The sequence below is a fragment of the Haliotis rubra genome, unplaced genomic scaffold, assembly GCF_003918875.1.
Source record: "Haliotis rubra isolate DU_JTF1 unplaced genomic scaffold, ASM391887v1 Scf7, whole genome shotgun sequence".
Lineage (NCBI taxonomy): Eukaryota > Metazoa > Mollusca > Gastropoda > Lepetellida > Haliotidae > Haliotis > Haliotis rubra.
This window is the reverse complement of record NW_025767412.1, coordinates 3553304-3662500: the sequence shown is the minus strand read 5'-3', so window position 1 is coordinate 3662500 and position 109197 is coordinate 3553304. Positions and strand designations below refer to the sequence as shown.

Sequence of the window (109197 nt, the reverse complement as noted above, 5' to 3'; positions counted from 1 at the left end):
AAACACTGTAAATAAAACATATTTGGTAGTATATTGTGATAACGTAAATAGAAGAGAGAAAACAGAGCATGTCTGTGAACAGAAAACGTTTTATTGAAGTCAACAAGTCAATTAACAAGATAAAACAAGCATTGTCATGAAAAGTATCAGTCAACGCACAGCGCCGTGCCTCTACACCCACTCAATATTTACCCAATAACAATGAGTATCCGTATTCATAAACACTGATAACAATGCACCAAATGGTGAACACAGGACTTCTGTCCTTAACACCGCAATAAATAAACAGATAACAAATATTCATTTTCCGAAAGGAAAAATGCAGCAATAAATTGACTGGTAAAAATACAGCACAGGGGAGGTAACTCTTTACAATACTGACAAGCGGAATGGTAAGAGCAGTTACGAACAACCAAGGCCTAGATTTTCGAAGCTCTCTTAGCGCTAAGATAGTCGTAAGTGCCATTCATTAACATTAACTTACGACTATCTTAGCGCTAAGAGAGCTTCGAAAATCTAGGCCCAAGTCTATAAGTGTTGCGCATGTTGGAACTGTACTGTTATGTACCAATACAATTCAATTACAAAAAGAAAGACGAAAAAAAGAAAGGAAATATTATGTACCTTTACGTGAAAGGAAAATTGAAGTTGACCAAACATTTACAACCTTTATCAAAAACTTTAATTTATCGAAACACTGCAGTCTTAAGGTCCAAAACGGGGCGGTGGGGTAGCCTAATGGTTAAAGCGTTGGCTCGTCACGCCGAAGACCTGGGTTCGAATCCCCACATGGGTACAATGTGTGAAGCCCATTTCTGGTGTCCCCCGCCGTGATGTTGCTGGAATATTGCTAAAAGCGGCGTAAAACCAAACTCAGTCAGTCAGTAAGGTCCAAAACACAACTGTAACAACTATGTCGAACACATCACAATTTGTCATTAGTTTCATTTTCATCCACAATGACATTGTGTGTACTTCGCTCAGTACTTCCTAGTGGTTTGTGAAACTTACACATGCTGTGAATAGTAATTGGGATGGAGACAGGTACAAACATGAAATTTACGCTTCTTGCAACGTAAAATACAATCATTGCTGAAGAATCGATCTGTGCTAAACAATGTAAAGCGAGGTGCAAGTAGGATATTTTACATACGCTTCTGGCATTCCTTTCGGCTGACACGTTGATGAAACAATGATATTTTATTTACAAGAGATAATTCCATCTCTCTTAAGTATTTTCAAACTGTTCGGATTAGGCTAAATTTAAGGTGAAACACGTGTTGACCAGATCATACGAACCTACAACCTTTATTCAAATATTTCATCCAGATTACATTTAAGGTGGAAAATGTTTTGACCAGTTCATATAAACCTACTACCTTTATTCAAACTTTTCTGAAAAACCGGCATGTTGTGAAAACTTATCTTTAACACGGTTAGTGTTATATGCAAAGCAAAGTATACCAATTTCTTTTGAAATTTCAACACATCTTCGACAAAACGATGTACATTGCAAGCTCGCTGTCTAAGAACATCTGTCATAGCATGTGGAACACATTATGTGATTCATAAATGCATATTCGTATTATATATATATTCATGATATGAATAGAAATTGTGATGGCGATACATATAACTACAATTTAAAAGAAAATTTACACTTCTTTTAAATGCAACGGAAAATATCATTGTAGGAAATTCAACACTGCTTACTTGACAGCGCAAATCTACCCTGGGACCTACATTTGACACTGATAGAGACCTTCGTGTTGGAAGTGATTTATGCTGCTATAACAGTAATTGTGTCCCCGAGCATCAGGCTTGCTGCAGAACATGCTTAAGTGGGTGTGAGCCTAATGCTGGGATTAGTTCAGGTGACACAGGGCGTAGAAATAAAACATTGTACTAGCAAACTGTCATGCTTAGATGGTGTAATTACAAATTTAAAGTGACACTTTCTTATAATTTTCAATACCATTTTGCAACCTGAGCCCCATGGAATCATATTCTGCAGATGTTCGAGACTGGCTATTCTATGGCGATGGCATTATTTTAACTACGTTTCGTTTATTTTTATTTTTATTTTTGGTACCGGTACGTTACAAAGATATGCCTCCGTTAACCTGAAAGTAATTTGACAACTAATGCATGTGGTAAGTTTGTGAGAGTACCTATATCTTGGGTTCCATTGCGATTGATTGTGCTCTAATTTCCAGTAGAAGCTTTATTGTTGGATTTTAGCTCTATGCGTTTTGAATATATACATTGTGAATAAGTGAATTTGGATTTCAATGCCGAACTAAGTCACAGTGCTAATCTGTTAGGTATGCTTCGGTTAGTGTGGTGAATATCCAACCTTTTGCATAGTAGTAAAATAATATGTGAAAACAGAAGTCAGTCTTCTTTGTTCGACCATGAACTGAGCTGATCTAATTAAAAACAAATTTGGTTTTCAAAACTATCTACAACCATATATACAAAGAAATTTGTGTTGCAGCTCTGGGAACTGAGAAAACACAAATTACCTCAGCCGTGTCAGCGGGATCGGGTGGTCAGGCTCGCTGACTTGGTTGACACATGTCATCGTATCCCAATTGCATGGAATGATGCTCATGCTGTTCATCACTGGATTGTCTGGTCCATACTCGATTACAGACCGCCGCCATATTGCTGGAATATTGCTGAGTGCGGCGTAAAACTAAACTCACTCACTCAGCCGCATCCGACTTTATAACGGTAATTACGCGATCCCTGAATCAATTTCTTCCCAATTCCCCCCAAAATAAAAACACACAATTTCTTTAACAAGGACAGGTTATAGATTTATGTTCAAAATGCCGTCAATTCTATCATGGTTTGAACTATAAAGAAGCACATTAGATGGGCAACGTCCAGGTTTAGCCTTTTGCTAACTGCGGGTGTAAAAGCGGAATATTTTAGGCGCAGAACAATCTATCTACACTCATTACTTTAATATAGTGTGTCGCATACAAGAGATGAACAAACATTAAATTCTGGACATAAACCAACAATTGTAACAGAACAGAAACATCATCGAAAATATCACACTCCGCTTGTGTCACCTCTGAGATGAATGGGTTATGAGGCATCTGTAATCGTACGGGCCCGGTCCCGTCGTGACCGCTGGTTCTAATGCCCATTGGGCAACGTCTAACCCTGTGCAAAGTCCAGCCCTAACGCTACAAGCACTCCTGAAATACGGGCTAGGTAACCCATAACAGTAAGAATAAAATATCCTCATCGAAAAACTTCGACTTTCTCATCTTCATGTCAGAGTTGGTATTCTTATCACATTTGTATTCCATAAATAGAACTGAACATCCTTGTACTTCAGAGATTCCTCCGTAGAAGTCCGTGAGTGCAGACGGAGCATAAACGTATCTTAAATAATAATTGTTCCCCAGGTCAGGGAGGGTTCATGCATTTGGACAGAAGCAGGCTCTGACCAGGAAGCACGTCAATTCCAAAGCAGTAAGCAAAAGATGTAGTTAAATGCAGTTGAGCTTGAAGTGTCACAGAACATTAAATATCAGATGAGCTTGAAGTGTCACAGAACTATATATATCAGTTTTACCTGGAGTAACACAAGTACTGCTCTAACGTAGTGTTCTAAAAGGTTTTCTATTACCTGGTGCATGAACATGCTGAACTACCTACAGCGTGATCGTATCGTGTCAAGGTGCATTGTACCAGACATTGCACCTAGCTGCTTCAAGATTCTAAAACAAGTGTTAGTCCAAGACTGGAATCGTGTGGCTGTTCTCAAAACTTCTGTCGGTTACACCGGCGACTAAGTCCATACAAACACAGAAATTCAGGTCAATGTTATAACAATCTATTCCCACAGAACTGAAGTCAGCAACTGGTTCCATATCCCGTGTCTGGCGGTGCTTCCTCTGCACACTGAGGTTTGTGTGTGTGAACCTCAGGACCGTCGTTCGGAGCTTCGTCCTCATCCGAATTATCATCAGCTTCCACAAGTTCCGTTGTATCCATTCCTGGCTGTCGTCTGATGAAGCGAACCACGGGCAACATGGCGGTTTTGTAGTCCGGGTTGATGAGCCATATTGCAGGCTGAATGCCCGACTTGGCGAACAGGAGCCATTCAAAGACTGTGGTGACAGGCAGGATCCAATGGATGCACTCCAGGGATCCACAACTTCCCAGACTGAGCCCCACGTTGAGGACAAAGCAAGGGAGGGACATCAACAGGGTGATCGCGTTGGCTCCAGACAGAACCTTCAGACTGAAGACCTTGTTCTCTATTCTGTTAAGCTCATGGTGAGTTGGTTTGGAGAACTTTTCCTTGATGATTATTATGACCAGGAAGATGACAGTGACTACCCCCGGGACGAAGAATCCCAACAGAGCTGACGCGATGGCACCCGTGTAGGAGATGTCAGCATGACAGAAGAGGTTGGGGTGGACAATGACGGCTTCAGTTGCTCTAAAGTTCCAGACAGATTGGCCGAAGAAGACCAAGTAGAGCCACAGCAGAACGACCAAGGTCAAGTTCAGGGCTAACTTCACTTTCGGTCCAAACTGAAGACGACAGCAGTGGCCGAAAAGACGATTCAGATTTATCAATCCTAAGGCATGAACACTAACGAATGTCGTGTAGTAAAGAAACGTATTCCAGATGAACAAACTCTCACAACCATGTGTCCACACCTGCTGAAGGTAGAAGTCTGCTGCCAGCGGACAGTAAAACACCCCAACCGCCAGATCTGCTAATGCTATTTGCACGACGTACAGTGTAGGTCTCTGGGTACGTAGGTATCGACTGGTTAGAATAACTGCTATGAGGAAGGCATTCGCCAGCACGATCCAGAACGTGAATATGACGGACACTGTGGCGACAGCACCTTGGGCGCCCCAGGGTTTGAACTCGGGGATTGAGAAGTTGCCCCCATACCTGTCCTGGCGTCGGACGTCCTCGGCGCCACTTGTCTCTGCCCACTCCAGCCTGCTCTCGCCGGTCATCTACAACACAAGACGTCACTGACTAAACTCAAACAACACTACGGATCCAAGTCACGAGTTAATTTCAGTCTTCACTACATCGATATCACTCCAAGGGTTAATGTCAATCACCAGGACAGTTCGCCTGAACAAAATTACAGATTAGTTACGTTTTAGTGTATACTACTTAAAGTTAATGCATGTCATGTAATGATTAGTACACTATCCTCCAATAAGAACAGAGATAGTCACAAGCTCATGTCAGTCATTACAACACTACCCTCTAACAAGGACAGAGATAGTCACAAGCTCATGTCAGTCATTACAACACTCCCCTCTAACAAGGACAGAGATAGTCACAGTCTCATGTCAGTCATTACAACACTGCCCTCTCACAAGGACAGAGATAGTCACAAGCTCATGTCAGTCATTACAACACTGCCCTCTAACAAGGACAGAGATAGTCACAGTCTCATGTCAGTCATTATAACACTACCATCTAACAGGGACAGAGATAGTCACAGTCTCATGTCAGTCATTACAACACTGCCCTCTAACAAGGACAGAGATAGTCACAAGCTCATGTCAGTCATTACAACACTGCCCTCTAACAAGGACAGAGATAGTCACAAGCTCATGTCAGTCATTACAACACTACCCTCTAACAAGGACAGAGATAGTCACAAGCTCATGTCAGTCATTACAACACTACCCTCTAACAAGGACAGAGATAGTCACAAGCTCATGTCAGTCATTACAACACTACCCTCTAAACAAGGACAGAGATAGTCACAAGCTCATGTCAGTCATTACAACACTACCATCTAACAAGGACAGAGATAGTCACAAGCTCATGTCAGTCATTACAACACTACCCTCTAACAAGGACAGAGATAGTCACAAGCTCATGTCAGTCATTACAACACTACACTCCAACAAGGACAGAGATAGTCACAGTCGCATGTTAGCCATTACAACACTGCCCTCTAACAAGGACAGAGATAGTCACAAGCTCATGTCAGTCATTACAACACTACCCTCTAACAAGGACAGAGATAATTGGTCACAGGCTCATGTCAGTCATTACAACACTACCCTCTAACAAGGACAGAGATAGTCACAGTCTCATGTCAGTCATTACAACACTACCCTCTAACAAGGACAGAGATAGTCACAAGCTCATGTCAGTCATTACAACACTGCCCTCTAACAAGGACAGAGATAGTCACAAGCTCATGTCAGTCATTACAACACTGCCCTCTAACAAGGACAGAGATAGTCACAAGCTCATGTCAGTCATTACAACACTGCCCTCTAACAAGGACAGAGATAGTCACAAGCTTATGTCAGTCATTACAACACTACCCTCTAACAAGGACAGAGACAGTCACAAGCTTATGTCAGTCATTACAACACTACCCTCTAACAAGGACAGAGACAGTCACAAGCTCATGTCAGTCATTACAACACTGCCCTCTAACAAGGACAGAGATAGTCACAAGCTCATGTCAGTCATTACAACACTACCCTCTAACAAGGACAGAGACAGTCACAAGCTTATGTCAGTCATTACAACACTACCCTCTAACAAGGACAGAGATAGTCACAAGCTCATGTCAGTCATTACAACACTACCCTCTAACAAGGACAGAGACAGTCACAAGCTCATGTCAGTCATTACAACACTGCCCTCTAACAAGGACAGAGATAGTCACAAGCTCATGTCAGTCATTACAACACTCCCCTCTTACAAGGACAGAGATAGTCACAGTCTCATGTCAGTCATTACAACACTACCCTCTAACAAGGACAGAGATAGTCACAAGCTCATGACAGTCATTACAACACTGCCCTCTAACAAGGACAGAGATAGTCACAAGCTCATGTCAGTCATTACAACACTACCCTCTAACAAGGACAGAGATAGTCACAAGCTCATGTCAGTCATTACAACACTGCCCTCTAACAAGGACAGAGATAGTCACATGCTCATGTCAGTCATTACAACACTACCCTCTAACAAGGACAGAGATAGTCACAAGCTCATGACAGTCATTATAACACTGCCCTCTAACAAGGACAGAGATAGTCACAAGCTCATGTCAGTCATTACAACACTACCCTCTAACAAGGACAGAGATAGTCACAAGCTCATGACAGTCATTACAACACTGCCCTCTAACAAGGACAGAGATAGTCACAAGCTCATGTCAGTCATTACAACACTACCCTCTAACAAGGACAGAGATAGTCAGTCACAAGCTCATGACAGTCATTACAACACTACCCTCTAACAAGGACAGAGATAGTCACAAGCTCATGTCAGTCATTACAACACTACCCTCTAACAAGGACAGAGATAGTCACAAGCTCATGTCAGTCATTACAACACTGCCCTCTAACAAGGACAGAGATAGTCACAAGCTCATGTCAGTCATTACAACACTACCCTCTAACAAGGACAGAGATAGTCACAAGCTCATGTCAGTCATTACAACACTACCCTCTAACAAGGACAGAGATAGTCACAAGCTCATGTCAGTCATTACAACACTACCCTCTAACAAGGACAGAGATAGTCACAAGCTCATGTCAGTCATTACAACACTACCCTCTAACAAGGACAGAGATAGTCATAGTCAAGCTCATGTCAGTCATTACAACACTGCCCTCTCACAAGGACAGAGATAGTCACAAGCTCATGTCAGTCATTACAACACTACCCTCTAACAAGGACAGAGACAGTCACAAGCTTATGTCAGTCATTACAACACTACCCTCTAACAAGGACAGAGACAGTCACAAGCTCATGTCAGTCATTACAACACTACCCACTAACAAGAACAGAGACAGTCACAAGCTCATGTCATTACAACAGTCATTACAACACTGCCCTCTAACAAGGACAGAGATAGTCACAAGCTCATGTCAGTCATTACAACACTGCCCTCTAACAAGGACAGAGATTACAAGCAAGTCATTACACTACCATCTAACAAGGACAGAGATAGTCACAAGCTCATTACAGTCATTACAACACTGCCCTCTAACAAGGACAGAGATAGTCACATGCTCATGTCAGTCATTACAACACTACCCTCTAACAAGGACAAGGAGAGAGATAGTCACAAGCTCATGACAGTCATTATAACACTGCCCTCTAACAAGGACAGAGATAGTCACAAGCTCATGTCAGTCATTACAACACTACCCTCTAACAAGGACAGAGATAGTCACAAGCTCATGACAGTCATTACAACACTGCCCTCTAACAAGGACAGAGATAGTCACAAGCTCATGACAGTCATTACAACACTACCCTCTAACAAGGACAGAGATAGTCACAAGCTCATGTCAGTCATTACAACACTACCCTCTCACAAGGACAGAGATAGTCACAAGCTCATGACAGTCATTACAACACTGCCCTTAACAAAGACAGATATATAGTCACAGATTAGTGTAAAACAAGGAAACGGGCAGATATTCTGGTTGCAAGCTAATGTCATTACAAAACCACGCTCTCCTGGTTACATGTGAGGCGTGCAGTGAAGGATGCACATCGAATGTAACTGGGTCAATTCGTTCATCCGAGCCGTCTCCCAACTACACGTACCGCATCTGGTGCATATAGAATACAGTAATTGGTTCCAGGCCAACGAAGCTGCCTATCAGATATAACGAGAAACCGTGAAATATTTTAATTTGTCGTATCTGACAACGATGCATGTGGATATCTGTCATACTGAAAAAATTACTGGCATGGATTTCGGTTGAAATCGGGAAAACGAAATATTAGAATAAAGGGGAATATCTTTGTTTCTTGTATGTTTAAAACAAGTCAACACCGTTATAGAGGGTTTGAAGAACGAATGTGAAGTGGAGAATATACTATATGTCTGATGTTTACAGGGATGAGGTAACAACAGCTTGACATAGAATCCCTTCCCTAACTCTTGTGTATCGTCTGTGGGTCAGTCATCAGCGCTAGGGGCGTCCTCTGAACTTTGACATAAAGAAGCTGTCTGTCGATTATAATACAATGTAAAATGGCAGACAGAATCGATTAAATTTAGAGGAATTGTTCAAACAGCACAACTGGGAACGGTGGCACCTTTGCCTTGAGTAACTTCCCTCGAATGGTTACCAGTATACCAAACATGGTCAATATTAGTTTTAAAAACGGAAATCTTACGTGACTTTTATCATTCAGTGTAAATATATATTTATAGATATATGAATATAATGTAAACATGTCACGATATACATTTTGGGACACATTACTACGCATGTCTACATAAGTAAAATCAAAATGTTGATACATTTTGAATAAGTGTGATAACACTATCGATACATTCATCATTTACTACACATATTTTATTACATGAGAGAGGGGGTGTCTGATTGTCACCACGGGTGGTATCGACCTCCATCTGCCATCACCTACCTGCATACTAATCAGCGTTGAAACCACGCGACACTTCGCTCACACCTGACTTCAACAAGCACGGGATACCATTCACACCTAGACGGTGTACAACAAGACGAATCTCACTTCCATTCCCGCAATCAACAATCCATGATGGCTAACACTACAGACCACGTGACCAGCCAGCATATTTTATGAGAATCCTGCAAGCAGGCGGTAAAAGCGTTCTCTCTCGTTTTGCAATCAATAACCCCAGTATTGCATGTCGTATGGCCGTGGATGGGTGGTGTGTTGCAGGGGAAACATGTGTTTCCTCCATCTACGACGTTTGTGATACCAACGTCGTCATCTTTGTACGAGGAAGTTTAAACCAATTGAGGTCGGAAAGAAAACGGAAAGGGATCAGCGAAGTCGTGTAACTGCTGAAGGCGGGCTACGTCGCCTGTCTGTGGAGGCGCATGTGTGGAAATGCAGAATGTTCTATACTGCCTGTACCGTAGTATCGCTATCCATACATATATGGAGTCTATTGAATATTGTCTTACATGCCTTACTTGCAGCATGCTACATAGCTGCATGATATATGATATATAGTATTTGCTATCGTGAATGACACCGGGTGTCATCTAATATACAAGCACCTACTCCTGTAACATCCTTCGTAATACCTAATATAAGTATCATTTTGTAGCATGTTTTATGCATTCGTATGAATATGCATTCGCATCTCTGTCCTTAAATAATAGATATAGCATAAACAACAACAATATATATATTGGCTGAAAGACGGAACCCGGGAGAATCGTGGAACTTCCAAATTGCGCAGTTCCGACTACATCCTAATGATGTGTTTCTGAATCACTCCTGTCTCACTGGTAACACCCATCACAAACACACGCCAAGGCAAATCAATAATTCACCTAAAAATAACCTTGATATGGAATGTTTAATGGAAGCTTGTATGGAAGCTTGTTTAATATCCTATGAATATACAAGCCTAATAACTACCATTCGAAAAAGTAGGGATTATTCCATTTTTTCGAGCATACCACTAGCCAATGCCAATGCATATGAGAAAAAGTGATATATATCCATACAGATGAAACATTTCCAAAGGAATGGAATAAATTGTCACATTTCCCTTAATTTCTCTTCATCATCTGTTTCCTCCTTGGTTTCATCATTTGCACTTTATCAATCTTGCAAATCCAATATCCCCTACTTTTTTGGAATGGTTATGTATAGGTTAGACCACAAGGCCCCGTGTTTAACCGTTGAATGCGTAGCGCCGAGGGATTTAACTCAGCATTTCAACGGGTAAACACGGGAGCCCGAGTGGTCTAACCTATTTAAACCATGGCCATCTTTAGATGGTATTAATTTGATTGATTATTCTGTAAATGTAAGTTAAAACAGCGATCTGCATTTTGTGTGTAGGTATGTTTTGCGTTCATGTTTGTGAACAGGCTTTCCCATCGAGGCCACTGACATCAGACGCTAGCTAGCATGTGTTGCATGACCTGCACGTGCATTTCGAACTACTTCAAATTCTTAACTATTAATTATTCTTGTTTCTGGCTGCTATTGGTTTCGCTTGGGCCATTTGACATGAGTGATTATTTGTTTTCTGAATACCTCAAAGAACGCGCATGCGTATCGCCATTTTGGTCAGAGCACCTGTACAGTATGGATGCACACGTATTTGACAGTGACATTGCCTCCATCTTCACAAATAGGACTGGATATGTACGTTATGATGAATTCAAGCAGTGATGAAGATATAGCCAATACCTGTGGGTACCTTGAGAATACTTGTACAGGGTGTCCCGGTAAAATGTACGAAAACTGTTACAATCGACATGTTAACTCCATCGTGCACAGTGACTGCTCCGTCTGACGGCCAAACCAGTTAAACCCCGGGTCGGAACTACTTTCCAAACAACAAACAAGGGAAAGAGTTCCGCCCGCACCCTCCCCCTTCCCTTCTAAAATACGCTTAAAACACAATGACAGTTGTAGGATTATAAAAAGATCCAACCAACATTCAATAATGTGATGGCAAAATAGCAAAATAATACGATTATTTAACACAACTGAAAGACCCTCTGGGAATAGAACACTATACTGCACCCACGAAAGACGCCATGACACCTGGGGGGTACGGGCGGAACTCTTTCCCTTGTTTGTTGTTTGGAAAGTAGTTCCGACCCGGGGTTTAACTGGTTTGGCGGTCAGTTAAACCCCGGTCTGAATCAAAGGAGCCATGGTTTAAAGATTGTTAATGGTTGGTTGGTTGGTTGATGCAACAGGCAGCATTATAAAAGCTCTATGGCGTCGGTCTGTAAAAAATAAACTCTGGACCAGACAATCAAGTGATCAAGAGCATGAGCATCCATCTCTTTACCTAATTTGACGATTCTGGAATGAGCTTGTGTTATTTTATTTTAGCGCTGATAGTTTGACAAATTGTATGGAAGAGCATTGGTGCAACATTAAATATGCCATCAACGTTTACAAACTTTGACCTGCGTATTTGATAACTCCTTCTGCGAAGACGACACTTCTCAAGTTTACGTAGAACATGATTTCATCTACATATGTGATAACATATTCTACGCAGACGAGGGTATCATATACATTAGAATCGCTGACTCTGAAAACAACACGAAGGGGGATGCACAAACTATGAAATGTACATCGAACTAATACTCGTGAGAAATGTGAGAAATAAAGGCTACAGTTTGTTGAATAAATACGAGGCAATATCATTGTCTAAGTCATTAGATCATATACGTACATGAGTAAGTGAGTGAGTGAGTTTTTTTATGCCGCTTTTAGCTACATTCCAGCAATACCATGGCGGGTGACACCAGAAACGAGTTTTACACATTTGGGGAATCGAACTCGGGTCTTCGACGTGACGAGCGAACGCTTTAACCACTACGCTACGTATATGAAAGTCTTATCGATGAAAGTATAATCTATGTAGATGGTATATATTTTCTTCCATAACCAAGAGCATATGATACACACAGGACGACACATGGATGGAATATAAACGTCAGTGCTGAAGAATAACTAGTCTGGATGGTTAACAGAAACAGATGCCATTTGGCGTTAGATAGCAGTGAAATGTAGATGGATCAATTTCATTTAAATATCATTGAAGGCACTGTGTGTCACGAAAGTCGCAAGCATTCCTGTCGTGTCGGTTTTGAAAGCACTATCCTATTCTGGCACAGTGTATTGTGGGTGAGTCAGTGCGTGAGTTAGTTTTACGCCGCTTTTAGCAATTTTCCAGCAATATAACGGCGGGGACACCAGAAATGGGGTTCACAAATTGTACCCACGCGGGGAATCGAACCCTGGTCTTCGGTGTGACGAGCGACGCTTTAACCACTTCCCCACCGCCCCTAGTGTACTGTGAAAACACACACACACACACACACACACACACACACACACATACACACACATCTCTTCCATCTCATACATCCCTTGATCAATTAGTTGACAAGTTCTCAGACTTCTTTTCTCAGAAGATTTCCACAATCAGAGACTCACTACCACATGATGGCGTTCCACACAGTGAAACCCAACCAGCAGCTGCATGCTATCCCATTTCCGACCAGCAACAGAAGCAGAGATTGTGAAACTTGTTTCTAAGTCACCGACAAAGTCATTTATTATGCAAGCATATTTTTCCGGCAAACTGATTGGTCTAGAGGCGGTCACGTGACCGTCGACATAAAACTGACTGACTGACTGAGTTTGGTTTTACGCCACTTTTAGCAATATTCCAGCAACATCACGGCGGGGGACACCAACAAAGGGCTTTTCTCCTAGTCGCCCCCATTCCCGTCTACATAAAACACAACAAGCACATACTGAACAACAGGAACCGACGTGCGTTCCGCAGCAGAGAATAGCAAAGAAAGTTAAAGGCCCAGGGATAAGGAGACTTTCATTCTACTATTAATGCTGTCTTTGATGTAACCATCCTTAGCATTTTCGCTCTTCCAGCGCCCATGTCGTTTAAACATTCTGTCCGGTATACCGTTATTTGCAGCTGCCGAAGCACCACCACTGCGCAGACTGTGCAAACCATAGCTCTTAATATTAACCACGAAAGGTGACAAAGCTTCCAAGAAAATTTCCCTAAGTCTAGTATAGGATAAAGGAGCGTTAGCTTTTCTTAATTTATAACCATTACCAGTTTTAGTCAAACTTCTGAAAATGTATTCTTGAGACTCTGGTGAAATCTCCGCTGCTCTCAGGTATCTGTCGAGACATTCCACCGGACACAACTTAGAATGCGTCCGACTTATTACAAGCCATGCCCCATCTCTATATACATCTGTCTTCGACTTCTCAATAAAAACAGTCATATGAGAATGAAAAAAGACAATATCTGATCTTGTTATATTTAAAAGTTCTGCTGATCTCAAAAACCCAGAATAAGCCAGTAAACATACAGCTAATATTCTCAAATCCGCCAATGATGCATTTTTACTCCTGGAATCGTACACTTTATGCAGAATATCAATATCAACAGGCTCCTTCTTCGTTACAGGCTTAGCTAATTTACGTTTGGCTGCTTCTAGGACATTCTTTACCAAACCATTATCAGTGGGACTATCCCATGCTATAATGAGCATATCTCAAGCTATAATAAGCTGACATAACAGGCGATATAGTGTCACTTTGCTGTCCAACCGACAACAAATATATAGCACAGTGTAGATGAGACACTGGTAGCCGACAAGGCATATCATTCAACTCTGCCCACCTTTTCCACGCAGCAAAACCATTCTGGTACTTCTTATTAGTTGACTCAGCTCTAGCGTGCGATATCAACTCTGGTAAAGCTCCCGCCAGCTCCCTAACATTGACTGGCAACTCTTCCAAGTCCTCCTTATACAAGGATTTGAACACATCTGTAACATATAGAAAACAATCAGGAAAAATCTACTAGCAGTGCCAACATATTAAAATGTAAATCATGTTCAAACATACCACCTGGTATCCTACTTGGTACATAACATTGTTTTGACATGGTAGATACATAACGTCCTTGACTTGTGGAATAAACACTGAGTTGCAACATATCAAAGGCCAAAAACATGCTGAATGCCATTCAGGCACTACCAGGGTTCCCTTAGCTCTGCACACAGACAAATGTTTCACTGCCCTAGGAATAACCTGGATAGGGGGGACAACCCAGTTCATAGTCCCACTCCAGTCGACGGTAAAGCAGTCCACAGCTGTAGATCCTGGATTGCTGAACATAGAGTTAAATTTTTCAGTTTTTGCGTTGTAATAGGAAGCAAACCTATCAACTTCATGAGGTCCCCATCTTTTGTCAACACATTGAAAAGTGGCCTTAGAAATCCCCCAGTCATCATAGTCAATCAAACGACTTAGGAAATCCGCCTCTTGATTCTCATTCCTCGGAATCCATTGAAAATGAAGATCAACACAGTGTTGCGTACACAACCAAAAAATCTCAAGAGCTATTGACTGCAGGTGAACTTTCATACTTCCTTTCTCAATTATAGCTGCCACATTCTGATTGTCAGGGAACCACTTGACACTCTGTTTAGCTATAACTAAGGCAAAAAACTTTTGAGCACCATATGCACAGCTTTTAATTCTCTCCATGTAGAACTTTGCATAGACTCGAATCTGGACCACTGACCATGAGAAAATAAACCGTCTATCTCCACACAATATCCGCCGAACCCCGTGTTACTAGCGTCAGTATAGACTAATCTCTTGATGACTGTAGATGCAATCAACTCTCTGCTTTTATACTTCTGTATGTTGTTAGCCCAAAACGTGAGCTGTGTAACACTTCCTGCAGAAATGTAAATATTACTGTTCCAGGTTGCAGCGGCAACAACATCAATACAAAGAGATCTAGTCATAAGCTGTGAAACGGATCCAATAACAAGTTTCATTGACACAATTTGACCAACAATGGAAGCAACACTTTTTACAGGAATCCTCTGTGTATGACTTGACAACAACAACCTTATTGCTGTCAACATTTTCTCAATTTTCCTATCAGGAATAGTTAACATCATGGAAGAAGTGTTAATATGAAATCCAAGCCATTCTAACGACTGTGACGGACACCAGAGAGATTTCTCCACCTTAGGAACGAACCCAGAACTGATCAAATCTAACTTTACTGCTGATCCAAACGAACTTGTTTCATGTTTAGAAGATCCAGCAAGAATTCCATCATCTAAAAATGTCACAATTCTCTTACCCTCGTACCTCCATTTCTTTACAAGTTGTCTAGTGACCTTAGTGAAAACGTAAGGAGCAGATGTAAGCCCAAACGGTAAAACCAAAAATTTGTAATAATGTACACATTCAGAATTGTCTTTCCATGAAAACCCGAGAAAGCGAGTATGTGGGGGAAAGATATCAATATGATGATAAGCGGAATGAATGTCGAACTTAATCAACCAGTCTCCTTCGTTGATATAATTTAAAGCACATTTCCAATCTTCGTATTTGACGCTTAGTTTATGCACATAAGAGTTAATTCTATGAAGATCCAGAATCAATCTTTTCTTCCTGGAGGATTGTACCGATACCGAGAGTGGACTGACCACATATGGCGGGGTTGCACATTCACAAATAAGTTGCTTCTTCAATAGATCGTCAATAGCCTGCGTAACAAAATCACTATGCTTTAATGCTGACTGGTTGTTAGATGTTGACATAGGAGGTGGACAATTGACGAATGGAATCTTGTAACCATGTTGTATAAGATCAATGACAAATTGAGAAGCTTTGATATCTCTCCAAAATTTAACATTGCTTTTGAGACGGCCCCCTAACAACAATTTCAGACGTGCCTTGTTCATATTCATAATAGTCATCAGTGAGCTATATAGAACATACATCATCAACAAAACCATCATGAGAGAAATACTCAACTGACAAGTCTTGACCGGTACTACTGGTTTCCCTGGGTGTTGGAAGTTGACGCTCCGGCTGACAAACTCGAATTAAAGGCACACTCTCTCCTGAAGTGGCCGAAGTCTCCGCACGTGAAACATGATCCAGGCTTCCCGCTTTTCCCGCGAAAAAGATGACTAGTGCTAGGCTGGTGAAGCACAGGAGTAGTTTGGTGAAGGACACTTTGCATGGGCTGAGACATCGTTGTCTGTCTCCGGGTTGACCTACTCGGGTATGGAGCACCTCTTCCACATATGGCGGGGTTGCACATTCACAAATATGTTGCTTCTTCAATAGATCGTCAATAGCCTGCGTAACAAAATCACTATGTTTTAATGCTGACTGGTTGTTAGATGTTGACATAGGAGGTGGACAATTGACGAATGGAATCTTGTAACCATGTTGTATAAGATCAATGACAAATTGAGAAGCTTTGATATCTCTCCAAAATTTAACATTGCTTTTGAGACGGCCCCTTACAACAATTTCAGACGTGCCTTGTTCATATTCATAATAGTCATCAGTGAGCTATATAGAACATACATCATCAACAAAACCATCATGAGAGAAATACTCAACTGACAAGTCTTGACCGGTACTACTGGTTTCCCTGGGTGTTGGAAGTTGACGCTCCGGCTGACAAACTCGAATTAAAGGCACACTCTCTCCTGAAGTGGCCGAAGTCTCCGCACGTGAAACATGATCCAGGCTTCCCGCTTTTCCCGCGAAAAAGATGACTAGTGCTAGGCTGGTGAAGCACAGGAGTAGTTTGGTGAAGGACACTTTGCATGGGCTGAGACATCGTTGTCTGTCTCCGGGTTGACCTACTCGGGTATGGAGCACCTCTTCCACGCTTCTGGCGTAATTTACGCAACGCTTTGTTATCTGCCCTCGTGATTTTCCGGTCATCATCGGAATCGTCAGCTAAATCGTTTGCCACGTAATTCCTCACTGTCTCCCACCCACCTTCAGACGAGTCAGCTATTTTGATGAGTTTGTTTCTTTTAAGGATTCTTTCCAACTCTGACGTTACTAACGTTTCACTTTCCTCAAAACGTTTGCCCTGAATGGCGGCCAACACTTCTTTTAAAGCATCCGCAGTTTCTTCGTTAAAATTGAACTGAATTTTATTACCTTCACGTCGCCAAGTGTAATCTTTTTCTGCTTTCAGCCTCTTAATGTCTTTAGATGTCTGAACGAATTCTTCCCTCAAAGCCCCAATCCGTTCGTCGAGGGCCGATTCAAACGTGGCTTTATTTCTCTCTAGTTGTGACAAAATGGCGTCTAATTTTTCGTCAGAATTCATGTTAAATGCTGAAACGCCGGGAGTGCACTAATCGAGAATGCCAAATTCAAATATCTACACCCTTATATACTCCCATAACACGCCACCTACCGGGCAGATAACCCATGTGAACGCTTCATACCGCTAAGAGAAAATAATTTCCCTCTAATTCATACTTCAAACGATAGAAATAATATCACACATTGTACCCATGTGGGGATTCGAACCTGGGTCTTCGGCGTGACGAGCCAATGCTTTAACCACTAGGCCACCCCACCGCCCCGTCGACATAAAAAGCATATTGACTCCAAGCCAGGTCCGACCAAAAGTCATATTGAGTTACTATGACGTCAAGCTATGTTTTGGATTTTAGAAGCTCTCTTTCGGTAATTACATAATAAAACAATTATAGACTGGCGAATTCGGTCAATACCTGTTTTTATGGTATTGACCTGTTTTATGGTATGGTTTGTGACAGGCCGATAATTTTTTAAGAGTTCTTGATCTAAACTTTCCTTATTCAGGAGTGGAGTTACAACTCCATTTTCCAATGTATCCGGCATCACACCCTCCTGACGAGATTTATTGACAACAGAGGTCAACACAATCCAGATCCACACAGAAGTAACATTGCTCAGCAGTTCTATACAAGGCAAAATGATATGTTTTTGAAGCAATTACCTCGTCCTGTGTCTCCCGAATTTGAGCTAAATGTTGATTTACTACAGTGAACCGCATATAAAAAATCATTCAGAACAACGATCCCATACCATGATCCTGCCTGAACATGATCGGCTATGTATAGTCTATGCGGTTACACTCCTTGGTGTAGTGGTTAGAGCGTCCGCCCGGAGAGCGGAAGGTCGCGGGTTCGATCCCCGACCGCGTCAAACCAAAAGACGTTTAAATATGGTACTTGTTGGTCCCTGCCTGGCGTTCGGCATTAATGGGTACAACAAGGACTGGTCGGCTCGGAGTCAGTATACTGTGTATGAGTGGGGTAATCATTCTTCACTGCGGCATGGTATCTCAGTGAGCTAGCACTATAAAACCAGCTTAAGTCTGGGCTAGTGCAAGCAGCCGCACATACACATACACACGCATGCACGTCGTCATATGAGCGAAATATTCTCAAGCAAGACGTTAAACCCAATGTCACCTCACCTCACCTATACGGTTACACAAAGAGTCGGAAAAGGGCGAGGTTGACCGAAGTTTACGTCATGCATTAAATGAGTTTCACGAAAAGGCGATACCTGAGAACTCCTTGAGAACAACAGGTATTCAGCGTATGTTCAGAAATCGACACTTCGTAACTGTTTATGAAGGTTAGTATGAAGTGTTTAAGATCACGAAAATACTTAGAATACCTCCAAAAGCTGGACTGCTGTGATTATAACAAACAAGCCATGGGCCATGATCATGGGGCTGTTTGGCGAAACAGAAAGTAGGACCAGGAAGTCGAGTAGCATTTTGTTATCAAAAGCTGTTTTGTGGGTTTGTAAGAGTTTGTGAGACGTTTATGTGTCTAAATAGGGCTTTAGTAACCACCTTTAACTCTTTGAAATTCCACATTATTCACTCTGGACGTTAATTAATCCCACAGTCCACGACCCATGCTTGTCGTTAGGGGCAACAAACGGGACCGGGTGGTCAGGCTCGCTGACTTGGTTGATACATGCCATCTAGGGCTGGGAGGGGTCAAACTTTTCTACCCGGGTACCCCACCCCCTATTACCCTACCCTACCCGGATACTCGTTATGTTATGACATCACATTTGCAAGAAAATGGCAATATATTCTTCAGTTCGGTGGCTAATATTTCGAGTTTTTCAATATCTTAACCATGTATTATATTCAAAAGAAGTGACTGTAAATTATGTCTAAATCGTGAAAAACAATACAACCTTTTAATCATGAAAGAGTAACATGTTACATTGTTTAATATATTAGTCACATGATCATAACGGGCCCGGGTATTGAGACAGGTACCCGGGTCCAACTCATTACCCACCTGTCCCGGGTACCCGTCCCAGACCTAATGCCATCGTATCCTAACTGCGTAGATCGATGCTCATGCTGTTGATCACTAGTTCGAGTGCGGCAACAAACAAACAAGCGGTATCAATCCTCATTGACATTAAAGAAGGTGAACATACGATTGTCATCTGCTATTCGTCTGGATACAGTAACGAAAACCACTTTTAAATCTATTTTATCGGTTCAGTATTTTCATTTGATACGCACTATACACAGTGAAATATCATATGACTGAATTTCTTCGAGATCAGCTGATCACCTTAGACTCAGCTATGGGAATATACGATTGTTAGCTTTGAAAATTCACAAGCGTGACGAACGTTCAGTGATGAGGTACAGCAGAACAATATTACCAGATATCCAAATATTTGTTGGTCTCAACGTACCCTTTTCACTGACATTTCCTTGTTAAAGTACTGTCGGAAATGCTAGAAAAATGCTTTTTAGCCTTAATATCTTTATAAAGGTGATAAATGAACTATGTTGTCAATATATCAACTCGCCTATTGTCTACCTAATTTTTATTTCAATCGATTTAACATTCCCATACATTTAAAGGGCAGTGTACAGGAGAGAATTTGGCACCAAAACAGCAACTTAAGATTTTTTCAGAGTTCAACAACAGAAATCTTAAATAGCCTTTACATTGATGCTAATCATACAGGTGGTGTAAAAATATGAATTAACGTTTTTCCTAAACAAATAAATGTTGAATGTTTGTGTTACTCTACTTAATTATCGTTTCTTTATTGAAGAAATATTAATATAAATGTTAATATAAATATAAATAAGTTTCCCGTCATGCATGCACATCTTTATCACAGCGTCCACTATGGCCAACGATCTGTAGTCAATTGTTGCAAAGGTTTATAGTTTTTTTCTGCTTAAAAAAAGACAGAGGTAAACCTTTCATTAGTTTGGAAAGGGTTTATTACAGATCTTGTAGAGCTGTTGGCATGTCTTACCAACAAGTTTACAATATTGTAAACAAATCAGAAAAGACAGGGACCGTCTCAAATGCAAAACTGGGACGTGAAACCATCCTTGACAACTTTGACAAGGGAGTGCTTAGACGGGCGGTCTACAAACTTTATGAGAAGAATAATATATATATTCTAAAGAAGCTACACCAGTGACTTCGTTAAATCTTTGGCCAATGTTCACAACTAGATTAAACTGACCGAATTACATCCATATTTTTGCAATGAAATATACTGTTGACATGCAAAACATTTATTAAAACGTTGCACATTTCTACAATCAATCGGTAAGATAACACAAGTGAGGGATTCTTTCCAATGTACAGTAATTCGTATGTTTATTTCAAAACAAAGACACATACACAAATGATCCTTTACATAACCAATACGTATACTATACGTACACATATTCAACATTTTGCAGAAAATATCTATTGAGATGACCCCTCCCACGAGCGTGTGCTCAGGTGTCAATTTCACCTGTCGATACAGTGGATGCTGATGACGTAACACAGACACTTAATGTTTGTATCAAATAACGTCCCACTACCCCTTATTTTTCTAAGTTTTTGGTATTTTCATCAGTAAAAACACATTTCAGAGCATGTCTCAAAATTTATTCCCTCGGTCTACATTAGGTAGATGTTTCTTCAAGTGATATTTGTTATTTAAGTAACTGTAATACCTCTGAATTTTAAATATAAGTCAATAAGCATTTTTCTAGCATTTCCGACAGTACTTTAGGATCCCCGATCCCTTGGCTGGTCTTCTGAAGAGAAAATGCACGAGATAAGTTAGGGATAAAAGTAATTGGCGTGGACATGGCTTACAACTTAATTATTCATCAAGTTATGAATTTATTCCATGTCATGAAAGTAATTGCCTTAAACTCGTTTTTCTATCATTAGCACTTGGAAAACTGGATGTTGAAGTTGATGGGGTATTCCCTGTGTGGGATGTCAGTAAATAGATAGGTGTTAAAGAGAACATTTATTCAGCGCCTTGACATCAGGATACAATGCAAATTTACTCTGATACTTTCCAGGTAATAAGTGGAATGTTGGCCAAGAAGAATTGAATTTGGTGATTATTGGTGATGTCAGAGAGGGAGAGAGGTAACACTCACCAAGCAATTGGATGTTAATGCATATATTACAGGATGGCTGAAGCCCAGGAGAAGGTGGACATGAGCGCCCTTAAAGACACATTCCTGGAGTGCCCTGTGTGTGTGGAACATTTCAACCAGACTGACAGACGTCCTCGTCTCCTCATAACCTGCCTCCACGCCTTCTGCACACACTGTCTTCAGCAGCTGCTCGCCAAGGAGGGGAAAGGCCAGATCACATGTCCTCTGTGTCGTCAAGTCCACAATGTCCCAGGGAAGGCGGACTCATTGCCCTTGGATCCGGTCCGTGTGAAACTTACTGATTTTGTTCAAATGAAGAAAGAAGGGAACGTCCCATGCACAGACTGCCCCGATGGCAATACAGCCGAGTCCAGATGCCAAGAGTGTTCTGTGTATCTGTGTCAGCAGTGCACGTATGTACACAAACGTCATCAACTGACGCGCGACCATCAGATCATATCCCTGAGTGATGCCTTGCAGCAACCCTTGAACATGTTAGGCAAGCGTCACTGCTGCACTCATCATCCTAAACACCAGCTGGAGTTCTTCTGTGTTACTGATGATACACTGTGCTGCATGTCTTGCACGGTTTTGGAACATAAAGGTCATAAGTTCCAGAAACTCGAGGACGTGGCTAAGAAACGACAAGAGGAGCTGGAGTCATTGATGCAAGCAGTCCAAACAAATGCCCAACAACTGCGTCAGAGGCGCATGTGTGAAGAAAAAAGTCAAAAAGCTATCGTGCAAGCTCAGATGATGGCCAGATCTGACGTCACCACATTCTTTAAAAGCATGACAAGTATTCTAAATAAAAGAAAAGCACGTTTGAACCAAGACGTCGACCAAAGAAGTGAGACAAAGTTGGCTCTGTCTAAGAAGGAAGTGGAGGCGATAGACAACACCCTTGCTGTTATAGACTCAACTGAAACATACTTCACACAGGCCAGGGATAAAGCTGATGTTGTGGAAATGCTGCAGATGTATCCTGCTATCAAGAACAGCCTGGAAGCATCAGGTCAAGGTCAAGGTCAAGGTCAAGGACGATCAAAAGCGACAGAACCTACAGTGACATTTTCTGCCTCAAATGGAAAACTTGTGGAAAAACTTTTGTCAGCAGTAGGATGTGTGAGAGCGTGTACTGACAACGAGAAAGGTGAGTATACCAACGCCCATACCATAATTATACCTTCATATTAGTTAATGGCTGCATGGTTTTAATAGGTGTTTATCATAAAAAGGTTCTCCTGGTTGTTACTGAAATATATTGAAAGGCAGAAGAAACGTAATATTCGAAATGACATTGAAGTATCAATGGAGTATTTGAACCTATTTCTTTTAAAAATAGACACCGGAAATCAAGTTTGATGAAAACATGAATCGTGGCCGTATAGCCTGTTTTACCCAATAAATTATTGTTTCAGATTGAGGTTAGAAATGTTTTTGTTTGTGGAAAGGGAAGAGTTCGCACAAACACAACATTGAAATCGAGATGCACGTGCATCATGCATGCATTCAGGCATAAATTGCCGGCTTGAATGACACTCGTTTACTTGTTTTCTGAACACAGCAGCTATGGCTAGGTTAACGAGAGATCAACGACAATAAGCAATTGGACGTCTAGACGCTGGTCAACGTGCTCGAGTTATTGCTAATAACTTCAGTTGCAGCGTACGAATGATTGAACGTCTTAGACAGCAATACAACGCCACCAACAGCACTGATGACCGTCCACGTAGTGGTCTACCCTGTGCAACAACACGTCGTCAGGACCGTCATATCGTCCACCAACACCTCTCGCTAACCTAGCCATAGCTGCTGTGTTCAGAAAACAAGTGAACGATTGCCATTCAAGTCGGTAATTTATGCCTGACTTCCGGTGTGTATTTTAAAAAAACCCGGTTCAAATACACCATTGATAGGAAAAAAACTGAAGTTCTTCTTGGTGGGTCCCATCACCAACTACAGAAGATACCCGATTCTAAACCCACATGCAGAATTGGAGATACTCCAGGAACATCATGCAAACAACTACGGAATCTTTGCGTTGTTTTTTACTCCAATATGACAATGCAGAATTAAGTAGCAGCCGTTTGCAAAACAGGTCATTTCCTCCTCCATCAGATTGGAAAACTCCACAGTCACCTTTCTCAAGATCCATCTAAAATGCGAGCTCAATCGTTTATCATCTCAAGATTAGACTCCCTACCATCGCCAGCGGCTGAACGGATGGTGTAAATCAATCTTGGGTCCCTGCAGGTAGTAAAAGTAATGTAAGTCCCCATGGTTTCTAGTATGGTGATCTACCTTCAGTTGTTGGCGATCTATAACTCGTGTTTTATATTGTGTTGTCTTCTTTAAACTGTTTTAGTTTAACATGCTAGTTTTATGGTCATATCTGTGATTTTTACTGACCTTCGTCGACAGGTTTTATTCTTCAAAGTGTTTCCTTTTTTATTGTATAAATTGTTTTCGTCACGATATGGCTGAGATATTGCCGATGTGACGTTAAATATTAACTCACTCACTCACTCTCAAGACTAGATTACTCTCATTCCCTGTTTTATGGCATATACTCAACACTCCTTCATAAACTTCAACTCCTCCAAAATACAGCTGTCAGGATCATTACCCGGACACCTAAGCACCAACATATCTTCTCAAACAACTCCATTGGCTACCAGTTTCCAAGAGAATCAAGTTCAAAATCCTATTCCACACTTTCCAATACCTCAAGACAGACTCCTTATCTCAAAGCCCTTGTTCAGACTCACACACCAAGCCGGACACTGCGTTCCCAAGGCAAGGACCTTCTCCAGATGCTTCACTGTAAAAATTATGGGTGAACGCAGTGTCAGATGCAGCAGCAGTATCTATGTGGAATGCTCTTCCAGATCACATCAAGTTATCAGAAATGCCACCAACATTTTGGGCAAATATAAAACCCATTTCTTCAAAACTGTTAAAACAGGAGGCACTGTGTATATACACTGTACATCTTTGAATATGTGAAACCGCCAGTGAAAAGTCAACCTGGAACCTTCAGCGCTATACAAAATAACTAGAGTAGATTAGATTAAAGTTACCTTAGAAACAGCACACCCTAATATCACCTTGAAGAGGAACTTGTTATATGGATTGATAAATTCTGTATTCCAATGGATGCGACGTTTCGGTGTAGATTTTATGATGTTTGAGTTTATGCAATGGTGCAACAATGTTGAGACATTAACGCTAATCTACCTCCTAATCTAACAGCGTCATCTGCCTCATCCATTCCTGAATTAGTTCCGCCTACATCAGCTGGTCTCACAAAATCTACCAACAAACCCATGGTTTACCTATGGGATCCCCTCTCTCTCCTAACATCAACGAGGTATGCATGACAGAACTAGAAAATTAGGTCCTTTTCACCTCACCCATCACATTTATATGCTGGTTCAGAAACGTAGACAGTACTTTAGTCATGATTAACCCTGTGGATGATCCTACCCACCTTCTTAACCACTCACTCACCCAACATCCCCGCATTAAGTTCACAATGGAAGAAGAAACTGACAACAAACTACCATTCCTTGACGTCATAGACACGAAAGACACCAACAAGCTCCACACAAGCGTCTACATAAAACCAACCCATGCGGACCAATATGTCCACTTCACATCTAACCACCCCCTGCAAGTTAAGAGGAATTATCACCTCCCTAGCCAGAAGAGCCAAGCACAGCAGTTCCACATCCCAAGTCCTTGAATGTGAAGAACACGTTCGCCATGTTTTCATAAACCTCAACCAGTATCCAGCCAACCAGCTAACAAAACCAAGACCATCCTCAACCCTAAAGACAAACCACCACGTCGGGAATCTGCACCATTCAAGACACCATACCATACCATACCATACCAGCATACCATGCATCAATACTTCCAGCCATCATATCCGCTAAGGACGCAAGCCACTATAGATGTTGTGTTCCAGAGAGGGAAAACAATTCAGGACAATAAAGAATTTGTCAATCCACATAACTAGTTCCATCAACTTCTAAAATGCCACTTAAAGAAGCAATCTCACCTCGCAATAAGACGAACATAACGCCAACTCCATTCTCATTTTTCAGAAAGGAATCAGCTTCTGTTGTGTTTCGATGAAGTGGTCGATGCTGCTTTAAAATATATGAGCAAGAATGAACTTATTAATCATTTAAAAGAGAAAGTCTTCACTACCAATCGAACAATGCGCACTCAGAGATCCACGTATGTACAATTTACAGAATGATATACTGAATAAAAAATATACTCGTTCGTAAACAGATTAACAAATATGTAAATGTCAAGATTAACAATTATGTGAAAGTGATAAGGAAGAAAAGAAGGCCCGTCTTTGCGAAGCGTAGTACATGAATTTTTTTGTTGTGAATCAGCCCAAGCTGATTATCATTGCAATACACAGCCTCTCTATTGTTAGTATTCTATAACTTGTTTTGAATAGATCATTGAGCATAAGGTATTCAAAACATGGATCATCTGTCTCTTGTGGGTGCAAAGGCCCGGGACTCGCAACCATGTATTCAAGAGGGACAGAAATATCGTTACTCCTCTTAGTTCGTTGTTGGTTTTTTTCTCTTTTTATTACATCAATTACATTTTTTACTGACAGATCAAACCTTACAGTTGTACCAAGGCGCGGACAGAATCGATTGAATTTCGTAAATAGTGGACAGAGGAAGGACTTGCTTACACTACCGTACACGGGCAGATCTCTCCCATACGCAACTGTCATGTCAAAAGACCCGGGTAACACTTGCAGCATCTGTATGAACACAATAACTGTCCCGACCAAGCTGTCATGTGGCCACACCTTCTGTGCAGACTGTATCGGACAGGCTTTCTCTGTGAAACGAGCCTGTCCTGAATGTGGGAAACTGTGTGGTGCTGTGAAGGGTAACCAGCCTAAAGGTGGGAAGATGACACACACAATTTGCAGAACAGAAATGCTACCTGGATATGATGATAGTGGAGGAACGATTGTCATCACATATGACTTTCAACGGGATATACAACCGGTAGGTGTTCAGACCTAAAGTACGAATTCAAGATCTCTAAAGGTGACTTGAAATCTGGTTAGACCGCATAAATCTAAGTGTTTTTCCAACTAGTAATGGAGGTTGAATTCAAATGTGAAGGTCACTGTGAAGGTCATACAAACAAATTGTCTTATTCAGATAATATTAACAGTTTAATATATATAACACCCCCTAGCAAGTGATGTTCTAACATATGATTAGATGACACTGAAGTTCAGTGTCGGGGATTTGAAAAGAGCTTGTGTACAGGATAACTTATAAGAACATAAATGTCCTCTAGGGTAATGTTGGGGCGGTGAGGTAGCCCAACGGATAAAGCGTTCGCTCGTCACGCCGAAAACCCGGGTTCGATTCCCCACATGGGTACAACGTGTGAAGCCCATTTCTGGTGTCCCCCGCCGTGATGTTGCTGGAATATTGCTAGAAGCGGCGTATACACTCGCTCACTCTACGGCAAGGCCTTCATCACACTGATAACATACACTTTTAAAATAATGTCAAAGTCACTCAATAAAAGTACAGGGTCTCCAAAGATGATTCTACAAACATTCCAAAATATATTCCCCAATCATTAAGAGGTAAATAAGTTGTTGCATGGAAATGTATGACATAGGAAGTCAGGTAACTGCGTGTTTAGGAAATTCTCAAAATAACTTGTGTACACTTCCCCAATAGTTAAAAGCGGAATTCGACAAAACTGTACACACATGATATCTGTGTGAGTTTAGGTGAAAGCTATGTGAATAGAATTACGTACTTTATTGTTAGGGTAATAATATGATATCTGTGGGGGTTTAGCTGAAAGCTATGTGAATAGAATTACGTACTTTATTGTTAGGGTAATAATATGATATCTGTCTGAGTTTAGCTGAAAGCTATGTGAATAGAATTACGTACTTTATTATTAGGGTAATAATATGATATATGTGTGAGTTTAGCTGAAAGCTATGTGAATAGAATTACGTACTTTATTATTAGGGTAATAATATGATATCTGTGTGAGTTTAGGTGAAAGCTATGTGAATAGAATTACGTACTGTATTATAAGGGTAACAATATGATATCTGTGTGAGTTTAGGTGAAAGCTATGTGAATAGAATTACGTATTTTATTATTAAGGTAACAATATGATACCTGTGTGAGTTTAGCTGAAAGCTATATGAATAGAATTACGTACTTTATTCTTAGGGTAACAATATGATATCTGTGTGAGTTTAGCTGAAAGCTATGAGAATAGACTTACTGTACTTTATTATTATTCTTAGGGTAACAATATGATATGTGTGAGTTTATCTATGTGAGTTTATTATAAGGGTAACAATATGATATCTGTGTGAGCTGAAAGCTATGAGAATAGACTTACGTACTTTATTATTAGGGTAACAATATGATATCTGTGTGAGTTTAGGTGAAAGCTATGTGAATAGAATTACGTACTTTATTATGAGGGTAGCTGAGGGAGTAGGAAATTTCCGAGAGCATAAGTAATGTCACTAAAACAAATGTGTTCATCGGTTTGTTAATATCTATCAGAATGCAGATCTGAAATCAATATTAATTTCTTCACTATTTATGCTGGAAATATTTGATTACCACTGCCGCAACAATCTATGTTTGTCCAGGTAAGCTTCGATGCAGACATGCTTGGGCAGCCTCGGGGGATCACGAGAACAGCTTATCTACCATACAATCAAGAAGGGTGGGAGGTTCTGAAGCTTCTGCTTAAGGCATTTGATGCTGGTTTAACCTTTGCTACTGACGGGAGTGGCGTCATCGCCTGGAACGACATTTCTCACAAGACTAGTAAGACGGGAGAGTAAGTCATGACTAAAGTATTTCTGTTTGGTGCTTCCCTAATTCATCATGATTGAGATGTAATAACCCTATTCGCCTGAGGGAATGACGACGAAGGCTGTCTGACTTCGATCTTTTATTCAGGGTATTGTGAGTTTGGTGATCCAGCATGGTACCGATAATTTAGTGCCCTGGAACATTTAGGCAATAATATAGTTAACAATAACTTGACATTTCAACACATCACATCTTTATTCATGACATACTTAAGATATCAATCATTACACCATGTTGAAATAACAGAAGTCATTTTCAGTACATTATATTCAATACACCAGATTTAAATTGCAATAGATTTCATTTCATTACACTGCATTAAGTTATAATACAAATGCCCATTTAAAATATTGCATAATTACATACACATTCTCACATTACATACAAAGAATAAAACCAAGAGTGACACAGCCTAATACCATGTGACAAAATCATTAATAGACAAGCAGTCACTTACATATATATGGTATACAGCTTATCAAGCGCATGGCGGCGCCCTTCCAAGACCACATGGCATACTGCAGCATACACGCTACCGTCTGTAGTACACAAACAGTACAACAATTCATTCAGTCAGTCACAAGTCACACTTTTGGGAATGATAAAGTGCAAGGAATTAAATTATGAAGTGGAATAATTTAAAAATTTGGAAAGTAACTAACTTTGTAAAGATAATGTTTGGAAGGTTTATATAAACTATCATGGAATTATTACTTTTAATTCATATTACAAGAAATATTTATATTACAACAAGCACTGTGAAAATGCCATGCGAAAACAAAACGGCTCACCTGTCAATCCAATGTGAAGCGAAGGTTAATTGCTTAGGTGTAACATGCAGAATCCCACTGTTTGCCAATCAACCAATCAACCAATCAGAAATCAGCATAACTGATCACATGATAAACAACTGCTAGTGTCATGACACAACCTTGAACTATGAGCCTTCACTGACAGCCTTGACCTTGTCCAGTGCTAAATATATACAGTGATCTCAGAACAAATGCATTTCTCTTGAAATGCTACTTTTGTCATCAATATAATTGATGAACTCTTTCACAACAAATAAACTAAATAACCTAAAAAAATACTACCACCATAAAACCTTTATGAACTATTTTTTATATTTTTTTATTTGCATTTTATGACATATTAAAATGACCTCAACCGCAACATAATGGCATTCCTAAAAACACATTTGGGAAGTTGATACATTTTAGTTTAAAATAAGAACATGAAATATCCAGGGACTGAAACCTTAACTTTACCATTGTGACAGAGACACAAACAGAAAAAGAGATGTACACTACCTTGAGTTGTCATATTAGAATTCTAATTTTAAACATTATGTATTTTTCTGTGGAAAGTAGTTTATCTGATCATATGGTTGAATAAATAATCTTTTGATTAATGGTGTAGTTGTTTGGCATGTATACTTACCTTGAACAAGGTTCCAAAACAATATCCATCATCAAAATGTATGATTTATGTAGCAGGGAGTCACAGGTATACAGACACATTTGAGCCATTTTACGACTGCCAAAGCGAAACAGGCGGCTTGCGGTTTATAGCTTTAGTTAACATCACTGTTGGCAGTGAGTCGTGGGCATAGCCAAGATATGACCCAAATCGAACAATTTAGTTTGATATTCCTGTTTATTGCTCAGTTAAATGTAACAGAAATTAAGAAATCAAAACGTTGGCACGACTTTCTTTTATGAATGCGCATAACCCACCCAACCGTATTAGGACAAGTAGCGCAACTTGTTCAAGCCTGTCAGTAATAAATGACACTCACTCGACTTCAGCAATCTTGACACTTACTCCAAAGTGAATTAAGCAGCCCTGTTTGCAAAAGGGATATTTCTTGCAAGTCATTAATTGAAATTGAAGATGACGGTCGTGAGAGAAGTCAGTCCTAAAAAAAATGTCATCTGTACTTGCCATGTGTTAAGGTCAGGTGTGATGTCAAAGTCATTTACACATACAGGCTTCCCATATACAACCAGCTACAGTAGCTTGCTTCATTTGTAAGACTACAAATACTATCCGTTCGCTGAGATGGAAGGTTGGTGTCATTAGCCCAGTGTACATATGTGTTTGTTATTCTTGTAACTTGAGTCAGAGGAACTTCTTTTTTTAAAGATGAATTGCATCTGTTCCAGTAACGGCTACCCTGACCCTGACTATCTGAAGAGAGTAAAGATGGAATTATCTCTCAAGGGAATCACATCGTCCACCTGAGTAACCAACACTGACCACTGTCCATCAACTCCAAAACAGACATGATGACAGTTCCGGTTGTGGCTTCACCCCTGTATACAAAATATTTCGAGAACACAAACACAGATGAAAACTGAATTCTGATAATATGCATTTGCATTGATATGCTCTGCACCAGACTTGCTCGACCATTCAAGGCTTGAGTTGGACCTTCTTTTTTAACTTATTCCCAAGGATCCTGGAGATAGTCTAGCATTCACATTACTGCGTTTCTACTCACACTTATAATTTATTGAACTTAATCCAGTTTTAGAAATGTATCTTTAAATAGTTATCATTTGACTATCATGAATGACAAAGCAAAGCAACTTGGTATGTGTTTGGACTGAAAGAAGACAATGTTTTACCATTCTTGAATTTGGGTTGCAAGTCAACATGTTTTGCTTGTTGTCTTTGTCATTGTATTGACATTATTTTGTCGTTGTTATGTGACCCGATAGGTGTGTTAACAGAGCACTTAAACTATGAAGGATTGTATCATAATACATGTGGTACTTTGTTATCACGCTTATCTAAAGATGGGATCTCTGTTGACTGATACGTGTTAGTACTTGTCAATGTTTGGATTATTTTATAGCTACTGAGATACTGATTGATTGGCATTCCATAAGTTGATGAGTAACTATGAAAAGGTATAACTTCTTTTATCCATAAGGTTGTATGTTTTGTTATGGATAATAGGAAACGGGGGCAAAGTATTATTCCTCACGCCCAGGCCTTCTGAAAGTAATTAGAATAACATCTTACAATTTCATCACTATCAGTCCCTACAGCTATTTTAAGGGCTTCGTCTTAAGAAGCTTACATATAGTATTTATGCATCTGCACATGATATTTTAAATGACATTGTCGGTGAATATGATATTTATACTAGTAATCCTAGAAGATATAAAACCCTGGGAAGGTTTTCTGGTGGATTAGCAGTTGGTATTAAAAAGAGATATTGCATCTTATTTGGAAAAAAATTACTCTTTTTCAGAATAAGAAGTGAGTTGTCCCTCTTTCAACTCTTCATCGTGTTTGTTTACATTAACCCCGAGGGGTCACCGGCGTACACAGACAGTGAAGAGAGTGGGACTGGCATGTTAGAGCCACAACTGCTAGATAGTATATATGATTATGGCGAGTTGTCGGAATTCATAATGTGTGGCGACTTTAATGCCAGGACTGGAAGTGAATTAGATTATATCATAGATGATGATGTTGATTATTTACCAGTTTATGATGACTATAAATCTGATTACTTCTCTTGCCCCCGACATTCGCTAGATACTGTCGTTAATAATTATGGTTTAAACCTACTACATATATGTAAGGTACTTGATATCAATATTGTTAATGGAAGAACTAAATCAGATAACGTTGGAAACATGACCTATATATCACATTCTGGATCTAGTGTTGTTGACTATTCTTTTCTTTCTTCAAATATATTCGATAATATTGTAGATATGAAAGTTTATCAACGCACTGAGTCGGACCACCTTCGATTGGTGTGCTGTTTTGAAAATATTATCCCATCAGTAAGTAATAATGAGATTCACAAAAAGCTGAATCATATTCAAGGATGTGTTACAGGCTTCCTCCGGAATGTCAAATTCCATATCAAAATTATCTCCGCAATAAAGATGTCATAGATATGTTTAACACATTTACTTTATTATTGGAGGAAAACATCAACACTGCTGTAAGACATCTAAGTGATATATTAATTCACTGTGCAGTGAATGCAGGAGCCTATGATACAGTCACCCGGAAATCTCATTCACAGCAACCACCTTGGTTTGATAAAGATTGTAGTAAATTAAAAACGAGAAAATAATTTCTATTGAACAAATTCAGAAGATTTAAATGTGATTTAAACTTAAAGTTGTGTGTGGATGCCAAAACTGAATATAAAAAATGTTGTGATAAGAAGAAGCGTTCTTTTAATACCAAAATATGTGTTGATATAAAGAGGTCTGCTGAACATGGAGATTGTAAGAGTTTTTGGAAGACGTTAAAGAAAGTTACACGTGGAAATGTTTCAAGTTATTCGATGTCTACTGATATTTGGTACGATTATTTCAATAATTTGTTAAATCCGAAAGTTGAAAATGTTGATGTAAACGATTTTGATTGTTTTGTCTCCCAGTATATTAATTCAAATTCTTGTGAGAGATTGTAATGATTTGCCTTTCACGGATGATATTTTGTCAGGTGAAATAACAGATAGGGAAATAGTAGATGCTCTGAAAAGTTTGAAAAGTGGTAAATCTGCAGGTGAGGATGGAGTATCCCCTGAATTTTTTAAAATGTCTGGAAATTTTATTTTACCTTATTTGAAACGTCTTTATAATAGAGTCTTAAATACTGGCGATTTTCCAGAACCATGGAATATAGTTGTGATTTTGCCTTTGTTGAAGTCGGGTAAACGTTCTGACCCCAACAATTATGATAGAGGTATTTCTATTCTGAATGTCACAGGTAAATTGAAAAGCACCTTAGAATTTGGTTAGATATAAATGATCTTTTATCAAAATGACAAGCCGTTTCCGACAAAATTACTCTACAGTTGATAATCTATTCATATTGCAAACATTGTGTTCAAAATATTTATGTAAGCCGAAAGGTAGATTCTATCGTGCTTTTATCGATTTTAAAAAAGCTTTTGATTACGTTGATAGAAAGAAATTACTGTACTGCTTATTAAAGGTTGTCACGGAAAATTGTTTAACGTCATTCGTAATATGTATTCTTCTGTAAAGGCTTGTATTTAAACTTCATCTGGTAGAACAGAAGGGTTTTCCACTTCTAGTGGTGTGAGACAGGGTTGCATATTAAGCCCAGCTTTATTTATCTTTTTCATTAATGAACTTGTAATAGAAGTATATAAAGAGTGTAGTTATGGTGTATTTGTGACACAGGATATTGTTGATTTAATGTTACTTCTTTTTGCATATGATGTTGTCATGTTTTCATATACTGTTAATGGCCTGCAGAAACAATTAAATGTACTGTATTCCTTTTGTAAGAAATGGGGTTTAGGAGTCAACTCACAAAAAACCCAAATGTCATTGTATTCAGAAATGGAGGTAAAATTGCTAAGCATGAACACTGGGCATATGACAAAGTTCCTTTAGAAATTAAGACATATTATTAGTAGTTAGGATTAGTTATATCTGCTAGATTAGCATGGTCAGTATCTTGTAAACAATTAGCATGTCAAGCCTCTAAAGCTGTTATTCCAGTTTATACATTTTTCAAAAAACTTGTAAATGTTCCATTTTCTACAGCATGTTCTACTTTTTATGGTAAAATTGCGCCGATTTTGTTATATGGGGCAGAGATATGGGGCACAAAATATAGTGAGGCAATAGAGAAAGTCCAATCATCTTATTTTAAACGCTTTTTACGGGTTGGGAAGTTTGCTTCGAATAAGGCCATTTTAGGCGATACAGGGCGTTATCCTCTTTTCATTCTCAGCCTAGTTAGAGTGGTTAAACTCTACTGGTAGAATCTCGATCCTACTAGTAGAGATTGCGATCGTAGTCTCTACTGGTAGAGACTATGATTATATGGAATAACCTATGCAAGCAAGTGCAAGCTTATGCAAGCAAGTATAATAAGTGGGGATAATGTTTTCTATTATTTGCCAGTTATAATTGAACTTATTTATTGTTATCTTGTTAACTTTATTTGTTAAGTCTGTTTTGGAGGTATTTTTGTTATTGTTTTTGGTGGAGTCCAAATTTGGCAGCTTGGTCTCATGATGTAAATACAGTGTTACAAACCATTTTTTTTTTTTTTTGATATTGTTTACAGTGAGGTGTTAAATGTTTGTTATCAAAGTCTCAGTTAAAAGTAGGAAGTTCATTCAGATGTATTTCAAAACTTATGATCAGTAATTGTTATAAAAACACTGCTTTCCAAAGAGGTGGGGAAATGACCTGGTGGGGAATTGCCCTACACCTATCCTCCCAAAATGCCGACATGCCAATACACCTATAGCTTATAACAACAAACCAATTCTGTATTTCCTGGAGCAGTGTAACAATAAGCCAACATGCTTGTTTAACAATTCAGTTTTCCTTCGAAATATAATATGTTTAAACAAACCAATCTTAAGGTAATTAATATAATCGTTTACTCAGTTTCAGTCAGTCTTAATCTGTTAATCTCAAACTGTTAATCCAGCTTATCTTTGTGTTGTTCACCCCTTACTCTCATGGATCAATTAGTCATAGGTGAAATCATTTTGTTGTTTTAACTAAGTGTATGGATACTGGGCTGAAGGAAACAGTCTAGTGTTATATCTGAATAAAATGCATAGTACTGTTCAGAAAAAGTGTCTTTGTTGTTTACCCACAGATCACTCGGAGTTTCTACCAGTTGAAGACGATTGCAACCTCTACTAGTAGGATCGGAGATTCTACCAGTAGAGACTCCGATCGCAGTCTCTACTGGTAGAGACTCCGATCGCAATCTCTACTGGTAGAATCTCCGATTCTACCAGATCGCAGTCTCTACCCTGACATATATATAGAGATGTTGGGTTTTGTAAATACATGCTCATATTTTGTGTATTACATTTTGCAATCAACAGACATCATAACATGTCATGTGTTCAAGTATCACACCTGCCTGTCTGTGTAATTACATAATGTGACAGAGACCGAACTCGGGCCATAAATCAATGCGTTTTGTTTATGGTGTATAGCCTGATTGGTGTTAAGTTCAAATTGCATGTGGTCAGTGATCGCAGTTGTGTATTGAATATTGTCATTAGCAGACAGGCAGGCAGACACACAGGTGTCAATAAAACAAGACATTGAGTTTTATCTGTGACAGCGACATATCTATATCACAATTAGAAATTGTGTCAACGCTAAATAATGACATTGCTTTTAAATTATCGAACTGAGAAAGTGACTCGGTAAGAAGAACGTGTGGTGAAATAGACAAATGAAATTATATAAACAGTTTTTAAATATTGATGTAAATTACTAAAGATGGAACGACAACGATATCCTTATCACTGCTATAATGTATTAAAAACTCTTTATGATAATGGTAAGACCAGTTGTAACTGGGTTTCAAATGTTAGATCTTTGCTTTTTACTTGTGGGTATTCTTTTGTTTGGATTGCGCAAGACTTTGGTGATGAAGAGTTATCTCTATTTTCATTAAAACAAAGATTACAAGATATGTATTATCAAACATGGTACAATAGTATTTCGTCTTCATCCTTTTTATGTCATTATAATTCGATTAAGTCAGCTATAGAACCAGAGAAATATTTGACATCATTAGAAAATAAGGATTTTATAAGAGCCATGTGTAAATTTAGACTTTCCCTACACAATTTTAATGTCAATTTTTCCAGAAGGTATAAACAAGACGATATTGAACTAATTAAATGCGCAAACAGTAAATTGGGTTTTATTGAAGATGAATTCCATGTATTATTAGTTTGTGATAAATATATAGATTTGAGAGAGAAATATCTTCTACACATTAAACATGTCCATAAAAACAATATGTTAATGGTAAATTAATTAAACTCTCAAAATCCTCTTGTTATACATGCAGTTGCAACATTGTTAAAACATATATTTATTGCTAGATAACTACTTCAATTTGTGCTCACGTGACATTATAAATACATTATATATTAACTGTAAAATGGGCCGTAGGCCGTATATTACCGAATAAAGTGTTTGTCTGTCTGTCTGTCTATGTTGCTTACCACTTAGTTTTATGTCACTGTGTGCTCTGGGAACTGACGATGAACTTTAGAGATCAATGTTGATGTGCCCAAAACTTGACCTTGGCTGGAGTGCCTGGTAAAATGCCACACATTGTGTGTGAACATTGTGTATTATAAACATCTTCCTCGTCAAGATGCATCCAGACACTGTACCATTTCCTTTATCCCTGCAACATGCATTTTGTGACAGGGAAGATGAGAGATAATTACAAACTATCCCCTAGATGGATATTTGAGTCCTTGCCATTCGACTTGAATCCGCTTACACTTGAATCCGTCGTTCTCAAGTTCTCAGTAGAAACATGCGTCAAGGGCTCATTGACGTTTCTTCCCAACTTGGAACATTTTAGCTGTTTAACGTTCCTAGTGACCATTGAAGTATCTCTTGTAGGTGTCGGGAATTGTGAATTGTTTTATTCGCAGTGTATCGTCATACTGGACATTTTTCTTATAGTATTTGTAGTCGTATGAATTATCAAACCATACTCAAAGGAATACTGGCTTGTATTACATGAGGAGTCACCCACCTCCCAAATAACCCCGATATAGCTTGCTGTTGTAGGAGAGGAGGGAGTTTTTTTAACATACGTGAGTCTATTGGGTATTTAGATACTATACGTATCTCAACTAGTTTTCGATAGTTGACCGTGAAGGTTGCTTTTGTTTAAAAAATCTGTATTTCAGGCTTTGGTGGTTATTTTTAGAACAAGCAGACAAACCTGTGTGTTATAGGACTGAAACAATCTTGAATGGAACATTAAAACCCATTTCCCCTCTCCAATTATCGAAATGATGTAAAAATGTAACGGAACCGCATGGTTTTGAAAAATGGACATGTGAGATGTTCAATAACCTATAGCACGAATCTGTCAATTTTGTTCTAATTTCATATAGTGCTTCTAATGTCACATATATTGAAATGTATATAGGTTATTTATTTTAAATCTTTACAAAACAAACAAGGTTTACTTTACTTGGAATAAATTCAGTTCGAAACATGATTCCAAGTACCCAGATGTAGTTCATAATATTTATCTAAATCATCAGAACATTAATCAGAAACATTAACCATGGTGACATACAAATGTTGAAACAGACTTTTAAAAACTTTATTTGTACATTAGCTTTTCCCGTTGCATCGTTTGATTTCATTATATGTGCATGTATCTTTATTTGCGTGTATACAGTGTTTTGTATTACCAGATTTCTTCACTGTTTCAATGGTAGTAATATGTAAACATGTATGACAACTATTTCTTATAATTTCATCAGTCTAATGAAACAGAGTAATCTTTATTTATATATCTTGTTTGGACAGTTTAAAACAGGTGTCTAGTATTACATTGAGCATATTACAAAGTGTATCAATTGTGCTAACCTTTAAGATTTTTGTATATATTGCTTTTATACTCATTTTGCCTTGACCAGGAGAGGTATAATCTCTTTAAAATTTTAAACTTATGGAAAGCTAGCTGTATAAGATGATGCACAAACCTTCCCATACATACCATCTTATGTGCCTGATTTCTTCCACATACACCTCACACATATATATTCTTAACTTAGTTTGACCTCATGTGTACATAATCAGATGGAAGGTTTTTGAATACTAGTTTGAAGTGAAAATTACAATAACAAAAACGAACTTGGAATATAAAAAGAACATAAATAGAAACAACTATGAGAGCGTTTGGGGCATAGAACTGTGTTGAAGAAAAGGAACGGGCAAAAGTATTGTCTACATAAATGAATTGTTTATCCATTTTTATATATATTCATTGTACTTATTCACTGCACTGTTCCCGGGCGTGGTCTAAGGGTTTAGTTGGTGTACATGCGAACGATTCGTGAAAACACACCTTACAACAATTGGTTTCGCGGAAAGCTTCTCGAGCATGCAAAAGACATGCGTGTTTGCCGCGTGCGGTATGATGTGAAATTATGGTCAGTGCGTTTCGATACGTTGATTAGGTAGCACGCCAAGAGATTGTTAGTCAGTAGTACCCATTTGGGTGATTTTGTAACGGAAGTTTAATGAATTAGAAAGTTAGGAATTTAAGACATTGTAAATATAGTCAAAGGTAGATTAAAACAAATATTAGACTATGATTTAATGGTTTTGTTTTATATCAGAACAAGTACAGTTCCTGCTGACCATGGAATAAAATTACTTTCACCACCATGTCATTCTGTATTCTGTTCCGTCAACATGTACTCTCACAGCGACATCGCCGCCATCTGGCTGGAATATTGCTGAGTGCGACGTAAAACTAAACTCACTCACTCACTCAGACCGATGTATGCTCTTTTCTACGGTAACTTATAATCTTGATGTTGAAATGTATGTTTAGAAAGAGATAACGGACGAGCATGACATGTTAGCATTCTCTCAGGGTGCAGATAACAAGGACATTGATGAAACAAAGTAATAATTGTAGAATTCTCGAAGTAGTTGTATAAACTAAAGGATATCAGGGATATTGTGTGGATCCGATGGTGTAGACATTTGCTCATGCCCTCAGTCACCAGTTTCTTGTCATGGACTCGAAAGGTTTTGATATTGGGTTCTATTTTGTTACCCGTTTCTGCCGTAACAAGGGTTATCGAATTATATGATATACATACAAAAATGCACGTGCAGCAACTCACTCACTCACCAACTGTGGTTGTGCACTGTGGTGCTGCCATGATAAACAGACTACACTCATCTCAACCTCTGCATTCGTCAACTCAGCAGTCTTTGTAATTTGCGGGGGATGTGTGGTAGCCTAGTGGTAAAAAAGAGTCTTGCCAAAGACCGGGTTCGATTCCCCATGTGTGAAGCCCATATCGGGTACACACGCACGCACACACACACGCACGCACGCACGCACGCACGCGCGCGATATTGCAAAAGTTTGTGGTCAAGCACAATGCCTGCCGTCAAATCCCCTAAATCAGAATCTGTCGTCCTATCTTCGGCCTCGGGTCTCGCTGACTTGGTTGACACATGTCATCGTATCTCAGTTGGGTAGATCGATGCTCATGTTGTTGATCACTGGATTGTCAGGTCCAGACTGGATTATTAACAGACCGCCACCATATAGTTGGGATACTGCTGAGTGCCACGTTAAACAAACAACCGAAAAATAACCAAAACAAATTCCTGCTGTTCAGACAGCTTGTTTGTTGAGTAAATGAATGTGTGAGTCGGGTTTTATGCAACTCATCGTCGTTGGCATTGGTACTAAAGCTATTACAGAAAAGTACTTTGGGCGAGTCCATTAAGCATTGCACCGTTTTCTGGATCGTGCCATTACAGGAGATGAAGTCGATAGCGTTATATATACATAGCATACACAGTGGGGTAATTGGTAGTATAGTATAGGAATGAGAGTTCTGGATCAGGGTAATCTAAAGCTTCATTTAATAGATGAAGCCTTAGTCGGACCCTTCCCATTACCCTCTACTACCCCTCTACAAAGCTTTATTTCACAAATAAGACTTTAGTTGGGGACCCTTATCTCTTGCTACCATTACCTCTACTATAGTGGTATCTTGCCTCTATGTCGTGTTGACGGGAGGTAGCATTGTGTCATACGGTACGATCAATAATTCTTCTCTCACAAACCCGTTAGGTTCGCCGGCTTTGATGTCTACTTTATCTATGACACTATGTCACGTTGACCTCAACGAAACAGTTTAACGTGAATCGCCTAGGATCTCTTTGGTGTTGGTAATAAAGGCTTGCTGGGCCTTTTTCACCCCTTGTTCTATGTACTTTTTTTTCTCGTCCTCACTGATAGCAGCAGACTTACGAGACTTGGATCGAATCTCTTGTTTCATTTTGTTATATTTTGTGAGTTCGGATAGGATCAAACGAAACTCCTCCTCTGAGATTTTGTTGTCAGTGAGTGCCGCTGAAATACGGTCGCTTACTGTGTTCAGCTTTGCTTCAGCTAGAATTCTAATTTCATCATGCTTCAATGCCTTACGATGCAGTCTGCGTGATGTGTATTTAAGTATCAACCCTAACACTCCTGTCACTCCAGCCGTTATTTCGAGTCCCATCACTATAGGTACAGCCACGATGGTGGTTAATAACCCAACACCTGCCACCCCTAGACCCATGCTGGTTGTCATAAGGGCAGTGTCAGCCCCGTCCACGGCATTGAAAACTCTATGGTATTTCTTATATAATGCTTTACGCTTGTCGCGGTCTTGTTCTAGTTGGCGTCTTACATCACATAATTGTCTCAAGCGGAACCCGTCTACGGTTTCCAGGGTCTTCGCTACTTCCTCTATGCCTGGGTACAGTCCCATCCTATAATATATATTACTAAAGATAATTTAATTGGGCTTCAGTTAATAGCCGATCCGGGTATACTATTCTGGTACTAGTTCAGGGATATAGTTCAATCCCGTAATGTATTTTAATTGGGTTTCATTTAACCTTCGATTAATGTACTTGAAGCCGATAATACTTAGATTAACGTATGTGTAAAAAAGCGGGGTCTTAGCTCTAAGTCCATTAAAGAGACGAACCCCATCAAGGGTTGCTAAAGGTTTGTTTCCCGATACCTTAATAATACAACAACGTTGGTTATTACACCTGGCTTCCCAACCTATCGCCATATCATCTATAATGTCCATATACCTGTCAGTCAAACTTATATCTCCGAGATAGACGTCTATGATGAATGTGAAGTTTTCCGCGACATTTCTAAAAACCTCTTGGTAATCGAGTAATTTGATCTCTGTCTTCACCGTCCCACTGGAAGCTAACATGTTGCCCGAGTGGCCTGGTATTGGTACGACTTGTACACTAGAGTACGGAACAAACGATCCTAGAATCATGCCGTTGTTCCTAATCTCGGAGATAGTATTCTTTTGTTTCAGGGAGATATAAGGTGAGGTGAGGGTTAAGTTGACTAACCATTCAGGCTCTTTAAAATCTGATAACGACACCCGCCTATACACGTTGTCTTTCAAGTGTAGGATGTATAAGGTGCCTTCCTCACCAGGCTGGTCGAATCCCTCCGTGTCCCCTAGATCGTTAATCGTAGTGTTGGGGTGAAGCCAAGACATTGCTATAATATTATTACGAGATAATTTCCAACTGGTTTTCTGATAATAGTTCAGGGGTGCACTTCACCCCCATGAAGTGTATGTTGTCGGGTAGGAAGATCTTGGTTAGTGATATAGTGTCTTCCACGACCACGGTGACACCCTGCAGACTGGTTTTGGAGTCGACACCCACCCGCACGTAAACGGTGCAAACGTGATACTGTTGTTGTTTCCCCCACCGGAGTTTGACCCCCTTCACGATCTCTACATCATCCCGCGATGGTTCCCCTAGGTAGACTTGGATGATAAGTGTTGAGTTCGCCGGTAGACTCTCCAGGATCCTGACCACGCCTTCGAATTCAGACACCAACTGCAATACCACGTTTTGCATCCCCGCTTTACTCGATAGCATGTGGGCTGCCATACTGGCGAGTGGGCTGATGACTACGCTACGTCTCTGAGTCGGGATGTAAGCCACGAGCAGGGTTCCGTTGTTCACGACTTTGTTTAGGTGGTTGTCTTTGTTATCCGTGAACACGTAGGGGGAGCCGAGCCTAATATTGAGAAACCAGTCGACTTTACCCGGTAATAACACCCACTTATCATCATCGGTGAAGACGAGCGTATATGGTTTGTTTCGGGCGACGGTAGTGCTCTCAACATCGGTTAAGTCGAACAGTTTGCCCCCGAACGATGGGTATATCATCCAGTTATCACCGGTGTTGACAAGGGTGTACTTAGTGTTGACTGCCGCTCTTGAGGTATCTACTATATCACTTAGGTTGCTAGTACCACCGGAGGGGACTTCAACGCGTTTGTAAATGCTGTTTTTAAGTTGCAAGGCGTACACTTTACCATCTACTCCGGGGTCGTCGAATCCGCGTGTGTCCCCGAGATCGGAGATCCCCACATTGATGCATTTTTTCAACTTCATTCCGGGACCTTGTGCGCTGGTCATTTTATGTGCAGCGTTACGCTGAGGTATCCTATATTCACGAGATTATGATTTATATCTAACACCGATATTATCAGCTCAGGGATGTTGCCCTGTGTTAACCTCTTATACTGCCGCGGTGAAAATGACTCGGTTCTGCCGTCGTTGTATTTCTCCGTTTTCACCGGTACGGCTCTCAGTATAGTGGAAGGGTGACCCCTTGAATGTTGTCCGTTGTGCTAACCTGGCTGAGATGAATGCACAGCTCTCGGTACGGTACTAGGTCGGGTAACTTCGTGCCTGTGGCGGTAGTCGTTGGTTTTATCTCTTCAGGCTGTATACCGAGTGTCCTCGCCAGTGGTCGACCGAGCCTCAAGGAGTTTCTTCCGTTGTTGATTAACACCACTGTACCGTTTGAGTCGTTCATCTTGAGTTCGGCTCCCAATGGTTTGAAGACCTCGTCGTCGCTTAGAGAGCACACGCTGTAGTAACCATCAATTATCTTGTTGCTAGCGCCACCTACGAACAGTTTATTGTTGCTAGCGTTGATGTTAGTCCATCGCGGTAGGTAGGTTATATCGCACAGTGCGACTTCGAGTTGACCCGACGTGTTATCGATCGCGTGCGTCAGCTGAACGGCCTCGCCGCTCGTTATTCCTGGAAGTGTTATGTACATGTTATATAAACTCATTATATAATAGTTTTAAAACATGAAGATCGTGGTCGCTGATGGATTGTATTTCGACGCCCAGTTCATAGATGTGTTCGATAAGTATAAGTTTTCGGTGACTAACGTTAAGACAGTGCACGCTTGGTTGAACAATCCGATGCAGTTCTGGCAGAATCAACTCAACTTCGCGGTGTGATTGCGCTACAACGGGGTGTGGTGTATCCGACACTCGGCGTGGACCGCTGAGTCAGTCTGTGTTCACGTTTCACGTGTACTACCAGGTCAGGCGTATCCTCAAAGAGATCAGCGCCCCACTCTCACAAGAAAAAGCGTGGAATGCAGTAAACAACCAATACGATAGACGGGCCTACGAACGTATTTGCAACGAATTCGAATCGACACTAAAACGGATTGGCGTTTGCCGGACCGAACCACGGATTGGGTATTCCTATCGTTCACAACATGCCTCTCGTGGAAGCCAGCGAGAAGTTGCAAGATTGGGGATACAAGTCGTATCATCATATCACAACCAACGAGTGGGATGACCGTTACATGGCATTCGACGACAGCAAGGATTACCGAGTTTGGAGGTTCGAGCAGGGGGGTGACTGGAAAAAATTCATGTTGGAATCGAAAGGGTATACTCGTGCCGGCACCGAACGCTTGAATGACTCGATTCGAACGTACGTGTGGGCGCTGTTGGGTGCGCAGACTCAAACGCGTTCCAATATCCTAGGCAAGGGGACTGCTTACGACGCTCAGAAACAGTTCGTTGTCAATGTTGAGGATGCTATCAATGCTCCAGTTGATCTCCCGAGTGCCATCAAACGCTACCAAGACGTGTTGGAATATGCCAGGTCGAAAGTCGACTACGTGTTCGACGTGGGACTGTACATGGCTCCGAGCGATATGCAACTGAGAGTAAAAAAAGTGGTGGGCTACAACAACGAAATAGTTATAGCCACGGCGGGTCAAAAGTTGGGCGTCAACCTCGATGTCAACGTCCCCCACGTCCCACCACCCACGACCGGTGAAACGGGTATAGTGGCGCCACCCCCGGAGCCTAGGGTTCAACACACACACCTACAGCCCCAGTCTGCAGCCTCCAATCAGCAGCACATCGATCGTAAAACAGCTATGGTGGTTGGTGGGGTAGCTTTGGGACTCATTTGGTTAAAAATTCCTTAGCCGCTACGTACACCAGACCCGCCACGGCGACGATGGCTGCCCACAGGTTTTGACTAAGCCACGTGGCAGTTTTAGCTAAAACACTCAGCAACCACGAGACGATGCTACCCAGGATGCCGGGTAGGGCTTCGGCGGCCTTACCAGCCAGTTTAGCTAGAGTTTCCCCTAGTTTTTTAATCCAGTTACCACTTGGTGCATGCGTGGGTGTACCCCAACCGCCGGCAGGCGTCAGTGACACCACCAGGGTTGATATGATGAAGCCCAGTGCAGTCAGAATGCTGGCGATGGTGATGCCTTGTTCACGGAACAGGATTCGGATCCTATCAGCTAGCGTGGTGTCTTCATTTAGGACTCGATCGATGGTTTCTCGCACACGACTGATCTGTGATCGGAGGGCTTCCCGGTTCGAGGAAGCGGATTCCAACCGAGTCCGTCTCTCGTCTTCCAAGTTTTTTATTCTCTCCTCGATACGACGTTTCATATCATCGTCTTCAGTTTCGGTGAGTTTTATTTTCTCGCGAGCGATGCGCTCGTCGACTTCGTTCAGTTTACCCATGTTGTTAACGAGTTCTCCGCGTACATGTTTTAAGGCTTCATCTAGGCCTCGCAGTTCTCTCAGAGGAAATTCGAGACCCGGCAAGGGTTTGTCATGATACATAGCCAATATTTTTTCGATACTGTCCGACGTTTCTTTAGCGTTTCCAGTATTGGCTCTGGCTGCTTGCAGATCTTGGACGGTCTTCGGAGGAAGTTTAGGTCGCGCCGCCGTAATCTACGAAGCCCTAGTTCATCACGGATAAAGTTACTACCATGACGACTGGTGAGTGTTGATAAGGCAAAGCGGTTCTCTCGTGCGCTTATTCATGAGATCGATCTCCGGGTAAGCCTTCAATCGCAACGCGTGCCCTTATTATCGACTGTAAACTTGGAATAGTCCCTCCCCAACGGTTTGATGTCTTCTCTATTTTCAACTGCGTTGTAATAATCGTTGACAGTTGGCTGTACGAGTTCAGCACTTAATGAGGTGGTATCATCCCCGAATGCCTGGGCACTATCATCCCACATATCCTCCATAGGGATATACTCGACCATTATTTAGTATTAAAACTTATATATTTCATTTATATAACAATGTACGGTAGAAAACTAGATCCTTTCAGGAGATCGAGAGAGCCACTAGGTGTCAAAGCCGTGCGTCAGTCGGTGACCATCACCAACAATCCCAGCAAGATAGACCAGAATCAAACGCTGCTGGTTAGATTTCCAAACCTTGGCGCGAATGACCTCATTGTACCAGGCACTGTTCGACTGGCGTTCAACATCACGTTGACCTCCGACAACGACAAACGCGAGCTAGTGCGGAACGTAGGTCGAGCCATTATCAAGAAAACGACCATCAAGATCACCGGTAACGAGGTGCTGAGCATCGACGACAGCGACGTCTTTCACTGCTACAAGGACCTCTGGAAAAGCGAGGGAGAACGCGTCAATGACGTGTACCAGGGCATCAGCAAATCGACCAGGTCGCGCATTGGGTATGCCTTCACGGCAGACCAGTTAGATAAGCTATCGGACGGTGAAAAGGCCATCGCTCAAGCGTACGGGAACCGGTTCTGCGTGCCGCTCGACTTCGAGTTGCTCACGGAACACGCGCCGTTTTACCAAGCCGCGCTGGGTGATAGGCTTGAATACGAGCTCACGTTTAACGACTACAGCAAAGTAGTGCGTACGCCGAACGGCGATGAGGCTAGTTATACCATAGACAACATCTCTCTGGAGTTCGACATGGTCACTAGTCCGGAGCTGGCAAGGCAGGTTCGAAGCCAGTACTCGGGTAATGTAGCCATCCTGTACGATCGCGTGCTGAGACATAGATCCATCGTGCGGGATAAGAGCGACACTGTGTGGAATATCAACCTGAACGTGCCGGCGCGATCGATGAAAGGCATCCTGGTCGTCCCAGTGGAGGATTACGAGCCGTTCCGGAGGGACAGCGAGAAGTTTTTCAACCCCGAGATTGAAAAGGTGGAAGTGACTATAGAGGGCGTACCCAACCAGCTGTTTAGTCATGGTATGAGGGCGTACCAGCAGTGGGATGAGATAAAAAAGCTGCCGAGCAAACATCCATATATAGCCAAAGACCTGGACCTATCATCCGTGCAAATCGGTGAATACTTAACCAACAAGTACGCGCTGTGGTTGGACATGCGATCCACGGATGACGATAAACTACACGGTAGCGGCCGTAGAATAGACAATGGTAGCGAAGGAATTACTATCCAGATTACCAAGAAGGCTCAACCCGCTGGCAAGTTGAAATTATATCTGTACGTTATTATGGATGCGCAACTTAATATAGACAATGGGAGATTCGTGCAAGCCATCTACTGATTTGCCCCGCGACCCACACTGCGCCATAGTGTGCGGGCAGACTGGCTGTGGGAAGACCGTTTTCGTGTTGGATATGTTGGAGGGGTACTACAGGGATGTGTTCGACCACATCGTTATCATGTGCCCTACTCTGAGCATGAATAAAACGTACACGGAAAGACCTTGGGTGATGACGGACCCGGACGTACACAGAGTCGATCCGGGGCCACGTCTACAGGACTGGTTGAAAGCTTACCATATGAAATTTAAAGGGGAGTCGACGTTGTTCATACTGGACGACTGCAGCGCTAATCGCGAGATAACAAAAAAGAGAGATATGCTATCGTACCTGGCATTTTCAGGCCGACACGCAAAGCACAGCGTCTGGGTGCTAACGCAGAAATTCAACTCGGTGTTGAAAGACCTCCGAGCAGACGCGATGGGTTGCCTTATTTCACTGCAAGGACAGGGATTCGTTCGAAGAGTGTTTGAGAGAAACGATGTGATGAGTAAATTAGAACGGGAACGGGTGAAGAAACAGCTAGCTGAAACTAAACACGCTAAGCTCGTGCTCAAGACCGACCAACCCGTGGATTATAGGGTGTTTTAGCTTAGCAATGCTTAGCAATGCTTAGCAAATGCTTAGCAATGCTTAGTAAATTCTTAGCAAAGCTTAGCAATGCTTAGTATAAATACTTAGCATTTAGTTATAGTTATGGTATTTGAAGTGCTCGTCGTGTGCAACTTAACCTTTATTTCTCTGTGTTTCGCTTATATCGTATATTATATAGTTAAAACTAAAACTTACTTGTTACATTATAGGATGGAGTGTGAGGAATTGTTAGAGCAACTGTTGGTACCCCAATCACCACAGGTGGACGATGATAAGCGAGAGAAACTGGTGGCGTTGGCTGTTGGTGGCAAAGCCAAACATTACTTTGGGGAGTACACTCCGGATAAAATTCACAAAATGTCAGCCGAAGAAATCGATAAACTGTACGCTAAATACGAGACTAGACTAGGTTCAGAGATGACAAAGACAATAGGATCGGCTATGACCCAGATATACACTGGTATTGCGTCATACTTCCTTCCCATCCCCCCCCGGAGCGCCGACTTTACCTGTGGGAAGACCTCGAGAAAGACCCTTTTATCGAACACGCCTTGAGCTCTATTAGCTGCGAGCTGTATCACAAATACGGTATGTTGTTAGCCCCGGTTACGGCGGCGATTATCACGGCAAAGCATTGTCAATTTGAGAGGAAAAATAATAATAATAGTATAGATGGATGCTGCACAGGAGACCCCACAACTGGCGGAGACCTCACCCCAACAACTGGAGGAGACCCCTTCAGAGGAGACCCCACAACTGGAGGTGACCCCTTCACAGGTGACCAGGCAGAAGAATCCTAAGAGAGTAGCTGCCGGTAAAAAACGGTGGTGTAACCAACATAAAATTATCAGGGTGACTCACCCGGAGCGACTCTTGTTAGTTGTATGCGCAACTGCTGCCGTGGCTATCTCGTGGTTATATACACGACGCAGTGAGTCCCCTCACCCGGAATTAAAGGTCAACCCGCATATCATGCAATAAAATATATATTTTTATATCATATACATAATGTCTGAGGGAAAACGTTCGTCAACGACGCATACCACGCCACCGTGGTCGCCAGTCTAGCCGTAGGATACGCTCGGTTGACCAAAATGGTGCTTAAACAACCAACTATCAAGCTAGATTTCAACCTGCAGGATATGGGTATGCTAATAATGAACCTTGGTATGGCGATGGCCACAAAGACATCCTAGTAAAACAAGGAATAATACCTGAAGATATTATGAAATAAATATAAGGATGGCTACGATTGCCATGATGGTCGGTGGTGCGTTAGTGAATGCCCTGGCATTTTCCGGGAGTAATTTCCTCTTCTCTAAACTACGAGAGTCACACGCGGCTGAAATACAGGCGGAGAGGAAGCGGCACGATCTCGCTATTGAGAACTTACAAATAGCACAGGCCGAGTACGCTAAACAACGCCTCCAGCGGATCGATTACATTAACGAACAACTCAGGCGTGAAAACCATGCCGTTCAAACATTCCACGATGTCGACGACGCAGCGAGACAATACTACTTATTAACTGGTAAACGATTGGAGCCACTACAGAAGCCAACACTCACTCAGTACTACACACCATCCAAGGGACAAATGGACCGTGAACTGACCTTCATAGCGCTGGGTATAGCGGCGACTGCTTTGGTTGTGAAACAATTAGACTAATACACATATAAATATGTTAACATGTACCGATGTGAATATATACTTATGGGGAAGACTGAGACCTGTGGTAGGGTATGCGGTACTCATGGGTACTGTTATTCCCACATGGGAAGTCCCAACTACTCGTGTTCTGTGTGTGGTATAGGGGTCAAAGGTCACTACTGTCTATGTAAAGCTCACGGGGCGAACGTAGTCAGACATCACCTCATCTACGAGAATAAAAAGGCCTACATAAAAGAACGTAGGCGATTTCTCAAGATAGCAGTGTGAGTTACCTCCCTTTGACTATACCCCAATTAGAGATTATTACACACTTACATATAGATATGTTTGTGGAACTTGATCCCAGTGAAGACATCGAATCTCGGGTAAAAAACATACTCAAAGATAAACTGAACTTACGGAGACGCTTCAGATTTCAGGTAATATTGAAAATGGCATGGATGTTAAGTATACTCGTCCCTTCGTATGTGTGGGGAACATCACGACTCAATATCAGATAGATTGTTATACAAGTATATCGGAATACCTGCTAAACTTCAAGGAATACTATATCAAACAGTGTGAAATATAGTTGGTTGGGGTGACGGAGAGGATATATAACACCTTATGATTTTTTTTACATTTACGGCGGCCCAATTAGACATTAATTCCTTAGGTGTGTACGCAATTATGAATACTATACAGTTCGTACGCACTGAGCGCGCTGTAGGTAAGTATTTAAGAGGCTGGCGCATGCATGTTAATAGGAATATAGATGTCTCAGATATTAAGCCCCTGATAGATGATAAAATAAAACAGGAACTAGCCAGTCTTGGAAGTATTAAATTTCAAATCACAATTAAAATGACACTCGAGAAGAACGTAGGGGATGTTACTGAGTACGTTCAGCCTTACTTCCGTGGTAAACAAGAGGTCGTGACCCAGATAGAGACTATAGACGCATCGATCGATACTAGTTTTCAGCAGATACAGGAACACCTAGAACGCTACACACACTTGGGATCCGGGTGGGCTGTAGATAAAATCGATATTGTCTATCTAGACATAGCTAACTACGTGCCGTTCAGAGGCGGGTCATACCTAGACTTGCCTCCATACTATAAGAAAAAAACATGCCATAGTAAACGTTAAGAATAGAGGAAACGATTGCTTGAGATTAGCTATCAGATCAGCCTTGTTTCCAGCTGACACTAATTCGAACAGGCTTTCTAGCTATCCCCAAGACGATGGACTCAACTGGGATGGTATAGATGAACCAACCACCATATCTCAGATCACTAAAGTAGAAAAACAGAATAATCTAGCTATAAATGTCTTTGGACACGAAGACGACACAACAATAATACACAGGCTCAGCTCGTTGGGGGGAACCCAACTGTTGGGGGGACAGGGGGGGAACCCCCCTCGTGTTATTAATATATTCATGATCCAACGAGGTGAAAAGTATCACTACACGTGGATAAAACATTTCAATCGGTTGTTACACGACCAGTCAAAACACAATGGGAAAAAAACACTTTTGTATGCGATGCCTACACGGCTTCATACGAGCTGATTTATTAGAATCCCACCAGGAGTATTGCCAAGGTGTGGGACAGACGGCTATACGCGTCGACATGCCCGAGGAAGGTGACAATATCCTAAAATTCTACAACCACAAGCACCAAATGTCCGTGCCTTATATTATATATGCCGACTTTGAAGCATTGGTCAAACCAATTACGGCTCCCACAGGCGGGGTTGTTGGGGGTACCCCCAACCACACTCAAAACACAAGAGCATGAAGCATGTGGATTTGGATACATAGTCGTCCGTTGTGACGGTGAAACGAAATCTCCCGTAGTATACAGGGGTCCTGACGCGGTTGAAAGGTTTCTAAAGTGTTTGCAGGAGGAAGAAGAAATTATTAGGGAAAAGTTGTATAGAATAGCTCCCATGCGTATGACCCGAGCCGACAGGTTAGCTCACTCCCGTAGCATTAACTGTCACGTGTGTGACTCACCACTGAACGGTGATTCGGTGAGAGATCACTGTCACATAACCGGTAAGTATAGAGGCGCCGCTCATAACGAGTGTAACCTCAAGCTTAGAATCAACCCTAAGACAATAAACATTCCCGTTGTCTTTCACAACTTGAGAGGGTACGACTCTCACTTAATCATGCAGGCCATCGCGAAAATCGATGGTAATATAACGTGCATCCCCAACAACATGGAGAAATATCTCTCTTTCAGCTTAGACGGACTTAGGTTCATTGACTCGTGTCAATTTCTATTGTCGTCGTTAGCCAGCCTGATTAAGGCCAACGATACCTTCCCTATTACCGATCGATACACAGACGCCGAGACTAGATCCCTGCTTATGAGGAAGGGTGTGTATCCCTATGAGTACATGGATAGTTGGACTAAGTTCACCGAGACCAGACTACCCCCCATCAGAGAATTTTACAGCAATCTGACCGAGTCGGAAATATCCGAAGACGATTACTCGTACGCTATTAATGTATGGAATAAACTTGGTTGTAAAAACCTGGGTGACTATCACGATCTGTATTTGAAGATGGATGTACTACTATTAGCCGACGTATTTGAGACATTTAGGAGGACATGTATCAAGCAGTATAAACTAGATCCAGCATGGTATTACACCAGCCCAGGTCTGTCGTGGGATGCCTTGCTTAAAAAGACCGGAGTTAAGTTGGAATTGCTTACTGATTATGACATGCACCTGTTCATTGAGAAAGGTTTGCGAGGTGGGATCTCCATGGCAACCAAACGATACGCTAAAGCAAATAATCAATACGTGAATGGCTACGACCCTAGCAAACCAACCAATCACATTCTATACCTCGACGCAAATAACCTGTACGGATGGGCTATGAGTCAGTATCTACCCACAGGGGGATTTGAATGGGTATCATCCGATTTTGATATTATGAGCATCGCGCCGGATTCGAACAAAGGTTATATCCTCGAGGTTGACTTGGAATACCCCAAGGCATTACACACATCACACAACAGCTACCCCCTGGCCCCCGAACGTATGAGTGTTAACCCAGACTGGATGTCTGAATACCAACATAACTTGTTAGATAGGCGGGTGACGGGTGTTGAAAAACTCGTACCTAACTTGATGAATAAGACCAAATACATAGTTCACTATCGCAACCTGCAGCTGTACCTGTCGTTGGGTATGAAACTGACCAAAATACACAGGGTGCTCGTGTTCAACCAGAGCCCATGGATGGAGCCTTACATCAGAATGAATACAGACCTCCGAAAGCTTGCAACCAGTGACTTTGAGAAAAACCTCTACAAGCTCATGAACAACTCGGTGTTTGGTAAGACTATGGAAAACCTGAGGAAACGCGTGGACGTAAAACTGGTTCGATCGAATGAGGAGGACAAACTCAGGAAGCTGATAGTCAGTCCGACATTTAACCGTAGCAAGATATTCACCGATGACCTAGTTGCCCTACACATGAAGAAAAGCCACATAAAATTCAACCGGCCTGTTTACGTGGGGATGAGCATCCTCGACTTATCCAAACACCTGATGTACGACTTTTACTACAACGAGCTTAAGAAACAGTACGACGACAGGTGTGAAGTGCTGTACACTGACACGGATTCCCTGCTCATGGAGATTCGAACCGAGGACGTGTATGAGGACATGAAAGAACGCCTCGATTTGTATGACACCAGTGACTACCCCAAGGACCATACCATACACAGCACGGTAAATAAAAAGGTCCTAGGTAAGATGAAGGACGAGTGTGCAGGCACGTCCATAGCCGAGTACATAGGCTTGAGGCCTAAGATGTACTCCATACTGAAAGCCGACAATAGTGAGATCCGGAAGGCTAAGGGTGTTAAGAAGTACGTGGTGAAACAACACATCAAACACGCCATATTCAAGGAATCCCTGTTCAAAACCCGTACCTTTAAACATAAAATAAACACACTTAGAAGTGATGGTCATAGGATATACGGACTGACTATAAACAAGACGTCCCTGTCGCCTATGGATACTAAACGTTGGATAGCTATTGATGGGATAAACACGTACGCGTACGGACATGAGAAAATTGAACATGTCACGGAACCAGAGAAAGTTTGAGGCTATTTACTACAGCCCGCGTGGGTACTGGAAAGGGAGCTAGCGCTGTAGATAAGCTGGCTAAAATGGCGCGAGTACCCCCGGAGGAAGCCAAAGCGTGGCTTGAAAAACAAGCCCTGTGGCAGATCTATTTGCCGGCACCACGCTACGTGCCTAGAAGGAGGTTCGGTATTAACATACCTAATAGCGTTCACCAGGCAGACCTACTGTTCCTACCCCACGACAAGAGGTACAAGTATGCCTTAACTGTCGTGGATGTGGCTAGTCGTTACAAGGAAGCCGAACCCTTGACCACGAAAGATTCGGCCCAGGTAGCCCGCGGATTCGAACGCATATACAAACGCAGTCCGCTGACGTGGCCAACAGAGCTGCAAGTTGACCCCGGGCGGAGTTCATGGGTGCCGTGTCACAACTGCTAGCCAAACACGATACAAAGGTCAGGCGTGGCACGGCTGGAGCCCATCGCAGCCAAGCCATAGTTGAGAGATTTAATAGGACTTTGGCTGAGCGCTTATTCGGGCATCAGTATGCTAGGGAGATGGCAATCCCGGGAAAACGATCGACTGAATGGGTCGCGAGGTTACCGAAGGTGGTGTTGGCAATCAACCATGAAGTCACCCGGCTCACTGGTAAGAAACCGGCAGACGCTATCAAACTAAAATCAATAGTTGCAGAGCCGGCTGCTCCATTGCGTGGGAAGGAGAAACAGATACCAGATAGGGCCCTAGTGAGGTATCTATACCAGCCGGGGGAACACGAGGGTGATAGCCGTAAGCGAGCCACTGATCCTATATGGTCAGTCAAAACTTACAACATAGATAAAGTTGACATGAAAGCCGACGAGCCTACCTTGTACTATTTGAGGGATGGGCCAGGGAGGGGGTTTGTGAGAGAAGAATTATTGATCGTACCGTATGACACAATGCTACCTCCCGTCAACACGACATAGAGGCAAGATACCACTATAGTAGAGGTAATGGTAGCAAGAGATAAGGGTCCCCAACTAAAGTCTTATTTGTGAAATAAAGCTTTGTAGAGGGGTAGTAGAGGGTAATGGGAAGGGTCCGACTAAGGCTTCATCTATTAAATGAAGCTTTAGATTACCCTGATCCAGAACTCTCATTCCCTATACTACTCGTTAATCCCACAATCCAGATCCACACAGAAGTAACATTTCTCTGCAATGTTATACAAAACAAACTTATTTGTTTTTGAAGCAATAACCTCACCCTGTGTCTCCCGAATTAGAACCGCATATAATTCATTCATTCAGAACAACGATCCCATACACTGACCCCGCCTGATCGGCTATAGACTGTGCGGTTACGGAAAGGGCCGGAAAAGGGCGAGGTTGGCCGAAATTTGCGTCACGCATTCATGTGTTCCACGAAAGCGCGATCGCTGATAGAGTATCCGAACAACCAGGTGACCGTCTCCGTGAGAACAACAAATATTCAACGTATTTTCAGAAATCGACACTTCGTAACTGTTTATGAAGGTCAGTATGAAGTGTTTAAGATCACGAAAATACGTAGCTGGACTGCTGTGATTATAACAAACAAGCATGGGCCATAATCATGGGGCTGTTTGGCGAAACAGAAAGTAGGACCCGGAAGTCGAGCTGCATTTTATTATCAAAAGCTGCTTTGGGGGTTTGTAAGAGTTTGTGAGACGTTTATGTATATAAATAGGCCTTTTAATAACCATCTTTAAGTGTTTGACAATTTTTGAATACCACTTTTATCACCTCGCGAGCACCGTGTCATCACATTTTGATAATGATTCTTAAATGCATCTTTTTGAAGATTTCGAATCCATGCAGTGCACTGAGGTTTTTACGGCGATTCCCTCACATGGGGCATTAGACTGTGCATGTAACCGGATGTTGCACCTCTGCAACAACCCATTTTCCACCTTAACGATACGGTCGAAAGTCATCTGCTATTCGTCAGGATACAGTAAATAAAACCACTGTTTTTCCATTTTATCAGTTCAATATGTCCATTAATACGCACTATGCATAGTGAAAATGTCTTGGGACTGAATTTCTTCGAGATCAGCTGATCACCCAGGGCTCAGCTATGGGAAAAGGCGGTTGTTAGCTTTGGAAATTTCACAAGCATGACGAACGTTCAATGATATGAAGTACAGCAGAACAATATTATCAGATATGCAAATATTTGTTGGAATCAATGTACCCTTTTCACTGACATTTCCTTGTAAGGATCCCCGATCCCTTGGCTGGTCATGTTCGGAAGACAAAATGCACAAGATAAAATTGAAGTTAGGGATAAAAGTAGTTAGTATGGATATGGCTTACACCATTTTTATTCAGCAAGTTATGAACTCAACGAATCTGTTCCGTGTCATGAAAGGAATTGCCTTAAACACATAGAATTGATGTATACGTTTTGCTATCACTTGTTGTTGATGTTTATGGGATATTCCCTGTGTGTGATGTCAGTAAATAGATAAGTGTTAAAGGGAACATTTATTCAGCGCCTTGACATCAGGTTACAATGTAAATTTACTCTGATACTTCCCAGGTAATAAGTTGAATGTTGGCCCAGAAGAATTGCATTTAGTGATTATTGATAATGTCAGAGAGGGAGCGGTATAACTCACTACAGTCCGTTTGAGTCAGAAACGGACCGATGAATTGCAAATTTTATCATTGTACAAAATTGCCACTATATATAAATAGTACACATGTTTATCATTTACTAATACCCAACAGCTTTCTTATATTTGAAAATTTTCCGGACTCCATCAAAAAAGATCTTTGAGAAACTATCATTAAAATTTTGACACAGTTCACTATTTGTTACGAGGGAGGAGTGCAGAAAAGGACAGCCAGGTTTGCGAGAAAGGATGGAGACGGCACAGCACTGGCCAATGAATCAATAACTTGGTGGGCACTTGTGCACGTGCTTCTAACACCTGGCTGTCCCTTTCTGCATTCCTCCTCGAAACAAATAATGAACTCTGTCAAAATTTTAAAGGTCACATGCAACCAAAAATCAAACACAATTATCACTTATTCATGACATATAATATACATTGCTGGTTATGAAAAAACATAAAAGCAAAATTATAAGCGTACAATTGCAAATCAAAAGTGCAATATTTTGTACTTGGGTTTACTTCTCAAGAAACGAAGCAGCCGGGATACCGCACCCAGTCAGAGCGGGTGGGTGTGCACTCAAGTGTAACGGCTGGTTCATTTGCAGATGTCCTCACGGCTCATTGTGTGTGTATATATAGAGATTTTGGGTTTTGTAAATACATGCTCATTTTTTGTGTATAACATTTGGCAATCAACAGACATCATAACATGTCATGTGTTCAAGTATCACACCTGCCTGTCTGTGTAATTACATAATGTGACAGAGACCGAACTAGGGCCATAAATCAATGCATTTTGTTTATGGTGTATAGCCTGCTTGGTGTTAAGTTCAAATTGCATGTGGTCAGTGATTGAAATTGTGTATTGCATATTGTCATTAGCAGACGGGCAGGCAGACACATATGTGCCAATAAAACAGACATTGAGATTTGTCTGTGACAACGACATATCTATATCACAGTTAGACATTCTATCGACGCTAAATAATGACATTGCTTTTAAGTATCGAACTGAGAAAGTGACTCGGTAAGAAGAAAGTATGGTGAAATAGACAAATGAAATTATATAAACAGTTAAATCGGTAATCTACTGTAATAACATATAAAAAGCTCGCGCCTGTGAAATATCAACAAAACATTAGAAAAATAGCTCACACCAAAACCTTCACCTAATATTCCCCGGACAACCCGCTTCCAAGCTCCGCGAACCTATTTCACTGCGCATGTGCTATTAGCGCAGCCCAGCTGTTGAAACCACTTCAATTCCCCCAAGCGCTGGGGGAAAGTTAGTGAATCGTTTGAACTACGATTTCGCGCGGGTTTTTTCATCGCGTTATTTTTCAACTTTATAAGTTGAATTTGCATTTTTGATGATTTGTTTCGGTAAGTCCATACCGAAAGGTATCAGAATCTGCAAAGTTGTGTTTTACGTTGCATGTGACCTTTAATGATAGTTTCTTAAAGAACTTTTTTGGTGGAGTCCGGAAAATTTTCAAATATAAGAAAGCTGTTGGGTATTAGTAAATGATAAACATGTGTACTATTTATATTTATGTGGCAATTTTGTACAATGATAAAATTTGCAATTCATCGGTCCGTTTCTGACTCAAACGGACTGTAAACAGGTGAATGTTAATGTTTATATTACAGGATGGCTGAAGCCCAGGAGAAGGTGGACATGAGCGCCCTTAAAGACACATTCCTGCAGTGTCCTGTGTGTGTGGAACATTTCAACCAGACTGACCGACGTCCTCGTCTCCTCATCACCTGCCTCCACGCCTTCTGCACACAGTGTCTTCAGCAGCTGCTCGCCCAGGAGGGGAAAGGCCAGATCACATGTCCTCTATGTCGTCAAGTCCACAATGTCCCAGGGAAGGCGGACTCATTGCCCTTGGATCTGGTCCGTGTGAAACTTACTGATTTTGTTCAAATGAAGAACGAAGGGAACGTCCCATGCACAGACTGCCCCGATGGCAATACAGCCAAGTCCAGATGCCAAGAGTGTTCTGTGTATCTGTGCAAGCAGTGCACATATGTACACAAACGTCATCAACTGACGCGCGACCATCAGATCATATCCCTGAGTGATGCCTTGCAGCAACCCTTGAACATGTTAGGCAAGCGGCACTGCTGCACTCATCATCCTAAACACCAGCTGGAGTTCTTCTGTGTTACTGATGATGCACTGTGCTGCATGTCTTGCACGGTTGTGGAACATAAAGGACATGAGTTCATGAAACTCGAGGACGTGGCTAAGAATCGACAAGAGGAGCTGGAGTCATTGATGCATGCAGTCCAAACAAATGCCCAACAACTGCGTCAGAGGCGCATGTGTGAAGAAAAAAGTCAAAAAGCTATCGTGCAAGCTCAGAGAAAAACCAGCTCTGATGCCAACACATACTTTAATAACATGACAAGTATTCTTAATCAAAGAAAAGCACGTTTGGACCAAGACGTCAACCAAAGAAGTGAGACAAAGTTGGCTCTGTCTAAGAAGGAAGTGGAGGCGATAGACAACACTCTTGCTGTTATAGACTCAACTGAAACATACTTCACACAAGCCAGGCATAAAGCTGATGTTGTGGAAATGCTGCAGATGTATCCTGCTATCAAGAACAGCCTGGAAGCATCAGGTCAAGGTCAAGGTCAAGGACGATCAAATGCGACAGAACCTGCAGTGACATTTTCTGCCTCAAATGGAAAACTTGTCGAAAGACTGTTGTCAGAAGTAGGATGTGTGAGAGAGTGTACTGACACCCAGAAAGGTGAGTACATCAACGTACATGACATACATGTAATTATACCTTCATAGTAGTTGATGGCTACATAGTTAATACGTGTTTATCATAAAAAGGTTGTCGAGGTTGTTACTGAAATATTACCACCACTGCATGAACGCTTTCTCCTGTTTCACTGAAGTGCCTTGATGATTCCAAACTAGTATAAATATACTACAGCCCATATAATAATAATGATAATGATAATGAATTTATATAGCGCCTGCTTCCAAAACGGCGCTGAAGAAGAGAGTAAGAAAGGTATATGAGAGGGATATTGTGAACAGGTGGGTTTAGCATCAATTGAAACGTGTGTAGCTAAATGCCATACATTTAACACGTGTATTGTGATGATACTGTGCTAGATATAACATTACCTACTGATCGGAGAGCTCGAGTGTTCGATTCCCTAAACGCACCAAAATACGTTAGAAGATGGTACTTGTATTAGTACTCAGCAGTATTTAAGTGCACTTTTCTTGAAAACGGCATTAAACGGATATTATTCAGTTTTCATTTTTCAGAAATTGATCAGCTTCTGATGTGCTTAGATGAAGTATGTGATGCTGCTTTAAAATACTTGAGCAAGAACGATCTTATCCAGTATATTCAAGAGAAAACCTTCACCGCCGAACGAAAAATGTGCGCTCCAAGCCCTGTTAAAGAAAAGAAAAGTAAAAACACGTATGTATAATTTATGATTTATAACATATTGAATAAATAACAAATATACCTGTTCGTACACAGATTAACAACTATGTAAATATGGGGTAAATTATAGGAGATGTCTCACTCATTGTCTAGCGTTTTACAAATGACATTGCAATTAGCTGACATAGGATGAAAGGCAAATCATCCATGTTAAATTAAACCTGATTAAACGTCCAGTAATGAAAAATACATTGGATGAGCCTTATAAATGTCATCTTTTGTTGATAGGCAGAGGAGACGACGGGGACATGACCCGTCAGCAGCAGATCAAGATAATCTGCTAGGAAAGTCTGTATATAGCGCACTTTTTAGCCTTTTGCCTAGTACACTGGTTAAAAAAGACGCTCAAGAACAATGATGGCAGAGGCCCAGATATGCTGCGTAGCCGGGTAAAAGACTCAAAGAAAATTTCCAATTACGCATTGAAAAAATAATTGTTGCGTACCAATTACGCATTTAAAATGTTAGATACGCAAAAAGTTTAAATCAAATGCGTACGGAATATATTTATAAAAATTGCTTGCGTAATGAAAAAGACATCGATTGCTATCAAGTTGTACTGTTAGTATAGGACAAGTAATGTACTGTCAGCATAGGATGAGTGATTTTTTCTGAAATCATTTCCATTATATTAAAGTTGGTTTTGATTAGGTATGACATAAGGCAGAACATACCTGCTTAGTAAACTTACTCAATGACATATACTTAGGTGAGTAAAATGACTGAAATACGCACATATTTGATAGCAGTGGGTAACGGAAAATGAAATACCCACTCAACATTCTTAATACCCACTCCAAAAAAATACAGTGGGTACAGTACCCACATGAGCTAAATCTTATCTGGAGCTCTGTCAGATGGTATTAAAGTGAAAGTCTGCTAGGGTAACATTGAGAAATGTAAGTTTGAAGGAATCGTCAGTGCAACTAATGGAGAACTGAGGAACGTTACTGATGAAGCTGAGGCCATAGAGAGAGCTTGTGGGAGTGAACTGAGACGTGAGTGTTAGAGACACGTCCGCCTCCATGGGCCCCTCAACGTCAGTGACGTCATGCATACAAGCCCGGGATGCTTAGTTGGCCCACGCTACATTCTACACACAGTGGGACCAGTCCATGTTCCAACAAGGATGAAAAATGTGCATATCAGTCGATCTCGCACATTTCTTCGTTGTCTGAACTACAGTCATGAGAAGCTGTTCATCAACTCCTATTGCATTTCCTTTCATCAGTACAGGTAAGACGGAAATATTAGCTGTGGACAAGGTTGTTTTGCTTTTTACTGTGGAAGAGCTGACTATACTGTTGTCATAGTCATAAAATCACTATAATTTATTTAAACTTATTGTGGTCATATTTCTTGCGTATTTAGATCAATATGTATCAACTAGCGAAACATTAAATTTCTTAGGATATATTTATAGACTTGAGTCAATTGCAACCCACGTAGCTGACCTCACAAACTCTGCGAGGGTTATGTCCCAGGCTGTAACATGCTGCACATGGCCAGATGCATCCTTATTATCAATAGATCATGTTCCATACATAGTAATATAAGCGATTTTAAGTGGTCAGTGCACTCAGTTGCAATTGATACACCAGACATTTGACACGTTTATGTTACAGCTACTATATAAGGTAACGAAGATATTCTACAGAATGTCTGTCACTATATATGACGAATCTAGTGACAGACACTTCACTCTGCCACGAATAAAAACTCAAAAGGACTTTGCAGCCATCCCTGTTAAGGGAAGATTATATCATTTTAGTAGTTAAAGTATTGACGTTATATGTTGTCAATTGCATACGACGTTTTGCTAGCCTTAATAATACGTTAATATAGTTTATTACACCACAAGGCAACGTGGATGCCAATAGTATGTTTATAGATAGATAGATTTTAGTAGATTAGTTCAAATGTACATTACTTGATATGCCAAGTGATAGATAGTCATTAAATTACATAGCGTAAGTAGGAGTACATTGTGGTAAATATCCGCGGGTAATCTCATGTAAATGCCGTCTCATGCGAATATTGGCTATGCAACGTCTACCTTTTGCTTAAGCATTTACGGCATTGAAATAATACAGTATGTAAAATACATATATATGTAAATACATTAGTAACGCTAGATTGCCGTAAATGTAAGTGTTAACAGTTCCTGTTTGATATGCTCTACCTAGAATAATATATAAGAGGTCCCTGTCTATTATCATACACAATTTACTTTATAATTATATCACTGTATTTGTTCTGATCATCATCAAAGCACAAACCAGTCATTTAAAGTATGTCACCTTAATCGTACATTGTCCAAATAACAACAGTAATGTTAAGTTGCCAACATTAATTGAGAAGGCTATTTATTGTTTCTACTGCGTATATGTTTTAAATCTCTCTTTTGAATGTAATTACGCACTCTGAAACGAAAAAATACTCCAAGGGTGTTTATATGAAGGTGAAAACTGAGTAATATGCTCTGCAAAGTAAATTCCTCCTCCTCCCATGCCCCACCACCACCACCACACACACACACACACACTATCCCACTGTCTTGACTCAATTGTGATGTGGTAAACGAGACCTCGACCACACGAGCCAACACAATGCCCAAACCAACCTACATCAGTTGGTCTACCTATCGAAAGTATCGAAAGTATGAGATTACCACATGGGAACAAAAGATGCATGTGTAAATGTGTTGGAACATATGGCCTATTAAAAATAACCCAAATAATTCCCCTAAAGTACAAAAAATAGTACAAAGTCATAATTCTGCGCTCTCTTATCAGGGAACAGCATGTATTGTTCTGTGTGTTGAGACGGCGTTAGGTCAATCATTCACAGTTGCCCATGCCCATGTATGAACCATATAAACTAAATGTCTTGTTAATGGGATCTTTCCTCTGTTGACCAGATATGTTTGGTGTGGCCATTGACATCTGCATTCAGTCTTTCCTGGATGCTGTCGTGTTGTTCTCCTCTGCTCACAAGACCTATAGAAGATTGAAGGAGATACATTTAATCAACGCTGACAGGGAGATGGTGCAGTCAGCCATTGTCATGCTTCAGCAGCACCTGGAGACGGACGTCAGCGAGCTACAGGCTGCAGCCACGTACAGGCTCCAGAACAAAGGAAACACAGGAAAACTGCCCAATCTGAAATAGAAGAACAGCTTTATTGCTTACAGAATTGTTATTGGTGAAGGATCAAGAACTGATATGCCCGTTACGATCCAATTGTATGTGTATCTTCAGCAAAACATCGTGTATACCGAATCATCCTGTGTAACGCCACACTCAGCACATATTCAGCTGTATGGTAGTACATCATAAACATTGCAATTGGCATGTATCCGTCAGTGAGCCTGTCCACTTTCAACATTTCATTAATTATCATGTGAGAAAAAGCTCATATCATAGCCTTAATATTACCCATTACCGGCTCGAGAAACACTGCTACAAAGAGGCGTACATCAGACCGTATTACCCTCGAGAGAAGCATAAAACTTATAGTGTCAGTGCGCAGTGTATTGCTATTTCCGGGAATCAAATACCGTTCGATCATGTTTTTCAACCAATCAAATTACAAAACACGGTGACTTTTGGTTTACAATGTTAAGAAGGGTACGATATGATGTCTTCTATTTTTCATGACACCACAATTTGCTTTTGTGGAATCAGTGAAGTTTGTCTCTAAGGTTGTCATTGTATGTATGTGTGTATGCATGTATGTGTGTGTGTGTGTGTGTGTGTGTGTGTGTGTGTGTGTGTGTGTGTGTGTGTGTGTGTGTGTGTGTGTGTGTGTGTGTGTGTGTGTGTGTGTGTGTGTGTGAGTGATTACCATCAAGTATGTACAAAATAAGTAGATATTCAGACATCTTAAGTATTAGCATACTAAAGTAAACCCTGTATAGAGAGAACCTTACACGAGTGTTTGATCTGTATTCTTTACGTTAAATTATCTTCCAAAGGAAGAGGGTGGTGATGCAATCAAATCAAGCAGTGCTTCTAAACTTTACTTTCTACCGGAAATCTGTTCTATTTTATTATTTTCAGGTTAACCTCCCTGACATCATCAGATGTGACTGATCTCTATAACATACCCCTCCCAGATTTATATTTCCTCATTGTGTATACTCCCACAGAAAGTTATTGAATTATACTCACAAGTAAAACAAACATGATAGTGTAGAGCACTCCATTAACAAAACGAATTTGTGACCTCAAACATAATGTTAAAATCAACTGCCTTGTTGTCAGGTTCACGGCTTACAACAGCAATGCATATAAAGGAATGAAATGGTTATTACCATGTTAACTGTGAATGCGTATTCTCAGAGATATAATTTATTTTTGACTCTAATTGATTCTTAATGTTGAAATAGAGATCGGGGGTGAACATGCCAGACTAGAATACTTTCATGGGGCAGATAACAATGACATTGGTGAAATAACATTGTAGGTTACTGTTATAGAATCCTCGAAGTATCCATATAGACTACACGATATCCTTTAGAACAGGTGGAAACAATATTGCCATCATTTCTTGTTGTGCATAGCCTGTATATATTGGGGGAAATGGTTCCATATTTTGTATATATTTTAACATTTTGTGACTTAATTAGGTATTTACATAGTGATGTTTAAAAATCTTTGAACCTGTCTTGAGGAAATAGACATTCATTCATCCATTCATTCCTTCATGCTAAACTCTTATAACTCTTATAACGCGCACAAGTATTACTCAAATGCCCCAGCTGCAGGCGTTTCATATACAGTGCTCGAATATTTCATCATGTCACTGCTATACCAATCCACCTAATTGTTCTCGTCACGATATGGCTGAAATATTGCCGATGTGACGTTAAATATTAACTCACTCACACACCAATCCACCATTATGGGAGCTTTAAAATATTTACATCCGAGAACTGGTATCGTGCTATCGTTTTGTCATCGACCCTATCTAAGGGACGCAACTCCTACATGCTTATTTACACTACTCTTTTATATTTGTTTTCACACTCCACTAACGCGCAAATACAAAATAGATATATTTATTAAGTCTGTAACTCGTTATTCCAGACATGTTGCCTGGCTGTTTATGTTTTGGAAGGAGAGTATCTTATATAGTACTTGTATGGAGTCCGGTACACAGTTAGCCCACACTGCCCCATGCTTGTCGCATGAGCCGGCTGAGGATTGGGTGGTCGTAACTGATTGTGTGGATCAGATGGTGTGGATCTTTGCTCATGCTCTCAACCACTAGGTTCTTGTCATGGACTCTAAAGATTTTGATATTGGGTTCTACCCGTTTCTTTAGTAAAAAGGGTTATCGAATTATCTGATATACAGACGCAAGTGCACTCACTCACCCATTGCGGTTGTGCACAGCGGTCCCGCCATGATTGACAGGGATCCTCTCCTCTCTTTAATGTTCACTTTTTAATGGAACATCAAAACCCCAGTTCACCTCTCCTTGTTAAGATTGCAATTACCGAAATGATGTCGAAATGTAACGGAACCACGTGGTTTTGAAAAATGGACATGTGAGATGTTCAATAACCAATAGCATGAATCTGTGATATTTTGTTCTAATTTCATATGGTACATCTAATGTCACATATATTTAAATGTATATATATAAACAAACAAGATTTACTTTACTTGGAATAAATTCAGTTCGAAACATGATTCCAAGTACCCAGATGTAGTTCATAATATTTATCTAAAATCATCAGAACATTAATCAGAAACATTAACCATGATGTCATACAAATGTTGAAACAGATTTTATCTTTTAAAAACGTTATTTGTACATTAGCTTTTTCCGTTGCATCGTTTGATTTCATTATATGTGCATGTATCTTTATTTGCGTGTATACAGTGTTTTGTATTACCAGATTTCTTCACTGTTTCAATGGTAGTAATATGTAAACATGTGTGACAACTATTTACTTATAATTTCACCAATCTAATGAAACAGAGTAATCTTTATTTATATATCTTGTTTGGACAGTTTAAAACAGGTGTCTAGTATTACATTGAGCGTATTACGAGTGTATCAATTGTGCTAACCTTTAGGATTTTTGTATATATTGCTTTTATACTCATTTTGCCTTGACCAGGAGAGGTATAATCCCTTTAAAATTTTAAACTTATGGAAAGCTAGCTGTATAAGATGATGCACAAACCTTCCCATACATACCATCTTATGTGCATGATTTCTTCCACATGCACCTCCCACATATATATTCTTAACTTAGTTTGACCTCATGTGTACATAATCAGATGGAAGGTTTTTGAATACTAGTTTGAAGTGAAAATTACGATAACAAAAACGAACTTGGAATATAAAAAGAACATAAATAGAAACAACTATGAGAGCGTTTGGGGCATAGAACTGTGTTGAAGAAAAAGGAATAGACAAAAGTATTGTCTACATAAATGAATTGTTTATCCATTATTATATATATTCATTGTACTTATTCACTGCACTGTTCCCGGACTTGGTCTAAGGTTTTAGTTGGTGTACATGCGAACGGCCCGGGAAAACACACCTTACAACAATTGTTTTGCGGAAAGCTTCTCAAGCATGCAAAAAACACGCGTTTTTGCCGCGTGCGGTATGGTGTGAAATTATGGTCAGTTCGTTTCGATACGTTGATTAGGTAGCACGCCAAGAGATTGTTAGTCAGTAGTACCCATTTGGGTGATTTTGTAATGGAAGCTTAGCGAATTAGAAAGTTAGGAATTTAGGACATTGTAAATATAGTCAAAGGTAGATTAAAACAAATATTAGATTATGATTTAATGGTTTTGTTTTATATCAGAACAAGTACAGTTCCTGCTGACCATGGAATATAATATCTTTCATCACCATGTCATTCTGTATTCTGTTCCGTCAACATGTACTCTCACAGCCACATCGCCGCCATCTGGCTGGAATATTGCTGAGTGCGACGTAAAACTAAACTCACTCACTCACTCAGACCGATGTATGCTCTTTTCTGCGGTAACTTATAATCTTGATGTTGAAATGTATGTTTAGAAAGAGATAACGGACGAGCATGACATGTTAGCATTCTCTCAGGGTGCAGATAACAAGGACATTGATGGAACAAAGTGATAATTGTAGAATTCTCGAAGTAGTTGTGTAAACTAAAGGATATCCGGGACAACTTATTTACTTAGCCTGTATATATTGAGGAGATCGTTCCGATATTTTTATAAATATATATGAATAATTTGTTATATAATTATTTTATTAAGTCATGATGTTATAAGTCTCCTTGCACTTATCTGGAGGATGTTAAGACATTCGTTGATTGATTCATTACTCTCACAAAGAGCATAACACACACGCCCAAGTGGTTATATACACTGTTAATAATGCATGTTTACATATTTAACCCATCCACAACTGGCAGAGCTTCTTTAACATATTTCTATCCGAGAACCGGTTCCTATCGTTTGGCCAAAGAAACAACAGGGATAGTTCTGTGGATAAAGATGCCTATCTACAGATGTAAGTACATGTATCCCCCTTGTCCATAACACCAAGTTCCAAATGCCACTCAGTTGTGCTATCAAAGGGATGCAACTGCTACATGCTTGTTTAAACTTTTACGAACTTGTTATTCTGGACCCTTCGCTTTACAGACATGTTGCCTGACTGTGTATGTTTTGGACGGAGAGTATCTTATTCAGTACTTGTATAGTGTCCTGTACACAGTTAGTCTACACTGCCCCATGCTTGTCGCATGAGACGGCTGGGGATTGGGTGGTCAGACCGACGTAACTGATTGTGTGGATCCGATGGTGTAGACATTTGCTCATGCCCTCAGTCACCAGTTTCTTGTCATGGACTCGAAAGGTTTTGATATTGGGTTCTATTTTGTTACCCGTTTCTGCCGTAACAAGGGTAATCGAATTATATGATATACATACAAAATGCACGTGCAGCAACTCACTCACTCACCAACTGTGGTTGTGCACTGCGGTGCTGCCATGATAAACAGACTACACTCATCTCAACCTCTGCATTCGTCAACTCAGCAGTCTTTGTAATTTGCGGGGGATGTGTGGTAGCCTAGTGGTGAAAAAGAGTCTTGCCAAAGACCCGGGTTCGATTCCCCATGTGTGAAGCCCATATCGGGCACACACACACATACACACACACGCACGCACGTGCGCGCGCAAAAGTTTGTGGTCAAGCACAATGCCTGCCGTCAAATCCCCTAAATCAGAATCTGTCGTCCTATCTTCGGCCTCGGGTCTCGCTGACTTGATTGACACATGTCATCGTATCTCAGTTGGGTAGATCGATGCTCATGTTGTTGATCACTAGATTGTCAGGACCAGACTGGATTATTAACAGACCGCCACCTTTTAGTTGGGATACTGCTGAGTGCCACGTTAAACAAACAACCGAAAAATACCCAAAACAAATTCCTGCTGTTCAGACAGCTTGTTTGTTGAGTAAATGAATGTGTGAGTCGGGTTTTATGCAACTCATCGTCGTTGGCATGGGTACTAAAGCTATCATATTCATAACACAGAAACGGACTTTGGGCGAGTCCATTAAGCATTGCACCGTTTTCTGGATCGGAACTGCAATGCCGTTACAGGGGATGAATTCGATAGCGTTATATATACATAGCATACACAGTGGGGTAATTTCACGGTACACATCATCAACCGTAATCAAGCGAACGTGAAGTATAACATGAACCGGTTTCGGTTTTGGGTTTAGGCATATGGACTCGTCCGCCGTTTAGGGTACCGGGTACGTCTCTGTATTCTTACTATCTTTAAGGTACATTAATGTATTCAGAAACGCACCTGGGGTACAAATCTGTAGACCCCTTTAACTGTATTTCACTTTTTGTAACGGCGTGTTAGCGTAAATGAGAAAAACAATACTTTATTCAGTTTTATGACGAATACCTGTTTGGTTTAAGCCGGAAGCACGTATATGGTAGTGACAATGCAAGAAACATAAACCTCGGGATCCAACTTCCCATCGTTTCCAAGGGAGGTAACTCTGCACACTCACCGCGACTACCCATGACCCCGCTGTCTGTCACTGCCCATACAGGTTATACGTGACGTTAATCCCACAATCCAGATCCACATAGAAGTAACATTTCTCCGCAATGTTATACAAAACAAACTAATTTGTTTTTAAAGCAATAACCTCACCCTGTGTCTCCCGAATTAGAACCGCATATAATTCATTCATTCAGAACAACGATCCCATACACTGACCCCGCCTGATCGGCAATTGACTGTGCGGTTACGGAAAGTGCCGGAAAAGGGCGAGGTTGGCCGAAATTTGCGTCACGCATTCATGAGTTCCACGAAAGCGCGATCGCTGATAGAGTATCCGAACAACCAGGTGACCGTCTCCGTGAGAATTACAAAATATTCAACGTATTTTCAGAAATCGACACTTCGTAACTGTTTATGAAGGTCAGTATGAAGTGTTTAAGATCACGAAAATACTTAGAATACCTCCTTAAGCTGGGCTGCTGTGATTATAACAAACAAGCATGGGCCATAATCATGGGGCTGTTTGGCGAAACAGAAAGTAGGACCCGGAAGTCGAGCTGCATTTTATTATCAAAAGCTGCTTTGGGGGTTTGTAAGAGTTTGTGAGACATTTATGTATATAAATAGGCCTTTTAATAACCATCTTTAAGTGTTTGACAATTTTTGAATACCACATTTTTTAATGATTTTCTAAATGAAAGAAAATCAACCAACGAATAAATTTTCGATGGCAGGTGTACGTTTAAATATGTGAATAAAAGTAATGTTTTGGATTAACAGTGAAAGCCGCGGTAGCTAAGGGGGCTGATTAGGTAGGGGTGGATCCCGGACTCTGGAGAGGGGAGAGGGTTTCCGCTTGCATCATTAAGTCCAAAGGTTAGAGGGGAGCGACCAAGCAGAATGATCATGTTGAACGTCAGAATCAAACACGGCCATTTCGATTCATAGCTCAATTGACTGAAAATTATTCATAGTCGATACTTAAAAATCATCTCGCGGGCACCGTGTCATCACATTTTGATAATGATTCTTAAATGCATCTTTTTGAAGATTTCGAATCCATGCAGTGCACTGAGGTTTTTATGGCGATTCCCTCACATGGGGTATTAGACTGTGCATGTAACCGGATGTTGCACCTCTGCAACAACCCATTTTCCACCTCAACGATACGGTCGAAAGTCATCTGCTATTCGTAAGGATACAGTAAATAAAACCACTGTTTTTCCATTTTATCAGTTCAATATGTCCATTAATACGCACTATGCATAGTGAAAATGTCTTAGGACTGAATTTCTTCGAGATCAGCTGATCACCCAGGGCTCAGCTATGGGAAAAGGCGGTTGTTAGCTTTGGAAAATTCACAAGTATGACGAACGTTCAATGATATGAAGTACAGCAGAACAATATTATCAGATATGCAAATATTTGTTGGAATCAATGTACCCTTTTCACTGACATTTCCTTGTAAGGATCCCCGATCCTTTGGCTGGTCCTATTCGGAAGACAAAATGCACACGATAAAGGTGAAGTTAGGGATAAAAGTAGTTAGTATGGATATGGCTTACACCATTTTTATTCAGCAAGTTATGAACTCAACGAATCTGTTCCGTGTCATGAAAGTAATTGCCTTTAACACATAGAATTGATGTATACGTTTTGCTATCACTTGTTGTTGATGTTTATGGGATATTCCCTGTGTGTGATGTCAGTAAATAGATAGGTGTTAAAGGGAACATTTATTCAGCGCCTTGACATCAGGTTACAGTGTAAATTTACTCTGATACTTCCCAGGTAATAAGTTGAATGTTGGCCCAGAAGAATTGCAATTAGTGATTATTGATAATGTCAGAGAGGGAGAGGTATAACTCACAACAGTCCGTTTGAGTCAGAAACGGACCGATGAATTGCAAATTTTATCATTGTACAAAATTGCCACCATATATAAATAGTACACATGTTTATCATTTACTAATACCCAACAGCTTTCTTATATTTGAAAATTTTCGGACTCCATCAAAAGATCTTTGAGAAACTATCATTAAAATTTTGACACAGTTCACTATTTGTTACGAGGGAGGAGTGCAGAGAAAAAGACAGCCAGGTGTGCGAGAAAGGATGGAGACGGCACAGCACAGGCCAATGAATCAATAACTTGGTGGGCACTTGTGCACGTGCTTCTCTAACACCTGGCTGTCCCTTTCTGCATTCCTCCCTCGAAACAAATAATGAACTATGTCAAAATTTTAAAAGGTCTATGCAACCAAAATCAAACACAATTATCACTTATTCATGACATATAATATACATTGCTGGTTATGAAAAACATATAAAACAAAATTATAAGCGTACAATTGCAAATCAAAAGTGCAATATTTTGTACTTGGGTTTACTTCTCAAAGAAACGCAGCAGCCGGGATACCGCACCCAGTCAGAGCGGGTGGGTGTGCACTCAAGTGTAACGGCTGGTTCATTTTGCAGATGCCTCACGGCTCATTGTGTGTGTATATATAGAGATTTGGGGTTTTGTAAATACATGCTCATTTTTTGTGTATAACATTTTGCAATCAACAGACATCATAACATGTCATGTGTTCAAGTATCACACCTGCCTGTCTGTGTAATTACATAATGTGACAGAGACCGAACTAGGGCCATAAATCAATGCATTTTGTTTATGGTGTATAGCCTGCTTGGTGTTAAGTTCAAATTGCATGTGGTCAGTGATTGAAATTGTGTATTGCATATTGTCATTAGCAGACGGGCAGGCAGACACATATGTGCCAATAAAACAGACATTGAGATTTGTCTGTGACAACGACATATCTATATCACAGTTAGACATTCTATCGACGCTAAATAATGACATCGCTTTTAAGTATCGAACTGAGAAAGTGACTCGGTAAGAAGAAAGTATGGTGAAATAGACAAATGAAATTATATAAACAGTTAAATCGGTAATCTACTGTAATAACATATAAAAAGCTCGCGCCTGTGAAATATCAACAAAACATTAGAAAAATAGCTCACACCAAAGCCTTCACCGAATATTCCCCGGACAACCCGCTTCCAAGCTCCGCGAACCTATTTCACTGCGCATGTGCTATTAGCGCAGCCCAGATGTTGAAACCACTTCAATTCCCCCAAGCGCTGGGGGAAAGTTAGTGAATCGTTTGAACTACGATTTCGCGCGGGTTTTTCATCGCGTTATTTTTCAACTTTATAAGTTGAATTTGCATTTTTGATGATTTGTTTCGGTAAGTCCATACCGAAAGGTATCAGAATCTGCAAAGTTGTGTTTTACGTTGCATGTGACCTTTAATGATAGTTTCTTAAAGAACTTTTTTGGTGGAGTCCGGAAAATTTTCAAATATAAGAAAGCTGTTGGGTATTAGTAAATAATAAACATGTGTACTATTTATATTTATGTGGCAATTTTGTACAATGATAAAATTTGCAATTCATCGGTCCGTTTCTGACTCAAACGGACTGTAAACAGGTGAATGTTAATGTATATATTACAGGATGGCTGAAGCCCAGGAGAAGGTGGACATGAGCGCCCTTAAAGACACATTCCTGGAGTGTCCTGTGTGTGTGGAACATTTCAACCAGACTGACCGACGTCCTCGTCTCCTCATCACCTGCCTCCACGCCTTCTGCACACAGTGTCTTCAGCAGCTGCTCGCCCAGGAGGGGAAAGGCCAGATCACATGTCCTCTATGTCGTCAAGTCCACAATGTCCCAGGGAAGGCGGACTCATTGCCCTTGGATCTGGTCCGTGTGAAACTTACTGATTTTGTTCAAATGAAGAACGAAGGGAACGTCCCATGCACAGACTGCCCCGATGGCAATACAGCCAAGTCCAGATGCCAAGAGTGTTCTGTGTATCTGTGCAAGCAGTGCACATATGTACACAAACGTCATCAACTGACTCGCGACCATCAGATCATATCCCTGAGTGATGCCTTGCAGCAACCCTTGAACATGTTAGGCAAGCGTCACTGCTGCACTCATCACCCTAAATACCAGCTGGAGTTCTTCTGTGCTACTGATGATACACTGTGCTGCATGTCTTGCACGGTTGTGGAACATAAAGGTCATGAGTTCCAGAAACTCGAGGACGTGGCTAAGAATCGACTAGAGGAGCTGGAGTCATTGATGCAAGCAGTCCAAACAAATGCCCAGCAACTGCGTCAGAGGCGCATGTGTGAAGAACAAAGTCAAAAAGCTATCGTGCAAGCTCAGAGAAAAACCAGCTCTGATGTCAACACATACTTTAATAACATGACAAGTATTCTTAATCAAAGAAAAGCACGTTTGGACCAAGACGTCAACCAAAGAAGTGAGACAAAGTTGGCTCTGTCTAAGAAGGAAGTGGAGGCGATAGACAACACTCTTGCTGTTATAGACTCAACTGAAACATACTTCACACAGGCCAGGGATAAAGCTGATGTTGTGGAAATGCTGCAGATGTATCCTGCTATCAAGAACAGCCTGGAAGCATCAGGTCAAGGTCAAGGTCAAGGACGATCAAATGCGACAGAACCTGCAGTGACATTTTCTGCCTCAAATGGAAAACTTGTCGAAAAACTGTTGTCAGAAGTAGGATGTGTGAGAGAGTGTACTGACACCCAGAAAGGTGAGTACATCAACGTACATGACATACATGTAATTATACCTTCATAGTAGTTGATGGCTACATAGTTAATACGTGTTTATCATAAAAAAGGTTGTCCAGGTTGTTACTGAAATATTATCACCACTGCATGAACGCTTTCTCCTGTTTCACTGAAGTGCCTTGATGATTCCAAACTAGTATAAATATACTACAGCCCATATAATAATAATGATAATGATAATGAATTTACTAGCGCCTGCTTCCAAAAAGTATTTGCTCAACGGCGCTGAAGAAGAGAGTAAGAAAGGTCTATGAGAGGGATATTGTGAACAGGTGGGTTTAGCATCAATTGAAACGTGTGTAGCTAAATGCCATACATTTAACACGTGTATTGTGATGATACTGTGTTAGATATAACATTACCTACTGATCGGAGAACTGGAGTGTTCGATTCCCAAAACGCACCAAAATACGTTAGAAGATGGTACTTGTACTAGTACTCAGCAGTATTTAAGTGCACTTTTCTTGAAAACGGCATTAAACGGATATTATTTATTTTTCATTTTTCAGAAATTGATCAGCTTCTGATGTGCTTAGATGAAGTATGTGATGCTGCTTTAAAATACTTGAGCAAGAACGATATTATCCAGCATATTCAAGAGGAAACCTTCACCGCCGAACGAAACATCCCTATTAAAGAAACGATACTTAGAAAAACGTATGTATAATTTATAATTTATAACATATTGAATAAATAACAAGTATACCTGTTCGTACACAGATTAACAACTATGTAAATATGGGGTAAATTATAGGAGATGTCTCACTCATTGTCTAGCGTTTTACAAATGACATTGCAATTAGTTGACATCGGATGAAAGGCAAATCATCCATGTTAAATTCAACCTGCTTAAATGTCCAGTAATGAAAAATACATTGGATGAGCCTTATTAATGTCATCTTTTGTTGATAGGCAGATGAGACGGCGGGGACATGACCCGTCAGCAGCAGATCAAGATAATCTGCGAGGAGAATCTGGAAATAGTGCACTTCGGAGATTTTTTTTAAAAAAACTGGTTCAAGAAGACGCTCAAGAACCGGTGGTTGTCAGATTAGAACAGAATGATGGCAGAGGCCCAGATATGCTGCGTAGCCGGGTAAAAGGCTCAAAGAAATTTTCCAATTACGCATTGAAAAAATAATTGTTGCGTACCAATTACGCATTTAAAATGTTAGATACGCAAAAAGTTTAAAACAAATGCGTACGGAATATATTTATAAAAATTGCTTGCGTAATGAAAAAGACATCGATTGCTATCAAGTTGTACTGTTAGTATAGGACAAGTAATGTACTGTCAGCATAGGATGAGTGATTTTTTCTGAAATCATTTCCATTATATTGAAATTGGTTTTGATTAGGTATGACATAAGGCAGAACATACCTGCTTAGTAAACTTACTCAATGACATATACTTAGGTGAGTAAAATGACTGAAATACGCACATATTTGATAGCAGTGGGTAACGGAAAATGAAATACCCACTCAACATTCTTAATACCCACTCCAAAAAAATACAGTGGGTACAGTACCCACATGAGCTAAATCTTATCTGGAGCTCTGTCAGATGGTATTAAAGTGAAAGTCTGCTAGGGTAACATTGAGAAATGTAAGTTTGAAGGAATCGTCAGTGCAACTAATGGAGAACTGAGGAACGTTACTGATGAAGCTGAGGCCATAGAGAGAGCTTGTGGGAGTGAACTGAGACGTGAGTGTTAGAGACACGTCCGCCTCCATAAGCCCCCTCAACGTCAGTGACGTCATGCATACAAGCCCGATGCTTAGTTGGCCGACGCTACATTCTACACACAGTGGGACCAGTCCATGTTCCAACAAGGATGAAAAATGTGCATATCAGTTGACTCGCACATTTCTTCGTTGTCTGAACTACAGTCATGAGAAGCTGTTCATCAACTCTATTGCATTTCCTTTCATCAGTACAGGTAAGACGGAAATATTAGCTGTGGACAAGGTTGTTTTGCTTTTTACTGTGGAAGAGCTGACTATACTGTTGTCATAGTCATAAAATCACTATCATTTATTTAAACTTATTGTGGTCATATTTCTTGCGTATTTAGATCAATATGTATCAACTAGCGAAACATTAAATTTCTTAGGATATATTTATAGACTTGAGTCAATTGCAACCCACGTAGCTGACCCTCACAAACTCGAATTATGCAAATCAGCCAAGCTGCCACTGCGAGGGTTATGTCCCAGGCTGTAACATGCTGCACATGGCCAGATGCATCCTTATTATCAATAGATCATGTTCCATACATAGTAATATAAGCGATTTTAAGTGGTCAGTGCACTCAGTTGCAATTGATACACCAGACATTTGACACGTTTATGTTACAGCTAATATCTAAGGTAACGAAGATATTCTACAGAATGTCTGTCACTATATATGACGAATCTAGTGACAGACACTTCACTCTGCCACGAATAAAAACTCAAAAGGACTTTGCAGCCATCCCTGTTAAGGGAAGATTATATCATTTTAGTAGTTAAAGTCTTGACGTTATATGTTGTCAATTGCATACGACGTTTTGCTAGCCTTAATAATACGTTAATACAGTTTATTACACCACAAGGCAACGTGGATGCCAATAGTATGTTTATAGATAGATAGATTTTAGTAGATTAGTTCAAATGTACATCACTTGATATGCCAAGTGATAGATAGTCATTAAATTACATAGCGTAAGTAGGAGTACATTCTGGTAAATATCCGCGGGTAATCTCATGTAAATGCTATGTACTTGGCTATGCAACGTCTACCTTTGGTTAAGCATTTACGGCATTGAAATAATACAGTATGTAAAATACATATATATGTAAATACATCACTAACGTTAGAATGCCGTAAATGTAAGTGTTAACAGTTCCTGTTTGATATGCGCTACCTAGATAATATATAAGAGGTCCCTGTCTATTATCATACACTATACTATTACCACTGTATTTGTTCTGATCATCATTAACGCACAAACCAGTCATTTAAAGTCTGTCACCTTAATCGTACATTGTCCAAATAACAACAGTAATGTTAAGTTGCCATCATTGATTGAAAAGGCTATTTATTGTTTCTAATGCGTATATGTTTTTAATTCTCTCTCTTTGAATGTAATTACGCACTCTGAAACGAAAAAATACTCCAAGGGGTGTTTCTGAAGGTGAAAGCTGAGTAATATGCTCTGCCAAATAAATTCCAATCAGGCTATACACCATAAACAAAATGCATTGATTTATGCCCAGAGTTCGGTCTCTGTCACATTATGTAATTACACAGACAGGCAGGTGTGATACTTGAACACATGACATGTCATGATGTCTGTTGATTGCAAAATGTTATACACAAAAAATGAGCATGTATTTACAAAACCCAACATCTCTATATATACACACACAATGAGCCGTGAGGACATCTGCAAATGAACCAGCCGTTACACTTGAGTACACACCCACCCGCTCTGACTGGGTTCGGTATCCCGGCTACTTCGTTTCTTGGGAAGTAAACCCAAGTACACAATATTGCATTTTTGATTTGCGATTGTACGCTTATAATTTTGTTTATATGTTTTTTCATAACCAGCAATGTATATTGTATGTCATGAATAAGTGATAATTGTGTTTTAATTATGTTTGATTTTTTGGTTGCATGTGACCTGTAAAAAAAAAACCCCAAATAATTCCCCTAAAGAACGAAATAGTACAAAGTCATAATTCTGCGCTTTCTTATCAAGGAACAGCGTGTATTGTTCTGCGTGTTGAGACGGCGTTAGGTCAATCATTCACAGTTGCCCATGCCCATGTATGAACCATATAAACTAAATGTCTTGTCAATGGGATCTTTCCTCTGTTGACCAGGTGTGTTTGGTGTGCCCATTGACATCTGCATTCAGTCTTTCCTGGATGCTGTCCTGTTGTTCTCCTCTGCTCACAAGTCGTACACAACGCTGAAAGAGATCCACTTGCTGGACACTGACATGGAGATGGTGCAGACAGCCATTGTCATGCTTCAGCAGCACCTGGAGACCGACGTCAGCGAGCTACAGGCTGCAGCCACGTACAGGCTCCAGAACAAAGGAAACACAGGAAAACAGCCCAATCTGAAATAGAAGAACAGCTTTATTGCTTACAGAATTGTTATTGGTGAAGGATCAAGAACTGATATGCCCGTTACGATCCAATTGTATGCGTATCATCAGCAAAACATCGTGTATACCGAATCATCCTGTGTAACGCCACACTCAGCACATATTCAGCTGTATGGTAGTACATCATAAACATTGCATTGGCATGTGTCCGTCAGTGAGCCTGTCCACTTTCTACATTTCATTAATTTATGTAAGAAAAAGCTCATATCATAGCCTTAATATTACCCATTACCGGCTCGAGAAACACTGCTACAAAGAGGCGTACAACAAAAAGTATTACCCTCGAGAGAAGCATACAACTTATAGTGTCAGTGCGCAGTGTATTGCTATTTCCGGGAATCAAATACCATTCGATCATATTTTTCAACAAATCAAATTAAAAAACACGGTGACTTTTGGTTTACAATGTTAAGAAGGGTACGATATGATGTCTTCTATTCTTCATGACACGACAATTTGCTTTTGTGGAATCAGTGAAGTTTGTCTCTTAGGTTGTCATTGTATGTATGTATGTATGTATGTATGTATGTATGTATGTATGTATGTATGTATGTATGTATGTATGTATGTATGTATGTATGTATGTATGTATGTATGTATGTATGTATGTATGTATGTATGTATGTATGTATGTATGTATGTATGTATGTATGTATGTATGTATGTATGTATGTATGTATGTATGTATGTATGTATGTATGTATGTATGTATGTATGTATGTATGTATGTATGTATGTATGTATGTATGTATGTATGTATGTATGTATGTATGTATGTATGTATGTATGTATGTATGTATGCTTGCTTGTCGCATGAGCCGGCTGAGGATTGGGTGGTCGTAACTGATTGTGTGGATCCGATGGTGTGGATCTTTGCTCATGCTCTCAACCACTAGGTTCTTGTCATGGACTCTAAAGATTTTGATATTGGGTTCTACCCGTTTCTTTAGTAAAAAGGGTTATCAAATTATCTGATATACAGACGCAAGTGCACTCACTCACCAATTGCGGTTGTGCACAGCGGTCCCGCCATGATTGACAGGGATCCTCTCCTCTCTTTAATGTTCACTTTTCAATGGAACATTAAAACCCCAGTTCACCTCTCCTTGTTAAGATTGCGATTACCGAAATGATGTAGAAATGTAACGGAACCACGTGGTTTTGAAAAATGGACATGTGAGATGTTCAATAACCTATAGCATGAATCTGTCAATTTTGTTCTAATTTCATATGGTACATCTAATGTCACATATATTTAAATGTATATATATATAAACAAACAAGATTTACTTTACTTGGAATAAATTCAGTTCGAAACATGATTCCAAGTACCCAGATGTAGTTCATAACATTTATCTAAAATCATCAGAACATTAATCAGAAACATTAACCATGGTGACATACAAATGTTGAAACAGACTTTTAAAAACTTTATTTGTACATTAGCTTTTTCCGTTGCATCGTTTGATTTCATTATATGTGCATGTATCTTTATTTGCGTGTATACAGTGTTTTGTATTATCAGATTTCTTCACTGTTTCAATGGTAGTAATATGTAAACATGTATGACAACTATTTACTTATAATTTCATCAATCTAATGAAACAGAGTAATCTTTATTTATATATCTTGTTTGGACAGTTTAAAACAGGTGTCTAGTATTACATTGAGCGTATTACGAGTGTATCAATTGTGCTAACCTTTAAGATTTTTGTATATATTGCTTTTATACTCATTTTGCCTTGACCAGGAGAGGTATAATCTCTTTAAAATTTTAAACTTATGGAAAGCTAGCTGTATAAGATGATGCACAAACCTTCCCATACATACCATCTTATGTGCCTGATTTCTTCCACATGCACCTCACACATATATATTCTTAGCTGAGTATGACCTCATGTGTACATAATCAGATGGAAGGTTTTTGAATACTAGTTTAAAATTACAATAACGAAAACGAATTTGGAATATAAAAAGAACATAAATAGAAACAACTATGAGAGCGTTTGGGGCATAGAACTGTGTTGAAGAACAAGGAATGGGCAAAGTATTGTCTACATAAATGAATTGTTTATCCATTATTATATATATTCATTGTACTTATTCACTGCACTGTTCCCGGTCTTGGTCTAAGGTTTTAGTTGGAGTACATGCGAACGGTTCGGGAAAACACACCTTACAACAATTTGATTCGCGGAAAGCTTCTCGAGCATGCAAAAAACATGCGTTTTTGCCGCGTGCGGTATGGTGTGAAATTATGGTCAGTTCGTTTCGATACGTTGATTAGGTAGCACGCCAAGAGATTGTTAGTCAGTAGTACCCATTTGGGTGATTTTGTAATGGAAGTTTAGCGAATTAGAAAGTTAGGAATTTAGGACATTGTAAATATAGTCAAAGGTAGATTAAAACAAATATTAGATAATGATTTAATGGTTTTGTTTTATATCAGAACAAGTACAGTTCCTGCTGACCATGGAATATAATATCTTTCACCACCATGTCATTCTGTATTCTGTTCCGTCAACATGTACTCTCACAGCGACATCGCCGCCATCTGGCTGGAATATTGCTGAGTGCGACGTAAACCTAAACTCACTCACTCACTCAGACCGAGCTATGCTCTTTTCTACGGTAACTTATAATCTTGATGTTGAAATGTATGTTTAGAAAGAGATAACGGACGAGCATGACATGTTAGCATTCTCTCAGGGTGCAGATAACATGGACATTGATGGAACAAAGTGATAATTGTAGAATTCTCGAAGTAGTTGTGTAAACTAAAGGATATCCGGGACAACTTCTTTACTTAGCCTGTATATATTGAGGAGAGCGTTCCGATATTTTTATAAATATATATGAATAATTTTTTATTTAATTATTTTATTAAGTCATGATGTTATAAGACTCCTTGCACTTATCTGGAGGATATTAAGACATTCGTTGATTGATTCATTACTCTCACAAAGAGCATAACACACACGTCCAAGTGGTTATATACACTGTTAATAATGCATTGTTACATATTTAACCCATCCACAACTGGCAGAGCTTCTATAACATATTTCTATCCGAGAACCGGTTCCTATCGTTTGGCCAAAGAAACAACAGGGATAGTTCTGTGGATATAGATGCCTATCTACAGATGTAAGTACATGTATCCCCCTTGTCCTTAACACCAAGTTCCAAATGCCACTCAGTTGTGCTATCAAAGGGTCGCAACTCCTACATGCTTGTTTAAACTTTTACGAACTTGTTATTCCGGACCCTTCGCTTTACAGACATGTTGCCTGACTGTGTATGTTTTGGACGGAGAGTATCTTATTCAGTACTTTTATAGTGTCCTGTACACAGTTAGTCTACACTGTCGCATTGTCGCATGAGCCGGCTGGACTGACTGACTGACTGAGTTTAGTTTTACGCCGCTTTTAGCAATATTCCAGCAATATCACGGCGGGGGACACCAGAAATGGGCTTAACACATTGTGCCCATGTGGGGATTCGAACCCGGGTCTTCGGCGTGACGAGCCAACGCTTTAACCACTAGGCTACCCCACCGCCCCGAGCCGGCTGGAGATTGGGTGGTCAGACCGACGTAACTGATTGTGTGGATCCGATGGTGTAGACATTTGCTCATGCCCTCAGTCACCAGTTTCTTGTCATGGACTCGAAAGGTTTTTTATATTGGGTTCTATTTTGTTACCCGTTTCTGCCGTAACAAGGGTAATCGAATTATATGATATACATACAAAATGCACGTGCAGCAACTCACTCACTCACCAACGCTGCCATGATAAACAGACTACACTCATCTCAACCTCTGCATTCGTCAACTCAGCAGTCTTTGTCATTTGCGGGGGATGTGTGGTAGCCTAGTGGTAAAAAGAGTCTTGCCAAAGACCCGGGTTCGATTCCCCATGTGTGAAGCCCATATCGGGTACACGCACGCACGCACGCACGCGCGCGATATTGCAAAAGTTTGTGGTCAGGGCACAATGCCTGCCGTCAAATCCCCCTAAATCAGAATCTGTCGTCCTATCTTCGGCCTCTGGTCTCGCTGACTTGATTGACACATGTCATCGTATCTCAGTTGGGTAGATCGATGCTCATGTTGTTGATCACTGGATTGTCAGGTCCAGACTGGATTATTAACAGACCGCCACCATATAGTTGGGATACTGCTGAGTGCCACGTTAAACAAACAACCGAAAAATACCCAAAACAAATTCCTGCTGTTCAGACAGCTTGTTTGTTGAGTAAATGAATGTGTGACTCATCGTCGTTGGCATGGGTACTAAAGCTATCATATTCATAACACAGAAACGTACTTTGGGCGAGTCCATTAAGCATTGCACCGTTTTCTGGATCGGAACTGCAATGCCGTTACAGGAGATGAATTCGATAGCGTTATATATATACATAGCATACACAGTGGGGTAATTTCACGGTGCACAGCATCAACCGTAATCAAGCGAACGTGAAGTATAACATGAACCGGTTTCAGTTTTGGGTTTAGGCATATGGACTCGTCCTCCGTTTAGGGTACCGGGTACGTCTCTGTCTTCTTACTATATTTAAGGTACCTTAATGTATTCAGAAACGCACCTGGGGTACAAATCTGTAGTACCCGTACCGACAAAGACCCCTTTAACTGTACTTCACTTTTTGTAACGGCGTGTTAGCGTAAATGAGAAAAACAATACTTTATTCAGCTTTATGACGAATACCTGTTTGGTTTAAGCCGGAAGCACGTATATGGTAGTGACAATACAAGAAACATAAACCTCGGGATCCAACTTCCCATCGTATCCAAGGGAGGTAACTCTGCACACTCACCGCGACTACCCATGACCCCGCTGTCTGTCACTGCCCACACAGGTTATACGTGGCGTTAATCCCACAATCCAGATCCACACAGAAGTAACATTTCTCTGCAATGTTATACAAAACAAACTTATTTGTTTTTGAAGTAATAACCTCGCCCTGTGTCTCCCGAATTAGAACCGCATATAATTCATTCATTCAGAACAACGATCCCATACACTGACCCCGCCTGATCGGCTTTAGACTGTGCGGTTACGGAAAGTGCCGGAAAAGGGCGAGGTTGGCCGAAATTTGCGTCACGCATTCATGAGTTCCACGAAAGCGCGATCGCTGATAGAGTATCCGAACAACCAGGTGACCGTCTCCGTGAGAACAACAAATATTCAACGTATTTTCAGAAATCGACACTTCGTAACTGTTTATGAAGGTCAGTATGAAGTGTTTAAGATCACGAAAATACTTAGAATACCTCCTTAAGCTGGACTGCTGTGATTATAACAAACAAGCATGGGCCATAATCATGGGGCTGTTTGGCGAAACAGAAAGTAGGACCCGGAAGTCGAGCTGCATTTTATTATCAAAAGCTGCTTTGGGGGTTTGTAAGAGTTTGTGAGACGTTTATGTATATAAATAGGCCTTTAATAACCATCTTTAAGTGTTTGATAGGGCTGGGACGGGTAGGAAAAAATGGAATCGAGTACCCGCATGTTCTTACCCGAATCGGAATCGAGTACCCGGAAACGTCAAGAATAAAGCGCTTCTGTCAACTTTCTGAATATTCAATCACGATTTGACAGAGATTTTTATAGAAAACATGAAAGGATGGCAATAAGACATTGAAACTGATCTTAAACTATTTAATTTACGTCTGTTTAACTGATACAAAGAGCAACACCATTACTAACTTACATTCCACTATGACTTGACAACTCATTGCTCATGTGCAGATATATTACAGTCGTTAATAATAACCTCCATTAACCGGACAATACCAAAGATGTAATTAAATGTGTGTTACGTCAATGAAAAAAGGCAATTTATTCTGTTGTTGAACTACTGTCAGATGTGATATTCTAACTGAACCTATGATGTTTTACATGGGGACTTTATGTAAACTTACATAGAATGAAATGTGATTAATGTATTTACTGACTGGAAAATTCTATACGAGATATACAGACCGGCAATCTGTAATGCAACTGAGTTAAGCAGCATAGCAAAATGCTTCGCTCGCATGAGGGAAGACTGGTCATTTTGCTCTGTTGCGCAAGTCAGTTGCATTACAGTGTGTCTATTATACATTACAGAGTACACACAAATACAGGGCCGTGAATAACTCATTAACCGTAATTAAAGTTTTATCCTTCCAGAAGGTTACTAAAAGTTGCATTAAAATACTTGTGTTTGAATGTAGCGACAAAGAAATGCATCTAAATGCTATATTTTTACGTTTAGATAAACAAAAACAGCACAAAACTATTGTTATTTAAATATTCTAAATTTGTATAAAAGTGAACATTGAGTTCTTCATTGGAAGTTGTGCTTCTATATATTTCTGATTATCTTTCTTCTTATTGTCATGATAATCAGCCGAACATTGAATTTGCAAATCAGAATGTGCTCTTTCAATAAACGTTCGTTTTATTATGTTAATTTATTAGTTTTAATTGATAATCCCAACACATACAATCATTGAATTACAATCTCTGTTATGGTGAATGTATTCAGCTTTGACGCAGAAGTAAAATATGTGTCTCATGAAATTGAAATGAAATATAAACTAAAGACAACATTCAATGTAGTCTTAACAGCTTTTTATGAACTAACTTAATAAGCAATTAGAGTTACACAATGTAATGAACACCTTCGTGTTTTACGTTGTGTTTTAGAGCAAGATGTTTGTGCATTAAACTTGTACTGTTTCTGCAATAAATAGCATGGTACACGCAGTCGCCAATTGGTTCTGCCATTTGCATCAAGCTCAAAATGAGCCCAAACACTCAACTTAGCACTTTTGCTCTAGGTTAGAGTTACATTCCCTTGACATTACAGAGTTCTCTCCCTTTCCGGGTACTCGATTGCTTGAAATAGGACTCGATTCCAGCTGTACCCGATCCGGATTCGAGTACCCGAGTATCCGTCCCACCCCTAGTAGGTAGGGGTGGATCCCGGAGTTTGGAGAGGGGAGAGGGTTTGCGCATGCACCATTAAGTCCAAAGGTTAGAGGGGAGCGACCAAGCAGAATGATCATGTTGAACGTCAGAATCAAACACGGCCATTTGGATTCATAGCTCAATTGACTGAAAATTATTCATAGTCGATACTTAAAAATCATCTCGCGATCACCGTGTCATCACATTTTGATAATGATTCTTAAATGCATCTTTTTGAAGATTTCGAATCCATGCAGTGCACTGAGGTTTTTACGGCGATTCCCTCACATGGGGTATTAGACTGTGCATGTAACCGGATGTTGCACCTCTGCAAAAACCCATTTTCCACCTCAGTGATACGGTCGAAAGTCATCTGCTATTCGTCAGGATACAGTAAATAAAACCACTGTTTTTCCATTTTATCAGTTCAATATGTCCATTAATAAGCAATATGCATAGTGAAAATGTCTTAGGACTGAATTTCTTCGAGATCAGCTGATCACCCAGGAAAATTCACAAGCATGACGAACGTTCAATGATATGAAGTACAGCAGAACAATATTATCAGGTATGCAAATATTTGTTGGAATCAATGTACCCTTTTCACTGACATTTCCTTGTAAGGATCCCCGATCCCTTGGCTGGTCATGTTCGGAAGACAAAATGCACAAGATAAAGGTTAAGTTAGGGATAAAAGTAGTTAGTATGGATGTGGCTTACACCATTTTTATTCAGCAAGTTATGAACTCAACGAATCTGTTCCGTGTCAGGAAAGTAATTGCCTTAAACACATAGAATTGATTTATACGTTTTGCTATCACTTGTTGTTGATGTTTATGGGATATTCCCTGTGTGTGATGTCAGTAAATAGATAGGTGTTAAAGGGAACATTTATTCAGCGCCTTGACATCAGGTTACAATGTAAATTTACTCTGATACTTCCCAGGTAATAAGTTGAATGTTGGCCCAGAAGAATTGCATTTAGTGATTATTGATAATGTCAGAGAGGGAGAGGTATAACTCACTACAGTCCGTTTGAGTCAGAAACGGACCGATGAACTGCAAATTTTATCATTGTACAAAATTGCCACATAAATATAAATAGTACACATGTTTATCATTTACTAATACCCAACAGCTTTCTTATATTTGAAAATTTTCCGGACTCCATCAAAAACGTTCTTTAAGAAACTATCATTAAAATTTTGACACAGTTCACTATTTGTTACGAGGGAGGAGTGCAGAGAAAGGGACAGCCAGGTGTGCGAGAAAGGATGGAGACGGCACAGCACAGGCTAATGAATCAATAACTTGGTGGGCACTTGTGCACGTGCTTCTCTAACACCTGGATGTCCCTTTCTCTGCACTCCTCCCTCGTAACAAATAGTGAACTCTGTCAAAATTGTAAAGGTCACATGAAACCAAAAAATCAAACATAATGAAAACACAATTATCACTTATTCATGACATATAATATACATTGCTGGTTATGAAAAAAACATAAAAACAAAATTATAAGCGCGCAATAGTAGTATTGTAGGTGGGAGCAGACGGTCCTTTTGGTTGAGGGAGGTTGAGGGAAGGGTAAGGAAATGGATTGGCTGATGTAAGTCACGTGATCATAGCTGATAGGTAAATATAGACAGCACGTCACAGGTCAGGAAAGTTCAATGAAAGGTGTGGGTGTTTTAAGGCAGTCGTGCAGAAAACTCTTCATTAAGCAAGAAAAAAACAAAAGCAAAGTGTCCTGAATAGAGCTATGTATAGCATGCTGCCCTGAATAGACAGACAGACAGTACCCTCAGCCCGGTTTTGAATTGAGCGACAGAGCGTGCGACCTGTTTTGATGAATGCAGGGTGTGTGTTGAAAGTACATCGTATCACAATAGAGACGGGTTGTGTCAACATGGTTCGGAGGCGGAATCTTCGAGTCATGTAAAATGTAGTTGAAAAACATTTCATACAGAACGCGTCCTGTACAAGTATAACACCATCAAAGTAATGGAAAGTTGGTGTAGGTTTATATGTTATTTCATACTAGTTTTTTTCCATCCAAATATAGCGTGATGAGAAATAAATGATTTTGAGCCATGTACACTAATGGATACAGTTTTAGTTTTACTAAACAGCGAGATGTTTGAAATAAGCGGCTTGAAATACACATGGATAGAAGCATATCAATATCATATAGCACACGTATAATACCATGAAAGTCACGTCATTTGGAGAGAGACGAAAGAAATAGAAATGTAGAGGCAAGGAATCTGCTTATTGAAACAGTAGTATTTGGTGGAGGGAAGGTGGAGGGAAATGTATTGGCTGATCCAAGTCACTTGATCACCGTCAAATAGCCCGCGCTGGGCAAAGCGTTGGACTATTGTTCACCCTTTGTAAAGAAGGCGCTGAATTATTCAGCCCTGTGCCGACTTGAAGCCGATGTTTAAACGTTATTTCACGCGAGCTTTTTTTCTTCCCCTGCAAATGTAAGCTTATGAAACAAATAAACTGTAGCGTTTGTGTATATGAAACTATGTATCCAATTTTAGTTTTACTTCAGGACTGTATTGAATTGAGCGGTGTGAATGGAGCGACGATGGTGTTTGTTGGGTTGGATAGGAAAAGTCCGTCTGCTTTAAGACTGTCGTCTGCTAGCGAACCACTTCCGTTTGTTGAAAAAGTTGACATGTCTCGTCAAGTTGATATTTCTAAAAATAGAAGATACATATACAAAAGAAGGTAGTCCACACCACTAATCATTCATATCACGGACTGTCTCTCCAGAACGGTTCGTGAATGTATGGATGGAAACACGGTTTATACATGTAACGTCTAATGTACACAGTCTAATCTGGCTATTGCCTATACTCCATGTTCTATTCTGCTTTACAGAACCAAACGATGCTGAATTAATCCTAGTAGTAAATGGAACTGCTAGAGCCAGTATGTGTCGTAATGAATTAAGCAAAGATCGGTTTTATTCTTCGCTGAGCGAGGAAGGAATTTCGGAACCGGATTATGACTTTGTCCAACGTCGACGTCTTTGGCATAAGTTTGACATGAAATCGATGAACGATTTTGTTGAGTTGTACGTGTCGGTAGACACCTTACTGTTATGCGACGTCATGCAAATGTTTAGATCTATGTGTATGACAGACTACGGTATCGAACCGTTTCATTTTGTAAATCTACCAGGTTTCTCGAACATGTATTGCCTCAAGCTCACCCGTGTACAATTACGACTCTTAACTCACCCAGATTTATACGGGTATTTTGAGAGGGGTATCAGAGGTGGATGTAGTTTCATCACCCATCGATATCTCAAAAGTAACAACGTCTACATGGGGGATGAGTATGACCCAGCAAAAGAGACTGGTTATTTGTTGTACTACGATGTCAATAGTCTGTATGCTACTTGTATGACAGAGCCCTTGGCTGTGGGGAACTTTGAGTTCCTAGAGCGTGACGAGTTTGACAGTATTGACTGGATGTCTGTCCCTTACGACGGGGACTATGGTTATGCGATAGAATGTGATCTGACAATCCCTCGGCATTTACATGATTTCTTCTCTTCATTCCCTGTATGACAAAAACAACTACATCGTTCATTTCGAAACGCTGAAGTGTTATTTGAGACTAGGTATGCGAGTGAAACATATTCACACCGTAGTTAGATTCGCTCAGAAGGCATGGATGAAACCTTACATCGATGTCAACACACACAAACGTAAAATAGCTACTGACAGCGCATCCAAAGATTCTTACAAACTTTTGAGCAATGCGTGTTATGGAAAACAGATTGAAAACTGTAGAAAGTACAAGGACATTCGGTTGGTAAACGATGCTAACATATTGACGAAATACACTGCCAAGTGCAATTTCAAACAACTCAATATTTTCTCTGAAGAGTTGACTTTGGTAGAAATGGAGCGTACTTCGGTCTCATTAGACAAACCAATTGCTGTGGGATTCTGTATACTGGAACATGCCAAGAGAAGAATCTATTCTTTCTGGTATGACGTTTTGGTTAGACAGTACGGTAGTCGAGTGAAACTGTGTATGACCGATACATCAATTTTGTATTACTTAGGGTTTGAGGGTTAATATTGAGAAAACTAATATTATTGTGTTTAGAAATGGAGGTGTGTTAAAAAAGGATGAGGTATTGTATTATGGTAATACAAGGCTGAAATGTGTTTCGTATTATAAATATTTGGGTTTAATATTCTCATCCAGACTAAATTGGTCAACAGCCTGTAAAAGTTTATCTGTTCAAGCATCAAAGGCTATGCAATCTGTATATCAGTTATTCAAAAAGAATTCTTTTATTTCTTTCAAAACTGCCTGTACCATCTTTGATTGTAAGATTTTACCGATTCTTTTATATGGGTCCGAAATCTGGGGAACTAAATATTTTCATTGTTTAGAAAAGGTTCATGCATCGTATTTTAAATGCTTCATACATTTGGGAAAGTATGCTTCAAATAAGACTTATGACAGTGACGTTCAGTGTGTATAAAGGAATGGTTTGTCGGCGATATCATGTTGCCACTTTAAATAACTCTTCTGCCCGTCTCAAGTTGTGCTCCTTAGCAAACGGCTTTCTCAAATAACTGATTCTCACGAGATCCCCATTGATAACGAATGTAATCAATTAACCTGATATATAGACGAGGATCCATCGAATACATGTACATTGTACATGTCTTCATGTAGGCTCTTTGCCTCTTTTCAGTTTTTCCAGCTTGACTATTATCCATCCACCCGTCAGTCTGTGTGTGTGTGTGTGTGATTCAACATATGGTCATAGCGCACGTGTATTAAACACGATAAACTAATGCCTAGGAGAGATTTGGTTCGTCTTACTCGGGAGCAATATAACCATAGTGTAAGGATGATATCCCATCATCGAGTATGTACCTTTAATTGTCTAAAGGAGACAACGCGACTTTCCTTACCTTCACTGTGTACAATGTATTGTGAAAAGACCTGATTTGTTGAAACGTAGCCCAAAACTGTTTTCGATTGAACAGACACTCTTTTAACATCTCGTGTCTGAGGTGTTTTTTTCACCCAGGTACGCTGTATACCCTTAGCGCGTTTCTCCTCAGTGAGTTGTACACTCGTACCACCTTCCTTGTTCTCTACTTCTTGCTTTACTACAAAACTGTAACATTTGCTTTTCAATCCCACAAATTCGGTGATAATATGATGTGCAGTTTCCGATTTCATAAGGCCATGCTGTTTATGTCTTTCTTTGCAGTACAAAGGATGAGACTTTGGAAAATTGGACGTGTCGAATAATTCCATGTGATAGCTCATAAACAGATAAGGATCCAGGAGCGGTTTTTCCGGTTGGGCGCTCACAGCAAATAAGAGCGAATCCGTATCGGTCATACACAGTTTCACTCGACTACCGTACTGTCTAACCAAAACGTCATACCAGAAAGAATAGATTCTTCTCTTGGCATGTTCCAGTATACAGAATCCCACAGCAATTGGTTTGTCTAATGAGACCGAAGTACGCTCCATTTCTACCAAAGTCAACTCTTCAGAGAAAATATTGAGTCGTTTGAAATTGCACTTGGCAGTGTTTTTCGTCAATATGTTAGCATCGTTTACCAACCGAATGTCCTTGTACTTTCTACAGTTTTCAATCTGTTTTCCATAACACGCATTGCTCAAAAGTTTGTAAGAATCTTTGGATGTGCTGTCAGTAGCTATTTTACGTTTGTGTGTGTTGACATCGATGTAAGGTTTCATCCATGCCTTCTGAGCGAATCTAACTACGGTGTGAATATATTTCACTCGCATACCTAGTCTCAAATAACACTTCAGCGTTTCGAAATGAACGATGTAGTTGTTTTTGTCATACAGTGTACAAAAGAATTTTTTTCCCGCTCGATTTGGTTTTAGATAGACCTAACGCTTGCAAAATATCTTCAAAGTAAGGTGAAAATTCGCTCAGTGGTATGTTCCTATGCGTCGGTGCCGGAGGGAATGAAGAGATGAAATCATGTAAATGCCGAGGGATTGTCAGATCACATTCTATCGCATAACCATAGTCCCCGTCGTAAGGGACAGACATCCAGTCAATACTGTCAAACTCGTCACGCTCTAGGAACTCAAAGTTCCCCACAGCCAAGGGCTCTGTCATACAAGTAGCATACAGACTATTGACATCGTAGTACAACAAATAACCAGTCTCTTTTGTTGGGTCATACTCATCCCCCATGTAGACGTTGTTACTTTTGAGATATCGATGGGCGATGAAACTACATCCACCTCTGATACCGCTCTCAAAATACCCGTATAAATCTGGGTGAGTTAAGAGTCGTAATTGTACACGGGTGAGCTTGAGGCAATACATGTTTGAGAAACCTGGTAGATTCACAAAATGAAACGGTTCGATACCGTAGTTTGTCATACACATAGATCTAAACATTTGCATAACAGTAAGGTGTCTACCAACACGTACAACACAACAAAATCGTTCATCGATTTCATGTCACGTATGCCAAAGACGTCGACGTTGGACAAAGTCATAATCCGGTTCCGAAATTCCTTCCTCGCTCAGCGAAGAATAAAACCGATCTTTGCTTAATTCATTACGACACGTACTAGCTCTAGCAGTTCCATTTACTACTAGGATTAATTCAGCATCGTTTGGTTCTGTAAAGCAGAATAGAACATGGAGTATAGGCAATAGCCAGATTAGACTATGTACATTAGACGTTACATGTATAAACCGTGTTTCCATCCATACATTCACGAACCGTTCTGGAGAGACAGTCCGTGATATGAATGATTAGTGGTGTGGACTACCTTCTTTTGTATATGTATCTTCTATTTTTAGAAATATCAACTTGACGAGACATGTCAACGGAAGTGGTTCGCTAGCAGACGACAGTCTTAAAGCAGACGGACTTTTCCTATCCAACCCAACAAACACCATCGTCGCTCCATTCACACCGCTCAATTCAATACAGTCCTGAAGTAAAACTAAAATTGGATACATAGTTTCATATACACAAACGCTACAGTTTATTTGTTTCATAAGCTTACATTTGCAGGGGAAGAAAAAAAGCTCGCGTGAAATAACGTTTAAACATCGGCTTCAAGTCGGCACAGGGCTGAATAATTCAGCGCCTTCTTTACAAAGGGTGAACAATAGTCCAACGCTTTGCCCAGCGCGGGCTATTTGACGGTGATCAAGTGACTTGGATCAGCCAATACATTTCTCTCCACCTTCCCTCCACCTTCCCTCCACCAAATACTACTGTTTCAATAAGCAGATTCCTTGCCTCTACATTTCTATTTCTTTCGTCTCTCTCCAAATGACGTGACTTTCATGGTATTATACGTGTGCTATATGATATTGATATGCTTCTATTCATGTGTATTTCAAGCCGCTTATTTCAAACATCTCGCTGTTTAGTAAAACTAAAACTGTATCCATTAGTGTACATGGCTCAAAATCATTTATTTCTCATCACGCTATATTTGGATGGAAAAAAACTAGTATGAAATAACATATAAACCTACACCAACTTTCCATTACTTTGATGGTGTTATACTTGTACAGGACGCGTTCTGTATGAAATGTTTTTCAACTACATTTTACATGACTCGAAGATTCCGTCTCCGAACCATGTTGACAACCCGTCTCTATTGTGATATGATGTACTTTCAACGCACACCCTGCATTCACGACGGAGTCACGTGAGTTGTCAAGCACGCTCAATTCAAAACCGGGCTGACGGGTACTGTCTGTCTGTCTATTCAGGGCAGCATGCTATACATAGCTCTATTCAGGACACTTTGCTTCTGTTTTTTTTCTTGCTTAATGAAGAGTTTTCTGCACGACTGCCTTAAAACACCCACACCTTTCATTGAACTTTCCTGACCTGTGACGTGCTGTCTTTATTTACCTATCAGCTATGATCACGTGACTTACATCAGCCAATCCATTTCCTCACCCTTCCCTCAACCTCCCTCAACCAAAAGGACCGTCTGCTCCCACCTACAATACTACTTACAATCGCAAATCAAAAGTGCAATATTTTGTACTTGGGTTTACTTCCCAAGAAACGAAGCAGCCGGGATACCGCACCCAGTCAGAGCGGGTGGGTTATGCACTCAAGTGTAACGGTTGGTTCATTTGCAGATGCCGTCCTCACGGCTCATTGTGTGTGTATATATAGAGATGTTGGGTTTTGTAAATACATGCTCATTTTTTGTGCATAACATTTTGCAATCAACAGACATCATAACATGTCATGTGTACAAGTATCTCACCTGCCTGTCTGTGTAATTACATAATGTGACAGAGACCGAACTCAATGCGTTTTGTTTATGGTGTATAGCCTGATTGGTGTTAAGTTCAAATTGCATGTGGTCAGTGATTGAAATTGTGTATTGAATATTGTCATAAGCAGACGGGCATGCAGACACATATGTGCCAATAAAACAGACATTGAGATTTGTCTGTGACAACGACATATCTATATCACAGTTAGACATTCTGTCGACGCTAAATAATGACATTGCTTTTAAGTATCGAACTGAGAAAGTGACTCGGTAAGAAGAAAGTATGGTGAAATAGACAAATGAAATTATATAAACAGTTAAATCGGTAATCTACTGTAATAACACATAAAAAGCTCGCGCCTGTGAAATATCAACAAAACATTAGAAAAATAGCTCACACCAAAACCTTCACCTAATATTCACCGGACAACCCGCTTCCAAGCTCCGCGAACCTATTTCACTGCGCATGTGCTATGATAGCAGCCCAGCTGTTGAAACCACTTCAATTCCCACAAGCACTGGGGGAAAGTTAGTGAATTGTTTGAACTACGATTTGCGCGGGTTTTTTCATCGCGTTATTTTTCAACTTTATAAGTTGAATTTGCATTTTTGATGATTTGTTTCGGTAAGTCCATACCGAAAGGTATCAGAATCTGCAAAGTTGTGTTTTACGTTGCATGTGACCTTTAATGATAGTTTCTTAAAGAACTTTTTTATTTTCAAATATAAGAAAGCTGTTGGGTATTAGTAAATGATAAACATGTGTACTATTTATATTTATGTGGCAATTTTGTACAATGATACAATTTGCAATTCATTGGTCCGTTTCTGACTCAAACGGACTGTAAACAGGTGAATGTTAATGTTTATATTACAGGATGGCTGAAGCCCAGAAGAAGGTGGACATGAGCGCCCTTAAAGACACATTCCTGGAGTGTCCTGTGTGTGTGGAACATTTCAACCAGACTGACCGACGTCCTCGTCTCCTCATAACCTGCCTCCACGCCTTCTGCACACAGTGTCTTCAGCAGCTGCTCGCCAAGGAGGGGAAAGGCCAGATCACATGTCCTCTATGTCGTCAAGTCCACAATGTCCCAGGGAAGGCGGACTCATTGCCCTTGGATCTGGTCCGTGTGAAACTTACTGATTTTGTTCAGATGAAGAACGAAGGGAACGTCCCATGCACAGACTGCCCCGATGGCAATACAGCCAAGTCCAGATGCCAAGAGTGTTCTGTGTATCTGTGTCAGCAGTGCATGTATGTACACAAACGTCATCAACTGACGCGCGACCATCAGATCATATCCCTGAGTGATGCCTTGCAGCAACCCTTGAACATGTTAGGCAAGCGGCACTGCTGCACTCATCATCCTAAACACCAGCTGGAGTTCTTCTGTGTTATTGATGATACACTGTGCTGCATGTCTTGCACGGTTGTGGAACATAAAGGTCATAAGTTCCAGAAACTCGAGGACGTGGCTAAGAAACGACAAGAGGAGCTGGAGTCATTGATGCAAGCAGTCCAAACAAATGCCCAACAACTGCGTCAGAGGCGCATGTGTGAAGAAAACAGTCAAGAAGCTATCGTGCAAGCTCAGAGAAAAACCAACTCTGATGTCAACAAATACTTTAAAAACATGACAAGTATTCTAAATCAAAGAAAAGAACGTTTGTACCAAGACGTCGACCAAAGGAGTGAGACAAAGTTGGCTCTGTCTAAGAAGGAAGTGGAGAAGATAGACAACACTCTTGCTGTTATAGACTCAACTGAAACATACTTTACACAGGCCATGGATACAGCTGATATTGTGGAAATGCTGCAGATGTATCCTGCTATCAAGAACAGACTGAAAGCATCAGGTCAAGGTCAAGGTCAAGGACGATCAAAAGCGACAGAACCTGCAGTGACATTCTCTGCCTCAAATGGAAAACTTGTCGAAAAACTGTTGTCAGAAGTAGGATGTGTGAGAGAGTGTACTGGCACCCAGATAGGTGAGTACATCAACGTACATGACATACATGTAATTATAACTTCATAGTAGTTAATGGCTACAGTTTTAATACGTGTTTATCATAAAAAGGTTATCCAGGTTGTTACTGAAATATTATCACCACTGCATGAACGCTTTCTCCTGTTTCACTGAAGAGTGAAACCTATTGTTGATTGTAGCTGATTTACTGAGACCGAACCTTGATGATTCCACACATGTGTAAATGTTGTTCAGGTCCACAACCCATATATGTTCAATGAAATGTGTAAAGTCAAATGCCATGCCTTTAACATATGAATTCATATAGATAGTTGTTATATAATAGTGATTTCTGTTGTTCCTTTGCCTGTCACTCAGCTTTATAAAAGTGCAATTATGGCGTCCCCCAAGGATTGGTGTTGGGTCCACTGCTCTTCACCATGTACATCATTCCCCTTGGTGATATCTTCACAAGTTACAGTATACCTGTTCATGGCTACGCTGTTGACATTGCGCGTTACGACTGAATTTGACAGGCTAGAAAAATGCATTGATAACGACTGCAACTGGATGAAAATTAATTTTCTTAAATTGAACTGGGAAACAAACTGAAGTTCTTCTTGTTGGATCCCATCACCAAGTACAGAACATACCCGATTCAAAAATGACATGCAGAATTGGAGATACACCAGTAACATCATGCAAACAAGTACAGAATCTTTGCATTGTTTTTGTACTCTAATATGACAATGAAGAATCAAGTAGCAGCCGTTTGAAAAACAGGTCATTTCCACCTCCATTAGATTGGAAAACTCCACAGTTACCTTTCTCAAGATCCAACTAAAATGACTAAATTACTCTAATTCCCTGTTTATGGCATATCCTCAACACTCCTTCATTAACTTCAGTTCCTCCACAATACAGCTGTCAGGATCATTACCAGGACACCAACATACCTCTCCTGTTCTCAAACAACTCCATTGGCTACCCGTTTCCAGAAGAATCAAGTTAAACATCCTATTCCACACTTTCAAATACCTCAAGACAGACTCTGCTCTTTATTATCTTAGAGCCCTTGTTCAGCCTCAGGTGCACACACCAAGCCGGACACAGCAACATGAAGTTAGAAACGGATTCCTTATTCGGGATTCGAATGTGATTTGAGATTCAAATCCTTAAACTGAGGTTTTTTTACATTCGGGATTCGAATCCTGAATTTCATTTTTTTTTTAAATTTCTGTTTAGAAACGGATTCGAATTGGGCACTGGGGATTCAAATCCCAAATCTGTGTCTATGATGATAAGAATCTCATTTTCGCCAGGGCAAGCCATTTTTCAGCAACAACAAATTAACTAATAGACCTCGACATGCCGAGTGGAGTTACCTTTATAGGTGGTCTTAGAAACTCCCAATGCGTCGAGGTCTAATCAGTGGTTTATGCACGTGTGTCGGTACGCGTAAGTCGTGATGCCGTCGACGGCGATCCACTGTTTGGTATCCATGGGCGACAAGGAGGTTTTATTGAGGGTGATTCCATAGATGTTGTGCTTGTCGCTTCTCAACGCATTCATTCGGTGTTTGAACGTTTTATTCTTGAACAGAGCTTGTTTGAAGAGGGCGTGTTTGATGTGTTGTTTCATCATAGTTTTTTTACCCCTTTCACCTTTCGGATCTCACCGTTGTTGTCTTTCAGAATGGAATACATCTTGTGTCTCAGTTCGATGTATTCAGCGATGGGTATCCCGCGCATTGGTCCTTCATCTTGCCGACGAGCTATTTATTGGTCGTGCTGTGTAGGGCGTGGTCTTGGGGGTAATCGCTGGTGTCATACAGTTGCATGTATTTCGCCACGTCCTCGTACACGTCCTCAGTACATATATTCAGCAACAAGGAATCGGTGTCCTTGTACAGCAGCTCGCATCGATCGCCGTATTGCTTCTTGAATCGGTTGTAATAAAAGTCGTACATGACATGTTTGGACAGGTCGAGAATGCTCATCCCCACGTAGATGGGTCGGTTGAGTTTGATGTGGCTTTTGTTCATGTGGAGCACTGCGAAGTCGTCATCGAATAGCTTGCTTCGGTTGAATGCCTGGCTGGCGATCAGTTTTTCTGTGTTTTTCCTCCTGGTGCGATCGCATGAGTTTTACGTTGACGCGTTTCCTCAAGTTTTCCATGGTTTTGCCGAATACCAAATTGTTCATGAGTTTGTAGAGGTTTTTCTCAAAATCGCTTGTGGCTTGTTTCCTCAATCTGGTGTTCAACCGAATGTACGGTTCCATCCAGGGTTTTTGATCAAATTTGAGCACTCGGTGTAATTTGGTCAGCTTCATACCCAGCGACAGGTACAGCTGCAGGTTGCAATAGTGCACGACGTACTTGGTTTTGTTCATCAAGTTCGGGACGAGTTTTTTTCACCTGAGCCAGTGTGTTCTCGCCCAACAAGTCTCGCTGATAGTCGGATATCCAGTCTCGATTCACCATTAATCGTTCGGGAGCCAGCGGATAACTGTTGTGCGATTCGTGCAATGCTTCGGGGTCCTCCAAATCCACTTCGAACAGGTAGCCTATCTCGAAGTTGTCGGAGATGGCCATAATGTTCTTCGGATTGAAGTGCTGGCTATTAACCCATTCGAACCAGCCCGTAGGCAAATACTGACTCATAGCCCAGCAGTACAGGTTGTTGGCGTCGAGATAGAGGAGATGATTGGCGGGCTTGTTCGAATCGTAGTTTTTCACGTATTGGTTGTTGGCTTTCACGTACCGTTTGGAGACCATGGAAATCCCGCCGTGCATGCCTTTCTCGACGAACAGGTGCATGTCGTAATTGGTGAACATTTCCAGTTTGACACCCGTTTTCTTCAGCAGTGCATCCCACGAGAGACCCGGGCTGGTGTAGTACCATTCGGGGTCGAGTTCATATTGTTCATATTGTACACATTGTTCTGAACGTTTCGAACACGTCGGCCAGCAGCAGCACGTCCGTTTTCAAGTCCAGGTCGAGGTAGTCGCCCAGATTCTTGCAACCCAGTTTGTTCCATACATTCTGAGCATGCTCGTAATCGTCCTGGGAGATATTAGATTCGGTTAAGTTGCTGTGGTGGTTCCGTTTTTCCATCGCATCGGACAACCACATACCTGAATTTTAAGATGTTCTTGTGTTTTGTGCCTGAATTTTCCGGGTATGGCACGACGGTGTTCACCTGTTTGATGAGAGCTTTGAAGTTCTAGATGATGTAGGGCACGGGCATTTGATGTTTGTGGTTGATGAATTCTAAGATGTTTTTATTTTCTCGAGGCATATCGATTCTGATCGCCCTCTCCCATGCAGGCAATCCTTCGATTCAATAAATCAGCTTCTTTCTGGCACCATTCGCAGAAATGTTTTTTCTGTGTGTTTGGATTGGTCAACAACAATCGGCTCAGACTTTTAATGGCTGCATAGTGGTACAACGAGAAATAAATTGGTTTTATCACTCACAGAGCTTATCCTGTGCACGATGGTTTTGTCGCCTCCTTGGCCGAACACGTTGACAGCCAAATGGTTTTGTTTTTTGAATAGCGTCCAGTAGGAGATGGGCGTTATGCATTCTACACCCGTAAAGGTCGAACCCAGATGCCTCGATCGATGGATAGCTGGAATGCCTGCACGGATTACCCGCCGCCACCTCGCAGTAATTATTAACATCATCAGGGTTGGCTTCTGGGTTAACGAGGGCCTTTTTATCTCTGAAATGCTTGGGCACCGGTATGTGCAATACACCTCTGAGTGGCATGTAGTTCGCTATGTCAAGATAAACAGTGTTGATTTTGTCTACCACCCATCCAGAGCCCATGTGGGTATATTTTCTTGTATTTTTTGTAACGACGCATCGATAGAAGATTCAATCGATTCTAGTTGAGTTAGTACTTCCTATTTGCCTCTGAAATAGGGCACGATGGACTCAGTACTGCCATCCGTCAGAGGTTTTTGGAGCATTATTTTCATCGTCAGTTGGTATTTTTTTGCTTTTCAAATCGTTTAATTCTTTGCGAAGTTTACTGTCGATGAAGGGTTTGATTTTATCGGTATCGATATAAGAATCGATCACCATTTTCAAACCTCGGAGATACTTACCCACGGCGTGCTCCGTCGGCACGAATCACAGACCGGATCGGTGTCTTCCAGCAAGGTGAGCAGTTGGACTTTTCTCATGCGAGAATAACCAGTCAATCCACGTTCTTTAGCTCGAACTTTGAGCGCTTTGACGGTGGGGGGCTTGTCATAGTTCATGCTGAGTGAGGCCAGCAATGCGGCTTTCTTCATGCGAGAATAACCAATCACACCACGCTTCTTAGCCAACGCTTTCAGTTCTCCGACAGTAGCCATGTTGTATGCCATATGAAAGCTGTTTCTCTAATTGTTTGTATTCATATGCAAGTCAAATGTCTAATAGGGTGTTCAATGATGATGGGAGGTAACTCCGTCAGCCTTCTCTGAAATGAAGCGCCGTAAAATCTTATAAACGTTAATCTTCCTGAGTCTCCTAAATTCACTTACTAGTATATAATCTGAACGCCTTTTAGTGATCGGTTTCATTCTGACAATGTCAGCCCCATGGGCTTTGCACAAAGAATACTGACATTTGACCCCAACACCACATACTTGACACGCATAATTGGCATGACCCCTTCTCACACTTTGAGCATGTTTGTGGCAATATTCAGTCGTACATTGGTTTCCGCATTCCAAGGATTTGCCCAGCTCTACCCAAGATCCACACGATGTGGAGATGTCCACATAATTGTATATACACTTAAGGTACACAAATGTCTAAATGTAGTCCAAATGAAATGCACATTCCATTCTCAGCCACACACGGAGCTAGAAACACATCGTTCCACCAGGGATACAGAATAGAATACCTCCAGCGTACCCTGCAATATACATTCTGCTACAATTTGCAAATTGTATTTCTCCCATGGGGTTGTGGGAGCTGCCTGAGAGCTCCGTGTTTTTTTCCGAATGGCAGGCTTCTAACCCTCAGTGACAGAGTTGCAAATCTCTGCACCTTGGCCCTACCCCATCAGTCGTTCGACTGAGCCACAGAGGACCTGATAGCAAAGTGCTCGGTTTAACTTCTTATTCCACGTTCGGATTACAAAGCTATCATTAGAACCTACATCCGTGATCTAATGCAAAAGAAGTGGGACACCCAGGTAGGTAAAAATAAATTACATGAAATAAAACCCTATTTCTTGGGTTGTCAGTCCAGATTTGAAGAGGTCATCATACGACGATGTCGTATTGGCCACACAAGATATACTCATGCATGCCTATTGAAAAGTGAGGATCCTCCGTTTTGTATCCCTTGTGAATTTTGATATATGTTTTGTAAATAGATAAGGTTTCATAATTGGTAGTTCAGATTTTCAACTTAGATTGTTAGTGGCTGTATCCTCAAAGGGGGTTGAAGTAGCGTAAAATTATTGTCCTCCTGAGAGGATACGTAAGTCCCAAAACTTTCAAAGTTAAAATTTTGCTTACCCGATTTTTAAACGAAGTATATTTGTTATTTTAACTGTCGGCTAAATGTTCCTACATTCGCCAGCGGCTGAAGGGATGGTGTAAATCTAACTAGGGTCCATGCAGGTAGCAAAAGCACTGTAAGTCCCCATGGTCCCTAGTGTGGTCATCTACCTTCAGTTGTTGGCGATCACTAGCCCATTTTTACATTGTATTGTCTCAAATAGTTTCTTACTTTTAAAAATAATACTAGCTTGTTTTAACTCTTTTTGTGATACCCTAGTTACTTTACAGTCCGTCGATGACTGGGTATTTAATTACTTGTATTTATTGTGTATGTACAACATTTCTCGTCAATATATGGCTGAAATATTGCCAGGGTGACGTTAAATTTTAACTTACTCACTCACTCATTTCATAGAAGGCTGACGGAGTTACCTCCCATCATCAATGAACACCCTATTAGACATTTGACTTGCATATGGAATACAACCAATTAGAGAAACAGCTTTCATATGGCATACTGTCGGAGAACTGAAAGCGTTGGCTAAGAAGTGTGGTGTGATCGGTTATTCTCGCATGAGAAATTGCTGGCTTCGCTCGATATGAACTATGACAAGCCCCCCACCGTCAATTCAAAGTTCGAGCTAAAGAACGTGGATTGACTGGTTATTCTCGCATGAGAAAAGCCCAACTGCTCACCTTGCTGGAAGACACCAGCCGGTCGAACTGTGATTCATGCCGAAGGAGCACGCCGTGGGAAAGTATCTCCTAGGTTGTAAAATGGTGATCGATTCTAATATCGATACCGATAAAATCAAACCCTTCATCGACAGTAAACTTCGCAAAGAATTAAACGATTTGAAAAGCAAAAAAATACCAACTGACGATGAAAATAACGCTCCAAAAACCTCAGACGGATGGCAGTACCAAATCCACCGTGCCCTATTTCAGAGGCAAACAGGAAGTCCTAACTCAACCAGAATATATTGAATCCTCCATCGACACGTCATTACAAAACATACAAGAATCTTAGGAGAAATATACCCACATGGGCTCTGGATGGGTGGTAGACAAAATCAACACTGTTTATCTCGACGCGAACTACATGCCACTCAGAGGCGTATTGCACATACCGGTGCCCAAGCATTTCAGAGATAAAGGCCCTTGTTAACCCAGAAGCCAACCCTGACAATGTTAATAATTACTGCGAGGTGGAGGCCGTCGTAGCTGCTACGCACGAACCGACAGGTAATCCGTGCTGGCGTTCCAGCTATCCATCGATTGAGGCATCTGGGTTCGACTTCACGGGTGTAGAATGCATAACGCCCATCTCCTACTGGACGCGATTCGAAAAACAATACCATTTGGCTGTCAACGTGTTCGGCCACAAAGGCGACAAAACCATTGTGCACAGGATAAGCTCTGTGAGTGATAAAACCGTGTGCAGAATCAATTTATTTCTCATTGAAAAAGATGGCCAGTACCACTATACAGCCATTAAAAATCTGAGCCGATTGTTGTACGACCAATCCATACACACCAGAAAGAAACATTTCTGCGAACGGTGCCTACATGGGTATTCTAGCGCTGATTTATTAGAATTGCATTGGGAGGATTGCCGAGACGTGGGAGAGACGGCGATCAGAACTGATATGCCTCGAGAAAATAAAAACATCTAATAACTTCATCAACCACAAACATCAAATACCCGTTCACTATGTCATCTACGCCGACTTCGAAGCTCTCATCAAATAGGTGAACACCGTCGTGCCATCCCCGGAAAAAAGTTTCACGTACAAAACGCAAAAACACTAAGCCTACGGGTTCGGGTACGTGGTCGTCCGATGCGATGGAAAAACGGAACCACCGGTGATTTACCGAGGTCCCTGCTGCGGACGAAATATTTCTCATGTTCCCTCGCGAAGAGAGAAACATCAAAGAAGCGAGCTTTGTTGCATCCTTCCTCCATGGATATGACGCCAGAGGATGAGTTTTCTCATCGACGAGCTAAATGTTGTCACGTATATAGAGGACCCCTGAATGGTGATTCGGTGAGAGATCATATCTGTCATTACCTGTCGACACAATGCGTGCAACTAAAACGATCCCAAAAACATTATTATCCTCGTGGTTGTATACAATTTGAGAGGGTACGATGCTCGCTTGATCATGCAGGCCATCTTGAAGGTCGGCGGTGATATCAAGAGTATCCCCAACAACATGGAGAAATACATTTCCTTCTCGCTCAACGGTCTGAGATTTATCGATAGTGCTCAGTTCCTCCTGTCATTGCTCGACAGTTTGGTCAAGGCCAACGATACCTTCGCCATCACCCATCGATACATCGATGAGGCAACAAGGCCTCTGCTGCTCAAAAAGGTCGTGTACCCGTACGAGTACATGGACCATTGGTCTAAGTTCGACGAGACCCAACTACCTCCCATCGGCCGATTTACAGCAACTTAACTGAATCTAATATCTCCCAGGACGATTACGAGCATGCTCAGAACGTATGGAACAAACTGGGTTGCAAGAATCTGGGCGACTACCTCGACCTGGACTTGAAAACGGATGTGCTGCTGCTAGCCGACGTGTTCGAAACGTTCAGAACAATGTGTTTGAAACAGTATAAACTCGACCCCGAATGGTACTACACCAGCTCTGGTCTCTCGTGGGATGCGCTGCTGAAGAAAACGGGTGTCAAACTGGAAATGTTCACCAATTACGATATGCACGCGTTACGAAACGCGTCAACATAAAACTCATTCTATCACACTACGAGGAAAAAACTCAGAAAACTGATTACCAGCCAGGCATTCAACCGAAGCAAGCTATTCGATGACGACTTCACAGCGCACCACATGAACAAAAGCCACATCAAACTCAACCGGCCCGTCTACGTGGAGATGATCATTCTCGACCTGTCCAAACATGTCATGTACGACTTTTATTACAACCGACTCAAGAAGCAATACGGCGATCGATGCGAGCTGCTGTACAAGGACACCGATTCCTTGTCGCTAAAATATACGTACCGAGGACGTGTACGAGGACGTGGCGAAATACATGCACCTGTATGACACCAGCGATTACCCCCAAGACCACGCCCTACCAACCAATAAAAAGGTCCTCGGCAAGATGAAGGACGAATGCGTGGGCACACCCATCGCTGAATACATCGGATTAAGACCCAAGATGTATTCCATCCTGAAAGCCGACAACGGTGTGATCCTAAAGGCGAAAGTGGTAAAACAATACGTGGTGAAACAACCGTCAAACACGCCCTCTTCAAACAAGCTCTGTTCAAGAATAAAACGTTCAAACACCGAATGAATGCATTGAGAAGCAACAAGCACAACATCTATGGAATCACCCTCAATAAAACCTCCTTGTCGCCCATGGATACCGAACGGTGGATCGCCGTCGACGGCGTCACGACTTACGCGTACGGACACACGCGCATAAACCACCGATTAGATCTCGACGTGTTTGGAGTTTCTAAGACCCCTTAAAAAGGAAACTCCACTCGGCATGTCAAGGTCTAGTCAGTAGTAGATTTGTGGTTGCTGAAAAAATGGGATGCCCTAGTGAAAATGAGATTCTTATCATCATAGACACTTTGCAGGTTTAACGGGTCTAGGCTGGCAAGCTCGGCTGTACATCGAATCACTATTTTATACTAGGCGCTGGGAGCGGAATTACGTAGAAATAAGCCTATAAGTTACCCTGTAATAGAACCAACATTATATAACTACTCTCGGAGATAGTCGAACGTTCATGAAGCTCTTCCCTGCTTGCGGGCCTCAATCCTCCATGACGATCGAAGAAACACGAACAATGTCAATATTCATTATTTCATCCCCCTTCTAATGTAGTAGGTGCTCGTTGTATACCTGGGTACATTAAAAGCTTATAGTTTTCGATATTTGAACCTCAAATCTGAGTTTTTTTCAACATACGGGTTTCATGATTTGAAACCTGAATCTGAATATTTATTTTCATATTCGGGATTCGAATCACGAATCTGAATTTTTTTCATGTTTGGTATTTTATCCGATTCTACACTCGGCATTCGGTATTTGAACTCTTATTATGCGTTTCTTTTACACATTTGGAAATCGGAACTTCAGCGTCCTTGTAACTATACTCTCTGCACCTTCATCTGTCAAACTTATCTATCCATGTCGTTGCCGAGCACTCTGGGAGATAGTCGAACGGTCCTGAAGCTCTTTGCTACTTGCAGGCGCAGGGCTCCAGATAACTTTTGGGGGTGTGGGTGTACTTACACATCATATTGCAAGTGGAGGTGTACTGATAATTTTGAAGGAGTACTGCTGACATGTTTTTGTGCGAGCGAGTTGGTGATGTGGTTTGTCTGGACGATTCATCGACTACTATTTCCAACCATGTACTTGTATTTGTATTTGAAGACGAGTAAGAAATAACTGAGCGACCGGGGTTTCCTCATGTGTCAAATCGCGTTGGATAAGAAACTCTTGACATTAAATGTTAGACGTACAAAGGTATTTATGATTACATGATACACTTGAAATCATATATTATGTTGTACTTCGATGGTATTGAGGCGTATATTACGCCTGCATGCCCCTTATCTTTAGCCCTGTAGGCGTCCACCCTCGATGACGACTGAAGAAAGTCAAACAATGTTCATATTCATTATTTCATCCCCCTTCTTTTACGCAATGGATGATACGTTTCGGTGTAGATGCTATGATATTTGAGTCTATGCAATGGTGCAACGATGTTGAGACATCAACGCCGATCTACCTCCTCGTAAACAGCGTCATCTGCCTCATCCATTCCTGAATTAGTTCCGCCTACATCACCTGGTCTCACAAAATCTACATATAAACCCATGGTTTATCTATGGGATCCCCCCTCTCTCCAATTATCACCGAGGTCTACATGACAGAACTAGAAAATTAGGTCCTCCTCACCTCACCCATCACATTTATATGCTGGTTCAGAAACGTAGACAGTACTTTAGTCATGATTAACCCAGTCGATGATCCTACGCACCTTCTTAACCACTCACTCACCCAACATCTCCGCATTAAGTTCACAGTGGAAGAAGAAACTGACAACAAACTACCATTCCTTGACGTCATAGACACGAAAGACACCAACAAGCTCCACACAAGCCTCTACAGAAAACCAACCCATGCGGACCAATATGTCCACTTCACATCTAACCACCCCCATTCAAGTTAAGAGAGGAATAATCGCCTCCCTAGCCAGAAGAGCCAAGCACAGCAGCTCCACAACCCTTGACCGTGATTAAGAACACATTCGCAATGTTTTCATAAACCTCAACCAGTATCCAGCCAACCAGCTTACAAAACTACCAAGACCATCCTTAACCATAAAGACAAACCACCACGTCAGGTATCAGCACCATTCAATTCACCTCATCATACCAGCATACCACACACCAGTACTTCCATCCATCATATCCGCTAAGGTAGCAAGCCACTATAGGTGTTGTGCTCCAGAGAGGGAATCAATTCAGGACATTTTGCAAGCCACCGGAAAATCAGCTACAACCAACAAAGACGATCACTCAGAGATTGTCTACCACAGCAATGCGATTTTTTACTATTACGTAGGTGAAACGTCCCGTAGGTGAACGTAGGTGAATCTATGAATATCATAGAATTTCCGACCACACCCAAATCATCCTTTCAACCTCAGCATCCTTGAAAACTACCAGTCAGACTACAGTATCAGAAAACTCGTATTGGCAATCAACATCCAACGACTCAACCCAAAAACAACAGAGATCAAGGTTCAAGGATCACCTTTCAGCTTTACCATAATCTTATCAAGGCCAATCAACATAAACCCCCTCCTATCCTTTGTCCATCTGGCTCTATAGTCATCATCTGTAAACACTATTAGTAATGTCATTATACCGTACATCAACTTCGTCAATAGCATAAACTCAAACGCCCTTCATGTTTATATTCTGTTACCATCTACATCCAAACGTTTCATTCATTCCAATAAAGAATTTGTCAATCCACATAACTAGTTCCATCAACTTCTAAAATACCACTTAAAGAAGCAATCTCACCTCGCAATGAGACGAACATAACACCAACTCCATTTTCATTTTTCAGAAAGGAAGCAGCTTCTGTTGTGTTTCGATGAAGTGGTCGATGCTGCTTTACAATATATGAGCAAGAATGAACTTATTAAGCATTTAAAAGAGAAAGCCTCCACTACCAACTGCACTCCGATTCTCACGTATGTACAATTTACAGATACACTGAATAAGAGAAATACTCGTTCGTAAACAGATTAACAATTATGTAATAGTAGTAAGGAAGTAAAGACGTTCCGTCACTGCGAAGCGCAGTACATGACAATTTAGTGTGTGAATCAGCCCAAGCCTATTATCATTGCAATACACAGCCTTTCGATTGCTAGTGTTCTATAACAGAAGCGAAAAACCCTTTCTACATCCAGAAGAAATCTCTGCTAAAAGCACAAAGCAGAGTCGATTGTGCAATTGTGACTATTTCATGAGTACATATTTGTTTCAACAGTGTTACAGTTGTACGATGTTGTTTGTAACTTTTGCTTTATGTACTATAAATAGTGGAAAGAGGAAGGGCGTCTTTGAACAACCGAACTATCGCAGGCGTCGCACATCAAGTTCTCGTAATGAATGTTACAACTCCTAACACGGGAGAGTAAGTCATCACTCAAATATTTTTGTTTAGTGCTTCCCTAATTCATCATGACTGAGACACAAATAGAAAAAGTAATGTATACTACCTTGAGTTGGTCATAATGGAACTCTATTTTATTATGTATTGTCTGTGGAAAGTAGTTTATCTTATCATATGGTTGAATAAATAACCTTTTGATCAATGTGTTAGTTGTTTGGCATGTATAATTCCCTTGAACAGGGTTCAAAAACAATATCCATCATCAAAATGTATGAATTATGCAGCAGTTAGTAACACGCATACGGGCACCATTGTGTGGCAGGTGCAGCGCAACAGGCAGCTTGTGGTTTAAAGCTTTAGTTGATATCATTGTTGGCAGTGAGTGTTTGCTGAGTGTTTCAATTTACTTTGATATTCTTAAGAAATTAAGAAATCAAAAGGTTGACACTACTTCCTTTTAAGAATACACATAACCCACCCAACCATATTAGGACAAGCAGCGCAAATTGTTCAAGCCTGTCAGTAATAAATGACACTCACTCGACTTCAGCAATCTTAAATAATATTGACACTTACTCCAAAGTGAATTAAGCAGCCCTGTTTGCAAAAGTAATATTTCTTACAGGTAATTAATTGAAATTGCAGATGACAGTCGTGAAAGAAGTCAGTCCTACAAAAATGTCATCTGTACTTGCCATGTTTTAAGGTCAGGTGTGATGTCAAAGTCATTGACACATACAGGCTTCCTGTATACAACCAGCTACAGTAACTTGCTTCATCTGTAACACTACAAATACTATCCGTTCGCTGATATGGAAGGTCGGTGTCATTGGCCCAGTGTACATATGTGTTTGTTATTCTTGTAACTTGAGTCAGAGGAACTTCTCTTTCAGAGATCTGTTCCGGTAACGACTACCCTGACCCTTGTCACTCAAGGGAATCACAGCGTCCACGTGAGTGACCAACACCGACCAGTGTCCATCAAATCCAAAACAAACATGATGGTAGTTCCGGTTGTCGCTTCACCACCATATTCAAAATATTTCGAGAACACAAGCTCAGATGAAAGCGATTACTAATAATATGCATATGCATGGATATGCTCTGTCCCAGACTTGCTCAATAATTCAAGGTGTTAGTTGGACTTTCATTTTTGCTTCACCACTATATACAAAACAAAACAGAGCACAATCACAAATGAAAACTGAATTCTGATAATTTGTATGTGCATTGAAATGCTCTGCACCAGACTTGCTCAATAATTCAAGGCTTCAGTTGGACTTTCTATTTTAACTCATTACCAAGGATCCTGGAGACAGTCTAGCGTTCACATTATTGTGTTTCTACTCACATGTAGTTTAGATTCAACTTAATCCAGTTTTAGAAATGTATATTTTAATAGTTACCATTTAATTGTCATGAATGACAATGCAAAGCAACTTGGTATGTGTTTGCACTGGTTTTGGGTTATGTCATCATATTTTGCTTGTTGTCTTTGTCATTGTATTGACATTATTTTGCCGTTGTTATGTGACCCGATAGGTGTGTTAACAGAGTACATAAACTATGAAGGATGTATCATAATACATGTGGTACTTTGTTATCATAACTAAAGATGGGATCTCTGTTGACTGATAGTCATGTTAGTACTTGTCAATGCTTTGATTATTAAATAGTCACTGAGATACTGATTGATTGGTATTGTATATATTGATGAGTAACTATGGAAAGATACAACTACTTCTTATCCATAAAGTTGTATGTTTTGTTCTGGATAAAAGGAAACGGAGACAAGTGGTATTCCTCACGCCTAGGGCTTCTGAAAGTAATTTGAATAACATCTTACAATTTCAAAACTATTAGTCCTTACACTTAAGGTCTACTTGAAGTTTCCCTCTTAAGAAGCCTACATAAAGTATTTATGTTGCTCCACATTTAGTTTTATGTTACTCTGTGTTCTGGCAACTAACGATGAACTTTAGAGATAAATATCTCCCTTGGCCCAAGAGAACAAATGGTATGGCATTTTAATCCTGGAACAACAAGAGCCTATTATACCTTTACTGCAATGTCAAGCATGACTGGTGAGGGGAAAGAAATGAGTTGATGTACCCAAAACTTGACCCTGGCTGGAGTTCCTGGTAAAATGCCACACAAAGAACATTGTGTATTGTAAACATCTTCCTCGTCAAGATGCATCCTGACACTGTACCGTTTCCTTTTATCCCTGCAACATGCATTTTGTGACAGGGAAGATGAGAGTTATCTCCCCTAGATGGATATTTGAGTCCTTGCCATTCGACTTGAATCTGCCTACACCAAAGTCGTTCTCACGTTCTCAGT

The 109197-nt window shown here is 40.7% G+C and overlaps 3 protein-coding genes and 2 long non-coding RNA genes across 8 annotated transcripts; 3 read left to right on the top strand and 2 right to left on the bottom strand.

Moving 5' to 3' along the window:
- Positions 1 to 69: 69 nt before the first annotated feature.
- LOC124258660 lies at positions 70 to 9805 on the bottom strand. The gene is made up of 2 exons (XM_046692731.1): positions 9431 to 9805; positions 70 to 5004 (listed from the first exon to the last, which is right to left on the bottom strand). The coding sequence occupies exons 1-2, from the start codon at positions 9434 to 9436 to the stop codon at positions 3877 to 3879; spliced, it is 1134 nt and encodes a 377-aa protein (XP_046548687.1). The 5' UTR covers positions 9437 to 9805; the 3' UTR covers positions 70 to 3876.
- A 9105-nt stretch (positions 9806 to 18910) lies between these two features.
- Positions 18911 to 31179, top strand: LOC124258708 (E3 ubiquitin-protein ligase DTX3L-like). Its single transcript, XM_046692783.1, has 6 exons — positions 18911 to 19000; positions 21851 to 22971; positions 25931 to 26066; positions 26470 to 26875; positions 28519 to 28712; positions 30913 to 31179. The coding sequence occupies exons 2-6, from the start codon at positions 21852 to 21854 to the stop codon at positions 30989 to 30991; spliced, it is 1935 nt and encodes a 644-aa protein (XP_046548739.1). The 5' UTR covers positions 18911 to 19000; position 21851; the 3' UTR covers positions 30992 to 31179.
- A 197-nt stretch (positions 31180 to 31376) lies between these two features.
- Positions 31377 to 108538, top strand: LOC124258711. Its single transcript, XR_006893658.1, has 2 exons — positions 31377 to 31521; positions 108493 to 108538. It is a non-coding gene; the product is annotated as an uncharacterized LOC124258711 (long non-coding RNA).
- On the top strand, positions 68934 to 108538 carry LOC124258709 (E3 ubiquitin-protein ligase TRIM33-like). 4 transcript variants are annotated; one of them, XM_046692784.1, is made up of 6 exons: positions 68934 to 68983; positions 72085 to 73073; positions 94541 to 94672; positions 106300 to 106426; positions 106782 to 106875; positions 107748 to 108538. In XM_046692784.1, exons 2-5 carry the CDS (start codon positions 72086 to 72088, stop codon positions 106864 to 106866), a joined length of 1332 nt encoding a protein of 443 aa, XP_046548740.1. In that variant the 5' UTR covers positions 68934 to 68983; position 72085; the 3' UTR covers positions 106867 to 106875; positions 107748 to 108538. The 4 variants fall into 4 exon arrangements, with proteins under 4 accessions (XP_046548740.1, XP_046548743.1, XP_046548742.1 ...); XM_046692787.1 differs by lacking the exon at positions 106782 to 106875; XM_046692786.1 differs by lacking the exon at positions 94541 to 94672 and having other exon boundaries at positions 72085 to 73199.
- LOC124258710 lies at positions 87795 to 107503 on the bottom strand. Its single transcript, XR_006893657.1, has 4 exons — positions 106858 to 107503; positions 106098 to 106102; positions 101243 to 101249; positions 87795 to 87805 (listed from the first exon to the last, which is right to left on the bottom strand). It is a non-coding gene; the product is annotated as an uncharacterized LOC124258710 (long non-coding RNA).
- Positions 108539 to 109197: the final 659 nt, after the last annotated feature.

What these genes read in the sequence shown, in the direction of transcription:
- LOC124258709 (XM_046692784.1), top strand. Translation starts at nt 72,086, where the DNA reads ATGGCTGAAGCCCAGGAGAAGGTGGACATGAGCGCCCTTAAAGACACA. An exon ending in CCTGGAAGCATCAGGTCAAG is followed by an intron (nt 73,074 to 94,540) that starts GTCAAGGTCAAG and finishes TGAAAGCATCAG; the next exon opens with GTCAAGGTCAAGGTCAAGGA. An exon ending in GTGTACTGGCACCCAGATAG is followed by an intron (nt 94,673 to 106,299) that starts GTGAGTACATCA and finishes TTCATTTTTCAG; the next exon opens with AAAGGAAGCAGCTTCTGTTG.
- LOC124258708 (XM_046692783.1), top strand. Translation starts at nt 21,852, where the DNA reads ATGGCTGAAGCCCAGGAGAAGGTGGACATGAGCGCCCTTAAAGACACA. An exon ending in TTCAACGGGATATACAACCG is followed by an intron (nt 26,876 to 28,518) that starts GTAGGTGTTCAG and finishes ATGTTTGTCCAG; the next exon opens with GTAAGCTTCGATGCAGACAT. An exon ending in AAGACTAGTAAGACGGGAGA is followed by an intron (nt 28,713 to 30,912) that starts GTAAGTCATGAC and finishes CATCTGTTCCAG; the next exon opens with TAACGGCTACCCTGACCCTG.